This window comes from Salarias fasciatus, chromosome 7, assembly GCF_902148845.1.
Source record: "Salarias fasciatus chromosome 7, fSalaFa1.1, whole genome shotgun sequence".
In the NCBI taxonomy this organism is placed as follows: Eukaryota; Metazoa; Chordata; class Actinopteri; order Blenniiformes; family Blenniidae; genus Salarias; species Salarias fasciatus.
This window is the reverse complement of record NC_043751.1, coordinates 6,750,704-6,894,882: the sequence shown is the minus strand read 5'-3', so window position 1 is coordinate 6,894,882 and position 144,179 is coordinate 6,750,704. Positions and strand designations below refer to the sequence as shown.

Sequence of the window (144,179 nt, the reverse complement as noted above, 5' to 3'; positions counted from 1 at the left end):
ATCCATCGATTCCTGACAAGTGGAAAACAACAAATGAAAGGAAAAAAATGTAGATATTTGTCATTCTGGTGTTATTACTCAGGATGTTTTCCTTTCCAGTTAAAAATGAATATCTCTGTGTTTTAATGCAAGGGGAATAATAAAAGAACAGTTGAGATTGGGCCAAAAAAAAAAAAAAAAACTTTTCCAGTACTTTGAAGAGAGCTTTTTTTTTTTCTTACCAGTAAAAATAGAAAGTTCACTGAGGAATTCAAAGTTCCCAAAACACACTGTTTATGATATGTGTGCACTGCATATAAATCCTTTTTCAGATTAGAGGCTGTCTCTAAACCACAAAATCTCTTGATAGTCATCCAATAAAGCTCAACCTGAGTTTAAATACTCTTCTCAAATCGCAACTTCATTCTCACAATAAACTTTTTTTTTTCTTTTAAAGGCCTGTTTTTAATCAGAGCACTTTTTTTTTGTAGTTTTAAATCTACATCTTAAGCTTTGCACACTCAGTTGGTTCTCATCAATCTGTTTGGCCGTCATCATCCAGAACTGAGAAACTGTCAGTGTGTGTACAGTTTCTATATTCATTCCTGCACCCGAGGCACATTCTTTCAAATGTAACGCTTGAAAAGACATTATTTAAAATGTCAACCATAATAGTAAGCTTCAGTGCGTAGTATGTCCAGCAAGCCCCCAAACAGGGCAACCATGCAGACTTCAGTCATTTTTTTTTCACACTGTGAAAATAGTACTTTAAAGAAAGACTCATTTTTCACAAGGAATGTGTGGGACCACGTCTACCTATGTGGGACACGCACACTTCTGCTATATAGGTCGGATTTAACTGTTACAAGTTTATTTTATTATTTTTTTGACAGCAGAAATTTGCTCAGCCCTGTTCACATAATGCTTTGAATGAAAATTCTTAATTTTCACGTATTTTGTGTTTTGTGGCAAGTTTCCTCAAGAAGTTGCGTTTCCAGTCACTCTGAGCTCCGCTGTCGTGTAGGCAGGTCTTCATGAAGTCGTAGTGGGAAAAAAAGACTGAGTTTTGAGAAAGTAAGGACTTTGTGAATAACTGTTCGCAGACATTCTGCAGAGATCCTGAGCAGAGAGACAGTGTCGTTCCAGGAGTTTGGCCGCTGTACAGTGTGCGTTTATTTATTGTGCAGGATGATCAAAGCCTGGTCTGCTGCAGGTATGAAAGAAGGTCGATTTGGAAACTGACTGTGCAATGTGATTTCTGAAGACCAGACCTCTGTATAGTCTGTTTTCCATTGCACAGTACACCATGGTACGGGACAGCAAAGCACACTCAGACCCAGACTTTTTGAGATTGGCGACCATCACTGACCAATCAGCAGACAGCAGTGTTGTCACTCCTTATTTTCTCTGTTGCAATGTTTCCTGAATGTCTTATATTGCTCTTCTGTTTCCCCTTTTAAATTTGTGGCAGTTCATTTTATATAATGTATTTTTTTATTCCCACCAATTTCTTAAGGGTGCTCAGCGCTCCATCCTATGGTGAACAGAAACAAACAAACAAAAAAAAAAAAAACAGAAACGATACCATTTCCAGCAGATTGTTTTTTTCTTTAGACAGGTCAGACTGTGTGTAAAACAAATAATAATTTGCATATTTTCATTTTTGTTATTTTTGGAGTTATTCTTAATCGATCGGCTGTAAAATGCATGCAAACCAAAAAACACAAACTATTCGTGTTTCTATATGAAGCACACTTGATATGGGATCTTAGTAAAACAGACACTGAATGGTCTTCAGTAAGGAGTCAAGGTCAAAATGACTGACTTCAAGGAATGTGAAGAGAAAAAAATGTAGGTATTTGTTTAAAAAATAAACACACCAAGATCTGGAAAATCTGTTTCGAGCACAGAGGTGAAAAAGAGAAAGTGATAAACTTGATATTAAGCTTCCCTGAAACGTTGGGGTTTTTCTCAGCTTGTTCTACAGACATTAATGTTGTGGCACCATCAGTGAGAGCAGCAGAAAGATCCCTGAGACTTCGGAACAACTCAGGTTTCTTGTTTATCATTTGGCAGTGTGAACGCAGAGGGTTGTCGTTGAGCACCTCTCACTCACCGTTAACGCAAACAAATGCTGAAAAATGGCAATAAAGTTAATAATCTGCACTTTTTTTCTCCTTGAAGAGGTAATTGGACCCAGAAGGACTAGTACCCTGGAGTTTTGCCATTTTGGATCCTTAAACATGTTATTTGAGTTTCCAGATCGACCCTGATTATTGTGCTGTCCTATTTCTTTTTAGATTTTTCTTCTGCTGTTAGGTCAAGTTGTCAAGATACACCACTTTTTTTTCTTTTTTTATTTCTCTGCACTTTTCAGTTTCACATCTTTCACCACTGACTGTAAGCAAGTTTTTTGCACTTCACTGTCTGGCGATAAAAATTCAGTGTGGCAGCAACTTTGATTCCAGGAAGAAATTTCCCTCAACATGTCCGCTTGGTTTCTCTCAATCTTCACTTTGATCTAGCTCCGCACTGTGCTCTAAACATAACGTATGGTAACATATGAGTGTAAATCTGTGACGGCCATGCGGAAACTTTCAGCCCGATCAGATAAATGAAAGCCGTAGAAGCGTGAACTTGAAATTTGCTTGTATAAGAGTGAAAAACAGATCTATAATGTCATCAGGAAGTGGAAAATATGAATCAGATGAAGCACAGTTGGAAAGAGAGCCAACTTTCGGAAATTCGAGGACTGATATGTCTATTTCTGTTTCGCAAAACACTGATGGCATTAGAGACCCAGAAGGGCGTCATACCATCTCATCCAGGTTTATTCAATGTTTGGAGGGTTGCTGATTATTTTATCCTGTACATTTGATAAAATTTTTGAAACATAGTTTAACATAAACATTTAACATAGGAGTATCTGCATGATCAGCCCTAATGTGAAGTTTCACTTTGAAAATGTAAACAGACCAACAAGAATAACAAGAAATGTTAGGGTGTACATGTTTTTGTTTTTTAACATGAGTACATTCAAAAAGTAAAAAATGAACATTAAATGATTCAAGTACGATGAATTTAGCCATGAATATATTCATTCTTTTGAAGATACATAAATGTATACACATATTTTAAAAAGCAGCCAGAAAAATACTTAACTTCATTTATATGTCTATGTTTTTTAGTCAACCATCATGAAAACTTTGCTTTATAATGCAAATAATAATTTTAAGTCCTGTTCCACACTATTTCAATATATTCTAAAGTATATAAGAATGCTCATCATGATGGGAAGGTAGAGCTGAGTGTCATCTGCATAGCAATGAATGGCTGAGGTGGAAACAATAAGACAATAAAGAGGATGGGATCTAGGACAGAGCCCTGGGGGACACCAGAAAAAAAGGGAGATTGCTGGGGATCGAAGTCAATAAACTGAAGCTTCAAACGCAGTGATATCCCAAAGTGTCTCCTACTTTCTGGTTACAATCCACAGTCGCAGATTTTAGCTAAGCTCAAAAGGTTTACAGTTCGATTTCGATCAGCCCTCATTGCTACAGTCTTTCAAACAGCTGGTCCCTTTGTTGCCCTGCTGGTCGACTTTGGTCTGTTGTTCTGCTCCGAGTCCAGGAAAATTTGCATCAAAATGATGCACCACCACAGCATGATGGTACCTCCACAATGTTTTACCACTGGTTGGCTGGATGTTTGTTCTTGGGTTTTATTTGGCAGCCTGGAAACAAGCTGATGAATTCATAAGCTTCTACATGATTACGCACTCCTTATAGTTGTTTTTTCGCTTTTATTCACAAGTACGTGAGAACAAAAATCTCATAAAATTAAAAAAAATGTGAAAAGAGGAACATTCAAGCCTTTGAAGCTTACTTTATGGTTGTGGATTTTCAATGAAAGTGCAATAAAATTAATTTCAATAAAACTTTGAAACAAACTTGGATCAATCAGTATTGGGTAGTTCATGTCCAATGACAGCTGTAATGGAAACATGGAAAATTAATCATTAAACATTGTGCTTCTCAACACAAAACCCACAGAAGTGATTTTGGACAAGGGAGCAAAAGAGTTTACTCAATGCTCAGATTCTGTAAGTTCTACAGCTAGAATATCCCAGCATAACTTGGTACTTTTGTTCTTTTAATTTTTAATTTTCTGGCATGCTTTGCTTATTTTAGGTTAATCTAAGAACAACACACTGTTGAAGTCTCCAGTAACCTCCTTGTTAGTCTGCCAGGTCTGGCAGGTCAGACGAGATAGACATATTGAAGCATTTTGGTTACTTTTTATGCGGTGTGTAATAAATTCTACAATTTTAAAACAACAACTTATCGCAAATTTCATCAATAAAAATAACTCCTCTGATGGAAGATGATGCTTGACAAGAAAAGTATTTGCTGTTGCACACATGAAATAATGCCGCTTTTTTATTATTTGAGTTATGATGAAAATATAATCCAAACTGCTGTCGTGTCTGGTAGAAGAGAGTTTCAATCTGTTGTCCTCTAACCTCAATGAATTATTGGCTTCCAAAATGTAAATAAATCGAAAGCTTTAAAATGACAATTTTTCATAGGTTTTCTCTCCTTATCTGTTTAAAAGAGCTACATTTTAGATAAATGATTTTCAATACTTGGACGATGCGCTTGTTTTGCAACCGGGCTGGCAGATTTTATGGATACATTTTTATGTAATCCTTTCCTGCAAAAAGAAGTAAAAATACTCAACTTGGAAGCATTGCACATTTCCCTTGAGTGACTAACTTAACCATAAAACAATCAAACCACTCACAGGGTAGTGAAAACAACATGTCAACAACCAAATATGACTTGGAACCAAAACTATTTAAATGCGTCAACTGCAGGTCTTGTGTTTTTGGGTTATTCTTATGTCGCAATCCCACAACTAATCTTATCACTTTGGAATCTTTTAAGAAATGTTGATATGACTGCAAACAAAGAAGTGATGTCCTTTCACAAGCCTGATGGAAATTTCAGCCTCCAGCTGTCCAGAAAACTCCCGGTTTGACCGAGTGAAACAGGGAGGAACCCAACAATTTAATATATCCTACATGAGCATCACAGGGGAGGGAGCAACTCCTTTTTAACTGGGCGAAACCACCTCGGAGCAGAGCCAGGCTCTGAGGCGGGCGGCCATCTGCCTCCCTTGGATCAGGGTGAAAGGAGAGAAAAGTATAAAAAGAAAACATGGTGAAAGTAAAAACCACAAACTTAAAAAAATGATACTTTGGTTCAGTGAAGCTGTACTTGTTGTCAGTCTGACCTGCGTAGTTCCAAATCTATTTTCCAACAGATAGTAGCACCATCTGTTGGCAAAAAAAAGAAAAGAAAAGTACAGGTAACATCATACTTACATATACATTTTCACACTGTTTTGAGATGATTATGTTTCAGGGCAGTATGCAGACAACAAATTGGCTCTCGAGACCTTTAAGAAAAAAGATGGTATGGTTGACTTCATGAAGAGGAAGTGGTTCAGAATTCGTGGACATACAGACTCAGGGACATCTTTTCCAACAGGACAGTACGCAAAACCAATGCAAACTATTGAGCTGTCATCAATTTACACAAGGTGATTTCCTGTGCAGATTGTAAATTCAGTTCTTTATGTTGCTGTTTTATTCCATTGCTTTATTGTAGTTTAAATGAAACAGTTTTCCTTTGGGATTTCTTTGGATATTGTAAATTCATAGTGACTTCCACCTTGGACAGGTTTCTTTTGCAAATGAGTTGTTATATCTATTTATATGTTCACATTGGAGGTAAAATGAAAGGAGGAATAAAATAATAAAATCAGTATGTGATGACAGTTCCTAGATATTTATTTAAATAGGAGTGGATATGCTTGCTAGTGACTGAATGTGAAACACACTGTTAAAACCATGGTCATGTCTTGATGTGACTGTGAGTATTGACTTTTTTAGTTCAGTCACCTCTAAACATCCTTGTGGAACTCAGTGGAAGCCAACTGTTTTGTAAACCTAATAAATTCTCCTTCAGAACACTTGGTGACAGGTTTATAGTGTTGTAGTCAAGACCAGATACTTGAGACTGAGTCAGGACCAAGACTAGAGTGCCCCAGCACCATGACAAGACCAAAACCTTAAAGTGGTCTGGACCACAACAATACAGATTCACTGTGAATTTAAGGCTCCTTTATTAGTCCACCTGGTTTAAAAGTGACCAATTTCTACTCAGTCAAAACTAAATTACTGTCAGTTCAAAATACACAGTGCTTTCGAAACACTGATAAATGTAAAAACAGAATTTAGATTTTTTTTCTTAACCTAGTCTCTGTTGTAAAGATACTAGCAGTATTGTAAATTAGTAACTTAAAAAACTCAAAACACTCTTCTGAAACGGTCACAGGCCATGCTTTTAGCTGTTGCTGTCATGTTCTGGTTCTTTGTTCTTCTTGTCACGTTGTGTTTTCCAGCTCTCTTCAGGTACACTTTCTTTTCTCTTCTGTGTTTTGACTCCATCCCTGTCGGCACCTCTGCTGTCCCGCTCTGACCACCCCTTCAGTTCCCGCCTGTGTTTTGTCAGGATTACCTCCTGATATATTTACAAGAACTATATTTGTCTTTGTTGGTCCCATGAGTTTTGATTCTGCAAGTTTTTCCTTCCATTGTTTTGAACAATGTAGTTTTCCAGTGACTTGTCGCTCACCGGAAATAAACCTCATATTTGATTTGCGCATGTTTGTGTATTTTGGTTGTCTGTAAACACTCCTGACACTCACCTTTTCATCGGTTCATTCAGGACTTGCGGCGTTAGGTCTGAAAAGACGCTGTCTGGAGAGATTTCTTGCTTTGTAGGAACGACTCCCTGCACTGCGACAGTTTGGCTCCCGTTCCAGAGGAAAAAGAGATGAGACGTCACTCTGCGGGTTTGGCAGGACGTGCTTGAACCACTGTTTGATGCTTGATGTGTGTGAACAGAACGAGGTTTTGTATCCAGCCCCGGAGTGCAGGTTAAGCCACGTTTGCTTTTCAGTTGGAGGAGTTGGCAAACCAAGTCAGAACGGTTTGGGTCGTCTTCAGGAAATCCCTGAAACCTGTCGGACTTTTTCATTTTCACACTCAGTCATTACGTATAAAGTTTTGTTTTTTTGTTTCTTTTTTTGCTTGAGCAGTTAGACTTGGAGGAACTTAAACTACAGTTGCAGACTCGTGTTCAGCAGATTCAGACGAAGTGGGATGTTTGTTCATTCTGTAAAGGAGCTGGAAGAACCAGATTATTCAATTGACTGGAATTAAAAAGGAAATCCTTCATGGCTCACAGCATCTGCCAGTTTTAATGTCAACAAATCATGAGGACTAATTTATTAAAGACTAAGAGAACATGATCCTAACACTCAGGATCCAACATATAATTTCTCTCGAGGCAAAGGAAAAAAAAGTTCAACTCGTGATAACTAACCATGCAGAGTTTTGCTTTGTTGCCCCCAAAGGAAATCACCACTAAATGCTTTTTCAAGTGAGACGCTTGATGACTTGACACTCACATCACAACAGGGTGTCAGTGAAAATAACGTTCAATAGAAGAAACACAGACCGGTTCCCTACAATTAAGCGTCTATATTTATGCCAGATTATAACCTACTTTCTCTTGTCAACAGGAAGTAGAGTGGCTCGTGTGCCAGTAGTAGAGGAGCAGCAGGATTAACTACACCAAAATAAACCCAGCAGCCCTCGGGGCCGCCGCAGGTCAAACTGAGATCCAGAGTGCAAAGCTCCAACTGGCCCCCAGAGGGGTGAGGAACCCCTCACAGTCCAACCCCAGTCTGAACTCAGACTGTTGTTGTGGTGTGTTTAAGCGCGTCACTCTGGTGTGACTGAAGATGATCCTGAAAATAGACACAAGATTTTATTCTGATTATGTATTTGTTGTGAAGCTAAAGAGATGTCTGAGTGCGGAGCAGCACGAATGAATTTGATCTTTCTATTTTTTTTATTGGGAACTGGGACTGAGGAGCAGCGGTAAGTGTACTGGACAGCCGTGTACCTCACAGTGAGAATATCTCCTGGTTGGGCTTGGAGATCTTCCTGAGTGGACTTTGCATGTTCTTACATCATATCAGCAAGGCCTTGACAGCGTAAAGGACAGATCCATCTGAAAGACAGTATCTCTGCAATTTAAGGCTGGTACACACTACAGTATAATCAAGACAAATTTTGTCCCAATCTTGCCCTTCTGTGACTCATATCATTAATTGCGGTGAGACTGGGTTGGAAGGAGCGATGCCGATATGAATGAATGAACTGAGGGAAAGAGCTCCCTGCTGATTACTAATAGTAGAGATGAATGTAAACACAGGAAAGAAGGAAAACTGTTCAAAACCACGTTTGACTACACGAGATTTGGAAGACTGAGGGTGAAGGAGCCGATTCTCTGAGGGAGAATCTCCTAGTGTGTGTCCTGCTATGGAGTGACTCCAGAAGAGGGAAATCTTGTGCGATCTGTGTTTTGTTGTCTACAAGTGTGGTCTCTGAATCGGGGAAGATCAGAAGAGTAGCAGGGTTAAGAATGTTAATTCCGGTGAAAATGTATGTAAAGTATGTATGTATGTTAATGTAAAGGTCCGGCGGCAATACTGATAGGTCATAGAAAAATCCAAAAACAGGCAGAGATCCAAGAACTTAACAGCCCATGAGTAAACACAACACAACACAACACAACACAACACAACACAACACAACACAACACAACACAACACAACACAACACAACACAACACAACACAACAGGCTTCTGGATGTCTGAGAGAGCGATCGAGATGAGGTGGCAACACACAGGAGGAGAGAGGGGTTTAAGAAGGGGAAGACACAGGTGAACCACATGAGGGTAATTAAACACACAGAGGAGGGATAATTGGAAGGGAAGGACAAAAGACAAGACAGACATGATGGACGTCATGAGCTGGGCTGACGAGGGCCTGACAAGCCCGAGCTCACTTATTACTCAACACCATTGCTCGTAGTGTTATTTCTAATTGATCACATGCAGAGCACATGCAGACAAAAAGGGAAATATCAATCTTCTCATGTTTCATATAGTCCCTGTAAAGCTGTGTTTTGGTTTTTCATTGGTGCAAATTTATCAGCTCAGCATGGCTCAGTTTTTATCGAGCTCTTTCAACATTGCATGCTGTCTGTGAATAATTGTTTCATGCTGTTTATTCATCTTGTGGGAGTTTGCCAATGGACGGCTGCCTTTGCAGCTCTCCCATGGACCGAGTGTTGTGGTGCCTGTTGTGTTTTGTTGCTTTGTGCACGTGTTCTTGCATGACTCCCATCTTGGGCTTGGTTTTGTAAATGGTTGTTGCAACCACATGTCTATAAAGAACAAACTAGTGAAAGAAGCCACTGATCTGTATTCAAGCTAAAAGCCAAAAGTCTTCTGATGCAGCTTACACTTACAGTTTTTGCTCATTGCTTGAACACGTTTTGCAAAACTTGGCTCATTGTGTCAAAACTCCACACACAAGCAAATGAGACACAACACTGGGAAATAAACCATTCACATCTACGTCAAATTGAAACTCTGCTATCAAAACCTAACAATCCTTGGTCAAAATGTCACTTTGATGACAAAATGATACCCACTTGCATCATATTTCAGATCGGCAGCAACACGGTAGTCTACTTTATATAAAACACTGCAGTCTTTCGTTTTCACTCTTTTTATTCAGTTCCACAGAAGGCACGTTTTCACAACAACCAAAAAATAAAATACTCAATCCAAAATCATTACATTGCAGTAGTGCATTTTACAATACAGTATATTCAGTTAAAGCAAAAATAAAACAAGTAATATACTGTCAATTTTCACAATTGCACCCATTCTGTACTGTAAATGTAAAGGATTGTAACAGTCACCTGTACATATTCATGTGGAAGTTCTTTGACCCTGACACTGTTCCTCTCAAATGGGACCCTGTACAGTTGCTTCATGGTCATGTTGTGCTTTACCAAGATGTGCCTGATAGCGGAAACACTTATTCGATCTATGTTGTTGAATACGTGCCAATCTGCAAGTATTTGTTGCTGTAGCTGGTGGAGACGGATTGCATTGTTTGCTCTGACTGGGTTCACTATGGACAGTTCCTGCTGTTGGGTGAACAGGCGCTGGTGTCCACCGCCAGGAGGTCTTCTAGCCATTCTGTAGAAAAATGCAACCACAAATAGTTATTGTTTGCTTCTTTTTTACAGTACTGTATACACTGTACTTAAAGCTCGTGTCCGGAGTTTCCGTTCGTTTCCAACGTATGTATGATTTTTCAACAGAGCTTAAATGTGTTAGTCTGGTTCAATACTACAATATAATATTAGCATAAAGCAATATAAAAATGTATTTATGAGCCCCACCTTCGTCTCATAGACCCCCATGTTATCCGAAAAAGCGCCGGTCAGCATCAGCCAATAGATTTCGAGCTTCTGCATTCTCGTGTTGTCAATCAAAGTGTGGAGCAGCCAGAGAGCACGGCCGCTCGCCCAGGCAGAGGTGAGTTAGCAACGCAGCAGCCGCCCCGCTTACCTCGGATATATCCATTGTCTGCTGAACATCCACCGTAAACAGCTAAACATGGAGGATGCTGTAGGACTCGGAGGCTCTCATTTTCACCGGACAGATAATTCGCGTGCACAATTAAAGGGGCGTGGCTTGGTCGCTCATGAAAGCAGAGGGATGGCGGAACCTGGAGACGGATTAAAAAAAAAAAAACCTCTCTCTTTCAAAACTCCTGACACGAGCTTTAACTGTATTTACCATACACAGTACTGAAACATCTCAACACGTTATCGGGGTATGTTTCACAAAGCAAAAGGTGGATAGAAAACTGCATGTGTGAAAGTTTTCTAAGTTAAACTCAGGAACATTTTCCACCCTGATTAAAAAAAAGGTGATCCTTCAATATGTTTGACATAAGCAAAGCTTGACTTGTTTTAGATACCAAATACAGCTGTTTAGGTTCAGGAAATTGAACTAATCGGGTGTATTCTGTGGGTGAATATTGATCTGAGAGTGAACGCTGACAATAAACTGGACTGAGCAAAGAACAGAGCCAGAGCGGTCTCTATTTCCGAGACAGCTGTGGTCCTTCAACATCTACTGGAGAACACTGAAGGTGTTTTATGAGTACTGATGCATCATACTGCTGCAGGCTGGGGTGGTTGACACCAACAAGATCAATAAACTCATCCCAGCGATGTGCTGGGAGTGGAGATGGACTCTGTACAGGTAGTCAGAGATGGAGGATCTGGTCCAAACTGAGTTCCAGCCTAATTAATCAATCTTTAACCCCTCCATGCTATCCTGGTCAGCAGTTGGACCACCTTCAATAAAATATCTTAAAAAGCCCATGATGATCTTCATTAAGATCAAATGATCTTCTCACAGCCTCAGATAAAGGACTGGTTTCTGTTCTGGTCCTGTTAGATCTCAGTGCTGCATTTGATACTGTTGATCATGACATTCTACTACAGAGACTAGAAAATATTATTGGGATTAAAAGGACAGCAGAAAACTCAGACATGGTTCAACTTTGTAAATGTTAATGATGACTGGCTTCCTGTGCACTTTAGAGTCCATTTTAAGGTTCTTTTATATGTTTTTAAATCCCTAAATGGTCTCGCCCTGCCTTACCTCTCTGAGCTGCTCCACCTCTAGACTCCTGCTCGGTGCCTCAGATCAGCTGATCAGCTGCTCCTGGAGGTGCCGAGGTCCAAGCGTGAGCTCAGAGGGGATAGAGCTTGAGGGGCCCCAAGCTGTGGAATGAGCTGCCACTGCGCATCAGGCAGGCCCCTCACTGTCCATTTTTATGAAAGATCTTAACACACATTTTTATGCACTGACTTTTAACTCAGCCTGAAACTATGCCCTTGGTTTTAAATGTTCATCTAAATGTCTCTTTTTTGGTTGTTTTTGTTTTCTTTGTTTTTACTGTATTTTACTTTTGCACTTGCACTTACCGTATTGGCCCGAATATAAGACGACTCCGATTATAACACGACCCCTATTTTTCAAAGATCATTTTGTGAAAAAAAAAAATAAAAATGTGTAAGACAGTAAGGTCACTCATAAAACAACTTTTTATTATACAATTATTATAAACTCAAAAACTCACAACTGAGATAACATTTCACGAGATATAAAATGAAAAAATATATTCTCTTTCTCAAAATAAGAAACAATAAGAAACAATAAGCAACAAATAAGAAGCCTCAAGGGGTCAAAACTGCATAAATGATGTAAATAACTTTCCAGTGGCTTTAGCTGAATTAGCTGAATAGCTCTGGTGATGGACATTCCGTCTTTCCATTTTTCAGTGACGTATTCACTCACCCTTCTATCAGTCAGTACGTTTACATGCAGCCAATAACTCTTTTCAAACTCTCTTCAAACTTGAATGTTGGCAATAACCCAGTAGTGCGTGGCCATGTAAACACCCGCCAAAACCCGGAAAAGCTCATTTTCGAGATTTGTAAAACCCGATAAAGACCGCTGGGTTACTCCTTTTCAAACTTGAAAGTGCTGCCGTGTAAACAGATAACGAGTTAAGGGACATTGTTTTTGGCTCTGCGCATGCTTCCATCTGCAATGAATCATGGTCTTTTGAGTCCAGCAACGAGTAGGCGCGAAACTCGCCACACTTTGGTCCGTGTGAGGCTTCCGTGACGCACGATACGAACTGTTATTCTGAGCGCGCACGTCGCACATGCTTCCTTCTGAAAGTTGGCGATTTGTACGGCCTGCAGAAAAATGATGTACAACAGAACAACCGTTCTGTCAGCGTTCCGTCCACAGAACGTAGTCACCGCAGCAGCGTCCGCCTCTGCAGTCCAGTGGAGGAGGTTGCCAGATCTGTCGATCTAGACCGTAAAAACATCTGAAACTCGTAGAAAGCAGCCCAAACCCCCATCTTGGTTGAAAATGCACGTTAAAACTGTATTTGTATGATAAAAACAAACACGTCATAAACACATAATTATTTAATCAACCCATCCAACATGTTCAATAAAGAAGCTTGCTTTGGCGGAAACTCCACCCAATCTGGCAACACAAAGCCGCTCCGGTCAGAGCTGTTTTGTTTTGAGAACAGTATGACGTGCGCCGTGGCTTGGAAAGGGATATCCTGATTGAATGCGCTGACTTGTAAACGGGGTAACTCTCTGTCTGTTACAGCATGTAAACGGGGTTTTCCTAATGTTTCAGAAACCCAGATATTGACCTGAACCCGAAATTTAGCTGCATATAAACGTAGTCAGTCTCTCTGAAGCATCGCTCTTGGGACCACGGAAACCTTTCTCATAGCGTTAGCATAGGCTTTTTTTCTGTGCTCTCCAATATCGAACGAGGCGCTCTGCTACACCATATCTCCTGGCGGCTTGGCAGTTGTTTGATGACTCTGCTGCGTTGATCACCATCAGTTTAAAGTTGGTATCGTAACTTCGCCTCTGTTGTTTGCTCAGTTGTCCAGCGTAAGAGCCCCTTTGTTCCAGATGATCCGCCATTTTTCATCAGATCATTTGATCTCATTTCATCACTCCACTCGCTCTCTAGTCAGTGATACTTTGGCTCCATCTAGCGGCACGGATGCATATTGACCGTCTACCGTAAGTCCGCGATTATAACACGACCCCATTTTTGAGGATGCAATTTCTGGAAAAAACATCGTCTTATATTCAGGCCAATACGGTACATATTTTCTGACTTTGTACATCACTTTGTGTCAGCTGTAGTTGTTTTAAAGTGCTTTAGAAATAAAGTTGAGTTGAGTTGAGTTGACTCTTCAACTCAGATCAAAGTTAAACATGGAGCTCCACAGGGTTCTGTTTTAGGACCTATGCTTTTCACACTATTATATATATATATATATATATATATATATATATATATATATATATATATATATATATATATATATATATATATATATATAATACAAATTTATTTATCTATAAAGAAAGATGACACTGATGACACTGATCAACTTGTCAAACTTGAAGCTTAGCCTTTCTTAAAGACATAATTTTCTCCTCCTAAACTCACATAAAACAGAAGTTAATAAATTTGGCCCGAAACACCTGAGAGAAGAATTGTTCTAAACGAACAGTGACTCTGGATGGTGTTACTTTAACCCCCCAGTAACACTGTGAGGAACCTGGGAATGACCTTTGACCAGGACTTATCCTTTAACTCCCACATTTAACAGGTCTGTAGGACCTCCTTCTTGCATCTGTACAATATTTCTAAAATGAGGAAGGAGGGTGATGATCTGAAGACTCCTGAATTGATCCGCCTGCAGGTGCATGTTCTTCCTTCCTCTGGCCTTCAAAACTTTCTAAATAATCTCTTCATCAGCAAGCCTTTCTCTCTCAGAATGTTGTTAATTTTATTTTTATTCTACTATGCAACTTGACAATCCACAATATATGATCGATCAACTTTGTTGCAGGTTTGACTCCCCATCTCCCCCTGTCCTCATATCAAAGCAAATCATAAACTTGAAACTATTCCCCAATGGATGGACTGAGCACCTTGCATGGCAGCCATCTCCACTGATTTGTGAATGTGTGTGTATATTGATGCATGTGGTTTAAAGTATAGGGCACTTTTTGGTTTTAAAGGTTCATTAAATCGCTCACTCATTCATTGACGTGCTCACATACATTTATGACTGTGAATCTTTTGAAAGCATCATCATTTAATTCCTACATTGACCCTCAAGTGGTGTTACAACTCATCTTCGAACCGCAGTTGGTTGTAACAACAAGTTATTTTGTCGATTGTCCCCGGTTTCCCCTACTCATTCTTCTACTTTAAAAAAAAAACAAACAGGTATTGGCACATCACCACATTTTAGTACCAGATAAGATATCATCTTTAATATCAGCAGGTATTTAGAATTAGACGACAGGACCAGATCAGTTTAAAGCCTCTCCCCCTCCTTTTAGTGCATGTAGAAACATGTTTTTGGTCTTCTTTTTTTTATTCTTGTCCTTTTTCTCCTTTTGTTCCCTGTGTTGGTATGCTTCTTCTTTGGCCATTAAAGATTCACATGTTCTGGATAAAATTAATTGAGAAAATTAAAAAAAAAATACTGTCAAGCTTTATCGTGTGATATTGATAACTATTTTATTTTTAATATGCACTTCATTATTTTATTGATATTTTGCTGTCGTTTACTACTCAGTGTGTCCAAAGCTTTCTTTTCTGCAGGTATCCCACTGCATGCCCCTCCCCCTCTTAACAATGCCGACATGTGCGCTACCATCTGGTCTGTTGTCCACCAATCCGGCTAATCAAGAGTCGTAAAAATGGACTTCAAAAAACACTACAAGCCTACACAGATTTTTAACAGAGCAATTCATGCAACTACTAACAGGCTTGGCTGTCGCAACTGAGTTCACAATAACACAAAACATTTTGTATACACTGTTTTTTACAGCATAATTGACTATTTCAACAACATTTGATTGGAACCAGAGTGTATCAACTTCACAGCATTTGTGTTCCTACCAGAAAGATGGCTATCCCTGCTCTTACACTTTATTATTCACATGGGATTAGTATTAGATATAGCAATATCTGGTTAATCGTGAATTAGCCCACCAACGTTCTGAAAATGACGTAGTGAGCATACCAGGCCACAAGTTGGCGTTGTCATTTGTTTTTGTAATGAAAACCATAAAGCTACTCATTTTGACCATAAAATTAGAATGTAGGAGTCATGCCACTCTCAAGGCCTTGTTATTGTCGGTAACCAGTCAAATCGACCCCAAGCCAAGTCGGCACTGACCTCGTCGGCCCAAGCCAAGTCGGCCCTGGCTCGACCGATCTACCCCCGCATGTGCATGACTATTCTCAATGGAGCACATGTGCAGCAGCAGTGTTTCTACGTTCAACAAAGAGATGGACCCTGAGTGTTCCTAGAAAGCCCCATTGTCTCATTGACATGGTGGTGGAGTGTAAGCATTTTTTCCCCCCAAAATTCACTTTGGGATTCTTTTCGAAAGAATTAGTTTTCGAGTTGCTTGGAGCACTGTTGACGTGTCAACGGACATCCCAATAACATAGCGAAAGTTTAGCATTTTCACTAAATGCTAAAGGCCCTGAATGTTTAACCACATTGGTCGTTTGATCCTTTTTCTTCAAGTCCAGACCAGTAGGAGGAATTGCTAGAGGAACCAATAAACATTTGAGGTTCAACATACCAATGGATCGCCACAGTGGGAACCAATTTGATTCCCCTGTAAAGCACTTGCAGCAGCATGGCATTTCTGTCCTCATCTGTGTTCATTCAAACAGACACGAGGACCTGTTAGATCAAGACCAGCTTATCTTCTGCATAAGGATGAGGTCTACCCTTCTTTCTTTCCATTTTTTTTTTTTTTAATATAATTTATTATTTGTGTAAACAAAAAAAAAATCAAGCAAATCTAAGTTTTTTGTTGGTGTTGTTACAAATATTGGAGTAAAGTTATTATTTGCCTTATTTCCTGTCTGATTTCATTTCTAAAGGTAAACTCAGTAAATATGTCTACCTAAGCTTGTGAATACTAAAATTTTCCCTCTGAATTGTAAGTGCTTTGTATAGTCAGCCATGAGACGACGGGCCCCTAGCCACGGACGTATAAAAGGCCCGGTCACATTACAATTCAACAGCCGACAATTGTTTGTCGTCCATTTTACTGGGGCTTTAACCTCAGCAATAAGTTCAGAGGAAGTATCATGACTGAAGCAAAGCGTGTGTTTGTTTGTGGGGGCGGGGTGGGGTACATTTTCCGCCGCCGCGGTTAATCTCGCCTGGTCATGAACTCTTCACTTCAGATCCGTTTAAATGAAAAGGTCACGTAGGGGTTAAGTTCAAGCCCATGGTACAGGTCTTAGCCATTTGAAGGCTGAGCTGGGATTGAACGCAGACAGACTGTCACGGCTGCCATGAACCACCCTTTTTTTGAAACAGAAATTTGGATTGTGGATCTTGTTTCAATGTCTCAACACATATTCCAGGTATCACTTAGATGTTTAGAGTTCAAAACAGCTTTAATTGCAATGACAAAAACCAGAGTGTGACTTGTAAACACATTTAGTATTGTACCACACTGAAACCTGAAATCGTTCTGTTTTTCCCTCACACTGATGTTGTCACTATTGTATTTGCTTCCTTTGTCTATGTTTTTATTTTCACTATTACAAACAAATTAAATTAATTAAAAGATGTACGAAATGATCACTGATTTTCTGAGATCTTGACGAGATGGAAATGTGAAGCTGAGGGGGGCGAGGAAGCAGCTTGGTGTGGAGCTACAGTCATTCCTGTGTCAGATTATGGAGCGCTCTCCTTGGTCACCACCCTGGGATGGATTATTGTGTTAAAACAATGTCTGCTTCTTGCTCAGGGTCTAAAGTTCATGACCTTACATGTGAACGGGTTCGTAGACTGACCTGTAAACACAAAGCTTTGCCTCACTGTTAAACTCTTTACTTCTGCTTGCCCAAGACCTCTTACACTTGATGAACTTACCACTATGCTGAAGTGTTCATGGGCAAAATGTTGAACCCAAACTATGAGTGTGAACTCTACAAGTCCGACATTGGCACTGGTTTATAAATTTGTGGGAATGGGTGAGTGAGACGGGAGCTCATTAACCGCGTACCCTTTTTAAATGAGCTAAAACAGGTTCAAAGAGAGCTCACAATTTTGAATTCCTAATATCAGTTTTAAATACAAAGAACGACAAAAAAAAACTTTTAAGCACCACACAACTGAGACAATTATTTAAAATTACTGAAATACATTTCTACAAATAAGTGAGAAGTGCACACAGTTTATTGTCAGCTCTGATATTGTGCTGAAGATACTTGAAAAGCTAAACTGTCAGTCATTCTGTCAACAAATAGCAGAACTGTTATCCATGTCACTCGTCAGAAGACGACTGATGAATTTTTTATGACACCGTTTTGGAACAAACATGTGCACGGAGACATAACTTTATTTACCAGGCGTAGGTATTAAGTGGAAGTAAAAAAAAAAAAAAAAACCCATCAATGTGACTCTGAAGCTCTGAGGCTAGAGAAACACTTGCAGCAACGACACAGCCAAAGACTGAAACTAGCTAACTTCAATCTAACAAGCCCAATTATATCATCTTGGGATCCAGATGTTCAGATTTTGAAAGACACAGAGTGTGTTTCCCATCATAAAGCAAGAGAAGAAGGGACCGAGTTTCCAAAACTACTTCACCAGCAGTTTTATTGGCAATTAGCTGAAAATTGAAGGCAACTTTTCACAGACACGACAAGGCACGACAGATGTTTCTACATCTGGTTTAACCCTTACATTAACCCTTGTCTCTTGCTTGACTGCAGTTTTTTTTTCTTGGTATCAATATGACACATTTCATGAAGTATTTCCAAAATTCTGACCTAAACCTAAATCAGTCACGAAGTGGAGCCAACTCCATCCATGAATATGTGATTTAATAATGTTGGCAAAACATTTCAGATAAGTATGCAGTTGAATTTTAGTGTGTCAAACTGTTGTTGACAAGGAGGGTGGCTCTTTCTCGAATCAAGATCTTACATAGAGTCCACCCAAGAGTTAAAAAAAATACAAAGATGACACATTAGCAGACTTCTGCAGTGACTCCTTCAGCTGGAGCCGGAATGTTCGGTCCCCAGTACTAGGTGTGTGAAATACTGATTGATTGAGACCATATAAGCCTCTGCTGAAGTTTTGCGTAATAAAATAAAGAAGTATTAAAAAGGATGCTTAAGTGATGCAGTAATGAGACATAATGAGGATTGTGTTTGACAGATGTACAAAATAACACACACAATTGATTGAGCATGCTTTGCCTTTTGAATTATGTTATTCACATCCATCCTTGCACGCACACACACACACACACACACACACAGTCTTGTATTTCTATCCTTGTTGGGACCGTCCATTGACTCCCATTCATGTCTAGCCCCTAACCCTGACCCTTACCCTAACCCTAACCCACACCACAACAAAGCCTAACCCTAAAGAAATGTTTTTGCACTTTTACTTTTTTCAGTAACAACAACATGGTCAAGAAAACACTGTTTCTCCTACTTAGGACCGGAAAAAGGTCCCCACAAGGCACGTCGTTCCACGTTTTGCTATCCTTGTGGGGACATTTGGCCCCAACAAGGATAGAAATACAAGAACACACACACACACACACACACACACACACACACACACACACACACACATTCACAGCAGCTGCCACAGAAGTAGTCCAGTCCATCCACTGGGAGCAACTTGGTGTTCAGTTTCCTTCTCAGTGACACTGAAATTTGGACACGGGCTGATTGGGAATCAACGTTGCAACATTCCGTCTGAGAGACAGCCACTCCACCAACAGAGCAACATCCACCCTCAATCCCAATCGATCCTAGTTCCCCCATGTCATTCAGAAAACAAATAAATTGTTTATGTCTGTCTCTGGTTTTTTTTAAGCATTTGAAAAATGAGGCCTTTCCTGAACTGGCTCTCCATGACTTTTATCTGAACACTTTAGATCCCCTTTTCAGATCTGGAAAGCTTTTCTTTAAAGACTCGCTCCCATGAAAATCATGTTTTGCATGTTGTTCACATGTTGATGTGGCATTTTTCTTGTGCTACAGGGCATGTGTTGCATTTCTGAGTGTTTCTGCACAGCCCAGAGGCGGATTGTTAATGAGCTCTGGAACTCTACAAAAATGGCACAGGTTTAGAGATTTTTCCTAAAAACTTCCAAATCAGAATTCAAACACTCCCGAGAATGCTTTAAAATAGCTACTAATGGGGATTGGAGTGGGACTTCAATCTCTTCTAGGCTGCCTGTGCTATGGCTGATCCTTCTTCTTCCACTGTTTGTCCTACCAATCTTTATAATTTTGAGCTTGTGTCTCTGCCCGAACTTACACGAATGGCCCAAAACTTAAAACCTTCAGAATGCTTTTTTGATAGTCTTCCTCCCAAACTTTTAAAAAGTGTTTTTGACTCAGTCGGGCCATGTATTCTAAAGCTGATAAACACCTCTCTGAGCTCTGGTTGTGTTCCTGAGGCGTTTAAACATGCCATTGTCCAGCCTCTTCTCAAAAGGCAGAGTTTGGATTCTTCAGTGCTCTCCAACTATCGGCCTATCTCTAAGCTGCCCTTTTTGTCAAAAGTGTTGGAAGCGGTGGCACTATGTCAGCTGCAGACTTATCTTGACTCAATTTAACAGAAAAAATTCAATCTGGTTTTAAATCACATCATAGCACTGAAACTGCACTTTTAAAAATTCCAAACGACTTGCTTTTAACAACTGATTCTGGCCACCCTGCAGCGCTGGTGCTTTTAGATCTCACCGCAGCTTTTGATACTGTGGACCATGAGATCTTATTAGATTGTATGCAATCCTGTGTTGGAATGAAAGGCACAGTCCTAAAATGGTTTAGGTCCTACCTCACTGGAAGGCACTTCTCGGTGAGCCTTGGCTCATTTTCGTCAGCTAAAGCCCCCTTAAAGCTGCTGTAGGCAGGATTTTGCTAGTCAATGCTAATTTTTCTGTGTTTTCTTTGGATTAAATGTTAGAGTATCCATTGATAATCCTTTAGGAGTGTAGCATAATTGCACTACCGTGAGGGCACAGCGTTTCCGTCTGTCTCTGTTCTGAGCTGAAAAGGAATCTCGACAGCTCCCGGTATCTTTGACCAATCAGAAGAGCCCCTGAGGCTCTAACCGTGATTTGTCAAGGGGCATTCGTCGCACGTTCTTGTGGGAGGGGCTTAACTTGCGTAAGGGCGTGATGTCAGAGAAAACAGGACAGGATTGGCTGTGCTGGGTTTCAAATCGCCATCTTAGATGGGTCAAATGGGAGATGGCGGAGATGCCGAATCCTGCCTACAGCACCTTTAACATGTGGAGTCCCCCAGAGCTCTGTCCTTAGCCCCACTCTATTTTCTACCTATATGTTGCCTCTTGGGTCAATTTTTCACAAATATCAGCTTTCTTTTCATTGTTTTGCTGACGATGTACAAATTAATTTGCCATTGCAGGCTGAAAATGCATGTTCATCTCTACAGCAGTGCCTCCCAGAGGTAAAGGATTGGCTGAACTTAAACTTTTTAAAGCGATACTAAGGAACTTTTCAACCTTAATAAAAACATTTTAATATCTTTTGTGATGATACATCGACTTACAACTAGTTGAATGACCCCTCTGTCACGACCTGAAGGCGTCAGTATTGCTTTCACTTGGACTAAGTAGCTGTGAGGAGGGTGGTAGGAACCCTGCACACTGAAAAACTCCAAATGTGCGGACTGCTTTACAGCATGCGTCACATCATGATATAACATTGTTTAGCCACCATTAGATTCATTACCTCGTCGTTATCCATCCTTCACACAGCCACTGGAAACAAATGTGGGCGAGTTCAGTCCGACAGCATGCGACCGGGAGCAGCATTTTTCGACGCCACGCGCTAGTCCTCATGGGAACTGTAGTATTCCTTCAGGCAAAACACTACCGCTTTTGTCCACTGGCGCCGCCAAAATCAACGAAAACTGAAAGTTTCTTAGCGTCGCTTTAAGTTTAAATGAAAACAAAACAGAAATGATTCTTTTTGGTAAACCTGGGCCCACTATTGATTGTGGATTTTCCTGCAACACTCTTGTAAAAAAAAAACCTAGGAGTTACTATTGACAGCTCCCTCAGCTTGGAAAAAAAGATCAGCTCAGTGATTAAAACGAGCTTTTTTCAGCTACGATTGATATCTAAAGTTAAACCTTACTTGCCTTCTGACCAGTTGGAAAGACTAATCCACATGTTTACTACATCACGTTTGGATTATTGTAACTCGCTGTATATTGCTCTGGAGGCTTGTTCCCTGCGTCGGTTACAACTGGTACAGAACGCAGCCGCCCGCCTCCTGACAGGGGCGAGGCGTGTTGATCATAGATCAGAGAACCCATTTATTACCAGCATGGTGGAGACTGTTTCTCTTCAGACTTGTTTTACTGTCACTGAGCTTGAGTTCAGGGTTCCGTTAAGATAATAGCTTCCATCCTCCACGCACATTTAACACAGTCACAGACATTGCCTTTGCATTTAATCAAAGAGGAAAGTTGAAGCTAACGTTTCCTATTTTCATGTCTACCATAAGAGTAATAGTTTTATTTAGTTTAGTTTAGTCTTTATTTGAAGGGACAATGTACAGAGACATTAAGTTCAAGACAGAGATGTTCTGCACCGGATTATAGCTACACAGCTAGTTTCCATCTGCAGTCCCTGCCTAATAGTGCACAGATGCCTTAACTTGCCACACGTGGACATTTAAAGCAGAACTATGCAACTTTTTTACCTCAATAAATGTTTTTCAGAATCCCTGTGGGGGTAAACAAAGACTTGGCATGGTAATTCGCCGGTCCCTCCACTCCACCCGAGGTTTGTGTCCTGAAAACAGCACTTGCAATTTCAGAGGAGCCAACCTGACTACATCTCGCGAGAACAAACCTGCTTTACGGCGCTCATACGGGAGTACAAGTATTAAAGCACCTAAAACAAACACGAAACCCTTTCTAGCGTTAGTAACGCCACCCGTAGGTGCTCTTGGATGGCAGAACCAAAAAGACAGAATAAACCTTTGTCTGACGAGTAGAAAACAAGGAAACGGGAGTGGGACGCTCTCGGCACGTGGGGGCGGTGGTGGGGGCGGGGGGTGATGCGGGAAACGTTTGCAACAGTGAGCTTTCACAGGAGACCAGTAGGGGAGGTGCTAAAGTAAATCTTACATAGTTCTCCTTTAAATAGAGCTCATTGAAAAACTAAGCTGAACTGGTAACTGTGTGAGCTTTACTTCATCTACATCTCAGATCCAACCGTTCTTGTGACATCTTGCCCGTGATGCCTTTTTCGATCATGAGCCAAAACAAACAAAAGACTCTCAACAGAATAATCTGCCTGTGTGCGTCAAAGAATTGTGACACAGATTGAATCAAGCATTAATTGGCATGTTTACATAGAGTGAAAAAAAAAACACTTCTGGCAACCAGGACGCTGTCAAAAAAACTGCAGAGCTTTACGAAGCTGTGAACGATTAAAGCTAGGGTCGGCGATCTTGGAAAACTAGCATGTAGCACGAATGTAGCATCTCCCCAAGGCTCCACCTAGCTCCCACCCCATTGGAGGAGCTCCCGTTGGGAGCGTACGCACTGGATGCGGAAGCGCCACGCGCATTCGCGCAGAAGCACCACGCGCACAGAGTTTGCGATCGCCTCCAATGTTATTAACCTTTCTGACTGCCCGCACACAACGCACATAGGAGCGCAGCGCGCCCGCTCCGCTTAGTTCTATTTTTCACGCGAGCCACGAGCGCCGAGAGCTCCTTGGCAACACGCGTGCGCACTGAACCAGGGCCAGTGCACGCCATTGAAATGAACGCGCAGGGGGCTGGTAGAACGGCCAAGGGATTTGATTGGTTTCTTAAGAGCAGTCCGCGCCTTCCGATTGGTCGGAGTTTTTACTGTCCTTTGGCCGCTACAGTTGTCAGATTTTTTCCGCACCTTTTTCCGTCCACATAATGTATTGATTTCTCCCAGGGGGCAAGGAGCATTTCACTCAGTATGACAAGAAGTGCTTTTGGACAACATCGTCTACCCTAGCTTTAAGTCAGCTTTACAAATAAAGTTCATAGAATTCACAAAGTTATTGTTATTAAAATTATGTAACTAAATAAAGATGACCTGTCTTTTGCTATAAACTGTCATGTTGAAATGGTACAACATATTCATTTCCAGTAATTCTTAAAAAAATTGCCAGAAGAATAAGCAAAAGAAAAAGAAATGTGCCAACAGATGTGTATGACCACTATAGTGATGGTTCAATAATAAGCAAAAATTAAATGTACTCTCTTCCGATTTAATGTCTAACCATAAATTCTGCAAGTGTGCGTAAATATATGAATCTCCAAATTCATGCAAGCATCACAGGACTTAGCAACCCAAATGAAACCTGTCAAAAAATGCCTGTACCTACTTCATTGAGTACTGACAATAATGTTTGTGGGAATGCTGAGAAATTGGAGAAGCATGCTTGTTTTTCAGAGGTATGATGGTTTTAGTCCTACTGTTGACAGGTCAGAGAAAGATCCTTGAATCCTTTTAGCTCCCTGGACGCTGCACTGCAGACAGTTAGCTGTGAGCAGGATGGGTTCAATACTGAGAAAGAATCGAAGTCCTGCAACAAAAAAAAACCTTGTTTCTAAAGAAATACATTTTTTTAAATGCAATTTTTAGGTGAAACCCGAGAACATGGATACAAGTAACATTGCAGAGTCATGATTAAAATGATTTTGTTTGAGTTAATACATGATTAGTGATCTAAGCTACTTTTCATGCAATGCAAACTTGGTATGCATGGGGTCAGGTATGCTTTGTGCCTGTGATATATACTGAAATAGGGCAAGACTCCGTCTACCACAACCCCTCAACCACTTCATCAGGAAACTTTGTCACTTCTTAATACTGGTTTTCCCTTCTTGAATGGTAAATCAACGTCCAGTGGGAGCACCAGTCGTTTTCCAAACCTTACACTTTGGGAGCTGTTTTCAGAAGGTACTGTTACATTTTCACTATTGTCAGGCACATGTCTTTTAGAAGTCCCAAAATGCAAGGAAAGTATTTTCAATTGAAAGCCAAAGGTAGGTGTCTATTGAACTGAAATGGATCTGTGTGAGAACTTAATTTTTGTTGTTATCAGATGGGAGAATAAAGGAGTGTTTGCATTGCAGTTTTGTCAAATTTCCAGGACCATTGTTCAGCAACGATGTTTGATTTCAACTTTTTAACAGTCGAGCAAAAAATAAAATTAGTTGGAGAAAAGCTGGAGATTCATTCATTGCCTATGAAGTGAGTCGGTTACCTCAACCCCTATATATCCACCCTGAAGGGAAGCAGTGTCATCAAGCTGGTCAGGAAACTTCCTGTAGGGAATATCATCAGAAAACACTCCATTAACTTCTGTTATTATGCAGACGATACACAAATCTACAATCATGTAAATAAAAACAAGGGTGCTTTGGTACCATTTGGCCTGTATTTTAGTAATGACGCCATTAAAAGCACTCTGTTATTTTTCCCACTGATATTTCCAGATACATTTATTTCACTCTACATTAGATCATTGCGTTTCATGAAGGGGGGAAAAAAAACAAACTTCAAACTTTGAGTGTTAGGTTTTCACAAGCAGGAGAGCTGTCAGCTGAACTGCGGCTCTCCACCTGTGAGATCTGTCTGATCAGCACCCGGTCAGGGGATCAAGTACTGGGATAGGAGGCTAGGAACGGATGATCCCTTGTTGGAAATGGCCCAGTTCTGGGGCAATGAGTTCGCCTCTCATAGGAAATAGAAAGTGATGTAATCCTGGTGTGCACTTTGTCACTTGTGAGGTCTTGACTCGTCACTACAGTGTGGCACGGGTCGTCAGCTAAAGAGACCAGGAAGACCTGGCATATGGCTGTGTGTGTGTGTGTGTGTGTGTGTGTGTGTGTGTGTGTGTGTGTGTATAGATGAGGCCAGTAAATCTAGTGCTTGGTAATGTGTGCGTGAGTTTAGTTCCTCTGCAAAATCTTGCCCAGGCCATGTGACTGCCCCCTCGGTGGGGTCATGGCCGGTACAGGAGACTTCCCGCGCCGGTGCTGCTGTTACCGGTGACTGGTAGCTGTCAGCTTTCAGCTAAAATATGGTGTGATTGTGGAGCTAAGAGATAAGAAAGACACAATTTTGGAAATGCTGTCAAGTGACTTCCAGCTTTTTCTTTTCTTTATAACTGTGACAAGTTACAACAATTGCAGAATGCGTCACTTTATTGGTAAAAATCCCTTTTTCTGCAGGATACTGGTGCAATGTGGTAATGAGAACGTCACAACAGGTTTAGAAAAGATTTTTCTTTACACAGCCAGCCAGAATTTTAGCCTGTTTCAATAAGTTTGAATTACAATGTCATTTTGCTCAGTTTTACGTTCCCCCACAGGTTGTCTTTGTCTTTTTCAAGACCGATTCCAAAAAGTCTGTTCAGAAATGTTCTTAAACTTTTACATCCATTTCCAAAAAATTCCCACCTGAATATAAGTCATCAACAAGTTTCTCACAAATAATCTACAGAAAGAATACAAACACGGCTGAGACAGTCTCTACAAATTAACCAAATTAACCTTTTGATAACAACTTTAAGTTACTGCTGTATAGTTTTTTTTTTTTTTTTTTTGTTTTTCCTGTATCATAGCCAACTGGAGTAAATTCATAAGTGAATCGTTTAGAAATTCTGTTGTTCATGTTGAGCCACGTCAAATTTCATGATTGAAGTTCCAGAGAAATCCCTACCTTAAAAGTGAATGTTTTTATTGTGTGTTTTATGCCCTGTTTCTCAGGAACTTCTAACTGCAGAAATTGCCACATACAGTACCTACCCACGGATGATCAGTCCAAAACATTTCAAGAGTGATAATTAGGACTGAAAAAGTGACTGAAACAGACCTGGACCATAAAGTGTTGTGAAGTCAGATCTCTAAGGTAAACTAATTCACAAAGGGTGTGGAGAGTCTGTAAGAAATGTGCCAATCTTCACAAATACCCAGTGTGCTTTCAGTTTGTGGTTTTGTGGGCATGAGGACTTGTTATTGTAAGTATGCAGGTGAGTAGCTCAGGTGCAGCCGTAGGAAAACTGAGTGGTTGTTGACTTTTTAAGCTGCTTTTGAAGCTCTAAACCTCAGTTTAGAGAGTAACCTAAAGCAACCGATGGAAATACTTGTGAAAATACACATCAGTTTCTACTGTCTGCGGGCCGGATTATCTATGAAATGTGCTAAATTGCAGAGCTCCAATCAGAGCTAAAGTAGTCTACGGTAGGAGAAAAGCACCGAGGAATGAGACACTGGTTAAAGCCCCCACAAAAGAGTGCAGACAAGCAGAACACAGGTGGTGAAAATCTGACCTCCATGTTCAATATGACATCTGTGAAGAGGCACTTGGAGTGTATAACCTACAATTAAAAAGGGTCAGACAGTCCTTCCCTGAGATTATCACTAAACACAGCAATAAAGCACATACTTTGTTTAGTCTTGTTGACAGACTGGCCTCAGCATCAGGCCCTCCCTGTTATCTGATGAAGCATGCAATGATTTATCGTCAACAGCTTTCCTCAGGTATGCATTTTCCCAAAGGATCTAAAGACAATTTTTCAAGTATCTTATCAAGAAAAGTGATCTGGATGCATCAGTGATTAATCGCAACAGGCCCATTTCAAACCTGCCTTTATTAGTTACAATTATTGAAAATGTTCATGCAATTTTACATTTTTATAGCACAAAACAACTTCAGTGTTTTCCAGTCTGGATTTAGGTCAAACCATATCACTGGAACAGCTCAAGTGCTGAATGCCATCTTTACGAGCAGTGACACTAATTTTGGTGCTACTAGATTTTAATGCTGTTTTTGATACAGTTGAGCACGGCATACTGCTCGGCAGACTTGAAAAATGGTTGGAAATCTCTGGCACTGCATTAAGTTGCTTTACACTTGCGAAATCTGAACTATTCTGTGTTGATAAATCTGAGTGTGTGAAAATCACTTGTGGGGTTCCTCAAGGCTCCGTCCTTGAACCACTTTAATTTGACCTCTAAATGCTCTGTCTGGAACAGAAAATGGAAATATTACATCTGCTATCAGAATTCTACAGATGACACACAGCTCCATACAGCAGTGTCAGTGGATGACCACAGACCCTGATACCTGCTGAGGAAGCGCAGAAATGAAATGTATGAGTGGATAAGTCAGCTTTTACAGCTTAACCCGGAAAAACCCAGAAAAACGGAGATAATTATTCTCACCACTAAAGAAAGGCCAAAGGTCAGCATTCATCTTGGCTCCATGTCATGTCATTGACTCTGTCACTAAGAACATCAAATCTGCGTGGAATTATGGACTCAGACCTGAAATTCAACAACCACATCAGAGAAATCACAGAATCAGCTCACTACCGTTGGAAAAATTTTTGCAAGAATTACAAAAAAAATAAATAAAAAAATACACTCTGATCGAACAAGACTCCGAAAAGCTTGTTCATCCTTTTTTTTTTCAGTAGGCTGGATTACTGTAACGGTGTGTTTGCAGTCTTCGCCAACACAAAGACAGGAACAGATTACATCTGAGCATCAATCTCTCTGCACTGGCTGTCTGTGTGTCAAAGGATCCTCTTCAAAATCTGACTTCTGCCCTATAAAGCACTGAATGGTCTTGGACAGAAATAAATGTCAGATGTTCTAGCAGAAAATGAAACCTCCAGAAGTTGAATAGGACTCAGCAATTCAGACATGAAGGTAAAAAGATCCAAGCACAGAATTACATCAAACTGCATCATTAACAGAGAAGAGTGTGGTTAAGCAGAACGGTGTTGGCTTCCTTCCAAACACACACTCCTCACAGACGAGAGACTGACAGAGCAAGGCGAGGCTGGCTTACGACCAAGACATCAGTCAGGAACAAAGCTGACAAACAGGTGAAGAAACAAGTTGCGAAAAAGAGATCTTCAGCACCTTCAAAGACAGTTGGTGCCACTGTGGGAAAACAGATGATTTGATGAACACTGGAAGCTGATCTGGAGTTTTACCCTCGTTTACATGATGCTTCAACTGAAGACACATTGGCCCTCATTTATCAAACGGTCGCACGGCGGTATATGGGCGTACACCCATCGTACGTCCATATGAAAGACGGGTTAGTTATTTATCAATTTGGTCGTGATCGTTCGGAAAGATGAAATCTCACGACAGCTCTGACATCGTGTACGCAAGTTCTTGTCAGTGCGGACTTGCGGTGCAGCGCAGAGAAACGTGGCGGAGCGTGAAAGTAATTATAAAGCACATCTCAAACACCCATAAAGCACAAACAGCACACATTCAGGACAGATTAAAAATAAATAAATAAAAAATAAAATCACGCCCTTACGGGATATCTAATAAAATTCTTCTTTGTGGGATTAATAAAGGATTTTTAACTTTCAATAAGTCCATCCTGCCACGGAGAGGAGCGCAACAGTGTGCAAAGACGCACGCTGCTGCTGCTGCGGAGCAGCTTCAGACGCTCAGATTCAGCGGGGGAAACACTGCTGTTCCTGTTCATCCCCGAAAATGTGTGTGACTTTATTTAGGCAATTTTACACAATATTGCACTGGCGATAGAGTAACTTTTGATGCGCTTGCGACACGAGAGGAGCTGATGTGGGAACCAGAGCCTCCACTGGGTCTGGACGGAGGACACAGGACCTGAAGAACCGCTACTGAAATGTAAATAAACTCTAAAGTTTAGAAAATTATTTATTTAATCAGTGATGTGATACCAGTAACCTAGAAAATAACATTAGCTAAAGGGAGATTAAATACAGACAGAGGACGTTTAGTCAAATATTTTATTAAGACCTTTATAAATTGTCTTTCATTTAAGCAGATCCGGCAGCGGGTGGAACGCGCCGCCCTCGGTGGCCTGAGTCCCGGGTCCTATTTGATCCTGTGTCCCATTTGGTCCAGGGTCCTGCTCGGCACCGGGTCCGGTGCTGGGTGTGTGTGTCTCGGTGGGACCGTCACCGCTGTGGGGAGGAGACCGGGCCCCGGTGCCGCTGTCCGACTTTGAGACATAATTAAACAAAACAATAAAACTCTGAGCTGTACAACATGAATCAGCCTCATTATTTGGAATATCAGGGTTAAATTAACGGACCTATAATCTGTTCAGACCTCAGCCGGTGTCCGTTCGTCCAGGCGACGCTGTTCACGGCTGCTGTGAACAGCGTCCTCCAGACATCGTTTTTCTATTCTCCTTTAATTTCAGTTTTTATTCTTCCAAGGAGCTCCTCCTGATTTACCTCCACCTCAGACCTGAGAGGATCCATTTCCAGCTCCCAAAGTTTCTTTTTTCGCCAAAATCGCTCATTTCCGAGTTTGACCTCACTGGGCGCGGCTTCGGAACTATGAATATTTCAGGGCGTAACATTGTTAATGACGATCAAATTCAGCCGCCGCATTTATCAACACCCGATCACTCAAACGCTGAGATCGGCAAGGTACGGAAGTCTCTGTAATGCCACGCGAGCCCCGTCGTACGATGAGCTCACCGCTCAGATATACACCCGTTTGAAAGATCGTTTGATAAATGAGGGCCAGTGTTTTTATTGGTCGTTTTTAGAAAGTTTGACCTTCAGTGAAAGGTCAAACTGCGCCAATACTCCTAGATTAGAGGATCTGCTGTCGGATCATTTGCGGATCAGTTACAGCTGCCGGATGCATCAAGCCACAAGTAAAATGCGCCCAGTCAAAATACATTAGATTACTTCAACGCGATCTAACGCTAATGCAATGGATCTGTTATGGATCCATAATGCAGCTGGTGTAAAATGGCCCTTATTTTCTTAATGGGCTGCATGGAAATGTCCAACTGCTATGGCAGATCCAGCCATTAACAGATTCCGATTCTGCTCAATATCAGCATTTTGCTTACAGTTTTTTACAACTGCTTAAACACGATTTTGAAAACAGGGCTCCGAATTTCAAAACACTACACACATTTAGCACAACCACACACACACAATATGGAAAACACTTCAGATCCTGTGCAAAATGAAACACTATTGTAAAAACTATATACACATTTATAAAAACCACACTATGTGACCATATGAAACACACACACATTTCATAAGGCTTAGTTCTGTTTGAACCAGTTACACACTGCAGTGTTTAACTTAAAACACTTTTGGCAGTTCTACCTCTGGACCTCTCAGCGAATAGATTACTGTAAGTGAAGTACACAGAGAAAGTGAAAATATACAACATAGTAAATTCAAACACACCACAAGATCAATGCTGCAGACTTTTGAAAATATGATTTCATTTTTTTCATATAACCACATGCCGTCAACATAGACAATCACAAGAAAACACATCCCAACACTGTAAACCCACAAAATAGAGAAATAAAAATACTGTACTACCAGTACAGGTTAAAAATATGTAAAGAAAATGAAGAAAACAAAAAGAAATCTGAGTAAAATAAATCAAATACTAAACATCTCTTCGCCTACCTGGATCTGGCCAGAGAATTTCATCTACATCACACGCAATATCTTTGTTGGCAAGACAACGTGGGAAGAATCGTCTTGAATGATGGATCCATCCTTAATTAGCTGCAGCGCCAATTTGATCACAAGCCTCTTCCATGACCTGAATGAGGGGCGTCTGAGTCTGGGGCCGGAGATCATAAACTTTCCACCGCCATGCTGAGAAAAATTCTTGGATGGGGTTTAGAAATGGAGAGTATGGTGGAAGGTACAGGACTGTAAACTGGATGTTGCTGAAACCAGTTCTGGATCGCAGCAGAGTGGTGGAATGACACATTGTCCCAGATGACAATGTAGTGGATCTGGTGCATTTGGTTATTCACTGGGAGGAGGCTGTGCTATCTGTCCAAACATCTGATCATTTGATCTGTGTTGTAAGGGTCATATTGGCATGACGGTGGAGGACCCCATTCAGGGAAATGGCTGCGCAAAGGGTGATGTTACCCCCACGTTGCCCTGGGACATTAATTCTAGCGCTGTGTCCAATGATGTTTCTGCCTCTCCTTCTGACTTTGCTGAGGTTGAACCCTGCCTCATCCATGTAAATAAATTCATGTGGGATTTCCTCAGCGTCCATCTGTAAAACTCTCTGAAATACAGTGAAAGACAAGACTGTGTAGTTCAGCATAGGTCTAGTATGCAGTACATGCACATGTAAAAATTATTGCGTGTGCAGTATATAACATCACAATGTTAAAGTGAACAATACACACCTCCACACACTCATGCCACAGTTGTTTGATCCTCTCTGAATTCCTCTCAAAAGGTACTCCATACAGTTGTTTCATGTGAACTTGATGTTTTTCAGGATGCATTCTATTGCTTTTAAGCGAGACCTGATGGGCATTATTGAAAATGGTGTGGTCACTAATAATTTTGGCTTGAAGTTCTCTGAGCCTGATGGCATTATTGGCCAAAACCATGTTTCTGATTTCTGTCTCTTGCTCTGGTGTGAATATAGGTCCGCTTCCTCCTTGTCGTTCTCGGCCCTCAATCCTATGTACAAAAAAAATACATGTAATCTATTGTAAAATGACACAGGGAGAGGTATCAAAAGTGCCGATATGGTGCATATCAGCACTTTTGGTGCATATCGGCACTATCGGGGGTGCACGGATTCCCCCTCTCATCCTCGCTCATCTTCCTCTGGCTGCTTCTGTTTTGGTGGAAAGCAGGTGAACTCACCCGTTGCATTTTTATAGAGCTCAAACCTGGTTGGTGTGTCTACAATAAAGCAATCGTGTGTTTATACACCTGATGTGTGTGTTTAACCAAATGGCTCATGGGTGTGGTGATTTGTCCATCAGTGCTGTGGAATAGCAAGGAAGTCACATCTTGATATACGTCTGTGTCTAATAATACAAGTGTGTTTAGTGTTTTGCAAATGACTGTGTGTGTTGTTCTGCAAAAAGTATGAGGCTGACTTTGTGTTTATAGTCGTGACAATCCAGTCCCGTGTTTTGCTCCTTGAGTGTAAGGTATTGATAATTATGTGATTCTTTTGTTTTTAGTGTTTATGCAATCGTAAAAAACTGTAATACAGAAACGCTTTTGATAAGATGCCATTCCTGCTCTTTATCATTCTTAAATCAATTATTATGACTTTTCTGGTTATAGTGATCCAAATTTCAATTACTTTCCATGCCGATCTATTCTCCACAAAATAAGTTTTTTAACTTTGAATTAAAAAATATTAATGTTTTCTCTTTTTAAAACTTGAGGTTCTATGTTAATGTTGTGTTAACCAAGACACTGGTGTCTGCAATGGAATGAAAATTATAAGAAATCATTTGTACTGCATCCGTCAGGTGCACACATTTCAGTGCCAATCATTATTCCTCACTGATGTCCTGCATGTGGCTCACAGGCCAGACGACGCCCAGGTCTGGACTCCATGCTAATTAAAATTTAGTGTGTAAATCAAAAGCTCACTAACAACAGTAATAAAGCACACAACACTGGATTTTCATGCTAGTGTTTCCCTGATTAGTTAATAAAATGGGCTTCGATACTGTGGTTTTTTTAGTGCTCAAACAAGCTCGAGTCATTTGGCCACAATCCAAAAGACTTTCTGCTGTTTAACTCTGAAAGACTTACCTGCTTCAATGACACAGCTGAAATGTAAGGGGCAACATCTGCTACAGTTTGCATCAATCATTCCCGTGTAGGTGATGTGCAGCTGGTTTGTATGAGGAACGGGCGGAATGACCGACTGATTCACATTAGCTGCTGTTGTAAAACTGTCAAAGGCCATATCCACTGAGGAAAGCAGCCTGTTTAAACTAAAATATATCTCAGTGAATTGGACTCACATCGCCAGTAGGACCAAACTGACCTGTCTCACGACAATCTCATTAATGGATTTGCAGGAAACCTGCGACCCATCGAATCACATCAAATCATATCTTTTTATTTTATTTATGGAGCACTTCTCATGCAGCGTGTGGGGCACATAGTGCCTTACGTGTTAAAACTCAGGAGGGCTTTGTCTGTATTAGGCCCTGTTTCCACAGTAAATGATGGTGAACTTCTACACTGCAGTCACTGAGTCCATTCATCCCGACCAGCCTCGTGTGCTGCAGCCACAGCCAGAGGCAACGCCACCCTTCAGCGGACCGTCTCCTCTGCAGCAGACGGTGATCAGCTGCTTCAGAAACTTCAGGACACGGAGACCTGCAGCCTTTACCCATCAGCCCTGATGGACCAGTGGCCCAACTTCCCCAAGGTGTCACCCCCACCACCCACCAACCCCTAACTTATTGACAGGTTTGCACCAATATGAGTAATTCCATGAATCCTAATTCATACTCCATGCGTAAACCATGTTTAAACGCTAAGCGTTGATGCTACTCACACTGCAGAGGGCAGTGCACTATGCACAGCCTCCTGTCGGCTGGAGGACCCAGCTTGCTGATGGGAGTGGTACCAGTGGAATCTGGTAAAGTGTTTCTGGTTCTGATGATCCTCTCAAGGCAGTATGGTTTCTGTGATCGCTTGCTTGCATTCATGAAGGGGTGACTGAAATGAGCGGTGAGGCTCAACATGAGACAACGTCCTCCAAAACGTAATGTGGGAGATGATCTGTCATAAGGACAAAGCTGTGAGAATAAGGATTGCAACTGTGTTTTTTGGGGCTTATAAATAAAATGTAATCAGGTTTATTTAGGGTGAAAAGGAAAATGATGTTGCTGGAGTAGTTTGATAGTTTTGAGGTGTTTGGTTCTTCCTCATACTTTCTGCTTCCTCCATTTTTTTCTCACTTTATGATACCTGATCTGGTTATTTCGCCCTTCTGTATTCAGACAATAAACTGTCTGGACTTGTAACAGAAGACAAACATGCCAAATAAACGGTGTGTGCTATTTTTAGAGCCTGTGCTCAGTGTTAATAGATCGACTTTTATATACAAGAACATGTCTGCTGGTCAGTGGCACGAAGCTTTCAATTGGATGATGTCCAAACTTCTAGAGAGAAGCCAACAATACTACAGCACAGAGAAAGCAGAGACGTTCTTGGAGATGGGGCTCATCCACACTGGCCTGGCCTGCCAGCTGGATCTTAACATTAACGCCACTGTTTAAAAGTTAAGACAAATTTGAATTATATCTGACACATCATAAGTGTGCCTCAGGGGTCCGTTACAGCCACACAATACCCTCGATTCTTAGATTTCCAGTTCCGTGAAGGAAAAACTCCCCAAAAACCCCTTATGAAGCAAGAAACCTCAGAAAGAACAACCGAGTGAGATATTTCCTCCAAGGAGAGGCATGTCAAAGATCATTTACAGGGATTTTCTGTGAAACAACATACTGGCTGTGTAGGAGTTCAAGGGACAAAAAACCAGAGAGGAACCTGAGAACCAGCAATAACAGGAGCTTCAAAACTGTAAAACTTGTTTTGTGATGTTTCAATGTTTCTTTTGCATAGCATATAAAAAAATTCTGTGTCTGTACTTATTCTTACAATTTTGAACGTCCACATGGCCTTCAAACAACAAGTCGCGCTTGTTTCAGTCACAAATCAGCCCTTGTGCGTCCAAATATCCGCAATACACTATCTGTTATATGACAAAGTGAAGACGGCCTTATTGCAGACGTTTGTCTGGATAAGACTGGACTCTGTGCCCATTGACAGTATCTCGGTTATCTGTGAGTTCCTGTTGAGTCCACATGACGCATCGCTTGGCTTTCAACCATGTTAATGGTAAGTTTTGGAAGGGCTAAAAAAAATGAACACCCTCTTCATTTCTCATTGTAATGCAATTCTTGAATTATAGGCCAACAAAGCAGCAGTTCTTGCGAGCCGCTTTATCTAATCATTCCTGGCTCCAGAGCACTGAGATGCCTGTAATACCTTCAAATTACCTGCCAGTGTCCGCTGGATCACATGCCTGGTTGTCCGGCAGACTGACGGCAAGGGATCAGATATGGATCCAGCTCCAGGAATTTTTTCCGAGGGAGTCATTTTTGAGTTGGATTCCTTTTCAGTGCAGTCATTCGAAAGAAAAGATATAAAGAAAACAGCCATAATCAACATGTAAATGTAAATTGTCATATTTACTGCAGATTGGTTGAGTCGACCATTCTTTCTGAGACCTTCTTCATATTTTACTATACTTAAACCATCTCACTTTTATTTTCTGTGGTCAAAGAGAAAGGTGCCATCATCAAGCAAGTGACACATTCTTCACTTGGTACAAAAAAACAAACAAACAAACAAAAAAAAAAAACTGATGAAACACTTGAAAAAGAGGTGCCATTGCTGCGGTTATCACACCCTAAATCCATCAGATTAGGCTGAGATGTTTCAGATTAGGTGACAGGAGTGACAGATGGATCTGGCCTTATCTAGACCTCTGACACGGAGGCTTTGCTCTTCTCTTTGTTTGACAAGTGTGTGCTGCCTTCACATCCCGGGCTAAAGAAAGAGCACAGCGAGCCCTTCAGAGGGGAGGTTGCTGCCCGTTTAACTCCTCAAACCATTTTTTTAAATCATGTGGAAAAAAGTATTCCCATTATAAGTGAATAATCTACAACTGGTAAAAGACTGACTTGTGGCAGAAACCGAAACCTCAGTGTTTGTTGCAAAAACGTTTTGTTGAAGTCAGAGTGCTGAACCCATGATCAGAGAGGAATTGTACAAATTTGTCCAGCATGATTGACAAACCAGAAAAAAAAGACCATTCTCTGTGCAAACATTGACAATGAAAATTAAAGCAAACCTCAGGATTTGGGGGATAAAGTGCTTTGAATGGATGGATGAATGGGAAAACTGCCTGACTGCAGCAGCAGAAGCCTGCAGATTTGTGTCAGACCAAAGGTTTGGTCTTAATGGGACTGAAACAGGACATTGAGCACAATAAACTATGAATAGCAAAACAATTAGCCTTAAGTGTTTGCACAAATTCACACATGCATCTGGCTTTCATGCTGACGCTATTCCTCTAGCAATGAGGCAGGTATCTTTTACTGCTGCACTGCACCTGGCCCCAGTGTTGAATATGTTCCCAGCATCAGTGAACACACTAAGAATAGCAGTTTCTTCTATTGATGAAGTGCAGAAAATGTCTGATCTGAACTGGTTTTGGCATGGACTGACATACTCATACTCATGTTTCAGGAAGTTTGTAATCACTGAAATCAAATCCTTAAGATACCATGAACACCTGTACTAAAGTCTGAATCCAAACAATCTGAGGCTTAGATTTGGAGTGTTGTGGAAAAACGCAGCTGAAGAACTCTTACATGTAAGAATTTTTGAAAAATGTCTAAAGAAATGAGAGGTCAAGGGAGTTCTACTGGTACGGAATGCTTTAAATATAAAATAAATGATTGGAAAACCCTCACTTTTTCATGAAATGGGATCAGAAGACTGTGATTGACAAAGCACAGTTTGAAAATATTTGATTGGTGAAGAAAAAAGTGCGAGAAGCCGTAAAGATTGACAGGTAAGATCCTCGAGCAGCTTGATGCATTGTTTTTCATGTCAAGAGAGCTTAACTGCTTTCACATGATGTGAGGTGGTGAAACAGAAGGGGTGCGTGGGGAGCAGCTGGCGAGTGAACAGACGGGTGTGAAAAACAGGTAACGGGAACCAAGGAGAGGGTCAAAGGAAGTCGAGTGGAAAGGAAGAAACAGTACCCCAATGTCCTCCGAGAGCTATTTCAATACAGGTATATGAAGTGGACCACATGTTTTAGAAGAAACAGCTGAGTTTTGTCCAGTTCAAGGCTGCAGTGTGCTGGAGTGTTAATTCAAATCAATTCAATGCAGCTTTATTTATATTGCCTCAAGTACAACGCAGTCATTTCTAAAACCAAACGGTTCCACATGAGCAAGCACAAGCTACTATGGAACGGAAAAACTCACTTTTAAAGGAAGAAACCTGCAGAACCAGGCTCAGAAGCGGTGGCTATCTGCTTCTGAAATCCCGGAGCTTCCTTCGGAGCTTGACTGCCTTTGTGAGGCAGCGCTAATCATTGGTGTTTGAGTGTCTGTTTGAATTAGTGATGGTAAGTAACAGCGTAAAACCATTGAACAGGGTAGCTATGTATATGTAAGTAATTGTGCATGGGGAAGTCCGCAGACCATGATGGCTGTGAGTGGTTCGCTCTACTACGTCCTGGGGCATGTTTAGAAACCCCACATGATACAGATGAAAGAGGAGAAAATGTGCACTTTATAAAAGAACTTCTGTTTAAATTCAAGAAGTGAGCAGCACAAACAGCCCAGTACTGTAAATGTTAAATGACGCCAATTTCTCATCAGCGGTCAGATGGCACAACTGCAACACCTTTTTTTTTTTTCACAAAACTTTTCCTGTTTTCCTGACACCAGCATTTTCACCCCCCCCCCCCCCCCCCAAAAAAAAAAAAAAAAAAGTAAGGATACTGAGGAAAAGCATGTAGAATAGCAGTGTGGATATGTGCTCTGTCAGATATTATCTCTGTTAATAAATCTAGCAGCAACACCCTTTTCCATGTCAGTTTGAGCGCCATGCGATGCAAGGAGTTTGACAGACCGGAGTTGGTGGTTCTCGCCTTCTAATTAATTATTTGTGTTGGCAAAAACAAGCTGTGAGTCAAGTATATCATCACACCCAATACATCACTAAGTATTTCTTTTTTTGACAGTTTTGTTGTATCTGCTGAGACATGTTGAGCCCAAAAAATGCTCACTCCTTTTTGAAGAAAGACTGTGTATAGCAGAGAATTTCAATGTGATGATGACCAGAAAAAGCACAAGGTGAATCCGTGGTTCAGGTTTAGGGCTTCCAGGGTTGTCGTCCCAGCTCTCTCTCGCCGGTTGATGTAGTATCATTCAAATCAGTCAACTCGCCAGCAGATGCAGAAATTTCATGGGAAAAAGTGAGCTCCGGAGATGTAATCTGGTTATGAGGGACTGGTTCAAACTTCTAAAATCACATTTGGCACACAAGTTATCCAAATGTGTTCCACATGTACCAACTGTGTAATAGTAATCTGTGCATCCATCGCAGAAACGGAAAGGGCAAGATGGCTCCTGCAATATCTGATGCACATTTCTTGCAGCTTGTTGAGTCTCGTATGCTGAGGAAGGCAGAGTGAACCCGTTTAGAGGTGGATCACTGACCAAGTCTTTTCTCCACTCTTTTTTCTTGCCTGTTACAGGATCATCAGCTAGAGAATGTGTTGCTCATTAATCTCCTCCGTTCTGTCGACAGCTCAGGGTTTCTGAGGCACATCCTGTTGTGCCCTTTGCTGCTCCTTCAGGAGAAGCACGTTTGGCCTCGAGTCCTGATGAGTTCTTAGAGTTTAAACAAAGTTCAGCTGCACAATATGTTTTTGTCAAAGTGACAATGGTGAATCCTCTGGGAAAGTAATGCGATTACTCGCTGAAAGTCATTACGTGCTTGTTGGTCCCATGTTTCTCTGTGTAATTAAATTGTCATTTAATGCATAGTACTGATGATTTACTACGACATTTGAAACAAAGTGTTTGAATTGGCCTCTAGCTCAAGGATGATCAACCCACAGCTCTGGAGCAGCATACAGGTCTGAAACCCACCTTCAGCAGATCAAACTATTATCCGCAACATTACAAGTTACCTGCAATTCAGGAAAACCTGCAGTCGCCTGCATTGCAGCAAAGGGCCTGGTCTGCTGAAGGGCCGCAAATACACAAACAGACATTTTCAAAAAGTTGCATTTTCAGAGGCTCTGTGGAGCGTTTCCTGTTAACGCATTAAAATTAATTTTTTTCCACTTGAAATTGTGAAAATGAGCCGAAATTGATCAAAATGCGAGTGTTTTTCCTCTGGTAGAAGTGTGTACTGTTCCACCACCAGTAACAGTGATGTGTCTCCAATTGCAAACTAACAGATGACTTGTTGTCCTGCAAACTATAGATTTGCCAAAATACGCTGTCCTCATCTATGAGTGTATTTAATTAAAGGGACGGTTCATTGTAAAATAAGTCTCTGCACATAACCTCGATAGCCTTTGCATAGAATGATGTAGTATGTTGGAGATTGAATTAATCCTTAGTTTTTGTCCCTGTGTGTTTTAACTCCCAAGCATAGCCATGCAAGATGCAATGCATCATATGAAAGAAAATGAAGCAAACAAAAGCTACACAAATCTAACATCTGCAAAGAACACAGAAGCATGAAGGTTTAAGGGGAACTGTACGAACTGTACCATTCTGTCAGAAGATCCCCCTTTCACAACGGATCTGAACGTACCATCATAAACAAAAGTAGAGTAGAAGTATATTATTATTAAACTAGTGCAGTAACACTTCAGATACACTTCAGCAGGGTTATGAGGGCAGCGACACGTCAACACTGTCTCACAACGGTCTAATCCCAGCTCACCTTCCCTATTAGTGGGTGAACAGTCCAACACTTGGTTAATTACGCTTCACAATGGAAGAGCCGACAACGAAAGATCAGGAAGTGACGTTTCTATGAACGGCTTGGCCCCTGCAGGCCAGTTAACCTTGTGGAAACTTTTCTTACACGTCCTGCTTAAAACCCAGAAAGGCAGAAGGATGGTGAGGCCCCTGAAAAACATACTGAAAAACAAGATCAAGACAGTTTTAGGCCTTCTCAAAAAGGTTTCTGTCCTGACCCGTTTGACAGGCGCACCACCTCACTCAAACTTTCAGATCCTAAGAGTGGACTAGAAGTACTTAACTGGTAAAGTAGTTGTATACTGATAATTTTACTTCAACTACATGTAAAGCACTCTTCGTGAACTAAAAGTGAGCCAGTCTAGTCCCAAGAAGCATTAAAGTACACATATTTGCAACTACACCGCCAGTTCATTGGTAGTAGTATACTTAACTTCATGAAAATATACCTGGAAAATGTACTTAATACTGCAGCTCACATCCAGCTCAAGTTCATCTTGACTAGTGAAATAATGCCATGATAATCTTTAGGTTTAACATTTGAAGTGTTTGTTGTGGTGCAGACGACACCTGATGAAAACCAAACATTGACTACAGTCTCAACGTAAACTCTATTTTAATGATTCCTCCAGGTGAAAAATACACTGAACTGTCCTCAAAAAACTTCTGCAGCTGTTGGATTCTGCTTGTTTGTAAAAACTCCCCCTGACAGCAGGGCTTTGAGGCTAGCTTGATAGCGGTGAGGTAGCTAGCTTCATGGCAGCAGCACCGATATCGCAGCTTGTGCCAAAGAATCAATGATTTCTTAGAAATTTTTACAAATTGGCTGATTTGGAGGTTTTCGTGAACCCTTGTTGAACCACGGGGCTTATGTTTGACATCCCTGGTTTACTCAGTCATCTTCATCGCTAGTTAATTCATCTTGCTGTTTCCAATGTCCAATGAACATTTATCAACAACCAAAAGGAAACAAATGAGAAGGTTAGAAAAAGCTCATGTGGTTCCACTTATGGTCGGTGGTTATGGAGACGAAAAACATTTGTCTGGAGTTTAGGAGCGGTCTGTTCTGGAGTGGTCTCTTTCCGACACCCAGCATGCTGTCAAGGTAGTGGATGAGGGGAAGGTTAATGGGGTTAATGTAAATGCTGGGATTAGGCTTCTACTGGTGGCGGTTAAGTTGAGATATAGGCAACGCTACCAGGAGACCCTCACAAATATCATAATGAGAAGGTGGGCTAGCGTCCCGACACGTGCAGGCTCGTACACAACACGGCCGCCAAAAAACTTGCTTTGAAGTCAGTGATGGATCAGTGTTTTGTCTATTCTGTCACATATACCGAGAATCCCTCAAATCTCTTAACTTTGTCAAGATTAGAATCTGCAGTACATCCGACAATAAAGATTACCCCTGCAGACAGTTGTGGAAATTGAGATTTTCCCGATCGGGAGACCAAAGAGACCCTTTGATCACTGACAAAGGCCACAGGTTTAATCCCCTGTGGTATTTACTGTCTGTCTGTGGATTCACACACACAGTTAAGGAACACTGCACCTCATCTAAATCCATAACGCTCAGGGTTAAAAAATGCAGGTACTCAGTTGGCCCACTCTTTGTGCTCCTTTGTTTCGACGGATTTCCAGTGGACTCTTGTTTAGTTGATGCAGGTAAGTGAAAATGGAAAACTTTAGTTTTCTTTAGAGTGTCTGTTTGCACGCCAACTGTATTTGGAGCCACTGAAAAGTCACATTTTTGAAAATATCATCCAAGGTGGAACTATTTGAAAACACTCCACCTCTTGAAGGAAAAGACAACAATAATGTGTTTTGAGTTGAATTCATGGTCGTGTAAATGAGGCCTGTCACATTTGTTAAACTAAATGCAGAAATCTTCTATCATGTGGAGGTCCAGCTGGTCCTCTCCCCGCTGACGGGGTGTGTGACGAACCGGATATTCCAGAGACTGGTTACCAGTCAGACACATCACCACGCTGACCTACAGGTTAATCTGAGTGTCTTTGGATTGTGAGAGGAAGGCAGGGTGAATGAAAGAATCCTTCTGAAGCTCAGGGAGACCATGAATCTCCCTCACAGGAAGCCTCCTTCAGCCTGCACATTCACAGCAGTATCCTCCAAGAGACGGCGTGAACCAGTGAGCCGCCATGCTGCTCCTCATAACTTTTTGTGACTTTGAAAAGTCTCAGGTGAGCATTGACCCTGGAAATTGCCCTTAATAGGTTATCTGGAACAAAATTATCTACTTTCTCAGATTTTTTCCCTTAACTGTAAATTGTGAGACATTATGTAATTTCTTTGGGTTTTGCACTTTCTGACAAATTGTATATGAAAGGAATGCCATTCATTTATTGTGACTTTGAGTTAGAACATTGAAAAAGTCTTGAACAATAACCAAGACTAAAAACGTTTAATTTAAAAATGTTGCAACTAAGTCAAGTGATTGAAGTGAAAACTGAAAACTCTTGTCGCCTATTGGGTGTCTGTTTGCTCAAAGCCGTGGAAAACACAACTTTATGAGAATGTCTCCCAAGGTGGAACTTTTCGAGAGTGCTCCGACTCCATTTCCATAAAAACAGGGGAAAACACAACTTTTTGAGAAGTAAAACAATCAACAGCACCCACTACTGGCCCAACATGAAAACTACATCCTTTCAAATTTGATGCTCTGTTGGTTTTTATTAGGGATCGATGCCAATATTTGGCATTTTTACTGATGTTGAAATCAGCCTTTTGTTTTACTCTGATGGTCGATAAGAGATTAATATGAAACAGAATTATTTTGGCTCAGATTCAGCTGTATCTTTGTGTAGAGTCCTCTGACTCCAACGTTGTCCTACAGCACCATCTGATTGGTTACACTTAAAGCCAGCAGGGTAAACCGTCAATCAGCACAGTGCCTGCAGAGCCATAGATATATGTGCACAGAGGAGAAAAGAAACTTTGTCAGCGAAACAAGCTCTGTAGAGAAGAGACGTGCCCTGATTGACAGATTAATCATGTAAAGACTGAATTCTGCTTTCCACACAGACGTGACGCCATAAAACACAGTAAATCCCTGAAGTCATTTTGAAAAAAGTCCCGCTAGCTTAATGCTAACTTGCATGGGAAAGCCCATTGTCAGTTTGCCAGTTAGCAGAGTAATAGCACAATAGTCACTAAACTTGTAGGAACAAATTAAACTAAGCAACTTTTCACTGACTAAATACAAAACACAAATGCTAATCATTTCAACTCTAACAGTTTCAGGATTACTATTGAAACAACACATCATCAGTAGGGTAAAACTAACCTGTCTCACGACGGTCTAAACCCAGCTCACGTTCCCTATTAGTGGGTGAACAATCCAACGCTTGGTGAATTCTGCTTCACAATGATCGGAAGAGCCGACATCGAAGGATCAAAAAGCGAACAATTTCCCTCCCTCAGAAAAACACGAACAATAATGAAAAACTCTGACAACTCTGCTGTTGGCCCACAAAACACAAACAGGAAGTACCTGTAAAAGCCTGAGAGGATTTTTATGATTCAAAAGTTTGACACCAATATTTTTAATTTTACTGCAAATAAATATTGGCTGTAAATATCGGTGATTGGCCTCCTTGACTACCGATAATCGGTATCAGTATCGGCCGTAAAAAAAAAAAAGTCCACATCAATCTAGCTCGAGTTTTATATTCTGACAGAACTCACTGGCACATTTCCCTCTAAGTGGTCTAGATGATAAAATTCATATTCCATATCTTCTCACATCTACTTCCAGGGAACCATTTTAAATTATTTTCTTTTTTCTTTTGATTTAGCACACGTTAAACTTTCTGTTCATCATCAATGAGAACAATCTGACATGAAGTCATTTCTTCAGGGACCCACAACCAGAACATCATTCATTCATCATTCAGTCTGAATAACTGATGGCAGCTGAATGTTCAGTCGCCACGCATTTAATGCATCCATTTGATTTGACTTTATTACCAGGTGGTGACGCCATAACCGAGTCACACACACACACACACACACACACACACACACACTCACACTGAACGCCATATGTGAAGTCTGTGTGGCTTGCAGGAGCGCCAAGCTTGACAGCGAGGGCGTCACCGGGTCAAGGAACACGCCAATTTGCGTGGAAAGAAAAAAAAAAAACAATGAAGATGGCCGTCTCGCTTTGCATGTCCATTGGCACAAATCTAAAAGGATTAACAAATGCTAATCAGGATTAAGTAGTATCGACAGATGTGAGCATTCATTAAGTGAAGAGGCCGCCTCGGCCGCAATGTTCTGAACGTGAGGTATTAGAGGGAGGCTGTCAGGGCTTTATCGGCCCGGGGTTTATCACCCTGTGGAAACGTGACTTCACTTTGAGTCCTGCCATCTCTGAGCTGAAAGTTGCTCTGGATGGAGACAGAGAAGTTCTTCAAATACACAGTGAAGCCTGTTGAGAAACCTGCTGCCACATTCAGTGTTAAAACAGATATTCTCTTTCTTTTCTTTTGAAAATTCCCAAAGACACTCGATGGTTGAATTTCTTTTAATGCCAAACGTTGCTCACGACTTAAAGATTGCAAAGAGTGAAGTATGGAGACTCTTCTAAACTTTAATGCATGGTAGGAAATTAATCTCCTAATTCAACTGAGACCAACAGATAAGGGATTAAAGCAAAAGATGGTGCAGGTTAGTTTCTTCTTGCTTAAGCTACTTTACAAAGCTTTGCTCAAAGGTACACAACTCTGAAGTAATCCATAGAGGCTGCAAAGCTGGAAGCTGTTGTTTATTAGATTTAATTGGGCCACAGTCATTCTGGACAGTCCCCAAGTTGGTCACTGCCAAAAAAAAAAGTGAAAGAAATTAGAACAAATTTGTGCTGTAAGAGACATGGGGAAACTTCTGTCCACTCCGCAGCGTTAATTTATTGAGGAGAAAGAAAAGTTAGATTTTACACAGTAAATTCAAAGGCTATTTGCTATTCATGGTTTTGTGCAATGCAGTCAATCTTGTTCCGTATGAAACTAATCTGCATCGGCGGCGATGTTCGGTGTTGAAATGTACCACAGCCTGGACTACGCTCACCGGTGGAGGGTTCTTCTGGGGAAAGGTGTGAGTTTCCTTTCTCTGGGGGTCACAGCGACAGGTCATGGCCGACCACTAAAACCCAGTGTCAGTGCTAATCTCTTTCCCTCAGTCTGTCTGGACCAACCTCCCACAATTTCAAACATGGACGATCCCTGGCACTGCAGAAAAAAACCCCACTCTGAGAGGCTTTGACACCCAGCAGGCTCATTTCCAGTAACGATGGCAGCGACATGAAGCACGCGGGCGCCCATAAAACCCAGTGCATGCTACTTACCCTCAGTCTGCCAGAGGGGTAGAAACCGTAGCTGTTTAATGGAGCTTGAAGCCTGTTTGGATGACTTTCCTCATAAAAAATAAACACAAAACCACCAGTTTCACTTGACTCTCTGCATTATGAAGAAGACCACAGTGTGATTGCAGGGATTAGCGGACGTGTTTTATGTCAACTTGGGAAATATGAATGTCAGCCGGATTCACTGAGGCTCACTTCTTTATCTGAGAGATGATCTGTTTTTTCTATCTGGAGGGGGTTGGATGATTGACCAGACAGGATAACAACCTTGCAAATAGAAAGTTTTGGAAACTACCAAATGTTATTAGTATCAGTGCAAAGTAGGATGAGTGCTTAATGGAAAGTTTGGCATTAAGCTGAATTTGGTTAAATTTACAAAGTGAAGCAAGATAAATTCAACATTGCGTCATTTAATGATGCCTTCTCACGCAAATTCCACTAATCAGATCCTCTATTTGTGGCATTCATCAGCCTCCATACATTTGTTTTTACACATTAACCCTCCACATGTGCTCCACATCTGCACTAAATTTAGTAAGCTTTTACTACATCACTGATCTCTCAGCTCAGGTCTCAGTGTTTTGCTATTAAAGCTCATCTGTTCAGGCAAGTCTTCTAGACCACCCATATCCGACCTGGTTACCAGGGCAGCTGTTGGCATAAACCAACGGATTTCTGCAGTTCCTCTACAAGCTTTTGTCTTTGCTTTGTGTAGTTATCATTTTATTTTGGAGAAGTTCCAACATCCAGCTTATAGAGCATCTTCGTCCAAATTACCTCTCCTGAAAGACCATAAAAATGAAGTATTAATAAACTAATAGACCCTACTGCTACAGTCATGAAAATCTTTTTTCATTATGCTCTTATTTACACCTGATTAAGAAAAACAAATGTGAAACAATATTTTAAAAAAAATGGTAATAGAAGATTGCATTTTGTTTCAAATGGACAAAAACAAAGTCTATTAATATATTTCTCAACAAACGGAAGTCTGGGAATCTGAGTCTCATGTATCAGGAAGTGGACATATAATCTTGGGGTCAATCCTTTTGACAGGCATTGTGACGGTAATTGAATGACACGCGCCCCTTGTGACCTACAATCGTACCGACAATGTGATTATGCACTATCAGTTCATGATCACATCCACCCTCTGTCCTCACACAAAAACATGTTGTGCCGCTGAACTTAGCTTAATCTTTGAAGAAACTATTTATAGCTTTAAACCACCAAAAATGTCGTAAGGAATGGAAATCAGATGGAGAAAGGGCTGCCCAACATTTTCCGATTCAGGGCAAGAAAGCACAACAGTAAATAAGACTAAATAAGACATTAGTGTAGAGACCAACACTGACATCTACAAATTATATTGTGTGTCGACCCTTGATGGATCAACTGAAACATGTGGGAAATAAAGGCTGAATCATACTGACTCAATGACAGTTTCACAGTTGCATTGATTCCACTTTCTTGGAAAAAGGGATTAAAGTTACAGGGATTAAAAATGAAACAATAGATTGAAAGACAAATGTTCTCTGAGGGTAAACCTGCTTTGCAAATACTGCAAATGTTAAGTCTTTACATTTTAAAGCATGTTCTTTGATGTGAGAGGAAAATCTCCTTGACCTTCTGCAGAGATGCTGCTGCTGCTGTGAGGAGAGAACTTTCTTCAGCTGGCTCGCCACAAAATTTTCAGATTCAATTTAATTCCATTCCGTTTTCTTTCCATTGAGCCAAACACAATGCTGTCATTTTACAACATTTTTACAGAGGAAAACCAGGAGTTCAACCTGAACCAGAAGAGGAGACGGTTGAAAGGAAAAAGCACAGACTACATAGCATATTACACAAACAAATTTCACAATAAACAGCCATAAACAAACTTAGAACCTAACTTGAGGCAAGTAGCTTATTAGGTTAAAACACTTTTCCACATTAAGCTGTTGACTGTTACAGCATCGCCGCCTTGTGGCAGAAACATCACACCTGGGCACATTGATCTTTCTGGTCCTTAAAGGACCAGCGCTCCCTATTGCCCTCCCTTGGCCACTGTGCTCATCTATCAAACGGCTGCACAGATGAAGCTGCAGATGTGGTCTCTTGCTCCATGAAGACTTAAAGGAACCAATGATGCCCAGAGACACATTTCTGTTTCTCCACTATATTTAGTCTTTTGCTTTTACGGATGAGTCTGTGATGGAATGTTTTTGCTCGTGCTTACGTCGGATGGGTTGTACCATGAGACTCTTTGACTGAGTGTTACCTCTGGATTTGATGAATTCATTTTATCTAAGCCTGAGACACACTCATTCTCCCCTGAGATGATTCATTCATGGCTTGATGCAATCAGTTCTGAGGTGGAAGAGTGTTTGTTACTGATATAAGAGGTGTATCTGCTCTTAGAAAACTCAGAAGTCTCACACTGTGGAGACTGGAATAAAAGTAACAAGGAGCTAATTGTTGCTGCATTTATTTGAGAGAATTTCCACAACAATTTTTAAATTGCAGAGCTGAAATACGTTGACGCACAGCAATTTTGAAAATTGTTCCTGAGCTCCTGCAGGGATTTTCATGACGGGATCATGTCTGTTTCTAATGCAGTGAAACATTTGGAGCCTGAAGTTCATCCAATTTTGCACTTTGGCCTTGTCGTTTGTGAACAGAGAGACAATTCAAAGTCCATAATGAAATCTTTCAATTCTTTGCAGTTGTGTTGAAGCCAGAATGTGTCAAGCTGGTTTTTTTTTGTTTTTTTTTTTTAACTTCAGCCAAGTACAGTTCCTCTATTTCTGTTTTCCTGTGTGTGGCAACAGTTGCTCCCTCAATGTTGTTTCCTTCCAATGACAGCACAGACATTGACCGATTGATTGATTGTCTTCTGAGGTTAACCCAATCACATTTCCCTCACTTTCTTTTAAATATTTACAACTCAAGCTTGAATCTTGTCCGAACTTTTTGGTCTGGGTTGTCTATAATGCTTAATGAATCCCTGTCGGTAAATCGATCCTCTGCATTTAACCCATACTGTGCAATGGCTAATCCTGTTAGCTTTGTGCCAATGCAGTTGAAAGGCCAGACAACTTTCGTATTTTTTTTATCTGTGCAAAGTGGCTTGCTTCTTGACCCACTGATGGCCTTGGTGGCAAACTTGGCACTCGTCCCAGACACATGGCTTCCACATATGGTGCTCAGTGCGTAAGTGTGTGTATGTTTAAGTGTGTGTGGCCCAGATTCACCTGCTCTATATGTTACCAAGTCTAACAGTGGCTACAGTTAAATGTCAGGTTTGTTGTGAGTAAATCTTTGTGAAAAATGTTGTATTTGTGGAATTTGCTTCAAAGGCTACTCAAAGATGTATGAGGATGTATTGATGTTTGATATATTGAATATACGCTTTCCTTGTTTAAATGTTTAAATTCAGTCATACAAAAAAAAAGAAAAAAAAAGAAACATCTCATCAATAACCAGAGGAGTTCAAATAAAGAATTAGCATTTTACCCAGTTTCTGTGGAGTTGGAGCATTTTCAAAAAGTTGCTTTTTCGGGGAACCGAAACACTGTTGTTGCTGAAACACACATCAAAAACACAACAGTTTTTTTTTTGTTTTTTTTTTCCTTGGAAAATGCCTGGTTGGCAGATGTGGAGTGGTGAGGGAGTGTGGGCGCTTATTATTATCTGGTCAGACTGCATATCGTGGTTGCTTCCACTGTGTGTCCGGACCGGTCAGTGAGCCATGTTTCTCCTTCATCAGGCTTTACTTCCTCTCTGGTCAGTGTTTGTTCCTGGCAACAGCGCCCCCAAACGAGAAGCCGTTGTTATGTGATGTAGCGTGAATGCAAACCAACCCAAATGAATGAGAGAAAAATCCTGTAGGTTTAGGTGTGTGTTTCTGTCCTGTGATAATTCAACCCAATGCAGAGTGTTAGCTCTTTATGGAGCTGATATCTGAATACTACTGATACTGTCCTGAAGTCAAAGGCAGAGCTGAGATTATGAAAAACTGTCTCCAAAGATTACGTTTCCCCGAGGGTGATGAACTTTTCGCTCCTACTCTGAACTGCCAGTTGGTGTGAGTGTAAGTCTGACCCTGACGTTCTCCCAGTGAACGATTGGCGAGCCACCCCGGCTGGCCCAGAATCAGTGGAAATGGGCTCAATCTCACTACAACTGTCTGTCTGCTTTAGGCTCAAACACCAACACGACACGATTGAAAGGACGACGACGAGTGTTTTAGTAAGGTCAGAATTTATTCAGTGATAACCCTTTCAGTCACCCAGCTTAGTCGAGTACAAAAATTAGTTAAACACATTGTCTTAACTGTTGAGTCACACTGACAAAAGAAAAAGGCACATCTGTACAGCAACAGGGGACAGAAGGATGAAAACCTTTCAGTAATTCAGAAAATTATGTTCAGATCTCGATGAGGTAGAAATGATCTTATGGGTTACATTCCTGACAAAGCATGATACGACGATCAATATTGACTGCTTGATTCTTTTTTGGTTTTTGTGTGTTGTTTCTGTTTGCTTGTTCAGGCACTACGACTGTGTCAAAGTCAAAACACTTTACTTTGGTAAATTGACTTTTTCCTACTGCATGGGAGGAAAACTAGAACGATCGTTACATACAGACAGAGTGAATGTCCACTTTAAATGGTGCCGTCGGATTCGGTCTTGGGACATTCAGCATGAAATAACGAGAGATTTATTGACTCACCACATTTTATTTACATCACTGTTGAGAACAATAAGAATAATGATAATAAAATTTATTTGTAGAGCACTTTGTATTTAAGAAAAAAAATCTCAGTGCTGACAGGGGAGAAAAAAAAGTTTAAAAATATTCAATGAAAAGCTTTGTTAAAAAGGTAGGTTTTGAGCTTCCTTTTAAAGAGTCAGTTGTCTACGGACCCTCAGGGGACTGGGGAGGGAGTTCCACAGCCTTGGGGCAGCAGAGGAGAAGGCTCGATCAGCCATAGTATGAAAGAATACTTGTAGGGGTGTTTGATCTGGGCATCAAAAGTGAGTTGGGGGTCTATATTAACACCCATGTTAGTTCCGAATGTGGAGAGAGGGCAATGTTTTGGTGAGAGAAGGTGATACTGGTGGTGGAGGAAGACCTGAGCTGGTGTGGTGTGCCAAAGAGGATGGCTTCAGTTTCTGAGCTGTTCAGGATGTTGAGCTTCATCCGCATCTCTATATCTCCTCCAGGCAGATGGTCAGTGTGGATGTTGATTGTTGGGGGGGGGGGCAGAAGGCGTGGAAATAGTTCTGACATACAGCTGTGTGTCATCAGCGTAGCAGTGGAATGATATCCCATGCCTGCTAATAATATAACCAAGGGGGGTAGGTAGATGGAGAAGAGGGCCCAGCACGGAGCCCTGCGGGACACCACAGGTGATGTAGTGGGGGAAGAGATTTTGCTTTGCCCGAGGCCACGTGTTTGGTTCTGCTGGACAAGAAATGAGGTAAACCAGTGAAATACGTCTTTTGACAGTCCGATAGTATATTGTGGAGTAGGATTTTGTGGTCGACTGTATCAAAAGCAGCTGTTAAGTCCAGGAAGATGAGTAGGGATGGTGAAGCAGAATCTGCTGCCATCAGAAGGTCGTTGGTTACCCTGACCGAAGCTGTTTCTCATAGCAGAGAAACAGCTTCGGTCAGGGTAACCAACGACCCTGGCCATAGCAGGCCAGGGCAGAAGCCGGGCTGAAACTCCTCAAACAGGGTGTTTTGTTTGAGATAATCCTGAAGTTGTGCTGCAACAGTTTTTTCCAAAACCTTTGAAATGAATGAAAGGTGGAAGATGGGCCTGTAGTTGGAAAGAACTTGAGGATTCAGGCTGGGTATTTTCAGGAGTGATCTGAAAATGGCTGTTTTTGATGAGGGTGGGATATAGCCAGTCAGGAGGGACTGAACAATATCTAAATGCCCAAAGATAAGTTTGCAACATATTCTACTTTGAAAAGTGGATTAGTTCCTCACCCAGTCAGCAAGAAAATAAATATTTACATTATTGAGGATTTGTTCAAAATCATCAGGGGTTTTTATTCACAAATACATATTTACTTCTTACTTCTTTAGTAGCTGGCTGTTAGAAATCAGGAAAATGCAGAATTCATACTGAGTGAAGGTCTCTCCAGAGTGTGGTTTTCTATTTGATTTCTCTGTGTACCCTGGCTTTCTTCCACAATACAAAAAGATGCTTGCCCATCATTTGTATTTGGGCTGAATAGCATGTTCAGGGCGGACTTTGCTAAACAGCACCTGTGACCCTCAGGGTCTGTCCCCCCTCTACATCATTCATATCAGATCAAAACATAGATGAATTGATTCCTGAGTATAATAATCAAAAGTCACTGGGGAAGCAATGTAATTAAAAAGGTGATGGCTTCAATTCCAAGATTGACCAATTAACATCTTGGAACAATTTACCAAATTACACTTTTGCCATTTTTATTTGGTTTCAAAATTCTTCAACTTTATTCAGATCACAAAACCCGCTAATGATGGTGTTGAATTCGAAGGTTGGAGCAACAATGATATTCCTCTGTTACTTCACCAACCAGTGCGCTCACAAAAGGGATTCAAAAGATAACAGTCCAAATGAAGGATAATATTATGATAGATTCTTGGATGTTCTTGAACATTCCCCATGAAGATTCTGACTTGTTGGACCATTGGAGAGAATCTGGGAGATGGAAACTTGCCACATGAGGTGTTAGGAAAATTCACATTATTTCAATAAACTATGACCAGTGGAGAATTTTTCCTCTTAAAAATGTGCTGATTTGATACAAACTGACCTGTAAACTGTTGGTTCTAGCAGTTCTATCAAAACCTTGTCAGTTCACAGTGATAAATAACATTAAAAAAAAAAGTAGTACAAAAACATGAAGTTGCATCTACTTTGTGTGAAAACTGTCTTGTGGATGTGGACAGAAGCTGATCGAACATGTTTGGTTTCCCGGAGCCAGCATCAATATGTGTCTGGAATTTACCACTTTATTACTTGGGCGTCTCTTCCTGGGTGGCCGTATAAGATGGGAGGAAGGGGAGGAACTGGAAACATCTAAATCGTTTCAAAACACCGCTGCAGAAGGGAATATCGTAGCAGGACTGGTCACACATGTTTTTGCTCTCCACCTGCACCTTGTCCTGCCAGCTCTTGATGCCTCGCTCTTTGTCAGTGCCTGGAGGAAGAAACACGAGTTGAGCATATGTTGATGACGAGTTTGAGAACTTATTGTTGATAATATCTATGTTGTTGCACCTGGAATGGTGTTATCGAGGATAAACCCAAAAAAGCCCCCGATGAACATGTGAGTGGTGAAGAGCACCACGATCACCTGGTCCAGCTCTTTAACGCCTGCATTTAGAGAAAAGACAATGAACAGGGTCATGTTTGTGGAAGACTTTATACACGCACACATTTCCCTCTGCTCCTGCTTTCTCCAGACAGGCACCAGAGGTCAGATACGAGGCTGAGGAAAACACAAGCACCCTCCGAACCCAACCCGGCAGCTCCAGAGCCTCGACAGTAAATCCTGCAGGACAGGATAACAACCGATGCACACACGGTCCGGCTCCAAAGCGTCTGTCGGATGGAGCTCATACCTGCAAATTTCTTGGCGAATGACCCACAACTCTGAGTGCCTGAACCTCTTTGACCCCTCATAGTCTGAATCTTAACCTTCTCCATATGTTCAAAAACAATAACAGCGTGCTTTCTGCAAAAAGGCACATTCATCTTCACATTTCTCCAAGTGGAAAAGTTCTTTTTAAGAGCAGGATTCGCAAACATTATTCCATCTACACTTGCTCTAAGACAGTTTGACATTTCTGTTAACGAATGAAATCTCAAACTGAGTTGAGTATTCAGAATGGCTGGTCTGGATGGATGGATGGATGGATGGATAGATAGAAAGAATCTTTACTCTTTTATTATGTTCCCAAAGTTTTGAACCATAGCCAAAAATACCGAATGCTCAAAAATTGGGTTTTTCCCAACTCTTTAATTTCCATATTTCAAAATGCTCAAATACAATTAAAGTTACCAAATGTCATCGACTGACTCATTTTAATTTCAATTGAATTTTAGTCTTCTAAAAATATTTGATATTATAATTTTTTGTTTGTCTCTTGAAATGTCACATTTCAGTCATGTTCTTTCAATATTTTTACACAAAAACGAATACAATCTGTTAAAATTTGATGACAATTCATTTAGCAGGAAATTAAAAAAAAAACATTTGCATTATTAACAGTTTATTTTTGGTGTTGGGTCAAATATTCCGAATTAAATCATATGTGCAATAAAACACACACACACACACACACACACACACACACACACACACACACACACACACACACACACACACACTATTAGATCATAATCACAAATTTTCATCACAACCGGAGCTCAGACAAACCACAGTTTTCTTCTTAATGGCACGTGAGATGATTTAAGTAGCTTTGCCAGAAGACTTTTGAAATCTTGGCTAATATTAATTGTCAGTGTGAGCAAATTAAAGTCATCCATGCATAAATATAAAGGCCAAATAAATACATTAAAAAGACAAAAATAAGCTGAAGGGATTAACAGATGAACCAATGCACTGAAAATATTTCTAGTTTTAGGGTTAACCAAGGAAGTAGTCTTAGATACTTGTATGAATGACATCCTTTTTTTTATCTATTTAACAAATAGAGATTTACCAAACATCTTAAAACCAGTGTTCAAGCAATACTTTAGCTGCAGCACACCAGAAATGACCACGGCTCTCTTAGTTCTTAGAGGTCTTGACCTTCATGAGGTTGAGAAAGTTAACAATTTCACAAAGATAAAAAAAGGAACACAGAAATCAAAATACTGCATTGTTCTCTCAGAGTTTGATTGATTTACTTGGGAGAAGCCGCAAACCTCAATGTGAAAAGTGTTTATTGGAAATGAAATTTTTTTTCTCAAAATTTCTGAATCCGATCAACCTCCATCATGTCAGAAGACACCTCAGATCCTGCCAGGGAAAAATCCTGCTGGCTCAAGAGAAGAATACCTGCGGTGAAAAGCAGGAGATCTATCTTCTGTCAGGGGAGGAACTCAGCATTTTGCTTTAATCCGCATTGATAATATATTTTCTATCTGCCCTTATGTTGATGTATCTGAGCTGCCAAAGAGAAACATGTGACGATGGTTATACCCAAAGAAAAACAGCCTGGCGGAATGAATGCCTCTGCATGTTGGAGGGCAGCACATCAGCAGGACGTCTCAGCAGAATCAAGAGCAGATCTTTGACTGGTTTTAAATGGATGTTCTGTATCAGTAAGGATAGTTGAATTTTGTGACGACTGAAGAGTTAGAACACTCGTCCACTGGGTTTAATAAACGCCCCTTGGTGCTTCAATTTAAACATTGTCAAATGTAGAAGATAATATTTAGTCGAAACGCAATCACGGCAACAAAAAGACGTAAACGTCACCACATTACAGTTTTCTGGATTTATTAAAAAATATGTTGAGAGAAGTTCAACGAGACTAAATGAAAACAATATTGCTGCTTTGGTATCGCAACAGCATTGGGTGTGATTCATGAGGGAAAAAAAAAACCATGAAAACTGCAGCGTTTTCTGCAGTTTCCATGTAAACAGACAAAATTTCTAAAATGTTGCCAAAGTTTTTGGAAGCAAAACTGCAAAACTAATGCATCTTCAATCTTCAGTGGTACAAAAGATGGAAGGACCTCTCTACGCAGGATGTAGCGACGATTCTGGGCCCTGCTCTCTTTCAGTCGTCTCTTGTGTTTTCACAACCTCCATCACCATCGTTCCAACACGGAGTCTCAAGGAGCGCGCTACCAAAAAAGGTGATTTGAAATCATTGTTTGACGGAAAACTTAAAAAAAAAAAAGGCAGGAACAGTCAGGATGATTTGTACTATGTGCTCTGCTGTATTTTCACAACCTCAACTGGTGAAAGTCAAGTCAACTTTCTAAGAGACTTGAAAAGAACCATCAGGTATGGGAAACCAAAGGAAGGAAAAGGAGAACACTGTGGAGAACCTGAAGAATTCCAGACGGCCCATGAATGTGTGAACGCCTGCCCAAACACCAAACCTTTCACATGAAAGCCCCTCATGGAGCTGTATTGAACTGAATCGAGAACTGCAAACTGCAGTGACGTAGTTTAACCCCTGTTCAACAACCCATACTATCTCACACACACTCTCAAACACACACACCCTGCTGCAGGAAGCATCAGTCAAAAGTTCAGAGCCCCCACTGAGTTGATTTTAATTCCCCGCAGCCTGGACGTGTCGGGATGTCTGGATGAGCGGCACTTTGTTTACAGAGAGCGCCGACAGGCCTCCTCTTGTCTGACACTCTCAGCTGAGTGTTGAGGCTGGAGAACAACTTGGGGGCAAGAGTGCTTTATCTGAGCCGGGCAGATTACAGCCAGTGACATGAGGGCTAGCCAAGAGGATTGGGAGGTAAGCAGCCTAGACCTGAGAGAACCAGACAAGCCCTCATGCCCAACGCTGAACTCTGGATTAGCACTTTCCTGGGAGACACTAGCATCACATGACTCATGGGATCAAGGTCTTATGTCTGCAGAGACGAGCTGTTTAATCTTGAGGATTGCTCTTTTGATGGTGCTTCATAGGAGATGGCGCTAAACCCCACCCCCCAGCCCTGCCCCTCCCCCCCCCCCCGGAGCCGATCGATGCGTCATCAAACGGTACCAATCAATAGCGTAGAGTCTGCGTCTGATCTCTGATTGGTTTTCAGATCTCTGATTGATCACACCTCACTTCACCTAATTTCACGCTATTGGATTAATGCTTCATGACAGGATTAGTGTGATTGGGATAAACCTGTTGTGTATGAATGTGTTATGTTTATGTAATACAGACGACAATTCCCTTTATTTTAACACCAGGATTTAACTTTTTAGCTTCTTCTTCCTCATAAACGTTTTCTTTCCCATTTTTCTCCACTGTGTTGGTCACCGAGCAGCGGTGACACTAATGAAGCGACAGATACATAATCCACTCACTTTCCCCCACAGACACTGCGAGTTGAGTTGTGTAAACGGGCACACACAATGAACCGGGAGGGACCAGTGAACCGACTTTAACCCAGATTAACCCTGAGGTCAAAGTTTCATACTTAAACTCTTTATGTTTCAATCTAGACTCAGCGGCGTACCTCGTTGCAAGATGAAGCACAATGCAGATTAAAATAGATTTTTTTTAAACCACCAAAAGATCTGAATACATGCAATTAAAAATGACGTTTTCTCCATTTCTAAATGTTCATGATATTGTTTTTAAAGAGTTTTCAGGGCACAGTTTTCCCACGGCTGCTCATGTCTTTTATGAAGAAGACAAGCCTGTTCAAGCAGCCTTTTCAGTTACCGTCCCAAAGGAGTAACAAATCCCAAATCATTTCACTAGAGACCTTGAGATTTCTTCTTCCTCAGTTTCATGTGCGACTGTGAAACTCTTCCAGAGTTCCAAAACCGAACCAGAACCTCCAACTGGCTGAAGTGCAGCTTGCATCCAACCGCTGCCGTCTCGGGTCAAGCAGATTAACGTAAACTACCCGATACAGTCGCAGAAGACAAACAAAAAGACAATTCAGATCCCAGCGGGAGGTCAGAGAGTAAAACGGGCTCCTGGTGCCTCTTAAAAATCTAGGCTAAAGACTAAAGGTGAAGTGTTTGCCATCTGGGCTCACAGGATTTGGGAACACCTTGGCTTTAGGAGCTTATAGACTGCCGCAGGAGTAATCTGTAAAACAGAGCGGTGGGAACACACAGGCCTCCCGTCAGTGTCAGGAGACTGCCTCACCTGCCATTCAGATGTATACCTGCTTAAATTACTGTTTCTATATTTGTTGGAATGCAGGGAAAGAAAATGCGTGATGCTCATTTTAAGGGGGAATACACTGAATAGCTGCGCAGCTCAGGCTTAGGATATAAATCTCATGACTAACATTGCTCTTGTTGGCATACGTGAGTCCGTAGAGTTTCACATGCACCACAGATTGACTTCTTTTGATTTCCATTTTCAGTGATTTCACCTTGATATTTCTGGTTTTGGATTCCGGCCACCAGGTATGCTGTGATGTTGAAATAAAGAAGTGAAACAGGATCTCTGATTCATCACGTTTCTTTCTTTGCACATTCCGTTGCAGTCGTGTGTGTGCATGAAAGTGTGCGCATGGGCAAAAATAAGTGTAAAGAGTGTATAAAGTAATTTCAGACAACTAAAAGTGGTGAAAATGCCATTAACAAGTCTAATACTTTGTGGTTATCATATCTGGGGATGTCAAGTTAGCATCGGACCTGATCGTCTTCTTCCCGAGGCTCTTGAAGTGAGATAAAAATCCAAGAACCTGGGATGTGGGTGCAGGAATGAAATGGTTTGCAATTCCTTGGCAGGGCTGATGCTGCGCCTTGACAAGCTAACTGCGTGATGAAGGTCACATGACATAGGTGCGGGTGTTTTGGCATTGTTTGGTGGCGTGTCTGAACGGGTCAGTAATTATTACGAAGCGCATGAAGTGAAAACCGAGTCAACAGAACGTTTCAGGTCAAAAACACACTTTACAGTTCAGCGCAACTCTGAAGCGGTTCGATTCTCATGGCCGAATGTGCGTGCGATGAAGACACTCAGATGTGTGCGACCACCTACCGACAGCAGCCGTCACCACGGGTGTGTGTGTATCAAGAACAGGACTCAACCTATAAAGTGTGTTTGGGTTGCTGAAGAAACTAAACCTTGTATCTTCAACCTGCCTTCTTATTTATATATTAAACCGTTTCCCATTTCTGTACAAACAATGTGAGCATCTTATACAAGAAGATCTGCCATCTTAGACCGTGCTTTACGGTTGAGCGTTCAGTTCTATATCTTCAGTCCGGTTCCCCAAGTTTAGAGAGTCTGCTGTTAGTCAGAAGTCTCAATGATTTTAACTAATGGTTTTGTTCTTTAGAGCAGATTTCACAACAGCTTCTTATTCTTCTTCTTTCAACACTATAAAAATACTCATTGCACCATCTCACTACAAAGTTGTATTTTGGTACTAAACAAATTAGAGCTCGTTGAGTGTCTCATGATTTTGTCACCTTTGATTTAGGTCTATGATCTTTTGTTTGCCTGCATTTTTCTATTATGCGTCGTCATTAATCGCATTAAACAAAAATAGGATTTTTGTTTAGGCCTTGAAGAAGTTCAGGGGCTGCATTCAGCCTGATCTCATGCTGAGTGACTGGTTGAAATAGTGTTTCCCTCCTCGTGTCTGACTGTTCATCACCCTGATGTGTGTCACCTGAGCCTGAGTGTGTGATCGTCTTCACCTGGTGGTTTTGGTTTACTGTGGGCTTGGTCTGTGTCTCATGAAGGTTCCATCACCAAGTCCAGCAGAAAGCCTGATAACGAGCCTCATTGCAATCAGCTGTGTTGAAGCAGGGAGACATGGAAAACATGCAGGTTTGCGGCCCTCGAGGACTGGAGTTAGAGACCCCTGACATGGAGCAACAACATGAAAAGTGTAGATTACTACTGTGATAGCACAAACATCTCAGGGTTTTTAACCTGCAATCGCTGGAAAACCCCTCAGTTTTTATCTAACTCATGATGCTGATGTTTTAGAAAAGCCACCAGGTGGCTAAATGAGATTAACGCTGCTGTTTGGGTTTTTACTGCATCTCTGAGAACACTGACTAGTCTGTCTGGAAAACCTTGTTGAAAACTACTTTCACTCAAACTGTCCAACTTCGAGATTTTAAAAGTGTTTTTGAAGTAATGCTGAAAAGGAAAGGATTTGCACTTCGTACTTCTGATGTTTAAGTCAGAAAACATCAGTTGAGTAAATTATCCTGCATTATAAAATAAATACTGTACCCTTTGACAAATATCTGCTTCAAGATCCTACACTCGGATAATGTATACATATTACATTTAAATGGTTTATAAATGATTGAACTGAAATATTATTGGTCTTTACAGCTGTTATGACAGCTGTTATGAAGACATGCTCTGATAAACATTTGATACTTAGCAGCCTTTAGCCGGATGCCACATTGTTTTTTTTTCTTCCTCACTTGATTTTTCAGCACTTTTCTTCCACAGCAGCAGCAGCAGATCTTGTGACCCCCCCCTGAGGGACTGAGGGGGGCTTCACACTGATACAGACCAAATGTCAGCCTCCCTCACAGCTCCATGTCCGACCTCAACTGGGACGTCCTGATGAAAAGTTTGAATGTTGACGGTATCGCCTATCGACGTTTCTTATTGCTTTTGCACTTTTGCTCCTGCAGCTGTGCATGTCTGTTATTGCAAAGGAAGAAAATGCGTTTGAAGTCTTCATATTTTTGGAGAATAATTGTTTGGCCTGCAAGAGTTTGTGATTGGTCAGACACTGCAAACTCCGCCCCTTTTATGTGAAAGAACACTGATCACCATCGGAAAAACCCAGGTTGAATTACAGAGTCAATAACCTGCTCCGCAATACCACCTGCTAGGACATCTGGATCAACCCACGTAACAGAGAGATATCCCGGGTATGTCAAACCCGACTTGAAGTACAGTCCTCAGATCCAGAGGTTTACAACTCAGCTAAACCAAAAAATAAATCACTGTTTTATTAACTACTTTATCTTCAATTCAAGTAACAAGTAAAGAACAACACCTTGATTCCTTTTAGGGATTAAAGGGACTTAAGGCAAGATCTGTGAAAAACCATAAATGCATTTCCAGTTTATTCAATGCTAATGGGCCGTGAAGCATTAAAAACATAAAATAACAGGCCAATCCGCGTATCTGTCTGTTGCCTTATACAGGCTGTGTGCCACAGAATTGGCTGCAGTTCGGGGTCCGAATTTCCCGCGCAATCGTGGGGATGTGACGTAAATTGACGCTGCGTGTTGCCGACAACTCTTACACAGGAAGAACATGGCCGCCGTGGACACGGACTCACTTCGTCGCTTGACATGGTGCTTGTTTATATACATTACCGCGGGAAGTAGGGGTGCTGGGGGTGCTGCAGCACCCGGTCTTCTGTCACGCAGTCACACCACATATTGTATTTGTCACGATGAAAAAAACATCCCGGTAAACTTGTCTGGTGCGCCGCTCGTACCCCCCTACCGTTGTATCAGGGCGCCCGTGTTGCGCTCGCCTCATCCAACACCCCCACCCCCCACCCCCCGGAGGTAGGCGCTCGTCTTGGGCGCTGCGCTTTTTTTCTCTCAGCACCCCCTGTTGACAATACGTTCCCACGGCTGTGTTTCTATATAATGTGCACTGTGGTCTTGCAGCAGTAAAGAAGACAGACAGTCTGTAAAGCGTTTGTGCGCGCTCCCGTGCCGCCTTGGCTGGTGGCTGCAGTTACCCACAGCGCCCATACCGGCAGCACTGAGGTGCATTTTGTAAAGTTGCCTTAAGTCCCTTTAAATCATTTGAAGAGTTGAAAAAGTTGCCAGAAATGACACAGAAACACACACAAAAAAAAAAATAACAACTGAATACACTCAATCCTTTTTTTTGAGTTTTTGCTTCGGAAAAGATTTGTGTTTACAGTTCAGAAAAGTCGCAGCTTCCTCGGAGTGTGATTATTAAAAAGTTCTCCTTTGAATGATTTCTTAACAGTTTCGTTGTCACTGCTGTGGCTTGCCCAAAACACAATGAAAATGTTCCGTTTCCACTTGAAGCCGGATACAAAATGTTTCTTTCTGCAAAAATTTGTTGATAAGAAAATATGAGTAAGCTCACATTTTGTTAGGCAGAAGACAATTTTCTAAAAAGGTAATTTAACAAATGATTTGTCCTGGTAGTCAAAAAAACAAATGTGCCCACTTTATTTTGTATTAAAAACTGTTGTGTGTCTTTTAGACTATTAGAAGGACCTGGATGGTTTGAATTACACTTTTAAGAATGAGATTTTTTAGCTTATCATACATAAAACAAACTAAAATGTGAATTTTGTTGTTCCACATGTGACTCTAGCGTTGGGGTTGGGCTGAGAGTGCCGAGGCTCGCCGGAGGTGCCGAGTCTGAGCTGGAGTTACCCGTGTCGATGATGCCGGGGTTGGAGTGAAACCAGGTCGGCAGCACCAGTCCGCTGAAGGTGGAGAAGCCGAGGATGAGGAGGTTTCTGGAGGAGTTCAGATCAACGTACTGGGAAAGAGAAGAGAGGTGGACCAGTTCAGAGCCGTTACGTGACTCATTAGGTTGTTGTTCTGCCTCGGCTGGATGACATTTCTGTTTTGCAGCCTCACTGAAATGTGATTATGTGCGAGTCATTTGGAAAATCGGTGAAAGGACTCAAATCCTATTTTGGTATCTAATTCACATTTTTCCTTTGCCACGCCACTGTGGGGTCAGCCCGGCCTATAAATACCCTCCGAGAGGCCGGAGGCTTGTTCCCAGCGAGGTTCTTCCCTGTCTCGGGGGAATCGGCACTCACATGAAGTCCTGGCCCACTTTCAGCCGCCGTACCTTCGGCTTTCATGTGTTTTCACCCGTTAAGTGCCGTGACAAACTGAAACACGATACTGGAAGATTCTGCCCACGTTCTGAGCACTTTGTTGCAGCACTCAGTCATTCCGTACGCTCTGTACATCACCCTTCAGTGTTTCAAAGCTGTGAGTCAGACTCCAGGGAGCTGTAGTTTTTCAATGAAAACAGAATAGTTGTGAGAGAATATAGGAGTGAAAACAGTCTCTTGTTTCATCTTTTTGACAAAGGCTGACAGAGGAAACCCTTCAGGAGGTGAGTCAGCGTTGTGCAACCTTACAGGGGAGGGCTTGGTTTTCCTTAGAACGTGTTTACTCCTGATTATTAATAAAGTGCAGTGTCTGGACCGTGGATGTACTTTTCACTTCAGAGATGTGCTTTTGCTCAACTTTCAGATCAAACATAAAATAATGAAGAATATTACAAATTCTTACTGTTTTTTTAATCACATGAGCATAAAGTTAAAAGTTTACTGAACCATTTGGTTCTAATCAGGTGAAACTTAAACACTTCTGCAGTGGAGCACTGTGACTTTAGCCTCAAGATTTAAGGAATAGGTTTGGGCTATTTACCATTAAAGTTTAAAGTGTTAAAGTTGAATGTCCTGGTTGATGTTTTCAGATGCTATTTCATTGTAACATCAATTTCCTTCGTCATGATGTTATATTTTTATATGTCACTGGCGTCAATAAGGATTTCATTATTTTATTTCAGTCTTGAAGCTCCACTGTTGTTCCAACCTGCGCACCAAAGTGTATCAGGCCGAAACAGAACATGTTTCTTTATAAGCTGTTTGGTGAGCCCTTGTTCAAATGGTGATGGTATACATATTTCTGGGTGGTTTTTTTTTTCTTTCTTTTTCATAAGGAATTGGTAATTACGTTTGTCTTTGATGAAGGTGCTGGTTAAATCATCAAGCCTGAATTCCCTGCAGCACTTTAACCAAATAATATTGACCCATATTAAGTCTGTAATAAAAGCCGTGCATACAACAAACCTTCAATGAAAACCGCTCAGCTACTTTGCCATGACACACAGTCTAGATAAATATGATGTGAGAAAGAGACATGAGTCAAACTGAGACGTTAAGGTGAGCAAAGCGTTTCAATGCTGCACACTGCAGACTAATAACAGGAAGTCCATTTATGTAGCAAAGCAGAGCAAAAACTATCCAACTGTGGAAAACTGAAGCGATATCATTGGATAAGTGACTTTGTTATGGCAATTGTTTTTTGTTTTTGTTTTTTTCTTTTTTACTTGTGTCTTCCCAAACCCAAACCGGGATTTCAGTTCCTGCTGACAATCTTCTGTCTGCCTGTCCACTTCTCTCCTTCAGTCCCTTCACCTCAATGGGAACAGCAGAAAGCCTCCACCTCGGTCTTGAACAGTGTTTCCTCAAAACATTTTTTGAGCCTCAAGCACTTCAATATTTGAGTCCATTGTTGAACAAAGTTTTCCTGCAGTCTGACTTGTTGAAGCCTACATTAATTCTGTGGTGTGGTTCAATTTATTCAAGGATGTTTCCAAAAGGAATTTTTGATTTGAGTCGTGTCTTAATGCATTTCAACTATGACACATCTGAAACCTCAGTATTCTCATGATGATCTTATCAGCACGTCTTTGTGGGTGGTTTTAATGGCCAACCGCGATAAAGACCTTCCCCGGTAGTCCCGCTTTAATCACATTCAGATGTCTTCTGCTTAGAAAGAAGATTATAGTTGACCCAGGTTCAGTTGCTGGCCTGCTGATTGGACCGGTTCCAGACCCCGCTGCCCACTCACCGCTCATCGCGCCGGGCTGATCATGGACGTGGCTTCCATGATAAATAAGAAAATGTGTGCTGCAGTCAGAGGACGTAACCTGTATGGGAGACTTCTCCTCCAGATGAAACCACGGCGTTTAAATATGTTTTACATTATAAATTCTGCATTTTGCACCATTTCAAATGAGTTCTCGTCTTTATTTTTCTGCTCTGTTCAATTTGTCAAAATCATTGTTGCAGCATTTACAAAACAGGTCCAATAAAAGTGTTTTATTTTTGAATTAACTGGTTTTATTACAGTATAAAAGTGATCAGTACTCACAGAGCAATAACACCCCTCAATTAAAGGACTTTCATGAGTAGCTGTTTACAGTTGCTTGTATTTTGCTTGTGTCCTTGCATTTACAGGGTCAGGGAGAGGGCAGCACCACAGGAGCCAGCAGGACCCGGTGTCTAGTTTAAGGACCTCTCAGCAGGGTAGATGTTTTGTTGCCAGTGTCTTGATTTTCCAAGAAATCTGTCTGAGTAGCTCATGTAGCAGCTGCTCTAAGTGAGAAGATTTTGCCAAGTGAAGTGTGATTTATGACAGAAGTGAAATCTAGTTACCTGAAGGTTGGATATCCCCACCGCTGCAATCATCCCAAACATAACCAGGAACATGCCTCCAATCACAGGGTCTGGGATGGTGATGAAAACTGCGCCAAACTTCCCAAAGATCCCCAAGATGATCATCAGAATCCCGGTTGTCTGGAGGACCAGTCTGCTCCCAACCTGACATCAAAACAGCACAGACACCTTCCACAGGAAGCCCACGGCATATTTCACCTGCAGGATTCATAACGATCACTCTCTAATTGCAAATTCTGTGTGTGGGTGTGTGAAAAGACAATCAGCCAAGGAAACAATGAAGCTTTAAGCTTGGACGTAATTGCCGCATATGAAGGAAGCGTCTTTCTGCACGTACAGTTTCATGAGCGCCACTTGTGTCAGAACAACAATTTATTTTCTTGTTTTGCCAGAAAATGGTGATTAACTCTTCCGCCAGTTAAGAATCTCAATTATTGGACACTGCTGCTTTCACTGGTGATTCGGAGACATGGCCATTAGCCTAATTACTGACCAGGACTGGCTGCGATTGTTGGTAATGTGTATGTGTGTGTCTGTGTAATTGTATGTCTGGTGTGTTGAGCCTGAGATGGACCTCCATGTTGTGTGTGCTGGGTCGTGTCTGGCCTCAGGGTCTGCAGCCCCAGCTTGGTCACAGCTGGTTTAGAAAACAAAAGACTGACACCAACACACCTGGACGTCTGAATGACAAAATCTAAAGAGCTAGTTTGTGAAACGATCAGAAAAGTATGGATCCCCTTGAAACTTGATTTGTTATTAGGCTTTAGGACTCCAATCCCACTGAATCTCATTTGTTGAAATCTAAATCTTTTGGGTAAAAAACAAAACAAAACAGAGCTTTAACTCAGGTCACCTGTCAAGAGAGACTTTGTCATTAAACAAAACAGGTTTCCAGTCCTGCTACTTAGAAGCATTGTTGTAATGATTCCTTTCATGAAGGGTTGAGACAATGACACATTCAACCCACAACAACTGCAGCCAATCCATCACCTGTAAACTACAGGCTTCACATCCAGAACACCGCATGGCAAGAACATTACCCAGAAGTCGTGTCTGAACTTGGTCGGACTGTTCAGGGTAACTCACATTGTCTGATTTAGTTACGAATGTGATTATGTGAGCTTTTTCATCTTTTTCCTATCTGTCTCTACATTTAGCAGTGTTTCACTGAAACCACTTCCTGTATCTGGATCGTCTCAGAAACATGATCAAACGGTAGAAAGCATATCTTTGGGTCGGTTTGAGGGCTGCCGTGCTGAATGAGCGCCGGACCTCATGTTTAATCCCGGCCTACGGCAGACGGATTAGGCGTAGATTTTACAATGTGGACGTAAACCCGTTAACACCAGAAGCGGCCCCTAGCTGGCAAGGCTCACAGCCAGACGGACATTAATTCCTGATCAGCTAACAATGTTTGTGCATTCCACAGGTCATTTAGCACTTGGGTGTAAACAACTGTGAGCACGCATCACATGTGTAGATAATACTTCCGGTTCCGCTTCCGGTGTGAGGCGCAGCTCGGCGTTCTAGCTCGGTGTAAACAAGGCAGCATTTTGACCAAATCTGTTCCAATTTCTGCCCAAAAGTTTGGATGTGAATTGGTAGGAGTATCGGTTCACATGCGCTACGAAGTAGGCGGATTTGGGACTCCAGAGACTATCCAGTTGTCGGCTGGTCCAAGCTGCGGGGCTGTATGCTAACAGTCTTAGCCACATACGGGCTAACCGGCTTTAGCACCGATTAGCTCATACTGCTCGGAGCCAAAGCGCCACAAAAGTCGGAAGAGTGGATATTTTACAAGAACAACAAAGAAAGAACAACAAAGAACATGCCAAAGACGGACGACATGGAGGAGATCAAACGATCATTGAACTTTATGTCTGGAGAACTGTCAAAGATAACATCACAACAGGAGCAGCTGCTCAAACTCGTGGATGAAGTAGCAACCCTGAAAACTCTGTTAAATGAAAAGGAGAAAAGGATTTCTTTCTTGGAACTACGAGTCGATGAACTTGAGCAGTACACACGGAGGGAGGATTTAATCATTTCTGGGCTGGAGACCCGACACCGGACCTACGCCAGAGTGACAGCCAACGCAGAGACCACGGAGGACGCACCGCGGGGAGAGCTGTTGTCGCTGGAGCAAGAGGTGGTGGATTTCTTGAACAGTAAAAACATCAACATCCGTAAGGAAGCGATTTCTGTTTGTCACACTTTACCCAGAAAGTCAGAAAACACCAGACCTGCTATTGTAATACGTTTCATTAGCAGGAACATGAAAAACGATGTCTTAATGCAAGCAAGAAATCTGAGAGGCACAAATGTATTTATGAACGAACATCTTACAAAAAAGAACGGAAGCATCGCGAGAGAAGCAAGACTTTTGAGAAAGCAGAGTAGGATTACTGGGACATGGACAAGGAATGGAAATGTATGGATAAGAGAAAACGATGGAGCAGCAAGGATGATTAGAGACATGAAGGAACTTGGGAGATACAAGACTGGACATTGATGGAAGACTGGACAATGAAGGAGGAAGGCTACGTCTGAGAAGATCTGAAAACGCTGAAAGCAAACAGGTTGGGTACACATCATCATGGACTTACACACTGATGTGGTTATGGACACAAACGTTGACACAAACAGTGATAAAATTTATGAATTGGAAACTGAGTTAGCACATAAGATTATAACACTTGAAGATTGTAATTATTATACAGCAAAACAGTTTAATACTAGAACGGATGATGTTTCTGATAAAGCATTTTCGATCATACATCTTAATAGTCAAAGTCTGACATGTAAATTTGAAAAAATTAGGGAGTTTTTCAGTGATCTTAAACGCACCTTCAAAGTAATAGCCATTACAGAAACATGGTTAAAGGACATACATATTAACAAGGTACACATTGACGGTTACAACATGTTTTATTTAAATAGGTTAAAGAAGAAAGGAGGAGGTGTTGCCCTCTATGTTGATGCAAATCTAAAATGTAAGATTGTGGAGCAGAAAACAACTGTGAGTGACTTAATGGAAATATTAACTATAGAAATCATTAATGACAAGGGTAAAAATATATTAGTAAGTTGTGTGTATAGACCGCCGGGGGCAGGTATTGACTCATTCACAGATAAAATCATTGAATTGTTTGAAAATGTTAATAAATCTGTAATCGTGTGTGGGGATTTCAATATAGATATTGGAAACCCTGCAGTAACCAACAATTTTAAAAATTATATGGAAATGGCTGGCCTATGCCCTATGATAACTAAACCAACCAGGATCACTAGTCACAGCGCTTCTATCATAGACAACATATATACAAATATATACGGTGAAATAATTAGTGGCATCTTCATAGTAGATGTAAGTGATCATCTCCCTGTGTTTCTAATCTATGAAAAATTGTGTTTTGATTTTGTGCAAGACAATACTCCAATTGTTATAAGAGATAAATCAAGTAAGGCTTTAGAGGCCTTTAAAGAAGACCTCAAAAAGCAAAATTGGGATCATGTATATGTAAGTAATTTAAATGATGCCTATAATTCATTTATGACTACATTCATAACCTTATATAATAAAAATTGCAAAATGATTAAAATTCGTGGTCAGGATAAGAGAAATACTCATTGTCCATGGATGACAAACGGATTGAAGAATGCATGTAAGAAAAAAAATTACTTATACAAGTTGTTTCTTAAATTGAGAACAAAAGATGCAGAGGTTAAGTATAAAAAATATAAAAATAAACTTGTATCAATTATAAGAATACAAAAAAAGGACTATTATACCAAATTATTGGACAAAAATAAAAATAGCATTAGAAATACATGGAGTATAATAAACACAGTCTTGCATAAAAACAAAGCTAAATCATATATCCCAAACTATTTCACAAAGAATAATGTAGATATCTTTGGTAAAGAGGAAATAGTGAATGAATTTAATGACCTCTTTGTGAATACTGGACCAACTTTATCACAGCATATTCCTAAGGTAAACACAGACAATGATTGTAATATAGCAGAAAATGTAAACAGTATTTTTCTGGAGAGAGTGCATGGGAACGAAATTTTGTCAATTGTGAATAAATTAGCGAACAAAAAATCCAACGATTATACAGACATGAATATGCTGCTGATAAAGAACATTATAGATGCTGTTATTGAACCTTTTACGTATATATGTAATCTGTCATTCACCACCGGACTGTTTCCTGACCATATGAAAGTAGCTAAAATAATACCACTATTTAAAAAAGGTAATAAAAATGATTTTTCAAATTACAGACCCGTGGCTTTGCTATCACAATTTTCAAAGGTATTAGAGAAATTGTTTGTGATTAGACTGAATAAATTTATTGAAACATACAAAATTTTAAGTCCCAGCCAGTATGGTTTTCGTGCAAATCATTCAACTGCAACAGCATTAATGGAGCTGACTGAAGAAATCACCAATGCTATGGACAATAAGCAATTTTTAGTAAGCATCTTTGTCGATCTTCAGAAAGCATTTGATACATTAGACCATGAGATACTTCTGCAAAAATTATACAAATATGGTATCAGAGGAGTCGCACATCAATGGGTCGCAAGTTACCTAAAAGATCGAAGTCAGTTTGTGGAAGTTAATGACACAAAATCCAACTTTTGCAATATAACTTGTGGGGTACCCCAGGGCTCAGTCCTTGGACCAATTCTTTTTCTCCTCTATGTGAATGATATTGTGTCTGCTTCAAATGTACTAAAATGTATTTTATTTGCAGATGATACCACATTGTTTTACACGGGAAAAAACATAAATGAGGTGTTACAAACAGTGGAAAATGAGTTTCAGAAAGTATTACATTGGTTTAATGCTAACAAACTATCTATAAACATTAACAAGACAAAATTTATGGTCTTTACTTGTAAAGAAAAAGATATTGGTGCAAGACTTTCCATTCAAGGGTTAGAGATCGAACGAGTGCATGAAGTAAAGTTCTTGGGTGTTTTAATTGATGAACATTTAACATGGAAATCACACACAGAACGTGTTAAAACAAAATTATCCCAAACTGTTGCTGTGTTACACAAGGTTAAAGAGTCTCTCAATAAGAATGCTTTATTACTGTTGTATAATTCCTTAATTATTCCACATTTGACTTACTGTATAGAAGTGTGGGGAAATGCATGTAAAACCTACCTTGATCCAATTTGCATTTTACAGAAACGTGCTCTTCGTGTTGTAAATGGCAGTGGATACAGAGCTCACACAAATCCAATTTCTTTACAATTAGGAACATTAAAATTTAATGAATTGGTTGAACTTAACGTTCTCAAATGTATGTATAAAGCTCACCAGAAAACATTACCAGAAAACCTGCAAAATAGATTCAAAAAGAAAGAAAGTAAGTATAATTTAAGAGGATCAGATTTTTTTTGTAAACCTAAGTTTAGAACTAAACCAAAGGAAAGGTGTATCTCAGTCCACGGTGTAAATTTATGGAACAGCCTTGAGTGTGAAATCAAAACCTCAAAATCCATCCATTGTTTCAAAAAGAGTGTGAAACTAATTCTGATGGATAGATACAAAGACGCCATGTAGGACATCTTTGAAATTTGTGTTGTATGATGACAACTTGTTTTTTTGTTATGTATTGTTTCTTTGTTATGTATTGAATGTAGCGCGCACATCGGAAGTTTAAAGGATTTCTGAATTGACAAGGGGCAGATATTATAAGCTTTTGCTTCTTTCTGTACCTTTTCATTCATATCTGTGCTGAAGTATGCAGATGCAAGTATGTTGCATTCACTTTTTGTTTTATTTAAATGAATGAAATAAATAAATCAAATCAAATCAAATCAAAAATAATACAAGACAAAGCAGCTCGCAGGTGTGAACCCTCACTCGGAAGGCATGCGGCAAGCGTCGCGTCAGAAACAATTCATTCCCACCCCGATGTTTCATATTTGATCATCTCTTGAGCAGAGTCCATTCCGGGCGTGATCTGACAGTCTCATGCTTCTCAACAGGCTCACAGAGGGGTCGAGCACATGAACTGTCCATTTGTGTTTTTGTTGTAACGGATCGGCTCTAAAGACAGCAGCAGGGATTCTTCCACAGCACAACGCCAGGAAGCTGTAAATCTCTCTTCTGTCAGATCTCGAAGTGCTGCGATCGCTCAGGCATGTGGCACATTTTCAACAGTCCAGAGCAAAATTTGAGCGTTTATGAAGCCGAAGTTGCTCATGAAAGTGAATCATGGGATGGTAAAAGTCAAGCGAAGATGAAACCATGGTTGAAATAGCTTAGAATATTAATTCATTTTTATATTCATTTTGTTTTGACATGTCTCCAATTTTTTCTATGCATGTTTACTAGTTGTTGTTTTTTTTTTAAATATTTACTAGATTTTTGTTCAGCTTTTATTAGTTTTAGTGTTAGATTTATTTGCTTATTTATTTTTCTTTAGTTTCTGGTGCAATATTTAAAAATGGTGTGAAGAAGTACTACAGAACACATTATATTTCAATAATGTAGAGCGTAGAGAGAGAGAGAGCATAGAGTGTTGCTTTATTAATCCCAAACTGGGAATTTCTGGGTAATGCGGTTAAGGATTCTTAAAGCTTCCTTCCTGAGGTCTGTCGACTCGCCTGCCTGCAGCCGTATGGACTGACAGAGTGTGTTCATTGGAACATTTGATTGGATCATCTTTCCTGTGAAGGCAGCAATAGCAACAAACTTGTTAAATAAGTCGTGACACCTTCAGGAAGCCTCTCTGTACCTTTGTGATTCCCAGTGCGGCGATGTTTTGACTGTAGGAGGTGGTGCCGTTCCCGGTGCCCCACAACGCGGCCAGGATGCAGCCAATGCCCTCCACGGCGATCCCTCGGTTGATGGCGTGGGTGGGGGGCGGAGGGGCACCGGACAGCCGGGCACAGGCGTAGTAGTCCCCGATGGACTCCATGGTGGACGCCAGGACTCCCGCCATCATGCCCAACACCGAGGAGAGACTGACGGTGGGAAGACCCCATTGACCTGCGGACGCAGAGCAGGCGTTCTGGAGTTTCTTACAGGCTTAAGGCTTAAAGCTTCGCCCGGCTCCGACCGGCACAGTAACTCAGACTCCGGGGTTTACAGGCTGCTACCGGCTGACCCGAGAGCCCGACGCACTTCACTTTACACATTCTACATTTTCTCCCACCGCCGCTTCATTAGTGGTTCCAGGAGAAGCTGTTTACAAGATGTTAGACAAACATCTGGAGCGAGCTACGTGTCAAGCTGAGATTTTGTTTTTATGATATTTTGCAAGACATCAAAACTTTGAACTGGGTCCCGCAGGTGCTGAGAGCAGACATGATGAAATGTGTCATAATTTTCTCACGTTCGCAGCCTCAACAGGTGATTCAAAGTGAAAAAAGGAGAAAATGCATCTTTGCAAAATGCACCAGAACATCTGGCAGCCCTGCTGGTCCTCGTCTCCTCTCCGATTCACCACATCCTGGTTCTTCTTGGTTGTCAGAGCTCATGCTGCGTTCAGTTTGGGAAGTATTTTCTCTCTTTATTCCCAGGACCGGCACGGCTGTCAGGCTAGTTTCAGGCAGCACCACTGATATCGTAGCTCTACTGTCAAAAACTCTTCAGAAATGTGTTGGTTAAATTATCCATGTTTTCCATGAAATGCTTAAAATTTGCTTGGTGGTTTGGCGGGCCAGATTGGAGCCTCTTATGGCCAGGTTTTGGCCCACGTGTGTTATGTTTGACACCCCTGATCTACATTCTGATTCTGATAGAATTCCCACTGATTCTCCACAGGCCAGTACTGTTTTTCTGCTATTTTTTTTTTTTTTTTTCCAAATCTCTTGGTAATTAGTCTAAATTTCTTTGTTTGCTCAGTGTTTAGCAATAAAGACAAAGTTTGGAAAAGGGGTAACACTAAGCCAGCTTTAGATAATAGGAGCTGCTCCTGGCTGAAAATCACCGTGGGTGGGGCGGCTGGAGGTCCAAGTCCAGAGATTACACTTGATTTATAGAGCTTCATTTGAATGAATAGTAATGTTTCACTTGAGCTGAAACATTCATCAATCCCCTTCAGAGTTCACCCCTTCACCAGAGTTTTAATATTTATTGCCCTGCATACTTGCAGAAAGCTTGGGTTCATTAAGACTCACAGATCGGCTTAAATGTACGAACAGCTTGTTATGTGTAAATACCCCCAAAATGCTGAAAGCAGATTTAGCCATTCGCTTTCTAAAAGGGAGAACACACATTAAACCGACCTCACTTCAAAGTCCTCTGAAGTCCAAACGGCCTCAGATTGCCTCTGACAGACATATGCGTTCAATACTTTGCAAAAAACTGCACTCAATCTACTGACAGGGACATGAGCCAAAAATGAGTACTTTAGACATACCAGCATATGTCCTGTTGTCCTGTATGCAAATACTGAGCGACCAATGAAGAAACCACTGCTAAGACACTGTTTCAGTCCATCCTGAACACACCATTTCACTGCAGGCTGGAAAAAAAAAATCTTCTGATGTGCTGGTTTATTAAGAGAAAAACATTTTGACAGATTTTTGAAGTGAATTTGTGCAAACCTCGGCTAAACGGCAGAATGGCCTCTGTTTGTTTTCGTGTTGGATGGCTGTCAAAGAGGAAGCATGGCAGACAAGCTGCATGAATTGCAGCGGCTGGAGTAATGAGAAGTATCAAATGACTGAGGGAGAACGATGTGGCTGGATTGGAAATGAATGATGTGACCGCTCCACTGCTGCACCTGCACGTGTTGTAAGATGTTTACACGCAGGTTCGCACAAACATAGCAAACATGAGAGCATAATGAGGCACAAGCCTGCCAAAAATGACAAGGCCTCCATGAGACCGACACGAAACCACATGAAGCGGAGACAACAAGCAGCGTTCGCACAGTTCCGATAATAAACAGTCTCAGAAGGACCACCGTGTTGATTGATTTATGCAGCAAAACTGTTAGTTTTTCAAGTGAGTCTTGTGCTGCCTGAGACAACTGTTTGTGCTTCCAGTCGTTGTCCATTATGATAGTTATCTTGAATCGTTGTTTCAGAAAAGTGGCGATACGACCAAGAATAATATAATCCAGACACTACAGCTCCACAGTGGTGTTGTGCTGATGTCTGCAACCTTGATGACCTTTGAAATTACAACATCGTAGTATTGCAAAGATTTGACATACTAAGAGGAGCTTTTCAGAGACGCTCAGACTCTGTGTCCGTGGAAATGGCCTCATGACTCCCGGTCCATAGTCTCACTGTGAAGAACTTTCTCTTTCACAGAGTACAATACTGAGAAGCTCTCACACAATTAATGCACGCTCAGCTGCTTTATATCTGCGCATGTGGCTCTGGTTTGCCCTTTTGGCAGAAACATGTACACCTTCGACCTTATTCATGACCACCAGTCCGGCATGCTGGAGTTCTGTGTGCGGGATTGGTTTGGAGGGACAAGAAAGCAAGTCGGGAACACGCTCCGCAGAAAGCTCAGACCCACAAATCTCTTGTTTGAAGCCGGCCGGCGCACTTACCCGGGTACGGCACGTGGAACCAGGGGGAGTTTGTCACGGCATCCAGGCTGATGTCGGTCCTGGCCGAGAAGCCGTACTCGTCAGATTTGGAGGGCAGGACGTCGAAGATGGTCAGCAGGAAGCAGAGCAGCCAGCCTCCGCACATCCCGAACAAAGCCTGGAGGATCACACAGATCTCTGCTCTATCATAACATATCCATTTATTTATTTATACAGATTAATTACAAAGGGTTAAAAAATGGGGACCTTTACACACAAAATGTTCATTTGTCCATTGAGGAGTCATTACGCTGATCAGCAGTCACATCACAGGACAGAGCTGTTGATGCTGTGTTGCTCAGAAGTCACGCTAACACACCCTGAAGGTCTCTGAGTCGGATCCTGTCATGTCAGAGGCAGAAAACCTGCGCTGGATTTTATTTTCTCTCCTTAAATCTCAAGCCCACTATCACCGCCGCTGGCTGAAGGTCCCATGAATGAATCCAGTCCTGCATGTACGTTAGTTTATTCCGCCTCAGGCACCAGGGTTTGAACCTGGATTTGAATATTTCTGCTCATCTTTTACGTTGAATGCAGAAGAACAGTCAAAGAGTGCCTCCAGGGCAGAGAGATTTAAACTATCATTAACTATGCCGTGTGTATTTGATTTATTGATGGTTTATTATGTTGTAAGACATTGTTACGACACTAAAGCACATAGGTGCACATTCTTTAAAAAAAAAACCCCATTTAATTCTCTGTGAGAGTTTCCGTCTCTGTGGTTCTTTCTTTTCTTTCATGCCATTCTTATAAAAGTTCAAAAAGTAGTGAAAAGCTCCTGAAACAAGGCCTAGAAACATCTAAGCTCTTTATACAGCAGTGGCTGAAAGTTGCCTTGTGTATTTGTGAGAAGTATACTAATCCGCCTTTGTTCCTTTATTTAAATCACAGCATAATAGATGCTGAAAAGCGCTGCCGGTGTCAGACTGAGCTGAAGACCGGAGGTTATAAAACCCACTTATTCGTGCTGCTCCCTTAATGAAAATGTAATTTGTACCAAAACACAAAGTCTGCCAGTCTCCCCTGGAGTCTACAAGTCTTTACTGGGAGTGCCAAAAAGGAGCTGCAATGGAAAATAATCACCTTCTCCTGCAGTATCTGATACAGTTTGAGATTCAGAAAATCCACAGAGAGGCCTTGGTGTTTGGGCTGCTGGCTCCCCCATCGTCAAGCTTTTCTTTAATATCCTTGATCAGGTCTCATCGCCTAATCAAAGCCACGTTTTCAAATCTAACCTGTTGTAAACAGGAAAAACACAACTCTTCTGAAATGTAGTGTACTGTCTATGCACATCTGGTCTCAGTCAATAGTTTTTCTGCACATCTGGACTAAACGTGGAACTTTTTTGAAACAAACAGGGGCGTTCGGGGGGGAGATATAGTATATCAATTGAAGGCTGTTTATCAGAGAACCAAAACAAATAAACGTCAAATAAAAGCACGGTATGAGGAGTGTGAACGCATGATGAAGTCTAAACTCACACACATGCCACACACACACACACACTGTTCACCTTACAGCAGTAAATAAAGTTCGGCTGGAGCCAAATTTGTTCTCTTTGCAAAAATGAGGCTTTCCCTCTTTTTTTTTTTTTTTTTTTTTTTTTTTTTTTTGTTTTACATCGTCTCCCCTGATGATATTCAAAGGGATCCATCATCTTGATTAGCAGTATTTGTGGTTTTAAGGACAAGGTGTAAGGTCGAGCCAAGAAATGCTTCATTTTCTGAAGTTTGGTCGCCCCCCGCCCCCCGGCCTCCACCCTGTTCACAGTTAAAATGTGACTGGATATATACGTATGTGTCTGTTTCAAGAAAAATGTAAAATCTTCCTAATGTAGCATGAAACCACAAACATTTACCTCCTTCAGAATGTTTCCACATGTTCCCACTGATTTATTTTCACGCCATCCATTAGAACTGCTCTTGGAGTTCTTGACCTGAGCTTTTCACGTGCACACATCCCCAGGTGTTACTCCTCTCTCAAGCCGGCATGCAGACATGGCGAGATCAGTCACAAACATATTACTTTCAGATCTTTTTTTCTCCTCTCAGATAAGTCGCTCAGTTCATGCAGATTGCGAAACTTCAGTGTTTTAATGTGTATTTTGCTGCAATATAGGATGAAAGTAAGAATGAGATAAGTGCATTGTAAAACCACAGATGTGCAGGTTTTTCTTTAGATTAAAAATGCATTTTAAAGCATTTTATTTCATGGACATAATATGATATGTGTCCAGATGTCGCCTTCAAAAGAGTGCAGATTGGAGTTTTGACGAAGAACACTGATATCATAAACTGGTTTAATGCGGCATCAATCATTCTTTATCCTCCTTCCCACAGTAAAGGAAAAGCAGCATGAAGCAGTTTGCGTGACACCTGTGGGAATTGACCGACTCACAGAGAAGAGCTTGAAGAGCGGATACTGGAAGACCTTCCACTTCTTGTCCTTGTAGGCGATCATTGGGACCTCGACTTTGCTGAGATACTGGGAGAAGAGGAGGATCAGGCAGACCGTGCTGTGGGAACATACGAGACAGGACAGGGTGATTCCGTCGCTCTCGCTCCCCTCCAGGCTCAGAATTCACCTACAGTCAGATTGTACCGACACATGTGCAGCACATCCATACATCACAATCAGAACGAGCGAAAACATGTCATCGAGCACAGCGTGCAGACACACAATGCATGGTTCTGGAAAAGCCTGCGTGTAAGAGAGAGTGTAAGCTGCTATCAGGACGTAATGACAGGGCCTCTGCCTTTTCACGCTGTGACTAAAAACAACGTCCACTGGGCTGGAGACGCTGTTCGAGACATCCATCGTCATATGTAATTTCTGGGATGGGAGCGTCTGCAGGTTGGTGAAGCTTCTTTTGCCAAGATCAAAAAACCCAAACAGCTAAAAAACCAGATACGAGCAAGTACCGTCAGATCTAAATGAAATATTTTCAGTGTAGCGGGACGGCCGGTCGCACTCGGTGAACCACAGCAGCAGCAACGTCAAGCTAAACACTTAGCTGGATGTCTGGCGCTAAAACAGCAGGAGGCAATCTGGTTTTATTCAGGTCAGAGATGAGAAAAAAGACACGGGAGACGGTGGTGTGATACTGGGGAGATGATGGAGGATGTGATGGATGGGCTTGTCTATTTCAGCTGGAATAAAGTAACATTTCCAGCAGACAGGGTGGGATCAGGTATGAAATGAACACAATAATATAAAACAATGTTCCCCAGTATATGAAACATGTATGTATATGTTGGCCAACATTTTCAAACCTTAATGTATCTGTGAAATATTGAGAAGTAGGATTTATAAAAAAAAAAAAAAAAAAAAGAAAAGACAATCAAAAAGAAACAAAGAATTATAAATAACAGACAAAGTAAGGTTCTGACGGTGGAACCCAATCAAGCTGATGGCAGTGTTTGTCATGATTGATCCTTCACATGGAATGAAATTAGCTGAGAATCAGGATCTGGGAAAACTAATGTTGAATTTAAAACAGAGCAGTTGAGCTATGAAAACCTTTCAAAGTCATCATCTGGCAACACTTTTCATCACTGCAACCAACAAAGCAAGTGTCCGGTCAACATCATGCAAAGAATGCATTTTAAACTCCTTTTTTTGGCTCAACAAAACAAAAGAAAGTTAAGAGTTGACAGACGACAGTTTTCTTTTGTAAAAGCCGACGCTGAGCAGCATTTGTCTTTTGTTTCCTGGTGTTCAGCACCACCGACAGCTTTACAGACACGCTGTTTGTGTTTATAAGCTACCAGGAGTTCAGTTGTTGCCATGTGAGGGAATAATATCAGCGCCACGGTTCGTTTCACTTAAATCAAAGTTAGTCTGACTCAGTCTGTGCTTAGATTCTGGTTCCATCAAGCATATCTGACAAAAACATCACATAAAGCATGAAAGCATACAGGACAGGCCTGAATGATGTCGAGCTGTGCTGGTATATCTTTTCATCCATGTGTTTATCCTTGTGCGTTGTTGAGAAAACGCTCCTGTGGCAACAGTGTTTCCACACCGTCGGGAGTTTGGTGGACTGGCTTCACTTCGGCTTCGTTCACCCCGAAAGATACATTCAGCTCTAATTTTTATCCATAGCTTCCATGAAGCTATATTTCATACAATTGTCTTGATACATTGTTTTTTTTTTTTTTTTTTTTTTTCCACTTTGTGACACTGTTAAAGTAACTGCTACAGTTTTTACTAAACGCCTCCGAATCGTACGTACGTGCCAGAGCTCTGATAAGCGGCTGGATGTCTTGCGAGGTGGGGAGGAGGGAGGAATGGGCCACTGAGGCTAAATAGGATATGACTGATTACCATCCATATATGGCACCAGGGGGTGGATGCACAGGACCTTTTAAAACCCACAAGGATTACTCGATGTAATGGCTTTAGTCTGCATTATGCGGAGATGGCAGCGGTAAATGAAGACAGATTTCTCAGTGTGGGTTAGGGACATCAAAAAAAAAAAACACTTTCTGGAAGAACGACTTACAGTCAGCGCAGATGTTGAGCTTAAGTGGATTCAGACAGTGGATGTCACTACTTTGATAGAGAAACAAATTGGTTGGAAACAGCCAGAAGATTTTTTATTTTTTTTGGGGGGGGGAATATCGTTTGTTTCCCTTGACTGTATCTTATTATGCTGTAATATATAATGAGATGCAGCAATGTGAACAGACCCACACACACACTAGAAGACAAGCAATGTTCTGTTTGGACATGCAGGATTTTAGCTGTCACTGTTATTCTTAAACATCCACCAGGGAATGGAAACATTAATCATTAGAAGCGAAACCTTCATCCTGACGACCATAATATCAAACAGGGACTGATGGCAGAATGATCTAATAAAAAAGACTGAGTGTGTGCCTCTAATGTTATTCAGCATACATGCATTTGATATTTCCCTGAACGCGTCACCGTTACCGGCGGCCGTGTCCAGATCGTCTCTGGTCACAGGTGGAGCAGTGGACCAGCAGCGTGTCCATCAGGTCAGCAGGTGAGCCCAGACCTCCGTTCTCCCCCCGTCCAGTCCGCTCATCTCCTGCAGCTTGGCTTGTGCAACTTCTTGGTGTGGCATCCGTTGGGACTGCAGCCCTGACGAGGCTTCATGCCTTCTCCTTCGCTCATGTGTTTGTGTGTATGAGACCTTCCTCCCTCGCCGTGGTGCGCTGGGCAGCTGGGTCTGCGTGGACGCTCTGCTGAAAGCTCATCTGTGTGTGTGCGTTTGCCTGCTGGTGTGGTAAGATGGTGTTTCCAGCCTTGTCTGCGCTCCCCGCTGCCTCCTGTCCCATTGTTTGATTTCATTCTATCCTGCGGCGTTAACAAGCAGCGCTGTTTTTGGGGTCGTGCCCTCCAGGGATGCCGTTCTGTAGCTGGGCCCTGGAAGGGTGTGAACACTTTACTAAACCCAGTATTCACTTTGGGATCTCAGTTCTTCTTGTTGTTCACCTCCAATGTTAATAATGAAGGATGGTATTCTTTTTTTCTTTGTGATTCTTCCTTTTTATTGATTTATTTTTATTTTGGCATATCGGTACAGGATATCCTTCCTAGTCACTCTTTAAATTTAGAAATACAAACTGAGCACTAACAATCTTGGTATTATAGACCACTCCTCATCTACAACCAAAGGACAAATAGAAATGAAAAGGATGAAAAATGGTTTTAGACACTTTGCAGGTCTCAGGAGACCCACTTCAATGGACTGAAATCCAACTCACAGAGCAGCAATTCCCCAGTGGCCCCCGGACTTCTTTCCGGCTTCAATGAACAGCGACAGGCCGATGAGGTTGATGGTTGGAGCGATAGCCAGGGGACCAATGAATCTGAGCACCAGGCCCACCAGGCCGGAGAAGCCGAGGACGATCTGGAGCAGAGACGACACCAGGATGGCTCCCTGGATCTGTGCACGGGGAGAAAGACAGAGACAAATGGGAGAAAACGGTTTTTCTTTCCCATAGTCACTTATGCTTTCCTCATGTGGAATTCTTCTATGTGAAAGTGCTGAGAAATAATTGTATTGTACCTGGTATCAATAAAGCTGAATTGAATTGAATAAAAATTGACCAATCCACCCAGATGGCTTTGAATTTTCCCTGCCACAGACGGATTTATGGTTCCTCATATGTGGCTCTCAGTCAGAAAAATAAAGAACTAATCCCACTCACACTCCCACTGCAGACTCCATCAAGTCATAAATCAAATGAAATACTTTTCTGCAAGCAAGTATTCAGATTGGTTGAGACTTGCACCAGCAGAGCGCCATTGATCTCCTGAAGTCGAGGCATTTGAAGGCAGGACCGGCTAATAAATGCCACTCTGGAACATCTGCGACTGAATGAAGGTGTGTGTGCTGACAAGCAGCAGATCCCATCAATAAAGACAGGCTAGAATTTAAATACTTCAGGTTCCCATGCTGAGTCAGAGTCACAGACGGGATGGCCTTCAGAAATGACGAGCATCAACTGCAGAGAGGACCCGTTCACAATCATTTCAGGAGAAAACTTCCGTTGAATTTTGTTGTCTGTTCACTCGACAACGGAGCTCGGAGTCAGTGAAAGCACAATTTTTTGAGAACAGCTCCCAAGGTGGAACTTTTCAAAAACGCTTGCTTTCTGTCGTCGTGTGAAATGGTGAAAACGAGACTTTCTGTAAACGCTCGGACTTTAGCGGTCAAACTTCAGTAGATTAAAAAATTAAGTTTTCCCCCAGACTCCCAGTCTATATCCTCCTGGGTTTCGCTAGTTTTATAGTTCAGTTGCCAGTAAAAACAATCCAGCTTGATCGTCTGTCTCCTTTCTTTCTTTCTTTCTTTCTTTCTTATCTTATCCTTGCCCAGTAACTTTCTCCAGCTCTCTGCTGCATCACTTTAGAAAACTTACCTTTCATAAACTCTTTTCAGCAGGCCTCCTGGTGTGTTCACAGATAGTTTTCAAGTGAAAGCATCAAATATTAGTTGCATTTTCGCAGCTTGTTTACGTGAAAACTGATGTTTTTGAGAAGGGCTTCCAGGGAGCAACATTTTTCATTGTGTCCATGAAAAAACAGAAATTTGTAGGCATCCAGGTGTTTGTGCTGCTCAATCAGTCCCACCATCATCTGCATGGCATGCAGAGACAGCAGACACTGAGAGGCTTTATATCGCTGGGAAAGACACTTCAAAGGAGTGTTTATATCAGATCAGTGTGCTTACATGAGCAGCTAGATTACAAACTCAGTCGACGACAGTCATATTTATGTGTATTTTTTTTTTTTTGGCTCGTGTTAAAGAGAGATTGCACGTTTCCATCCTCACTGTGCGCGCTTTCATCCTCTTCCATTCTGCGACGGTGGATCTTGAACGTACCTCACGTATCCGTGACATCCAGACCTCGTCAGAGTTCTCCGGCTGCAGCGTGCCGCTGCCGTTCTGCATCTGCACGGACATCATGACGGGCGCGCTGGGGGACGGGCACTGCCACTTGGGCAGGGCGAGGATGGCCAAGGTGGGGGTGATGAAGCTGAAGGTCCCTCCCTGAAGGATCGGCAGCCTGTGGATCACGGAGACGTTAGGCTGCTCCAAGCGGGACGGAGATGCAAAGATCAGTCGTTATCAACTGTTACAGCGGCATGAGCTCACCAGACCTGATACCCGACACTGGCACCAATATTGATGCTTCCCAACAATTCTGCAGACTCAAAGTTGAAATTTCACTTCAGCTGTTTGCATTGTATATTTAAATTAAATGTCCGTACGTGGAGCTGTGGACTCGTGTAAGCAGTGAGAACTCTTTTCTCTTCCTTCGTCGCGTCAATGCGAACACACTTGCTCGTGCTTTCGTCTCCGTGCCTTTGTGTGGGCTTGTGCATCGTGTGAAAGGCGCAATAAAAATAAAGATTATGTTACTTATTATTCAAAGTCAGAGCGTTTTACTGGGATCCAGCTTGGTCCCTTTGAGCTTTTTGCCAAACTGTGTAGGTTGAGATCTCACACCGAGGCATTACCGTTGCCGCGGTGCATTGTGCTGAGCTGCACAGCTGTGCCGATTCCCACATAAACAGGAATTTTGAAAAAAGCCAAACACAAAGGTTAAGGCTTCAGCTTTAGAGGGGATTATGGGAATCAAAGCCCCAATCCCAACACTAACCCCACAGGGATCTCACATCCCAGGCAAAAGTGAAGTCACTAAATAAGCCAACTCCCGTAAATCTTACAACTTAATCAGTGTTAGACTGACAGAGAGAAATCTGACTCACACTCCGTGTGAACCGCTCGGCGCTCTTTGAAAAGACTGTCAGGTTGGCCGGAGCATAAATACTGCGACTGACAACTGCTCATCAACTGTAAACGCCGACAGCTCGAGCAAAGGCGGACAGGTGAGATACTGAGGACTGTCCACCTGGCACTTAACCTGCTGTAAATCCTGACCCACAGCGCTACTCCAACCACGAACACACACACACACACACACACACACACACACACACACACACACACACACACACAAACTGTGGCCAGAGTCTCAACTCCCTGTAAATACAGCAGTTGCCTGTATTGAGTTAAAGTCTTTGCATGTGTCACACACACACACACACACACTCACACACCTTATGAGGCCGTTTCATTGCTGCGCTGCAGACATTTCAAAACTCAAGAATGCCAAGGTCCACTGAAATGTCTTCAACCTCTCTGAGGGCCACCCATCTCAAAAATGTAAAACCTGATTGACACACCAGACGAAGAGCATTTATTCTGCGATATGAACAGGGATTCATGCAAATGAGGTGCACATTAATTCTGCATCCAGATGAAGAGAAATTAATTTGCATGTCTTTCAACAGAACCATTGTTCTGTACAGTCCATCACAGCTGCTCAGTTGGAGTGTTTTCTTTACAGAATCTGGCAGCAAAAGGCAGAAAGAAGAAGTCTGTAAATGTCCACGCCATCTCACCCACACTGAAGTAACACATGGAACAAATTATGCACAAACACTGATTAGAAATCACTCATCGCAGTCTGATATTAACAGTATTCCCCCCGGACATCAAGAAAATATATGGAGACACTGTTTCTTCCCCCTTTCAATGAAAGTGATCAGAGATCCTCATTTAAGCTTCACTACAGTCGAATCCATCCTGAAGTCTGCTTAGGACGGCTCGAGCCACATCTTCCAATGGGAAACTAACTTCCAGAGAAAACTGGGTGAATATCAGTCAGATAATTAACGAATGACAGAATTCAATCACCCTGTTTTGTCAGCTCTGAGTTTTCATGAATATACATCTCTGCTCATTTTCATACTAAAACCAATTCCACAGTTTTGTGTGATGATTTTAAATCACCTCTCATTGTCCATCTGCCACACCTCCACGGCTCAAACTTTAGGAATCTGATTTTTTTCATTGGTATAACCAGCTACCACATTGACCGTTTCAGGCCCTGTTTATACAAAAACATTTTATTAAACCACACAGACTACAATGTTTTGAAAACCTTAGCATTCAGTTGATACAGATACAGCCAAAACTAAATCAGTCGTCTTACCTGGTTCCAACAGCCGTCTGCAGCAGCGTGCACATCCCAGACACAAAGAATATGGTGGAGATGAGCTGGCTTTTGGCGACGTTGTTGTCCTTGATGCAGAGCGGCTCGGCCAGTATCAGCGGGACGGCGATGATGCCGCCGAAAGCCAGGATGTAATGCTGCGGGGAAGACGACAGGCGTGAACATCTCTGCAGTGTTACGACTGGAGGAGAGGAGCCGGCCACGAGCGGGGAGGAACTGATGGATTTAGAGAAACTTAGGAAACGCGCATAAATGAAATGGAGGCTTATCGCCACACATGTTCAGACTTCAAGGTCAGAGATTCATATTGTTTTCTTTCTGTTTGATGTGAGCTTCATTTCAAACCCAGCTTCCTGACACAGCAAGACAGATTTCTGAAAATGTGAAACGTGTTGGTAAATTTCAACAATTTCAACATCTCCATCACCAGAGACAGGAAAACACACGCCCAGAGCATGATGGTGCCTCCACCATGCTGTGGTTGCTGCATTACACTGCCATGGGTGGATATTCACTAAATAGTCATCGTTTTCCCAAAAAAATAAAAGTATATCTGGGCTGCTTTAAATAGAATGCAACAAAACCTAGCTTATTGCTCCTTATCTAAGGATCACTACACGACTGGTCACAAATGGAGGAAATGGTTTTTGAACATTTCCCTGTATTCTACTGCATTTGTCACTGTAACCTTTGCAGGTTTTGACCATAAGATATTCAGAGAAACGTCTTAATGTAGTCATACTGTCATCTTTAAAGATCAGTCAGGATCAAATGCGGCAAGTTGTTTTCAAAGTTCCAGTCACGTTTGACACTTAAGTCTCATTTAAATGACAATATTTCAGTTGAAAATGCATCAATTTCTTGGCTTTCATTTCAGAAAAGTTTCACATATGCACGTCAGTGTTGTAAATATAATCTCATTTTGCCACCGCTTTGGGTGCTGTTGTCTGATTTTGTAATAAAATCACACACGTTTGGAGACATTAGCAACAAGTTTTGCCTTGGGAGCCCGGCTCAGAGTACTGAAAAATAACACACAAAATGCAACAAAAGCTAATAACGCAAATTCTGATGAACTATTCTGACTCATCGTTGCGATGTCAATATATGCTGAGGGCCTCTCGGTGTGGATTCTGGTTCATGTGTTTCTGGCAGCGCTGGGAAATGGCGGTAACGTGAAGTTTGCGGTCAAGCATGATATTCTCATGATACTCGACATCTTAAATGCAAAGCTTGACCATCCCGAGAGGGGAATGTGGGAATGTGTGTGTGCTGACAGGGCTGACAGGGGAGGTGGTCGTGGTGGTCAGGCGTGCTATTAATTCCAAAGAATTTAAAACAACGAGTGGAGAAAAAAAGGCAAGAAAAGAGAGAAAAAAAATGAATTCAAGACAGATGTTGATAGATCTTGCGGGATTTATGAGAGTATTTTCCATCTTATAAGTCTCACATGTCAACAGCAGATGTCCAGGGTCAGGTTCACGGCACACGGTAGTGAGGAGGGCTCCTCGTGAAAGATGGCTCACTACCACCGCCTCGTTCACATCAAACACCGACACAAAGTTTCCACCTTTCAGCTGTGTAAACACTCAGTGTTTACAGGACGCACCAGCAGCGCCGGGAGAGGTATGGAAAAGGAGAGTTAATCTAAATACTACAGAATTAAAGTAATGTGCCAGATTATTTATAGTTACTCATGGTCACTTGTTGACAGTGATGGAGGCTCGTGGCTGGCTCAGTGTGTTTCTCTCAAGAAATATTTCCCTTAAGCAGAGACACTGAAAACCAGAGATATTCCAGAATCAGGTGGCACTATTTAGAATTTTCAAAGGGAGAAAGTAAAACCATGAGCGCTGTGAAGGAGCTTTTTGAATGAAAGCTGCTCAACCAAAGCGAAGAACCGAATGCCAACAGTAAGAAATTCAGGGTGTGTTAGTTCGTGCAGAGTCTCTGGTCCCGGTCCATGTTCATCGTCTGCATCAGTCAGGAGCACAAAACTGATGTTTCCTCCAAAAACATAAATAAATAAATAATAATAATACAGTCCAAAACCAACGGTCAATCAGCTGGATTAGTTTTCATGAATCTGATCACAGTTTGTAATGATAATAATAATTGTCTTTATATCACAAACTCTGTATATATAAACTGGGACATTTAGCCACCGATGGGAAATCTGAGTGTAGCGCCAGTATTGATGAGTTAGTGCAGCCAAAACCAGGGGATTTTTTTTTTTTTTTATCTTACACAAATACAAAAATAAAGAAAGAGCTGCATAAACTGTTTTGTTTACTAAGTGACAGTAGTTTTCAGTCTGAAATGTTCACTGAGTAAACAGTACTGTTAATGAGGATAACAGCAGCTAGATGAAGCTGCTTGTTCATCAGCTGGTAAATGCGTTGGTGTCAATATGACACTGAAGCAGAGGCAAAAATGAAACAGCCGGGAGGCTAAACATTGTTCCATGTACTTTAATGGAATACATATATTTATTTATTTTTGGTTCCCAATTCCATAATCTGTTCCTCTCAAAGCCTGCAGACTCTGTGCACACTGATAGTGACACAAACACACTGGTGTGTGAGAACTTTTGGGCTGGAATGATTCAGATCTGGCTTAAGGATTACCATGTTCTTCTCATTCTCACTTTGTTTCCAGACGATCGAACTTTCTACACCCCATCATCACCTCGCTTGGCAGAGCAGAGCTGCGATAAATAAACTTGTTAATTTATTACATCTTGTTGCCGCCGTCAAGTAATCTGCCATGAGCCAGGAGCATTATGTTCTCACGTCTCCTGCTGTTAATCACACGCCTCTCTTATTCACCTTCACCTGAAGGAGAAGACAGAAATGTGCCAGAAGGAGTTTGTCTATTTTCTGGTTGGCTGGTGTGTCTAACCAATATTATGATTTGTTCATCTGTTCATTTTTTTATTTTGTACAGTGTGAAAACTTTTTCTCTTTGCCAAGCTAACAGAGCGAGCTACAAGTGTCCACAGCACCGTGCTTTTGAAGCAGGAACACAGAGAATAGCGGCTAAATCATCCTTAAAGACAGCTCCATGTGGAAACTAAATATTTTGCTTGACAACTCCAAAGACGCCTGATTGGATTCAGATTGGAAAAATAAAGATCGATCAACTGTTTATTCATTAGAGGGATCTGATAAACAAGAGATCTCTGAAAGGCTCCCATCAACAGACTTTACATTATAGATATTTACAGGTGTCTGAATAACCTCATATTCAGAGTATTGATGTCGTTGTTTCCCTCAGCCGGAGTTAAAGTGTGTCGAAGTTTATAAAGACAGAGTGAAGAATTCTGGAGACTGTGAAGAAAATAAACAGACAGCTGTAAACCGGCCAGACCGCATCGATAACTGCTCCGATTTGGACTAAATAAAATGAGGGTGGTAAACCCGACGCCCTCTGGCGCTCATGCAGAGCGGCTGAGGAACGGCAGCAAGCACTTTAACATGATCGGAATTACAGCCTCCACATCTGTCCAGTAGCTCCGAGGTGGTTAGCATGGAAATGGTGTCATTTTACTTTATTTTACTCATTTACGTAAGTGTTTCTTTCCCAAATAACAACAGGGCGTAGATAATAGGGCCTGAGAATTGCGCCTCCCTCTGTTTTTATGAGAACTAACCTTTTATAACAAGCTGTACTCTGGGTTTGTGATAACCTGCAGTTGTTGTTTTTTTTTTTTTTTTGTCTTTTTTTAATCATACAGTGGTTTGGAGTGTTGATGCAAAACATGAAAAAATGAAAAGTCAGGACGTCCTGTCCATGGGAATCTGGCATAACCCCGGAATTCTTTGGAAAACCAATAAATCTGTCTTTAATCTTTTCAGACAAAACAGCGCAGCTACCTTTGTGTCACTGATTTCTTGCTATGTCTGCAGAACACTTAAAAGTTCAGATCACTTGTTACTCTCATGACCTTTCAGCCTTTCTGCCTCTCTTCATATTTTCATGCACCTTTTCATTTTTGGATATTTTTAGTCAAAATGAACGTAAACCTTTGAGTTAACATTGTCATCAGAAGTTTTAAAGAATATGATTCTTCCTTTTTTCAAATCATTTCTGTCTTCAATGAATTCCAGCAGGCGTTTCATGATGAGCAACGACCAACGGCTGACAAATTAAGACACTCGTCTCACCACTGTCTCACCATCGGCTAAAAGAGGGGAAAAATAAGGACAGAAGAAGACACAAGGTGGTGAGAGAGGAAATCCCCTCCTTCAGCGGGTACGTACATCAATATAAAACTGAAACAGGGTAATAGAGGGGAGGGACTCTGCAAAAGAGACTTTTATAGACACCATTTTTTTGTGGGTGGTCCAAAAATAAAAATGGGCGGATAAATACTTCTTGGGTTGGACTGAGAAATCATATAAAAGGCAGTGGAAACATTGTAAAATCAGTCTTGATCTGGTCCAGGACTGAGTTTTGCCTGTTGTAGGAATAAAACTCATTTGCATCCAAGTCTGAAATCCTCATCTGATTTTTGCTTCAAGTCTCGGTCGATCACAGCTGAAGAACTAGATTTTAAAGTTTGTGGAGAATCCTAATGCCATACGCAGCATGGAAACCCCTTCCAGTTGGCCCACATCTAAGATATTTACAGAGACTTCCTGCAGAGTGGAGTTACTGCCTCTCACTTGTCTGTAACTGGCTCAGCAGCCAGGTTTTAACAGACATCGCATCACAGCTTCTCTACATCGCTCGCTGGCCCATTTCCCACTGTGTTTTAAAATGTTGCATACAGCTGTTGAAGCAGGCATTGAGGTGTGAGCCATGAGCCAGCAAGCAGCTTTAGATCCTCGAACCGAGCCTTTTCAATCAGGAACCCTCGACACAAAGTTGGCTTTAGATCATGGTCTGTATTAAGAGGTTGTTTATAAAGGTAATGACGATGGCCAGCTGAAGGTTCCATTTACACAACGTTTCAAGTGAAAATGCAGCGGTTTTCATTTTTGCTTTGGCTTTAGGTAGATGCTGGATTTCATGTTGGGCAAACACTAAAGCTACCAAGTCCCAAAAGAATCTAAACAGGGAGGCATGAGACTCTGGAGGAAAAACACTGTTGTCGTTCTGCTCGAGCATGTGCAGAACTATTCACCAGACGGCAGCGTTTCCGCCGTCTACATGGAAGGAGATGCGTTTTTCCCCATTTCCATGGAGTCACACCGTTTTTGGCCTTTTGTCCAGTAGTCATACTTCACACACATAGACAACAGTGTATGATGATTAATGTGACAGCCGTGTCGATACCAGGAATTTTATTACCAATAACTTTCATTTTTCAGATTTCAAAAGTGAATGATTGCTTTCAAAGATATTCCAGCAGGAACAAACAAAACCAAACACAACAGGACTACATTTTTTCATCGTGAATGTTGTACAAAGCTCAATACTGATGAAAAACAGCGAGCCAGGCCTTACTTATCACAGCTTGATAAGCTTTGAAGTTTGAAATGTATTCAGCACAAATTAAAGACATTCATTTCGTTCCCCCAACTCTCTCACTAGTTCAAACAGGGTGAATGACTGAAGAGTAAAATTAATAAAAGAAAACACACTTCAGTTTATAAAATGCTGACACACAACCAACTAGAAATTCTTTGTAACTAATTTACCAGCTTGATGCAAAATCGAGTCTGAAATTAATTCATGACTTTCTGATGTTGTCTTTATTTCATTGTCTGAACACGGAGTTCAAAAAACCAGCACACTGAATACTGAAGACAGGATTTCTCTTCCAGCGAGGTTTCTTTTATCTTCTGGATCTGATGTGTCAGACTCACGTCCAAGTTGCCAACAACTGAAATAAAAGTACTGAGGCTGTTATAAGAAGCTGAGGTGAAAACGGGGAACTGATTTCGGACCTGTGTAATACAGTTCTTGATTCAGGAGTTTGGCATTAATAGGTGGTCATTATAAAATATTGACTGATTTGTTCTTGTTTCTGAAATGTCAAGTTGGTAAATCCAGGCTAAAGTAGACTGTGAAGCACATTGGAGTCTGGTTACGTCACAGCATTTCAAGTTTCTCATTCACACAGCAGCGTTTGAAAAAAATATCAGTTTACACAGAAACGATTAACTATTTTTCAGCAGGTGGGAAAACTAGAGCAATACTCTATAAACATGAACACAGACATCTGCATGGAGATACGATGAAATTGGACTGTTATTACAGGGAACACGGACCATTTTCATCACTTTGGATTCAAACGCCGTCCGTGTGCATCAGCTTGTGCAGAAGAACTGTTGATTACAGCCACGGTGCCAGAAGCTTCACTGTGATCCTCAAACAAGGCTCTCTTCACCGAACCTTTGGCGTTCCTGAAGGTGTTTCTGCTTTGCTGGTTGTATTTCTTGAGGATCTGCTCATGTAATTAATTTAGCATGTCGAAATTCCATTTGTCATCCATCCTCTGTCAGCGAATTGAGGTGTGATAGACATCAAACAATGTTTAAAACAAAACACAGGCAGATCGTGTCGGAGCTTGTTTTTTGCAGGAGGTTCTAGAGTTCAAACAGTGTGGTGAGCTGTTCAGCAGGCGCAGCCGGCCTCCCACTACTACAACAATGGCTTCCATGCAAAGTGTTTGCCCACCCGCAATTTGGGGTCTACTGTCTTGCTTAAGGACACTTTTGCATGTGTGTGATGGGATACCAAGTAATTGGCAGATTTTCCCCCAGGTGTATGTTTTGGAACCACTAGACAGTAAAAAATAACCTGTTGCCCAGTTGTTTCTGTTCTGTGGGTAAAACTGGGAAACGAGTCCATCCAGTTTTAATAGTCTATCTCCCAAATAAAGCTGTATGTGCTGCAAATTGAAAGAAATTCTAATAGCATAGCTCCTACAATCTGGATTTACAATATTAACAGAAGGGATCATGAAATACCAAGTTTAATTTGAATCGTACTGAATAGCAGCAGTGCTTTGACTGAACATATGTTATGTATTTTTTTAATAATATCAGAAACACATTTTTTAAGTGATCTATGGCGATTGTAATAGTTTAGTGGTGTCCAACATGAAGTCTGGGCCACAACCATCCAGGAGGATCCAATCTGGCCTGCCAAACCCAGCAAGGAAATTCTAAACATTTGAAAGAAAACTTTTATTTTATTTTTTTTAAACATATATCCTAAAAGTAGTGGATGCAACTCAAAAAGGAGATTCAGGTTGAGATATCAATGATGCTGCCATGATTATCAAACTAGCCTCAAAGCCACATGGTCAAGGTGTAAAAACACACAAAGAGAAGCTGTTTTGATATCTCACTGTATTTTGCACCAGAAGGTATCATTGTATCGTGGCCCCTGAACTAGAATGTGTTCATCGCCGAACTAAGTAAAGGTAAAAAAAGATGAGACAGAGAGTAGAACTCATTGATTTCAATGTTTGAATTGTGCAGTGTCAACACTATCATCAGTTAAAGTCGTTGTTTTGATGTATGTCTAATATTTATTGTTTATCTTCATTTTTCAAACGGTCATTATCTGTCTGTCATTTGACCCTGTGCGTGCTGTGGGTGTTTTTCTAAAATCTCTACTCAGTCTACTCAACACAGTTTCAACATTCAAAGACGGAGCAGTAATAATGGGTTCCAGTCCTTTGGTTTAGTTTACCTGAAAGCCGAGCAGGATGCAGAGGTACCAGGGAGGCCTGTCATTCAGGGAGTAGACCAGATCAACACCTTTGTCCCCCGTCTCCTCCAGAGACTCCTCCGTGTGCGACTCGCCGATGTTTACCGTCAGCTGCGGCTGTTCGTCACCATCGTTGCCCTTGGGAAGAAGCACAAGGAAAAACAAGACATTCATCTCACTGCCGTCTGTGAGCCATTCTGCTCTTCAAGAAATTCTTTCCAGACTATTTGGACACAAATTCTCACTTCTAAATGACTTTATAAGTGCAACCGCGCTGTAAAGTCAAGCACGTTTATTTTTTACATATGAGGCATGAATAAAGAACGATCTTTGCCTTAGAAGGGATACATTCAGCTCTTTCTGTCAGAGGGTGCGCTGCCTTTGTTTTCAGTGGAGAAAGTGCTGATTGGGTTTGAAGCCAAAGTCACAATCCAGGGAAGGAGGATGTTTGTACGCGATGTAAACACTGAGCGCACCTCATAATGCAGAATTGGATTTATGACATGTTTTGTCGGGTATGGGAGAGTGCAGGTGTGTGTCTGTGTGTGTGTGTGTGTGTGTGTGTGTGTGTGTGTGTGTGTGTGTGTGTGTGTGTGTGTGTGTGTGTTCCGACAGGGATGGGCAGTAATCCAAGAGAATCAAGTTCACATGAAAAGGAATGCTGTTTATTTGCATTAATTCCAGTCAAGTCAATGCAATGCTTGTAACGTTCTGCAGAGAGAGCGGGCTCAGGGCAAAAGAGACATTGCAAATATTCAAATCACAATTTGGTTGAAGCGCCCACACAGGACTGAAACATTTCTCGAAGTTTTTTACTGACAAATATAAACGCCACAAATCAAGCATAGGAGTTTGTTTGGGTCTGAGACTTTTACATTAGAAAACACGACTGCTAATAGCTGCGAACATACAAAACATGGTCTCAGACATAGCAGTGCCAGGCGAGTGATTTCCGAGCATGTGATGTCTTAAACCACAATTTTTCTTGTTATTTTTCTTGTACTCCTGATTTGTTCCCCTGAAAACATTCGAGGCATGCTGAGAACAGGCCCAGATTCCAGTCCGTCGTGTCAATAAGAGGTAACTCGGCCCTGCTCTATTTCGTGGGTCGCTCAGTCGGCTGCAGTCAAAGTTATGTGGAGTCATGGAGTCAGCCGAGGAGGTCTGTGTCTTTATGGGCCCAGCGAACACGAGGTCTCTTCTGGATGAGATTCAGACACAAACATATGGTGCGATGACCGCTTTGGAAAAAAGCTATTGGTATATTAGTTGCATTGACATCAATGAAATTCCCTAATGCAGTCCAAGTTATAAAAATTTCCACCCGATGAACAAAATGTAAACATCCAGTCTAAAATTTGCCCACCAGCGATTGGACAAACAATGACATTTCCTGGAGGACTGTGAAATGGCCAGGAGCGCCTGGAAGCTTGATACTTGTTGCCTCCTGAAGTATTTCTCTGATACTGGCTGATCACTCTTGCTGGATCAGAAGAACGACGATAGGTAAGGAGTGCCAGTTAAATCGAGGCGTTTTCCCTTCTGCATCGTAACGACAACTGCCTGAACAGTAAGTTCACGAAGAAATTGGACAAAACTGAGGAAAGGCTGAAAATAGGGAAACCCTTGAGAAACATGTCTGCCAGAAACTCAATGAAGTCTGTCAAAACAGCACTGAAGTGGTTTCTGGACGAGTCTCAGGCTCTTCTTGAGTGGCTCGGTTTTAAACCACCCATAAAATCTAGGAGAGCTGAATATATCACAGACCATCAAAACTGGAAGACACTTGAGGGAGCCGGGACCCACACATCAAGAAATACCAACTTTTGGGACTAACATGTATGTTTTCTCTCAATTCTAAGACATTCAGGGTATATCACTGAAGAAAAACTGCTGTCATATTCACTGGAATTAATTTTCAATACAATAAAGGGACAAGAAAAGAGACAAGGGTTTAAAATACTTTCTGAAAACACTCATGTAACTCTCAAGCAATGCACTGTTGGATTTCTCTACAGCATCAGGATCTGGATGTCATTTACTTGGGGGGCTACATACATAAGAGGAGAGCTGACTGGTCGCCTGTAAAGGACACATTACTACCCACTGTTTCAGGGTCCTTGAGCAGCTCTCGGTGTCAAAGGGAAGCATGTGAAACCTCAAACTTCATAAGAAGGTAAAGTTAAGTGAAGTCACGACCCTTCGGACTCCTCTCTTTAACCGAGACACAGTTGTTGTCATGTTGCTGGTGCTGGAAGTTTCTTTCCTTTCTTTTCATTCTTGCAATGTGTTTTAAGAGAGGATCATTTACGTCCACTGACTTTACTCATCCTAGTCATTTCAGTGATTTTAGTAAATCAACAACATATGTCACAACTCTAAAAACAACATGCTAACGTCACAAATACAGAATTCAAACATATGAGAGAAGAATGAAAGAAAAAATGTCCGACTGCCCCTTTCCTCTGTATTGATAGCTTTGACAGAATATTTCCAGTTGTCCTTCTTTGCAAGAAGATGGAGGTGAAATCCCCATCATATCAACGCATCAACGACTACTTACAGCCAGCCACCTTTAAGGAGCCACATGACGTGTGACACCGAGGGCCATCTTCGAATACAACAAGGTCAGCTCCCTCGTAAAACAGGCCGCATGCGACCGGTCAGGTTCACGTGTGCTTGTGCTAACATTTTCATGCTTAAGGTCGGCGTGTGTGTGTGTGTGTTGTCAGATGATCACACCGACACGTCCACGCATTCATGACTTCGTCAGCAGCACAGTCGACCTGTGATGATCCGTGTGTATATCTGAGTATCATGAGTGTATAGGCCGCATTGTGTGACTCCCCAAAGAGCCGTCGCGTTATGCAAAGAGGTCATTTCCCTCTTAACACAGTCCACATGGGATGGATCAGTTTCCAAAGGGGTTTGTACCAGCAGAGGATGAGTCCTTTTGAAGTGTCGGCCTGTCAGAAAGTGACGCCTGCGTTTCAAATGTGGCGGAGGGGTTGGTGGGCCTGTGGGAGAGGTGGGGACGCAACGAGAGGTCATCAGAATGACAGAGTGGAACCAATTCGGCAGTTAAAGTGCAGGGAGAAAAGCAGCGAAAAGAGCTAATAAATAGAAACACAAAATGAAAACACCGGTTTCCTGTGAAAAATTGAGCTTTGTTTTGACGTCATGGGATAGCTCTAATAAGGTTTCCTTCAGATTTTAGTGAAAAAGATTAACTTCCATTTCTAATATGGCTTAATGTCCAACCTCAGCTTTCTCCCAATCCTCGATGAAACGGTAATAAAGAGAACGTGGCGAATGCTTCTTCTGACTCCAAACCCGATACTGAAAAAATGTGTACGTCAAGTTAAAGTTTGACGTTTATATGGTGTGTGAAATAGTTATTGCCATTGCAACACAGCGAGGGTTTAAACCCTGCCTACGGGTTTTGCATGTTCTCCCTGCATGTGTCCTCTGTGGGAGCCTTCCTCTGTCAGGAGAAAACACATGCCAGCCGGATTAACGGCCCAAACCTCTGGCTCTGGTTTCTTGCTGTTCAAAGAGTTTTTCCTTTTTCCACCGTCTCCTCTGCTTGTTCATGTTGGGGTTTTCTTGGGTGCCTTGAAGTGACTGTATTGTATTTGTTGCTCTGTGATCAGAATGGTGTGTAACCTGCTCTGCTGCACCGGCAGTGGCCACCTGTCCGCTGTGGGATTTGAACCGACCTACATCTAGCTCCAGCAGCCGAGATGATCTCGATTTAACATCCAAGAAGAACTTATCACCCTGTCAGTCATCTGTGACACACTGTCCGTCATATTAATCTGATTAATTCATTGGACCAACACCCAGGTTCTTCTTGAAGCACTGAATTCTGGACTTCGACATATGGGACGTTTTCAGCCATCGAGGCGATGCTATGGTTTGTGTACACAAAACCTAAACAACGAAGCCTCGGGGTCAGTGTCACGGTGAGGCCTCACGGCGGCTTGTAAACATGGAGACTGAAACACTTACATATTTGTGGTCTCCAGATGTTGGAGGCCTATTGAGACCTGTTCACAGAAGACTCAGCACTGGGTCTGGAGCAAAACATTCGTCCATTAATTTGAGGAAGATCAAGATTCATGCAGTCGTTTACTTCTGTATCTTGTGTTTCCAATGAAGTATAACCTAATTTTTCTTAATTCTTTCTCGGTTTCAAGGAATAAATTGCACCACATCTTTGTTTTGATGAGCTGGCAGCCCAAAATAAATATTGGCTTATCTTTGTCTGTATTTTTAATGTGTCTCAGCTGTTTTGTTTGATGCTGTCTCACATAGAAAGTCTTGGTGAATTAGTTTACTTTGGGAACACGTAGAACTCAGGGACACTGCATGTTCAGCATGTGCTGTCAGAAAAGTAGATTTGAAAACTTAAATTATTGTAAACAGTCCCTCCATTTCACCTCTGGCTATCTGTACGGCGATGAGGCGGTAATGTCCAGTAAATCGGAGGCGGCCCATCATCCTGACAGCATGTTTTCATCGGCTGTATTGTGATCTCCCTGCAGTTCTCTTAGAAGTGGACTAAAGCCAGTGTCCAGCCAGGTTGCGTGAGATTTAACACTGTAGGGAGCAGAAGATACTTGAGTTGAAAGGGAACAACTCTGCTGGAAGAAGTGAAGAAGTGAAAACACAGTACATCACTTCACAGGAAGCTGACAAGTGAGAAAATAATCATCAGTCACCAGGCAGACGCACAGGACAAATGAACGGCAACACTTTTCCCACGGAGCTGATTTATGTGAGAGTACTTACGTCCTGTTGTGTGACCACGCTTTATGTACTCATACAAAAGTTACTTCTTCACAGCTGTTTGAAAGGTCAGTCATCACGCTGGTGCCTGCTGACTCACTGTTCATGCCACAATGTTTTCAAGAGAAAATGCAAACATTTTGAATGCATTTTTGGCATCTCTTCACAAGTCAACGGTGTTCTGAGTCACCGAAAATGTGACTATGTGAAAATGGCTACCAAGTGAGAACTCATCGAAAATGCTCAGGCTCCGTCGGGTGCATGCGCACCACCGCTGCGGTAAAGAGTTCTTCTGCTCATGTGTGAATAGATGGAAAATAACAAACATGGCAGCGTCCCGAGTGGCGTGACAATTCCAACTATCATAACTACTTCGTTTTCAGAGTTTCTGCTCTTGCTGTGTAAACATGAAACTTTCCTGAAACGAAAAAACAAAAACGAGGAGTTTTGCCTTGTAGCATCGTCGTGCAAACGAAGACTGACTCACTGGCTTCACACTATTGTCACCAGTGTGAGCGGTTCACTGCTTACTTTTCTGATGGTTACATGATATTTTCTTCTTGTCAAAGAAGTGTAACACTGCACTAATTTTCACCAACCTTTGAGTTATGAATATTGCTTCTGCATGATCAGTGGATTAGGTTCACACACATAAGAAACGACCACTTGACCTTCTGCTGGATGTCTAACTCATACTCCATATACAAACGATATGCCAAGGCCATGTGAATCCTCTTTGCACTGCCTCTGCGTGGATGCTACACACACCTTCAGCAGCCTTACAGTCTCCAGTACATGTAGAGTAATGTAAAGCGTCTGGCTACGCACTGCACTATGGGTACAGTAGACTGTTCGACCGAGCTCGATGTGTGCTGCCACACACTCTGTTAAAAGAGTGAATCAGTCACACTTTAATCATGATTGTGTGTGAGGCCCAAAACTCTTTAGCCTGTAGCAATTAGCACTACTCAGAGTACAATCCTCCTGGATCCACTGAGCAGCGAAACTAGTGAGAGACATCAGGCGAACTCTGCTGATCATTAAGTTGCTGGTGTTGTACAAACTATCTTTCACTTCTTGATGCTTTGGCAGAACATACAGTACCGTGCAGTCTGTCTCACTTTTGTCATTAAAGAATCTCCATATCTGTGACATTATGTGTGCTGTCCTGCATTCCTGCCGAGTTGCAATCAGGGATCATTCAGGACCGCAAGTGTGGTATCAGGCCCGGTACTGGTACTGGCATCAGTGCATCCCTCATACTAACCACAACAACACCGTGCTGCTGCCTAATGTTGATGTTGGAAACTGCAACAAATTACATTTTAAAGATCTCATTGTTATCATTTTCAATATTATTATGATTTAGAAGGTTTGAAAACTCTTTCTCAATGTATGTATTGTTGCACATTCAGAGGTCATCCTCATCCCATCGGCACTGCACTACGACCCCTCCGATGGAACGTCCAGCCATGCTTTCAAATTTCAAGCAATGAATTTCAAATGATTTCAAACTGTGAGGAGCAAACGGCTCTTCAGTTCAAAGGGAACTGTGCAGTGTGAAACGCAGAAATGAAAGACAAGACGGCCCATCAGTCACCTGGGCCTCACAAACCAAAACAATGACCAGCAGCATCTTCCCAGGGTGCTGATTTTTCTAGTCCTGAACGATCAAATTAAATATATGGACATTAAATCTGTGGCTGAATATAATCTGGATCCTTCCATGGCAATGGACTTACTGTAAGCTAGCTTTATAATAAAGTTATTTTATAAACACGTGAAAATAGGCTGGAAAATATTAAAAACAAAATTTCACACATTAGTTGTACATACTCCAGTCTGCACTCTTTACAAACCTCGAGAAAAAGTTCTTGAAATATTTTATTTTGTCCTTTAAAGGGCAAGATATGGATGTAGTTAATTTAGCTTATTAGACTGATCCAATGCACTGGCACAGATGTTTGAATAGTCTGATTAATGCAGCCACACGAATTCAATCAAGGTTTTAAAAGTTAATCCAAATGGGTGGTTAAAAAAATGTAACCAGTTTTGCATATTTTCTATCTGCACTTTCCTCTTTATCAAAGGCTGAGATGTTGTCACGTTGTTGAGTTATGGGTTATTCTGCTGCAAAGTCACACGAAGCCTCCATTTAAATCCACAAGCTTCAAATTCAAACCATCAATCTCTGTGCTTCACCAATAATGAACATGGCCTGGACTCTCTCAGCCACATTCTCTCCGGATGCCTCACGTATTACACGCCACAGCCCAGCGCGCAGACTAAAGTAAATTTATTTCACACTAAAACTCAGCGAGCGGAGGCCACAGCTGCGAGCTGCAGTGTGGCCTTTGAGCCCTACGAGCCTCTCTCTGCACCTCTCTGCCACAGATTTAGCCTCATGTTTAAAGGTCTGAGCAGGCAGTAGAGCAGGACTGCTCATTTCTGACGGTTTGCTTCCATCTAGTGGTTTTCTCCCTACACACAAAACTGAACACGGAGCAACAGTGTTGTCGTCTGGTAATGATAATCACTGAGAAAAACCGAGGCAAGAGCACCCAAAACATCTTTAACAGGTTTATATTCTAGTTTGTATACAATCCAAGATAAGACATTTATATTCATTCTCTTTTCACACCACTTGAAAATAAGAATATTAAAATTTAAGAATATGCGAAACTCCAATAAGAATTAATTGAATTTTGTTTAGTGGATTTGAAGTTTTTTTTTTTTTTTTTTTTTAAAGCTTTCAGACTAGTTTTTCTTGATGGATTTGTTAAAGTTCTGAGCAGGACGGTTCAAGTGGGAAAAAAAAAAATTGCAGTGGAGTATCATGACCTTAAAGTACCGGGCGGAAACAGATTATGTGTGTCTAATGGTCACTGAAGCTTCCCAGCGTGATGCTCAGCGTCATGTGAAGAGAGCAGTGTCATCTGCATCACAAGTGTGACGGGCCAGGTGGAGGAGTGGGAACCAGAGCGCCACTGTCTCAGTGGATGGCTTTCTCTTTAATTAGACTATTTTCTAATTTTAGTTTTTAGCTTTTTAAAAACTCAAGCAATGCACCAATACTTCTTTTTTATAGGAGGAGTACTGACCTTTAGCTAAATGCTGATACTGTGTACCAGTACAAGTACTCATTAAATGCAATATGAACAATGATTCAGGAATTCCATGAACTCTCATAATAAGCTGAACTTACATTGATGCTGTGAAGATTTATGTTTCGCAGAGGTCATGTTGCATTTATTACTCTTTTATGTTATTTGCTTGCACCATCACCTCACCACCCAGGAAGTATCCCCTCCCTCTGCTTCACAGCTTCACAAATCACAGCCTGCTTATCTTCGTTACCCGAGTCAAGACGACTGCAATGGTTTATCATGACAGTAATAAGAACTGAGGTTTAAGATTCAATCTACACCAGGAAAGTTCAGAGGGGTCTCATCCCCTCACTTGGAAACAACAGACAGTTATCCATTACCTTTGGAAACTGAGGTGAAATGTCAGTGATGCTGCATGTAGGCTAGAAAACTAGCTTTAGCTTCACAGCCACATGGTTTGGTTTGGGAAAATATAGACATTTTCATCACTTATCCGCTGCACCACAACAAAGAAAAGCATGGAAAGTTTGGACCATTATGGTCTTCAGTTTGCTTGGACATTGTTTGAGGTGTCCCTCAGGGGTCAGTATTGGAGCCAAAACTCTTTATTTCATATATTGATGATCCATTTAAAGCATCAAAAAATACCATCATTTATTTTGTTTGCTCATGCCACAAATATTTTGTGTACAGATAAGAGTTTAGAACAGCTCACACTCAAAGCTGAACAAATTGGAAAAAAAAATGGTTTTACTAAATTTACGTTGTTTGGTAATCATAAGAAGAATTCAAACGTTTTGGCAGGGGGTGTAAAAGTACGGAGAGTTACAGAAATGAAGTTTCTGGGGGTGACAATCGACAACTATTTGTTCAACCCATATTTGAGGCCTCAGTAAAGCAACATACTTCATAAACAGCGCTATTAAAAAGAAAATTATAGAGAAATCATTCTAGCCTCCGGTGATGTCTGAACACTTGAGTACAGATAGAAGAAAAACCGTCTGAAGAATCAAACTGAGGTTTAAACACAGTTTCTTTCCACCTCTGGAACAAGAAACAGTTCAAAAGGAGCAACACCTCAGCCCCGTTTACACGAAGTTTTCAAATGAAAACGTAAAACTTCTCGTTGCATTTTAAAAGTCTTTTTTCACAACAATGGTACTTGAAACCACTGAAAATGCAACTTCTTGAAAATAAGGTGGAACTTGTCTAGGATGCTCCGATCCCGTCGAGGGGAAAACACAGCTTTTTGAAAACATTTGCACTCCGTCTACACGTAGACGCTGCTCCCCCTGGTGCCTGTGTGCTGACAACGACCACAAAGCAGGATCACATTACACCAACTTCAAAGGCCTTGCACTGGCTTCCCGTGTCTTTTAGGATTGGTTCTTTTTAATGGTTTTTAAAGGTCTTAATGGTCTGACAGATGTACTTTCATCACATGAACCATAGTGAACCCTCAGGTCCTCTGGCACCCGTCTTTTAATCAAATGGCCGGTGTAACACTGTGTAATGCTCTGTAATGCATTGAACATAATCAAGCATGGTCATCAACTGATATTGAAAGTCTCATTGACATTAATTCTGTTTACTTCAGAGAAATGCAACTAACAGCGTCTCGTAAGATGAATTTGCCTTTTATAGAGGACTTCAGTGACTCTGGAATAATGCAGCATGAAAGAATCAGGAAGTGAGGATGATACTTGTTTTTCTTGTCCAGGAAGTTGGGGCTCCTCACCTCACAGCCTGCCACCCCATTTCCTCCAAGGATACAGTTACAGACTGGTTGATTATTTATTTTCTATTTTACAGTTTCCATTAGTCAGATGTCAGAATGCAAGTTTTATTTATGTTTTTTTCCCCCCACACACGACAGCTGGGTGATAATCCAAAGGAAGGGCTTGTCTACAGAATTGTTTGTTCTGGCCTCTCGGCTCTGTTTTGACTGAATACAGGAATGTTGTTTCAGGTGAAAAAAAAAAAAAAAGACAGACTACTCTCAAAGGTTGGACATCTATTATTCTTCAATTTTTGAGAGGAGCCATCGAATCAAAAAGATCTACTTACCGATGAGAAACACTAACTTTTAAATAGAATGAGATTTCGCATTGATGAAATAATATGTTTCATCACAAGGTTTTCGTCAAACGTAAGCTTGAGACCTGTGGGAGAAGCAACTGAAGATTGTCTTTCAGATGCTTGAAGATCTGCAGCTGACTGACTGCATTCTTAATGCTTTCCACACAGATTAATGTGCACGCACAATTCCACATGTAGCATGTCCTTGTCACAGTAACCTCACCTACAATGCACCACGAGATCCTTATGTATCTATTTTCTGATATACTGTGTCTCAATTTCAGTTTTCATTATCTGATATGGGTTCACAGGGTGCTTTACTAATCACACATTACATGGACTACATACGGGCTGCAATAGAAGCTCAGCGCTGTGCTACTGTGGTTACAGTTATTTTCTACCACCTAAAGCAGGTGTGTCAAACAACACATTTTAGTTCAAAGCCACATACAGTCCGATCTCTTCCTGAGTGGGCTGGACCAGTAAAATAGGGCGACAATAACTTTTAAATTTAGACATTAAAGCTTTTCTTTGCTGTGGCACAGTGTATGTGTTACACCCTGTGCCTCTGCGGCCATATGGGGGCGCTCGGGGCCTGTTTGGTTTTGGCACGCCCTGTCTTACCTGTTGTCTCTGCCTGCTTCTCCTCATGTCCGACTGGCCGGTCACCTTCCTCATTATCTTCCTAATGTGCTGCACCTGTGCCTCTCCTGTTTAGGCCCTGCTTCCCTCACTTGTCTGGTTGACTCCTTGTGGGTCTGTCTGGGTGTTTCCGTTTTCCATGCTGTTTTTCAGCTCTTCCCCGTGCTTTTGGAAATAAAGGAGTTACAACACAGTCTGTGCAGTCTCAACAGGGAGCCAATTTTAAAGAAGCCTTCTGGTGTAAAATGGTTCACGGCTACAAAAAAAAAAAAAAAAAAAAAAAAATCCTAAGTAGTCCTCACCAGAAATATTTGTTCATTTCAGAAACACTGACATCAATATATGAAGCATTCCCATCCACAAGGTGGCGCTGTTATTTTTGTAATGACACATACATGCATGCAGGGGACAAAATGCCATAAACGATAACAACCGAGAGCAGTCGACGTGTATGAACGGGTGACAAACTGAATGCTGCTGGGATGAATCTCTACGATATGAACTGGAGGCCGTCATGTTTATCATTATCCATCGACTCTCACATGAGCAGGAGAAGTAGCATTTGCAAAATAGTTTCACAAAGTTCCACCTTGGTTGTCATTTTCAAAAAGTAGCTTTTTCAATGACTCTGAGCACCGTTGTCATGTAAATGGACACTGAAAACACCACGGAAGCTTCCAATTGTTTTTGCTGTCGTGTGAAAGAGGTCTTAGCTGAAGATGTCAGGAAGTTACTGTAAAACATTCAGCTTGAACTAAATTTGCCAAATACTAGTGCCTAAAGTACTGCGAAAAATAAAATCAACCTCTCCTACCGTGACTTGTGGTTTTCACTTGTCAGTTCAGCACCGTAGCACGAGATCTTGAGGTTTTAGGAATACAATGCCAGGACAGATCATTTCTAACACTGTGCATTAATACAGGAGTTGTGAGGCCTGAAGATCAATGGGAAGCAACAGTCCCATGGTACAAAGGAATAACACATGGAGTCAGAACAGCTGCAACTACAAGTGCAAGTTTCAGTCGGGTTTTCAACATCTGTTGGTCACAAATTAACATGGGCACTGTTAATTCGAAACATCAGCAGGCAGAGCTGAGCCCCGGTGCACACACCAGGACGTGCCACTCAGTGGGGCAGTATTCCAGTGCTCGCTATTTGAGCAGCAAATCATGGAGATGTTGGGACATTATTTGAGCAGATATCCAACAGATAAAAACACTGTAAAGTGGCACATGCAGACAACAAGCTGGAGTTTCTCCAACTGAAGAACTGTTTAAACAGGGTAGGTTTGACCAGAGTGACGGTTGTTACAACCAGTCTGCTGACGGCCGTGTTGTAGCTCCTTCCTGTGGAACCCGTACCGAAGAAGTGATCCAGGTTCAGTAAGGGTCTTTAGGTATTTCCCACAAATTTAGTCAGCGGAAATACATGACAACTTGACCTACTCTGTGGCACCATCAAAAGAGGCGCTGTGAAAACCAGGTTTGGTGGAACCCGTTCTCCAGGGTTCAGATCTTTACTGTTCTCATCCTGCGTGGTGTTGAAGAGTCCTTGACCTGTAACGGTACTTTCATCTTGACAAGGCATCAAAACATCAGCTTAGACCAAAAAAAGCATCCTCTGGGGTTATTTTTATCAAACCTGAATACACAACCAAACTGGTGACCCCAATGAGATTTAGGGCTCTATTTTTTTGGCGGAGTGCAGGGTGACGAACGGTGGCACAGGTCGTGCATTCATCATTGCAACACACAATCGCAACATGTGCAAAGCCAAAATTAGTATATTTGTCAACCAGTCACCTCTGATTGTGCCAAGATGGGCGTGGCAACAGACCAGGGTGAGGTGTCAACAGATGCTGCTTGGCACAGTGGCAATTTTGTGCCAAAACACTACGTGTAAGGTGAAGCTCGGCTGAAAGCTCGCCGGCTGGAACCACGTCTATTCTCGTCTCACCCAGTCTACTGATAATTTGGTTAACACATTAAGTCTTCACACTTCACCAAAGCTGCTGGTTGGAGGAGGATGAGGAGAGCGTTTCCCCATGGTCCTGAGACAGGCGGGGGCCTGGATGTCCTGCAGGTGGAGGCATTCGGCCACATCAGCCTAAAGCCCTGAACAGAATTTCCTCAGGACCTGTGATGATTTGAAGTAATTATGGAGTAATTTCAGTCCTTTATGAATGTGGCATGTCTGTAATTTTTGGAATAGTAATTCCACCGCAAATTGCCATGATTCGCCAAACACCGACATCCTGTGAACATACAGCACTTGCTGCCGATTGCACTTCTGATTAGATACCAAACTGTATTTCGTTACCTTGTAGTTGTACATGTGTAAAGACAATGAAGTTGAATCTATTCTAATCTAATTTAATACAATGCTGTCCCAATCTGCACCTCAGTGATGGGAGAACTTTTAGTAGGTGTCCTTTCTTTTTACCAAATGAATGAATTTAATTGTTTCAAACAATAAGCTAAAATTCAAAAACAAGCACAGAATACAAAAAAAACAAAAACAAAATACTGCCCAAAAAGGAGTAGGAGGTTTGTTTTTTGCTTTTTCTTTTTAATGTGAGGGGTGTCCTCAGGTGACAGAGCCACGGTTGTCCTCAGGACCGCATTTGGACTTGTGGGCCACTGATGGTTAAGCCAGACAACCGGGTTCAAAGAAATCAGGTATTTCTACAATTGAATTTGGTTGTCTGGTTTGATTGAGATGTAGCAGTAACACTCATCAAAATATGAATTAAATGAAATTTTCCAACTTTTATAAAACATAAAGCTATCTGATGTTGATCATGATGCCAGTAAGTTCAAAGTACATTTTTATTGTCATATAGAGAAAGAAATTAGAGTATAGGTGATTGCAGTAAGCTGTCTGAGGAAAGTCTATACATAGTAAACTCCAGGAGGGATCCCGGAGCTAATGAGCTGCTGGAGGAGCCAGACTAATAAGGAGGCAGGGGCAGAAGTGTCATGATTGTGGGTTGTGGTTTGAGTGTTTATAGGAGATCATTCCCATTTGAAATCCACTGACAGACATCAACAGGCTGTATTGTGGTTTGGAAAAAGAGGCTATGAACTGTGAAGGACATGGAGAGTGGTATCTGTAAAGTGACATTCTGAAACAGACCCCCTATGTGATCTCTCCATCTACTGCATCTAAAATGCTCCAAATGCATGGAAACGAAGGAAAACGCAACTTTTACGAAACGCCGCTACTGTTTAAATGTCTGTGTAATGTCCACATCGTACTGACTCCACATGAAAACTATCAGCCTCAGAAACCCAAGTCAAAACTGGTAGACATAAACTAAAATGATGCCAAGGTACCACAACAAAGACACATTTTAGCTGAGTTTGGTTTCAGCTTTGGGACAATCCTGTCAGGTTATCCTGTCATCAGAAACCCTAAATGGACAAGGACTACCTGACTCCTTGATCATAAAATAAAAACAAACAAAGGCTCCCTTGTGTAGCTCGAAGGAGCTCCAGTTATGTATCAGGTGTCCCTAAATGTCTTGTGTCCATTCACAAAGAGGGAAAACAGGCCGGAGAGAAGCTGAAGGTTCATCTCGCTGTACAGCGGGTCATACAGAGAAGGAGAGAGAAACGTGACTGAAAGAGAAATGACATGAAGACACGTGTCGGTGGTGAAGGCATGTGTCCTCATTTTCTGGAATCAGTTTTCTATTCAAAGACATCTGACGGACTTTACATTATTATCTCACATGTGTCTCGTTTGGTCAGATAGCTTCCATCTTTTACTTCGCCATGATAATATGAAAAACCTATTATGAATTATTTCAGACATTTTGGCTATTTTTTTCCTCTCCCCTTTTATAATAGCAATGTTAGCAGTTTTAGGGTTTTTTTTGCAATGTTGGCCTGGAGAACCTTTGTACAGATAAGCCAGGTACACAAATACAATTAGAAGTAAAAGATAAATAGCTTCATAGAGGCAATACAGAGGCACTGAAGAGCCACAGCTTGTCAACACCTGACATAGACACGAAAGGAAACCAGGATACAACCATCAGTGTTTAATGCAGATGTCTAACCTTTTAGTGTTTATCGGCAGATGCCGATGTTGTGCCAATATCGTCGTGCATCCACAATAATTTCACGTTTGGCAAAGTTACATTTACTAAATTTAAAGTCAGGAAACAACAAAGGTAAGTGAATAAATCAACCAGGTAGAGCCAGTTTAACTAGAAGAAACTACATGAACTTAAAAATATTCACTATAGCCTACTATACTGTCCTAAAAGTATAATGATCAGATAAACACACAAACAAAATACAACATACCACTAGCCAACTTGCTATGACCACTAAATGTGATTTATCAGGAAGATTCCTTTCTGGTACAAACAGCAACTGTTCAGCAACTATCCTGAATATTGTCCCACATCTTGGGATTCCTTGTGATATTTTAAAAAGTTACAACTTGTATTCCAATTTCAAAGACAAAGAAAAATGAGGCTATCATATAATTCTACAACATGTTTCATTGTAATCTTAGATGAAGGGTTTTGTCGAGCTTGTATATACTCATGTCAGGATTTATATAATCCTGAATCACGAGACGTTTTGTTCATCCATCTGTGGGTCGTCTTGTTTTGTGTTCTCACAGCGCTTCACGTTCTTGGCATGGGGAGGAAAGCGAGCTGAACATGAACCTCAGCTGTGTACACTTGTGCACCCCTCAGCGCCTGATGGCTTTTTTACAACAACAAGCAGGCCAGCACTTTAACGTGTCTTTATCTACTTTTTTTTTAGGGGGGTCGTTAGATGAATACTTTTAACTTGACACTGATAGATTTCTCTTGTTTTAAAATGTGTTCTGCTGAAAAATCCCGTTAGTTGTGGAACACGTGCAGCCTCTGGTCGTTTCACATTCCTCCATGGCTTACAGTTAGCTCCTAATGCTGCAGTGTCAGAAAATCACACTGTACTTCTCTTCACTCAGCTTTAATTGTGAAAGTGTGTTTTCTTGATACTATTGGTTTCACAACTCCTAAAAAAAGAGAAAATAAGATTTGACTCACCCCAAAAGCGGGATTGACCGTCCCCTGCTCCCCGAGTCCCAGCTCAACCTTCTCCTCGGTGCTCAGATGCATTCTTCACTCAAGCCAAGGTGATTCCCACAAACGTGCGAGATGCGAGCAAACTTCCAGCTCTCCGCAGATGCTCAGGGGACAATGTGGAAAAACTGGCTCAGGTCACCCGGGAAACTCAAGTGTGGCCAGTGGCAGAGAGAGCAGAGGCTGAGTTCATAAAGTAATCTCCTCTCTGAGCGCTGAGAGGTCTCTGCTCTGCCGCTCGGGGAGTGTGAGCTTTACTCACTCCGTCCTACTGTCATGTGCCCGCTGTTGTGTGACGGCGGATCTGTTGAGGAGAGACGAGCACGTTTGTCACATGAATCTCTCATTTGTCATGCTCATCTACACTGAGGCTCTGAGGTGAGGAAATGTGTGAAGAGGCACCAGGAGGTCTTCTGGTGTTCACTACAATGAGCGCCTTGTTACCATCGCACACACAAGATACTTGACATTTCTGATATTGCCAACTTTTTATTATGCTTTATTCACATCCACTCAGTTTGAAGATCTGGTTCCAGGCTTCTTGAAAATACGTTTAACACAGTTTTCTTAAGATGCTGCATGCCTTCTAACCACTGGCATTGAGAAATGTGATCACAGAGCTGGAATACTCCTGATTCTAAGCTTTTGCGTCTTCAATTTGCATGTTCTCCCAATGCATGGATTTTCTCCAGGCACTGTGTGATTGTCCCTCTAGATACAGCCATTTTTAGATATCAGGCATCGGTCTTTCAGTAACTCCTGAAACACTCAGGGAGCCGAAGGACAGGTGTGAGGAAGAGGATTGAAATCCAAGGTTTTTGAACTCATCTGTTAAATCCAGAACAACTTTCTGGAGGCAGAGTTACAGACGTTCAATCTTGAGAAAATTGTCCTATTTAGGTTTGATTAGCTCAGATTGAGTCGGCTTTTGTTTGGTTCTAGAATCGATTCGTAGCCAAATAAACCAGGATGAGTTTTTCTATCCTTTTTGTTCTCGTGGCATGAAGTCGCCATGATCAAAAGGGGTGTTGAGTACCAGCAGCACTGTTTCCTCATGCCTGAACCCTCCAGAGGTTCATTTTTAGCTCCATACCTTTCTCCCAGACAAAGACTGCCTGTATGGTTCAGTATGGTCCCACTTCACTCAGATTCATGGCTAAGAATCGATTTGTTTCTGCTTCTGAAGCTTTGGGCCGCAGCTGTTCACACACCATCATTTATTTTACAGGTAGTGGGGCTGAGAGTTCCTTAGAATATACCATCCTATGTACACTCAGTTTTTGCTGTAGTCACACTCAATCCCAATTTATAATTGTTTCATCTCATTTCAAATAAATACGTATCTGTAGGTGTCAGTTTGTGCTTTAGGTGTTTGGCTGTTTCGGGGTGGGGACATTTGTTTTATTTATTCATTGCTAAATGGAATGGAAGGAGAGCAGCAAAACCTTACTTCTTGGTTGTTAAAATAACACTTAAGATTAATTAAATTACACTTGTTCAGCTGCAAATCTGTGTATTTTGGAGGTTAGTTGAGCACAGAAGCATAAAAGCAAATTACAAAATAGGTCATACTAACATTATAGGAAATTTGAAACTGAATAAATAAATAAATAAATAAATAAATGTCATGAAAGTGTGTTTGATATGATGCGTCTCCGCTGTTCCTACAAGTCTCCAAGTAATGGGCACCATTCGAAAATCTTTTCTCATTTCAATGACATCAACAAAGGGGCATCTTCTATATCTGTAAAATATCTTCCATTAGTGTCAGATGCAGATGCAATCTGGTGACCATTAAAACGAGGGCATATGATCTGCTTCATTTCAGTCTGGTCAAAACACCCAGTGACCCATCATGCCCTGTGGATGATGACACAGACTGGAGAAGCATTTCACAAAGCTGGCATAACAACATCGCTGAATCTCGTCATGACAGAGGTAAATTATCATGTTTTTTCTTTCACCTGCTTGTATATTGTCTAAAGTGAAATGCTGTGCACAATCATCAATTTCATGAGTGATCTGTTAAAGCATAAAGCTGGCATGATGTGAAAAATCCAAATTCAGCCTTTGTAAATCTTTGCAAAAAACTTCCCTACGATGGAATCCTCAGCTGACCCGAGCAGGCCCACGCTCCTCCTTTACATTACCGTGCATGACCAAAATCTGGAGACGCTGTGTTTGCGAAAACAAACACCAACACTATAAGAAGCCAGACGATCCCTCCATGTCAAATGGAAAAGCCTTTAACTGGCTGAGAGAATGTGAAATGGATTCACCGCAGGGTTGTTTCAGATTTGGAAGTCCTGTCATGAGAGCGTCATTGTCAAAAGGTTCCCCAGGGTGAGGGAGGTGGCTGTTGGACCAGACTGGTGCTGTAATTCATCCATCCATCCGTTCATCCATACATCCATCCGTCTATCCATGAACTGAAATGGGGGTTGGTATTTCACAGCATGAAGTCACAACAGGTGTCTCTGGGTGGGTGTGGCTCAGGTGGTAGAGTGGTCATCTTTCAAACAAAAGATCAGAGGTTCGATTCCCCATCCCCCCCTGTCCACACGTCAAAGTGTCCTTGAGCAAGACTCTGCTCCAAACCCCAAACTGCTCCCAGTGGGTGGAAGCTCCATCCACTGGTTTAAAGAATTTCCCCCTGGGATCAATGAAGCTGCCTTGGCCTCCTCATACTGGCCCCATGACTGACTTGTGAACCCACCTTAATATGCTTATGGTGGATTGCGCTCTTGTTTCTGCATGGCTTCTGGTCCATCGTCCTTTTCGTGTGCATCTGAACTCTATTAATCCTATTTTCAACAATGGCCTTCTTCAGCTGTTCCATTGCTGGGTTGGCTTCTTCCCCGGGGTGTAAAAGGACCCCAGTACAAAAAGATACAGGTTTTATTCAACCAACTCTTACAATTCTTATACAGTAATTTGCTTGTTCACTATACAAACTCAAGTTTAATCATAAAATCACGGCAGCTCACGGGGAACACACCACAAAGCCTCTTCTGTAATCACACCAACCACGAGAATCACCTCTATTTCCGAGTGAAACAGGAATGCATTAAACAGAAACCACTACAGATTCACAAAAGATGGTCGTTTTACAGAATAAACCCACTGCCGGGGATTTCTGATCCCGTCTGGTTCATGCTGTGGCTTTCCGTGCTCCCTCATATCTGGTCTGTGGTTTCAGGTGCTCGTCTTATTTCACCCGTGTCCTCTTCTCCGCGGTCCGTTCACGATATCATGAGTCTCTTTACTTCGTACGGTTTTTAGATAAACTCACTGGTTTTCTTGCTCTGATTCAGATTCCGTATGCACTGCTGTAATCACCAAGGAGACCGCTGACTCCACAATTGCTCCACAAGGTTGGTAAACCACAGAAGGAGATTCATGGAGTTGGATCAAAGAAGATTAGTTGAATAGAAAGGGACTAAACGTTGTAGGGAAAGGTGCTAAAGCAGCATGGATGGTCTCAGTGTCCAAATGATAGTCAAATAGAGTCCTTTCAACTGAGAACGGTGTGCATGTACGACGCCATGTAGAGCAAAGAAGATATATGAACTGTGAGTTTAGAAAGGCTGAATGAAGTGAGAATCACTCCTGATCAGAGGCTTTCACTGTTTCTGGGTGTAAATGGCCACCCATTGACGGTCCTTTTTATCACTGTGTTCATGCAGCTCCATCAGCACAAAGAGCCTCCTGGGCCAAGGTCCTCACTTTCCCTGTCTTTGAAAGTGCAAACTAAGTTTTCTGCAGTTTGATGAGTTTGAACATCTGAAATCAACAAAGACCCCAGAGGCCACAGCAATGACTCACACCGATTTTCCCTGAAACTCTGCTGTTTGTCGCTACTTCAGTGTCAGACTCGCATTTATCTGGACTCTGACTTAAAGCTTATCGTTTCGCAAATCTTCTGTTCAGAATCATGACTGCAGGTGCCTGAACAGATTGGACATGGCCGTGGTTGCTCTGAAAAGATCCTTTGTACCTTCAACCTCTCGACTCACCGTTCTCAGCAGTGTCGCACTGAATGTCTCCAGTGACGTGGTGATGGACCGGCCGGTCTGTTTGGGTCAGACGGAAAGCTGGCAGATCCGGATACTGTACACACACACTAAACACAGCATAAATGAAGAATGTCACACTGTGTTACCACAACAGTTGAACTGGTTAAAGATTAGCAGTGACTGATGTGAAAATAATGGATGTGATCTTCACTTCCAGGCCTTGATGAACCATGGACCATGTGATGGGTTTAACCCTGGCTTATAAGCAAACAAGTGATCAGCATGTGCTGCTGTCACAGCTAATGTTAACCTATGAGCACGAATCAGGTTCGTTCTCTATGAGAGATCACGGCCCAGACACGACGGGTAGATATACGTCTGACTCCTTCAGAAGGTTTTTTTTTCTTCACCTTTACCAAATATGTAGATTTTTTTACATTTTGTATAAATGAGTTCCTTTAATAAACTCTTTGGGTTTACTCTCCACCTTGGGGTGGTTCATGGTCTAGTGTCATTTCAGTTTGCATAGTTTGAATGGCTGAATGAATTTATTTTGTCATATATGTGAAATGATAACATAGTGTTTGCCAAGTTATTTGCAAGAAAGAAAGAAAGAATGAAAACAGACTTGAATATCAAACCAAACTAAGAGTATTCTCGGCTCCTTTTCAACACTATTCAAAAATTCATTCAGATTTCTCAAAGAAAAAAAACAGTAAAAAAAAAAACAAACTTCAGCATATCAGTGACTTTGAACAGCTTGGGACCAATCACAGAGCCCTGAGGCACTCCATAGAAGATAGCTCTGATTTGTACAAACTGTTGTTTACTCTGTAAATAACTTTGGAGCCAAGAGTGCACTCTGCCACTCATATTTCTCCAGTTTCCTCAGTAATATTTTATGGTTTACAGTATCAAAACCTGTCTGCAGGTCGACAAGTTTCAAACTTTCACTTGCTGGTTTTTCACCCAAAAAAAAGGAAAAAAATACATTCAGCTTTAAAGTTGTCCATTGTCTCTTTAAAATCACATTCTCTTTTTTTTTTGTTTTGTTTTGTTTCCTTCAGCCTGACTCTCCAACATTTTCACCCCACTGGAAAAATTTTACTGTAATGTAAATGCTTTCAACTTATTAGTAACATAATTGTGACATAAATAAATTTAAAGCTGACTTATGTTTTTAAACATAAACAGATGTTATACCTCTTAAAATGACTTTAAGTTATCACTTTCCAGTTGAAATAGTTGCAGAAATCATAAGAAACTGTGGGACAGTGGTTTTGGTCGCAGCATTCTTCAGTCAAAAGAATTAAAATTAAAATTAAAAAATCTGCACCAAGAGAAAAAGGAGGCATGGAGGATGAAGGAGGGGAACACAGTAACAGTAACATAATTAATTTCCTTTTTGATTTAGCATCTTCCTTGAGGTTAATAGGAGACTTGGAGAGTATTCGTCATGAGTCTCTGGGATGGTCCGTGGACCTGTCCAGGGTTCATCCCGCCTCTGCTCACAGTCCTGATGAATGGACAGACTTGTGATATTGGAGTGAGAGTTTGAATGTAACACTTAACACACAACTTTCACGGTTTCCGCTGCATTATGTGTCACAGGACGATCCAGCTGACTGTAAACATCTACCGAAGATGTTACACTGAAGTGACCATCTCTGAGCTCCGCCTCCTCTGAGGCTTTCATGTCTGGGCTTGAGAGAAATGCCATTGCTCGCTCTGCCTGTTAGCCTTCCATGTGTGGAAAGAGTCTCTGGAGTGTTTCTTTGCAGTGAAAGGTCTAAATAGACTTCTAAGAAACGAAAAACCAAGAGACAATCCCACAACTGTCACATAAACATTCATTATTGTTATTTTTGGAAACAGTTTAAGCACTCTGCAATCGAAAAATAGCGTCATCGGTAACCTCACTGTCCTGACAGGTTCCTTGGCTGATGCGCTGTTTTGACTTCACTCATACTGTTATGAGAAAAACACACAAAACGACTGTCACTGTTCCTGACTGCTGAGTGTTGTCCTGCCAAAATAGCAACGGTGAAACACCGGGCTCTGCAGCAGGCTTCACCTTTGGATCAACTTGCACTGTGGCTGGTGGATCACTAAAGTTAGAAGCCAAACAGTATTTCCACCAGCCATTTCTTTTTTCTTGAGGAAATGAAACCAGCCTGTAACACTGACTGCATGTTTCTTCATGTTTAAGCATGAAAATGCAAAGAACTGTATGTAAATCAATTCCTGTGAGAGAGAATGTCTGGTATTAGGGACTTGGAAGTGCAAAAACTGTAATATATTTTATATAATATAAACTCTGTGCATTAAGTACCTGTGGAAACAGAACTGCAAAACACCCACAAAACAATCACAGGGTCACTGTGTCTGACGGGGGTAACAAATGGAACTGGACTAAAGAGGCTTCACTTCCATAGTTGTTTTAGTGCGTTTTTTTAATACTTTACATCATCTAGAAAAAAATGCTTAACATAATCCAGATTGCACATGTTTACATTTTGTAAAATTTCAGTGTCCATAATTTTTGTGTCTGTGTGGCTTTTGTTTCTAGCTTGTGGATTCAGTCTCCATTAGAATGAACACAGGTACTTTTGATTTAGGCTCAGGCAATGAAATCTACTTGGAATTAAAAATAGATAAATAAATAAATAAATAAATAAATAAATAAATAAATAAATAAATAAATAAATAAATAAGAAAAGAAAAAGAATGAATGAAACAGTGACTTCATACTGTTTGACTTCATAAACTCTGTGTGTACTTTAAAACAATAACATTTGTGAATAGGTCATATAGATCTCGGGACAGGTCTGAAGTGAAGGACATGTCATTACCTGACTTAAAACCATGAGAAAAAACTGTGGAGACACTGAATATCACAAAGAACAAAATGTTTTAACTGAACTTCTCTTTGACCCTCAGAGAATTCCATGAATGGGACGTGGCTGTCAGTAATACTCAGTGGTGTCAGTGATGGGTGTGTGTGTTGATGGGTGTGTGACGATGGTGGAAAGATCTGAACAGTCGAAGTCACCAAGCTGTCTGAGAAGAAGAGGAAACTCGGCTGCAGCTACAAAGAGAGAATGACCACAAAACAGAGAAAAAGACTCAGCGGCTGCAGAGAAACAGCAATACAGAAACTCTCAACAATGCAAGAATACTGTCGCTCCCTGCTGCACAGCAGCACCAAACATGAAGCAGATTTACTCTGACAGTCAGTAGTGAAATAGTGAAAACTTCTCAGTGCCACAGTGGAGTGTCTATAAAGTCGTGAAGAGTAACCCTAAAACAAAAAGACTGAGCACTGCAGGCAGGTCTGCAGATTACTGACACAAACCAGGCTTGTCTCATGTTCCCCACACGGTGGCAGTGCAGTCTAACATAAAAATCAAACATTCTCTGAACTGAGTGCTCAGTGGCACAGTGAGTGTTGGAATAATAGACCAGAATCATGTCTGAACATTCAGTGTCTCAGACTGACAGAACATCATCATTTACAGCTATAAGCATGGTGCTTTTTTTTTTTCCAGCACTGTAAATACAATTAGTGAGAAAAGAGACTCTCTGCAAATTTTATGAGGTTCAACAAGCCCGAATAGTCTAGTAGGAATCAAAATGTCTTTTTGACTCCCGATGAAAGTTTAGTAATATTAGAATTGTTTGCTAAATTTCTGTCCATCTTCTATATCAACTTTCTGAATTCCCTGCAGAGGTCATGAACCCATCAGAGACAACCAATCACTTACCTGCAAACGTTTCACAATAACTACCTAAGCCTATCCTAACAAGAAGGTCTGTGATTACCAGGAGTTAGAGTGAATTGATGAAAGTTCTGAAAGAACATATGAATTTCAAACTCAAAAACAGTAAAATCCAAACTCACACAGAGGGTCTGGTAGTCATGGTCACCTAGTCTTAGACCAAGTCAAGACCAAGACCACAGCGTCCAAAAACCAAGACAAGACCAAAAGTTTAAGGAGCCCAGAATCAGTCAATACCAAGACTATGAGGGGTCGAGACTGAGTAAAGACCAAGACCAGAGCATCCCAAGACTAGATCAAGACTTTAGGGGGCCAATACTGAGTCAGGACCAGGACCAGAGCCTCCCAAGACAAGATTCAAGACTTGAAGATCGCTGAAAACCAAGACGAGACCAAGACTTTAAGGGTCCAAGAATGAGTCAATACCAAGACTATGAGGGGCTGAGACCAAATCAAGACCAAGAATTTAATTGGTAGAGACCAAGTCAAGACCAAGACCAGAGCATCCCAAGATAAGATAAGGGCCTTATTTATAAATGTTGCTTACGCTCAAACTGGGGCCTGAAAGTGGTGTACACCTCTTCTAATGCCAACATCGAGCACCACCACGCCACCTTTAACCCTGGCATTCGCAGGTTTTGAACACAGGAGAAGCCGACTGCACGGATGATGAGGCAGAGAACTGAAGCCAGATTCATCCCAGACATTTCATCACTTGTCAGACTTTCAAGGCTCTGAAGGTTCCATGGAGTTTTCATAATAATACAGCAGCATGTCTAGTTTTAACAGCATCTTTAATTAAGCTGCATTTTCATATAAACGTCACACACTACTCATCATGACTTTACTTATTTGTGAGCGTCTGCAGCTCAGTGTTGGCCAGGATCTGGACACTTCAGGTGCTCCATGCGCTCTGGGCGCAGTACTGCTGAGAGCCGCGGTGTGAGGACTCAACCTGCCGGTGTTTCCCTGCTGCAGCGCTGTGTTGACATATCAGCTGACTACCTGAATAAACGCGTTTGTTATATTCTGTACATGCGTGTTGCTCAAGTTGTGTTAACCTGGCAACGTCTTTTCTTTCTCTTTATTTTAAAAAAAGGGTCATGTTGTATGGAGAGCAATATATTCCTATATATGAGATTTAATATCTAAAATTTTCCAGTCTTACAATATATTGAAATCAGCAATTTGTATATTTTGCAATATATTGCAATCCATATCAAGGAGTATATTGCTAAATATATTTTCCTTTCATTCGAGTAACTAAACCTGTTGCATGATCAGAAATATTTGCAGAATGAACTATTTCAGTGGCTGAAGATCGGTTGAAATGTCACACGTGCACGTTTACCAATCACATCCTGATCAGAACAATCCACATTTTGTTTTATCAATAATCCATCAATTTCCTTCAATAATAGTCCATTTGTAGTAGACGGCAACTACTGACAGCGGGCCAAGAAAGAGCAAACTCAAAACAAGACGGTTCAGTCATGACTCATTGGTCAGTGTAGAACATAAAGGGCGGCTCATGGAAGTTTAAGTCAAAGTGGAGCAACTGTAGCACAAACTATCCACTAAAAAAAAAAAAATGAGACGGATCAGTGGATTACGCCTCAGTGTGCTTCGGGTTGTGATCACTGCTGAGAGCTCACACAATGAGTGGGAACAGCAGAGCTGAAGAATTAATTTAATGAGGCGAGCTCTGTTTTCCATCGATTATAAAGGTTTCCCTGCTGTAAGGTCCTAATTAAACAATCTATGGGTGAGACATGCGTGGGATGATTTATAAATTATGGCTTGCGTCACAGAGTCAGAATGAGGTTAGTTCGACTATTTAAAACCATTTTCAAAATAGAAAGTAAACAACAACCTTTGGGCAATGACTCAGCAGACAATGGTGTTATTGAAACTGGATTAAAATTTCCCAAATACAACTACTGATGGAATAGAAATGTAGCCAAGAAGGCTATTTCAGTCTTTCGACTTCTTAATTAAATAGGCCTTTCACTGAATTCTATTTCAAGCTCTGTGATATTGTTAAAAACAGGCCTGGCCGTGATACACGGGCATTCTGTGTGGCGTGTGTGTTGGGATATAAAACTGCACAGCTGAACTCTGTAACAGTCATCAGGCTGAAAATCTGGAAATGTCCGTGAATGTTGAAGCACTGCTTCCCCGTACCTGTTGGTTAAAAGAGACACTCGACTGTCACCCACCGTCTGATGAGATGAGTCAACTCACCTTATTCAAAATGTTTATTCAGTCAACAGAGACATTGTTCTCAGGAACGTCCTTCGTGACAAGCTAAAGAGAAGTTATTTGTAAAGATAACCATAAAAAAAGCCCATTAAACCCTAAAAAGAGGCTAAGTGGCTCCAGAAAGGTAGAACAGACTTGGAGGAGTGTGACCCTCATAAATCTACTAATCTAAATTATAGCATTAACTGACATTCATTTACATACCATACATTAAACCTGGTCTTTAGCCCAAGCTTGGTTTTACCCTCAAGCTCAGCTTCACTACAGAATAGAAATATGATAAGTACAGAGTCGGCACCATTGATTGTTCTTGTAAAGAAACCACACACATGAAATCAGTATCGGAGCATCCTTAATTATAATTATAACATATAGCCCAAGCACAATCATTCCAAAGCTGCTCTCCTGATACTTGGCCATCATTTCAGCGTCACAATGCGGTGTGTTCTCAGGTGAAACAAGGACACACACTCAGCCAGGAACCGGCCTTTCTCCTGAGACGTCTCCACCACTGGGACTAAATCCGGTCGTTCCTTCCTCGTCGTCACTCTGGTTGTTTTGTTAGACTGTATTCTTATTTTATGTAACCACATATTCAAAAGCTGCCCATCGCACCTTTTGATTTTTAAGCTCAATACTGACGCAAGCAAACACAGGGACCATTGGGAACAATCAATTTCCCCACACAGACACACAGGAACACTTCCTGACTCCTGCGCTGACCTCCAATACTGTTTTTTTGCTAAGTGTGTATGTGTGTGTGTGTGTGTGTGTGTGTGGGTGTGCGTGTGTGTGACTGAGCCTATGGTCAACAACAATGACCCGAGGCCGCTCCGAGTTCGACTGACCCACTTCACAGCCGTGTTTTAAGCATTTAGCAGGCATTAGCTTCCACTGAGTGACCTGGCGAATGAGGCAAATGAGTGTAAACTCCAATTTCCTCCACCATCAACAGCAACAGTGGGGAGCAATGCAACCTCAGAAGAGATTTGTAAGCAATAGACAGCAAAACACTAATCAACCGATGCGCTGGGAGGCCCTTTAAAAAGCACTTTGAAGCCCATTTTGCGGAACATCCTCACACTAGAACAGCACGGTCAATCTGCACTCACTCCCAAAACATCGGACATGTGCGACAGAAGTGAGAGCACAACAAGGCTTGATTATTATCACAGATTACAGATCCTGAGAAACAACCTCCAGCTTGTTTTATTCCAAACTTTTTTTTTTCAAGATGCATGCAAGCCAAGACATTAAAGTCTCTCTGAGGACTTCACAGGAAGTTCATTTCAAAAGATCTCGATTGTTTTCACATCCATGGAGCCCTGAAAGGTACAAAAGGATGAAAGGTGTCTAGTCATTCAGTCAATGACACTGTACAAACATGAACACTGGCAAAGTTTTCTGCCTTCAGAAGCGATTCCATAAAATGACATCCAACATAAATCAGATTAGACAAAGACATTAAATGACTCTTTTAATCTGACTTACAATTTTTTAAATTTGCATGTCTGGTTGCCTCTATTGTGTTCATCTAAATGTAAATATAAATGCTCAAATGTAGACAGTTTTTCTTTCTAAAAGACTCTTTCAAGACACTTTAAAGGGATACTTCAACATTTTGGCAAATTGGCCCATTTAGCGCAATTCCTTAGTCATTTTGAACAGCATACTTACTTTTTTGTGAGGGCGAGCTGTTGTTTATTCAGAGGTGAGTCGGGGAAGGTTTTCGGGACGGACACAATGGAAGTGAATGGTATTTTTGTTCCCCCTCGTCAAACTCATCAAATACACAATCCAACAACCCCAAAACACTTTGGTGGACACGCTATAATCCACACATTCACTACGTTGTGAAATATTAATGCAAAATTACCAGATTGAGTTGTTTATGTGAAGATCGCTAAGACGGAACTACTTACTAAACATGGCGTCTGGGCGTAGTGATTTCAAAAGAAAAAGTAGTTCCCAGTATTTGCTTCAGTGTCGTAGCGCTACAACATTATTTGTTGGTGTTCCACAGCGTAGTGAATGTGCGGATTAAAACGTGTCCACCAAAGTGTTTTGGGGTTGTTGGATTTTGTATTTGATGAGTTTGACGAGGGGAACAAAAATACCATCCACTTCCATTGTGTTCGTCCCGAAAACCTTCCCTGACTCACCTCTGAATAAACAACAGCTCGTCCTCACAAAGAAAGTAAGTAGCCTATGCTGTTCGAAATGACTAAGGAATTGCGCTAAATGGGCCAATTTACCAAAATGTTGAAGTATATTAGATCTCAAATATCATTAAACTTCAAATCTTTATCAAGAATTGAAAGTTCCACAGAGTCCGAACTGAGAAAAGAGTTTCAGTCAATAAAATAACAAAAGAAACATTTTATTGTCAGGATGGACAGTAACGTTGGTATGATTTAGGTTGAGCTTTATCCGTTGTAAATAAAAATCATACTCCACCTCTTCAGCAGCCAGAAGGAACATTTCACTGTTAATCACACTTGATGCTGTGATTCCGCCGCCATGCCAGACGTTCTCTAATGGGACCCATGGTTGGTTCTGTTTCTCAGTGGTTCATTTTCTTCTTCAGGTACTCCAGCTTTCTCCCAGAACACATATTAAAAGTCACATATTGGGACAATTAGTCCAGCATTCAGTCTGTTTTGTGATAAATGATTAAACACTGACAAAGCAGAAGACGATAGATTTTAAAAATGGACTGATTCATTCAGTCATTCAATTATTTGCATGCAGTTTTCTAAGATGTGATTAATCACATGTTGTTCATTATTGTCATAAAGTTATATTCTTCTACATGTGAGGGTTAGAGTAAGGGTTAAACCTAATCCTGCACCTTGTGTTCTGTATTGCTCGGTTTTATGTTCTGATCATTCTAAATCATTCAAAAACTCCTCATCCTGTAGCGATATCCCACTCCTGTCTCATTTCCCCTGAATTCGCTTCGTTTCTGCAGTTTCACTTAGTTTTAGTCAATCTTCAGCCCCATAAACATCACTCTAAATACCTTTGACCTTTGTAATTTTTGTAATTCTTGTAAATTATGTTGATTCTGTAAATCCTCACCATATTTATTATAATCATTATTGCTATTGTGTTATTTATTTATCTCTTAATTGCCTCTATTTACTTGTGCCTTCCTAAATCTTTTTCTTCTTTGTCTGTGTGCACCTCCACCAAAACAAAGTCCTCGTAGAGGCTACTGTACTTGACATAAAACCTGTTTCTGATTCTGATTGTTGTTTTACTTTATTGTCATCTCTGTGGTTCTTTGGTCCTGTTGTCCTTGTCAGTGTCTTAGTTTATCTCTGTCTCTGACCTGTCAGGAAACCCTGGTGTGTATCCTGAATTGTCTCCGTCCTCATAATTGTCTCCTGCTGATTTTCTCCACGGGATTAATTTTAGGAACCTCTTTTGTTATTTTCTTAGATTTTGTTTCCCTAAAATAAAACTGCCTTTCCTTGAATCCTGGTCAGCGTTTGAGTCCTCCATCCCGTCTGACGGCATCAAGCCAGTGCGGAGCTTCCCTACTGCGTCACATCATGATTTGGATTCCAGCATTTTCTGCAGCTGCGACACAGCAGGAGCATGATGGGATGGAGAAGTAACCCCATCGTTTCTGTCTTGCTCCCCTCCCTCCCTGTCCACGTGCTGCCTTCATAAACATGAGCCTCTGAGGTTTTCTGCTACAGCTGGCCGCTGCTCTGACCCGTCTGTAGCTCTCCGTCTTCCCTTTACTCCTGAATGAGCGCTCCTCCGATGACGCCATGCTTTCCCCTCCCATTCAGACTTCTCCCACCCCCCGCCCCCACTCTTCTCTTTCATCCAGCTGCCGTTTCCCTGAATGAGCTCTGAAGCCATCATCATAAGCCGCGCGCTGTTGCCACGATGGAAGGCAGCCAGAACGATCCGGTCCTCTGCGGGCTGGCCGTGCATGTGCGCACGCATCCAGGATTACAGCATATAATCTGCACGGTAACAGCGGCCAGCAGATGCTGCCGTAGCCCCGATCTGAGGGGTTTTAGACAGGAAGAGAGAGCGGGAGAGGAAAGACCGGGATGAAGATGGAGAGGTTGCAGGCAGACGGTGATTAAGAATGGCTGCCTGTTCATTCATGAGACTTCCACCTCTCCTCATTCAGACGGCCTGTCAGCTCCGCGCAACGCCGCGGTCGCACCCGTTACGTAAGGCGCAGAGATGGGATGAGGAAGGGAGGGAAGGGGAGGGACGGCGGGAGGTGAAGTGAGGTGAGCTGAACACTGAAGGTCTGAGGCCAATTTCATGATATAGAGGCCAATGAAATTAAAATTAACTTGAAATATACTCCACAAATCTGCTGGGATTTGAAGGAGAGACATTTAAGGTGCAGTAAGTCACAATTAATGCTACTTTCATTAAATCAGCACCAAACTGATGGGATCCTGTTATTTATCATATCCTTATTGTCATTTTATTCTGCTGATGCTGCATCTTCTGCATGAATGCAGGGACAGTGGGAGGATCTCACTGCACCATCCTCATGGCTTCAAACTGGTTAGAAATGTGAATCCTTTGTTTGTAGCAGTCCATCGGTATAGTTACAACTGATAAAAGTCATTTAAACTTGTAAATGAAACCCAACACTCTGGATCCTCGGATGGAATTGATGATATTAGGATAGGAAGAAAAGAAGGTGAATTTTTAACTTTTCAGAATAAAACAGCCAAGTTTTTGACATCATTTTAGATAAGCCAGCTAAAAGCAAAAATGAGACAAGTGGGTAGATCCTGAGTCCTGTTTATTCCCCAGTCGCCACCAGAATGTGGTCACTTTACAGATGGTTTGACGATCGCTGTTGTCTCTGAGTTGCTGAGGAAAGTGAGAAAAAAAGGCCGACTGCCTCCACCGACTATTCACTGTAACGTGAAGGACTGTTTGTGCAGAGAACAGGACCTTGCACGCCGCCTGCGCCGGGCTAAATCCATAGCTGCGGCCGGACTGCAGGAGCGCCGCATGTTCTTCATAAATACAGACAGAACAAGAGGTGCGTTTGGTCATGTGCATCCACATGAGGTGATACGCAGCGCGAGCGAAGGCGTGGGAGGCGCAAAGACAGTCTGAGTGTGTGGAGACGATGTTCAGCTCCAGGCAAGCCGAGCAGCACACGATGTACATGCTTAGGCTGCGAAGGTCGACCAGCTGAAAAGAGAGAGAGAAAAAAAAAAGGCGGCGAAAGTGTGATCGCCAGTGACGGAAATAACAAGTCATAAAATTACACATAACTAGAACTCCCCTCGCTTTGCCAGTGATAAACAGGAACTGAATACTGCTGTAAAACTCGTGCGCAGTAATATTCTGCTGTAGTTTTGGACCCTGTTTCAAGCGAGATTGTGTGGATTTATGGATTCTCGTTTTAAAAAAGTTTCACGTTTATACAGCAAAATCACTGAAAATGATACAGTTAGCACCAGGATACCCGCTGGCACTGCTGTTGGTTCTTAAAATGAGAGCAGACTGGATATCAACATTATCAATGGGAGTACATGGACATTTGGATGGACTGAATCAAAAAGTGGCATTTTCAGAGGCCCTGAGCACCGCTGTCATGTAAACAAAACACATAGAATACACTGCTGTGTAAACGAATCATTCGGCACAACTATTTACAGGGATGCAAACGTTCTGCCTTGTCTGGTCACAATCAGATTAAGGACTAACCAGAACTAACTTTAATCCGTATTTATAGGATCTGCACAAACTCAAAACAAAAAAATTTAAAGACTGACAAAAAACAAAAAGCCTGTGGCTCTTTTGTCTTTCTGCTCTGCCAGCGTCTCTGAATTTTAGGTTGAACACACACTTCTGTGAAGAGTCCATTGACTGCATGGCCAATATATTAATTCCCCATTTACACAACGTTTCCAGTGAAAATGTGTCATTTTTGCAATTTAGTTTCAGAATTTTTTTAGCGTTTACATGGCAACATTCTGAAAACATTGTCTACAGGAAAACATTCGAAGCACTCAAAACAATGTCGGAGACATGCCAGGAGACAACCTGTTTGTTTTTGTAATGAAACCACACACACACACACACACACACACCACGGGCTCTAATTTGACGGCGCAACTTGGCGATGATCAGCGGCGGAGGCAGCGCATTCCTATTTTCGACAGGCGCAGAAGAGGGTGTCTGGCAGGTCCGCTGCACTTGCGCCGAGATGGGCGTGGCGGCGCACCAGGGGGAGGGGTCGACAGAATCAGCTGGGCGCAGTGATAGTTTCGTGCAGAAGGTGTGAGCAGGCTGGGGAGCGGAGGATCTAATGACACTGACAGCTTGTCAGTGTCATGAAAGATACACACAATCACTCATGAACCACATAATTGTTTTTATTATCTTCTTTAGCACTAGAACATCCAAGACAATCTGACAGACCATTTGGGTTTTTAGAATTCAAATAAATCTGTTAAAAATAATTCCCCTGTCCTCTAATTCTTTGACTTTTCCTAAATATGTGTCTTGTATGTTTTTCTGAAGCAAATAAAGTCCTAACAATAACACAGATAATATTACAAAGCATTTATACCTCCAAAGGCCAACAGTGGTCTGTGAGACTTATTATTTATTTATTTATTTATTAATTATTATTATTATTATTATTATTATTATTATTATTATTATTATTATTATTATTATTATTATTATTAGACTGATTAAAATGATGCACTTCACGGGGCTTTTTTTTCTTCTGTGATTGATTTGTTTTGGTTCATGCGTGCATCTGAACAGAGAGCTAGCTCTGACAGCAGACAATCAGACAGATGACCAAAAATATCAAGCAAATCCCAAAAGAAAGATAGTAAAAACAGGCATAAATAAGAGATATAAGGTGGAAGAAGCTTTAGCAATGATACAGGAGGTCAGTGAGGGGGAATCGGATGGCGGAGACGTGTCGGACATCAGCGATCTTGACTGGAGTGAAGAGGAGGAATGTTCTGAATCAGAGTCAGAACAGTCGCGGGACAAACAGCGAAACAAATATAATGCTGCTGCCCCAAAAATACCCGACCGACCTCCAGCTGCTGTACAGTCCAGCGTAGAACCTGCAGTGGCGCATGGAAGCGCTCACGCGTCACCTCCAGGTAGAGAATTACTGTAGGCTGCTGTCAGTTTACAACTAAATAATAATAACATAAAATGGTGTAAAATTATTATTATTATTATTATTATTATTATTTAAACTAATGTAATAAATCTGAGCACAACAGTGAACACGGTATTGACAGCAGGGGCACTGCAGCGTCTCCAGATGTGCCAGTTACAGATTCAGGTAAAATATTATATCCTCCATTAAAGTACAGCAAACCATGTATTTTTCGTTTCCAAAAATTAATTTTAGAACGAACATATTTTCTGAATAAATACCTTTGTCCTGTTGAGCCTGCAGTCCCAGAATAAAATGAGCAGGGTGAGGACGGGTCGGTGTGGGAAGGTGTCCGTCCTGGTGCGCAACCGGGGAGACTTATTTTACTAATTTTAATATGTTCTTGATTATTATTGACAGTTAATAATACAACTATTTTGTGTGTTGGCGTGTGTGTGCGTGTGTATCAGGGAAACGAGTGCGCGGAGTGTGAATGAGAGGTACGCTGCGCAAATGCGCACTGTAAAAAGTTCAATACATTTTAAAACCTGATTTTAGGCATTAATAAAGCAGATATGAGGCAGACGTTTTGCTGATCCACTTGATTTAATATTTTGTTTCTTTACCTTAATTTCTAATGCATTAGATTACAGAAAAGCAACCTGTTGGTGTGCTCCTGCGCAAAAACACTGCATATGACAGCCTGGCTGACCATAGTGGCCTTTGGAGGGGGGTAAGAATGCTGGCAACACGTGAAGCAGAGTGGAGGACGGAGCAGATAGCAGATGTCGCCACCATTCTCTCATAAATGATTATCCTTCGTCTGGGATGGCCGGAATGCCATGTGTGTGATAGGAATTACAGGGAATCATTTCAGAGGACATCGATCTGATGACAACTGAACCAGCAGTCCTAAGTAGACTCACCCAGCTCCGCTGTGCAGCTGCGCTGAGTGATTGGCACCTGTAATTCTTTGTGCTTTCCCAAATGTATCTTTAAGAGTTATGATGCACACAAATAAAAACAGATTTTCCCTTTCCCTACAAAGTCTGTATGTAGCCGCTAAATGCAGGGTGTCTGCATTTTTATTTCATTTGTCTGGCTCCCCAAGCTCTACAAGAGATTATTTATTTCAAAATGCAGTCATATACATTGTTGCTTCACTATGGTTTAGTATTGAGGCCAGGAAATAAAATGTATTTCATCATGTTAATGTAGCAGTGTCCTTCTTTGAAAAAAAGGAGAGGTGTTCATTTGATTGGTCAAATTGCGCTCAGCTGGGTTAAACCCACTTTCTCTCCTCTCTCTTGCGCCACCTGCGCCGGTGGGCGGGATGGAGGCGTGACTGCGCCTGGTTCACGAAATTGGGACAATTTTCTGGACACGCCCCGTTGACTTTATCCGCCGACGGCGCACTCTGCCCTCCGCTGACAGCGGGCGGATTCGGCGCAGTCAGCGAAGTTAGAGCCCCACATGTTATAAACATCAGTGGAGAGCATGCAGACACTTGCATGGACAAACTATGAGTTGGAATGCTATTACAGGTGTATCTCAACCATAAAACAACTATGCTAAACCTCAGCGACACGACATGCGTGGAAGACTGGGATGAAGACAAAAATTATTAAAAATGACAGAACCTTTAACTGGGAAGTCAAGGCTGAAACTGAATTCTTGCATTTTTAGTTTCTTCTACGCTAACATGGGAAAGCGTCAGGACTCTTTGCCTCTGTTTCATCCAGCCACCAGGGGCCAGTCAAGATATTTTGGCTTTATTTTCATTATTTTTTTGAAAGCTTTTATCGTCATAGGTTTTTATACAGTCTACGACTCTCCATGAGTCCTACTTGACCCAGAATAATGTTTTTCTACCTACAGTAAAAAAAAACTAAATCCATAAAGAGGGCTCATGGAGCCTCAGTGGAAACAGATATAAAACAGAAAGCGAGTCTCCGAGTGGGGAGCGAGATGAGAGAATAAAAGACGTGAATCATGCCACAGTGACTAACGTCTTGCATAACCCAGTCTGAGCATCATTTCTACCAGCGAGCGCCCACAAAAAAGTGTGTTTTGTAAGCCACCCACTGTGCCCTACACACCATCCAGTCCTGCAGACGCACTGGCACCCTTCGTTACCTCGCAGGTAAACATGGCAGAGCTCCCAACTCAAGGTGCCATGTCCTCAGTTAAACAGAAATCCAGAAAACACTGGCGTGACATGTGCGGGTAACAGTGGAGAGATCAAATTCTACAACTGTGATTCTTTTGCAATCAGAGAGTTCAATGAGTGAAACACAAAACATTCATTGCATTTCTGGTGTCCGTTCACACAACAACAGCGCTCAGGGCCACTGACTATACAACTTTTTGAAAACTTTACCCAGTGTGGACATTTTGCTTCAACTCTGTCTCTATGTAAACAGTGAAAATGCAACTTTTCTGAAATGCTGCTGCTGCAGATGTGCACTACAGTTGTAGTAAAATGCTCGTATGCGTATGAGTAGAAGGTAAAGATCAACCATGGCGACCTCAGGAGAGGCGTGGCTCCCTGTCCATATTCTTCAGGGTTGTTTTCAGAACGTTGTGATGTAAACACAAAACTTTTCTGAAATGGAAATGTGAAAATGTTGCATTTTCACATGAAACATTAATACGTAAACGGGGCCTCAGGCTGTCGTCATCAGCCTCAATACGAGAAACACTGGTTATTGCCAACAAACACTCCGCAGTGAGCTTCACTACAAGGTGTAAAACATAATACATCCAGGTTACTGGATGCCAAAGGCAACAAGATTATATTGAATAAAAGATAAGGAAAATTAAGGACTTTTCAATCAAGTGACATCAAACATCCTATAGATTTAATTGGCCATTGCTTACAGATAAATATTCATTGTAGTTGAATAGACATATTGTCTCCAGATTTAATCAAAACAATCAAATTAAGCAGAATATTCCAAAAATAAGGACGTCAACTGAGGTGAAGGCTCAATTTATGGAGTGGAAGTGCACTGATTCACATTTATGGAAAGAATTTGAGTGGAAGTGTCTTATTAGATTTTTCATGAACCCAAAAATAGCAATCCCATTTTCCAGAAGCCACGCTTGAGCTGGTGCAGCAGTCCGGACACCAACCAGCAGCACGCATCGTCCCATGTAAGAATCAACCCAGTGGATGATTATTTTATTTCTTCTTTTTTTTTTGTCATGGTTTCATTACACAAACAAACAGCACAAGCTAGTAGCACAATATTGTTTCTGCCGTTGTCGTCTATATGGACATTTTCAAAACGTTGCAATGTAGACGCAATGCTTTTATGGAACAAAACATAAAAACACTGCGTTTTCACTTGAAATGTTGGCTAAACGAGGTCTGAAATGTTAAAGGTGTGGAAACATTCAAACAGCGTCGTTCAGCTCAACAGATTGATTTGTGATCCACGACCAGTGGACGCCTCGCTGACAAGGTCTTTAATTACATCTCCGTAAAAGAAAATGATTTCCAGCTCATCAGTTTCAGCTGTACAGGCCTGTTGTTGGCAGCGCTGGGTCTGTGTTCACACTGCAAACTGTCCTGCGGTTCCGTCCTGTTGCTGCTTTTTGAGCAAAAACAGCTCCATGATGCTATGAAGTATTTGTGCTGAGCTGTTGCAGGCCGGATGCACAAACTGGAAGTGTTCTCACCAGCTGTGGTTACAGTACATTCCTTCAATGTGCGTATATGAAAGCGCCTCCAGTGGGATGAGAAGACAGGAGGTTATATTGGGATTCGTGTGGGCTGCGGGTAATTCCTTGAGTTTTTTTCTTCCCTTTCCTGCTCAGTATCTGTTGGCTTCCCTTCTTTAAAGGAGATGGCCTACTTGTGATTGTGACTCCCCCTCCATCACCCGCCCCGACGCACATCCCTTTTTACGTCATCCTGCGGAGCCATCCAAAGTTCCCTCATGGATTTCGTTGTTCCATCCAACCAAAATAAATAGCCTATGGGAGAGGATGAATCAGACCACCCCACCACGAGCGGTGAACTCCCCCCTCCCGCCTCCCTGCGCTCCCTCTTCCCTTACATCACTTGCGCATTATGATGCTTTCTGAGCCGTGTCTCCTCCCGTTTCCTCTTCACTTCCGTCACTGCTTTTGATTCAGGACTTCTCTCTTTCTCTCAGCCGCCCCTGCATGTTTTTTTTCTCTGACTTCTTCCCCTCCTCTCTTGTCAATCATTTTACCCACCACTGACTCATTTGTTAAACAGATTTTCAAGCCGACTGAAAACGGTATACAGGGTGGGTTTTCATTTTTAACTAAGAATGTGTTTTTATTAGAGTATGTTTTAGAACAATCATTTTAGTTCAGGCACCACATAACAGTGAAAATTTACCTGCAGGTTTTTTGAAGTTTCATATAATAAAGTATGTCTTTTAAAGTCTAAAATGATCATCTTTAACAACTATATTGATTTGGAAAGCTGCAGAAGTGTGATGCACTTAGATTTAGAAACTGTGCACAGTGTATTAATGTTCAACATATTCCAGTAACTTCCTGAAGCCTTTAAAACTTCAACAAAGTGACTCTGAGATTGTTAATGTTACAGATAACCCAGACCTGTTTCCATCAGCCGGTTTATCTTAAAGGGAACCAAACAGTGAAAACATCAGCAGTAATAAAGCAAGAAGCAGAATCTAATTTTCTCTTTTCTGACCAATTTAGTTTTTCCCCATTAAAACGGAGCTTCTGCTAAGTGACATGTTGTCTCATTCACCACATTCAGTGTCATCAGTTATATTTGGATACGTCTTCTAATGTCACAAACCTGCATGGCTTCATGCTCAGACCAGTGCTGATGCTGTTCTGTTACGGGAAGTGCAGCAGGGCAGGAGTAGCAGGAGGGTGTCGGTACACACACACACACGGTCAAGACTTGACGGGACACTTACCAGCATTACAAACACAAACTGAATGCACAATGCTCCTGATGTGGAGGCTTTTTCAGACTTGCGGTGTTCTGCATGGGCGGGTGTTTGTCTTTAGCCTCGATGTGCGACTGGCTCAGGCAGGAGGCTTTCCTGTAAACCTAAAGAAAGAATCCCCCCACTGCTACCGGGAGCTTTACCGGACAGGATCTGGACAGTGGCTTATTGCCTGGTATTATTCCAACACACCGCATATGTTAGAAAGATGGAAATTCTCATTATGATTTCAACAGCTATATCTTTAATGATTTGATCAAATATTTGTCTTTTACTGTGAAAAGAAAATGCACTTATGTGGGTCCAGGAAGATAACTGAGAGGGCAAAAGCCTGTTGATGGTCAGTATGTTGATACATGGCTTATTTCACCTCAGCTAATGTCATGGGTGACAAAAACTACAGAAGATCTTAGCAACAGATTTCCCCGTCAAGCAAGGAAATAAACTTTCAGATCAGCCAGACTTACTAAAAATTGGTCACAATCCAAATTTACCATGAACTCTTGTGCCCTAAACATTCTAATGATAATATTTTGAAACAACAGATCTAGCTTTAGGAGCCCATTTATATGACAAGGACGACTTTCGTTGCGTTTTGAGTGTTCACTCACACAATAAGGTCCTGACTCCATCTAAACGTGAAACTTCAGTGAAACAAAAATATGAAAACTGTATTTCCTTTTAAAACGTTGAGTAAACAGATCTATTTTTAACTTGCAGCAAGAGGACGTACATGTACAGGAACACAGACGAGTAGAAAATAAGTTGCAGTAGAGTCTTTTCAAAGAAACAGGTTATGTGTGTGAGTTCATATTTCAAGGGCAAATGAATGGAAAGTGTTTTTTCTGAGAACATTCTGATACACAGAGTTCTATAAAGTCATCAGTGTAGTAAATGTTGTCGTCAGGACAGTCTGATTGTCAAGTCTGCAGTTGTTGGGCAATGGTCAATCGTTACAGTCACCGGTACAGTGCACCTTCATTTATTCAATTAAATAAATAAATATACAATAAATGCATTTGATGAGTTAGCATATGGAGACATTTATTTATTTATTTATTTTCTTCCTGAAATGACTTTTACTTCAAGGACCAGTCATTTCTCAGAACATCCACCACCCGCTATCGTCCAGAAGCCTTTGAGCCTTCGACAAAGTCAAGTGAAAGTAGATCTTGTGGGGAAAAATCTTCAGGAAATCATTAGTGTCGGTTGAGCTGTGTCCTGGCATTAACTTTAAAGAACTTTGCTTTCCATGTGTCACTTTTAACCCTTACATCATACATCTGACCAGACACACACACACACACTAAAATGCTTCTTCAGTTTCATGACTGCTCGCTAGATGTCACAGGTACTGGTGAAGTGAAAACATCTCTGGAATAAAAATGAGAGCAACATGACTGCTTACAAAGGAGACCAAAAATAACACATCTCACACTTTATCCGAGCCGAGAGAAAAGAGACGCAATGAGCGAGAAATTCATTACTAGTAATACAAACACCGTGGACCCGGGACAATGGACAGTTTTCTCACTGCTTATTTTAGCCTCGACACCTTTTCCCCAGCCTGCTGGTCATTCTTCCCCCTCACGTCATCAAATTCTCAATGTTAGCAGTGTGTTAGCGGATAGCAGCTCACACCAAACCCAAGACTAAGCTGTAACATACCGTCACATTCTGTGCTTTCAACAAGTTAACTTGTTGAGATACAATGCTCGGGAAAAGCTAGGGATATTTGGCTTTTGGTAGAACTTGTAAAATCAGTTTGTAATATCATCAAAGCCGGACATGTAAATCGATGCAGGCAGTATTGTTTTTCTCATTTCACTTGAAACAAAAGTCAACAGCAGTGAAGGATCTTTTCACAACAAAAACTGTCAATGTTTCAATAACTTGTCATGTGACGTTGAGTGTCAGCAGCAGTTTGACAACGTCTTATGTTATCTCCACACAAAATTACCACTACACTGGGCGCACAGGCAACAGATCAGGCTGGACCTGGCGAGCTTTCAGTGCACCGGCTTCCACACAGTGTTTTGGCAGGAAATTGTTACAGCGCCAAGTTGAATCTGTTGACATCTTCGCCTGCAGCGCGGCCACACCCATCACGGTGCAGCCCAGTCTGCCAAGTTACCAGTTTGGTTTCAAAGGTTGCTGTGCCAGATGAAATTAACACAGCGCGGGATGTGCCACCACGCACCACCCTGTACCACCCTGTGTTGTACCACAAAATTAGAGCCCACTGTCTTGGATGGCGGCCTTCAGCTCATCGAGGTTCCGGGTACAGAGTTATGAGCTTCTACACTCAGCAGATCCCAGAGGGTTTTCCACGAAGCTCCAAGTTACAGAACAGTTTGGCAAAAAGTACCAAAACATTTAACAATGTCAGTCATTTGCAGATGCAGATAGTCATCATCAAAATCAGAAAATGTATAAGATGGTACATTTCCAATATGGAGAGTTTCTCTGTAGTTTCAGCAAACAAGAATGGATTCACCATTAGCAGTCAGGATGTTTGGGAGCCTTCTAAATCTGATCTCATTGGCGATGACAATTTAAATTCATGTTGCTGCTGTGAAGCGGATTTAAAAACCAAACTGACAAGTCCCATGTCTCACACCTCTAACCCTAACCGCTGAAGAGAGATGGCACCTTGCTGTCTTCTCCCAGATCTGCTCAAGGCTACTGTGTGTCAGGACGCACTTGAGATCCTTATGAAAAATACAAGCATTTGTTATGAGACAATACCTTCTTTATGCATGTGCACGTACATACTAAAGCAGTATTTAAATTAAAATGAGTATATAAATATTGATATGGAAAGTCAGAACATCAAACGACGTCAAGCTCATATACGATTCCACGCTTCGTTTTCTCATTCTGAAGTCTTACGTTTGCTTTCATGGAGTCATGGCAGCTTATTTAGAACCACTACACAGTCACTGGCCCTGAAAGCACAGCTTGAGGCGGATGGCAGAAACAAAGCATGAATAATTCATGACAATTCTAAGAAGAGACATTAACTCAATGCTTTTCAACATTTTAACAATGCAACAAAAAAAAAGCCTTTCTTGAGGGCAGACGCTTGAGTTATTTTTGCTAATGCGTTCTCATTTTATTTCCAAGAAAACTGATGAGCTTGAAACCTGTTGAGTTCAGAACACTTTTTTCATATAAAATTGTGCAAATTCTGAGCTTTTTCTGAGAAATGTACTTAAACTCGGGTGGTTCGGTCGATCCACTTCTTCAACTCTCAGATTCTTCGCCTTTGAAGTCGCGCTGTTGTGATGGATGCAGTCAGGAAGCTAAACCTTGAAGAAAGGCCTTACCTCAAAACATCTGTCTGAGCTGGAACAGATGCTGTTCTGCAGCTGGGATAACACTTGTTTTTGACACTTCACACTGTGCAGGAGGTATTCGGTGAATTGAACTGACTATTGACACAAAAACCTAACGGTGGCCACCTCGACGTATTCAGGTATTCATGGTGAAGATGGGCTGGCCAAACTCAACCTGGGCATGAGAATTAGGAAGAGAGATGACTCTGAGCCTTGGACTGAGGAGTCCCACTGGAAAGCTGCAGACACTGGACATTTCAGGAGAGAAGTGTCCTGTCTCTTGTTGTTGGACAGATCACTGTCCCTCTATGCTCGCACATGAAGGGTAGCTGCAATTTGGGTGGGTTTAGTGGTCGTTTGCTAAGCTCTGAAAATTATGTACATTTGTAGAATTGACCATAGTGTTTCTCCCACTTCCTCCCACTTCTGGATTTTATGAGTCAAAGCAGGATACGCAGTGAAACCGGAGACATTTAGATAGTTAGTGCTTACAGAGAGGGCGCTCAAATGACCTGACATAAGATGGCAGCAGGAAGTTCCAGGCCACTAATTGTCTTTAAATTGCACTTGAAAGGCCGCAGGATGACAGCAGGAAACACCCTCGGCTTGACTCAGACACGCACACACAAACACGGCGATCGCATTACCCAGTCTGACCTCAGATTGGTCAGCCCACACCGGAGCTGGAGCACGCTCTTTTCCCAGCGTTGCTGTTGACTTTAGGAGCATCGCACAGCAGCTGGAGGTTTTTCGTCTCTATATCTTAACACCCACATCGAAGAGCAGGCAGCACCAGTCAGCATGTTACCTCAGCACCTCAGCTCGCACAAAAGCACCAAGTCATCAATAATCCATGGGTAACACCGCCACCCCCAGTGCCCTCTTCCGTCATGTGGGGGCACCTTCAGATGATATCATTCAAAAGAGTCTTTGGAAAGAATCTCTCGTCACCGCTGTTTCCGGTACTACACCGGTTTTACGTATGACTCTCTGCCCACCACTGAATCCAGTTTTTCAGTTTTCCAGATCATCATAGGCAGCTAATACATGAGTAAGCTTTCAATCCTTCTATCTCAGCACAGAGGAGATTTTCCACATGAAAAAAAACACAATGACTAAATTATCAGTCCTCCATCCATCCGTCTTCGAGACCCGCTCGACCATAGTTGTATTGACTCCAGTTTATTCCAGCTGGCTCTGCGTGTTTGCATAGTGTTCATTCATGCACACACAGTCTAAATTATTAATAGTTACCAAATAGTTTATGTCTAAAGATTGTTGTAGGGTGATGGAGGACCAATACAAAACCCACGTAGACATGGGAGGAACACGCAAACTACACAAAAAGGCCTATGCTTGCAAATCTGACAAATTACCTGCATATTTCATTGTAAAATAAAATATTTTGTTAAGGAGTCGGACCTTGCCAAAGTTTTAAGTGAGGCCATCTTTTCATTCAAAGACAGAACAAGTGAACACATCATCCTGTGGGAGCTGGTCTCAGCTGCTGAGGTTTCGCCAACAGTCTGTCCAGCAGGCGTGAAGCTAACATGCCGTTTACTGCAGCTATAGGCAGGCGTCACTGTTGGCGGTGATACTTCTCTAGATATGACACCACATTGATTTTTTTTAAGTATTTACCCCTGAAAATGACTCTTTTGTTATGTAAATGGGTGAAAACAAGACTTTCTGGAAATGCTCGGGCTTCATCCTGAGTAGGGGAGTCGTGCTGTGGTGCATGTGCACCACAACCGTAGCAAATATTTGTTCTGCACATGCACGATAGGGTGGACAACAACAGCAACAATGTTTACCTCCAGATTGTCAGGACTCCAGGTCCTTGTTCTCCTGGAACTTGTTAGTTTTAAGAGATGAGAGTCACCTGGAAAAAACAATCCAATGTTGTCTTCTTGTGATAATGTTCAGCACCTATTCTCCTCTGCATGCATGTGTGTGTGGCTTCAATACAAAAACAACCAAGAGCGCCAACTCGTGGCCTGGCATGCTAACTGCATCCTGTTTCTGCCGTTTCGGTATAAACAGACATCATCTGCAGAATGTTGTCTTGTATGCACCAAACTCTTCTGAAATGAAAATGCAAGAAAAGCAGTGCATATATGTGCAATCAAGCCATGATATCATGACTCATTCTAGTCGTATTCACAGGTTTCTAGTCTGTGTCAGTCTTGGTCAGCTGGTTACATTTTTTGCCAGATTTCTTGGACAGATCAAGTCATGCCATGCATATGATTTTTTCAAAAGAGAGATTTCTTTAATCTTTGGACCATTGTTGTGGCGGCTGATCAATGACAGTCTGTCACATGTCTGCCTGTCAGTGAATAAAGAGTTAGTGTCTCAGGAGAACAGTGAGTAACGTCACAGTGCAGTTGTGGTGTTGGCGGGTGCAACTTTTCCCCCATGACTCACCCACATTGAGCAATGTTACAACCTGGAGGTCACAGTAGGTGTTTTCACAACATAACTTTATAATGATGGTGATTATGGGTACATTAAAAAGGAAGTGACTCATCTGGCGTGTTGACAGTCTTGGTTGAATGTGTGTCTATGTGTGTGTGTATGCGCGGTGATTCAATCTTTCCATCTTTAAATTGTTGTTTTTCCATCACGCTTTTTTCAAAATCCAACATGATTCATTGTTCCAAAGCTCCCCGGGATCAAAGTGGGATCCGAGCTCTCACATACTCTATAATTAGGTGAGCGCAGGAGGCTGCGGGCTCGGTGCAGTGGGTAAACCATGGTGCTTAGTGACGCTCTCACACCCGGATCAGCCTGGAGCGTTTTGTTCTCATCTTGCGCACTCAGCAAGACACATACGACTGCTTGCTAAAAAACCTTTAGTCCACTGCCTCTGACGTCTCCAATGACCAAGGCTACGTTCACACTGCATTCCTTGACGCGCCATTCTTTGTTTTGCTGCTGAGATCTGATTTCTTGTGTGGTCATTCTCAGTACATTTTAATTGTCGCCTCCATCAAACTGCCGTGTGTCGCTAAACGACCAGGAAGTGCACGGCGTGCAGAAGAATGTGTGGCGTCACACCGAGTGCGATGTTTACTGATGTAAACATGGACGCTACATAAATTAGAGCATGGATATCCATTTTCAAATGGCTAAACAATAGAAGTCCATATAATTCAGAGAGAATGACGAGGGAAAGAGGGACATTAAGAACTTGCCCCTTCCTGCTGTACAGCATCGTGCCATCAGTCTCACGTCAGTGGCTGGAATACATGAGACTTGACCGTTCAGACAGTGGTCACATTTAAGAGCATCAGATACTTACCTGGTTTGTTACCACATGAGATCGAGGTCTGGGCTTGGTGTGCAAAAACCAGAACGTGCAGCATTCACAGTGTCACAAAACAGATCACTTGAGAGCAAAAGATCAGAATTGGGTGGCATTTTCCTGCAGCTTAAGACTCAAGTTGATTCCAGCAAACACTGGGGAAAAATGCAGGGTAGGTTGAACTGTGAACACAGAGAGACAAACAAACCCACACTCAGATAAATAACCTGTCGCTGTCTATATTTTGGTTGGAAATGTTCAGTTAGGCCCATATTACGTGTTTTCTACCATCAGAACAACCTTGAACCCGCACCATCAAGCTCTGAAAACAGACGTGAAAGAAAACCATTATAAGCCACTTTATAGCACCGATGATTTTATCCCCAGTAACGTTTTCAAATTTAAAAAAGGCCAGGCTTCAGGGCCTTGTACATCCTCTTGGTTTCGTCCCTGTCTGAGAACACGCATTTCAGATAAATTGGTGACTGTAAATCATTTATAGGTACAAGTGTGAGTGTGTCTGTCTCACTGAAAAGCTGGTGAAATGTTCAGGCTATAAGCTGTAGACCACTGCAGCCACCCCGAGTTGGATAAAGCAGTTATGAAGATGGATGGATGGTTACAATCAACAGCAGAATTTAGAAATTGCCATGACTCACGATGCCAGAAGCCAGCGTAGGAGGAAGGAGAGTTCATTTTATCGGAGCACTGAAACAAGATCCAGGAATCCAGCAGATCAAAACCACCAAGTCCTCGAGGTCACAGGAGACTCAGAGACTGAGGCGACCCACGCAGAGCCCAGCAACACAGACGACAACCGGAACACAAAGAACATGTCTAACAAACGCCACAGTGACCAGGTGAACACCATCACGCATGAGGAAGGGAAGTCAAGGAGCCTAAAGCTAGAAACAGAGGCCTGCTTTACACAACGTTCCATTTGAAAACATCATTTTTGCGTTTTCCTTTGAGAGAAGTTTTGCATTTAGACAGCAAAGGTCTGAAACTGATGTCCATTTTCACAGAAATGGCAGAAAAACTAAATAGCATGTTGTTAGCATGCTCGGCCATGAGCCATGGAACCACACACACATGCAGAGAATCATAATTACAAACATTAGTACACAGAAGTTCACATGGACTAATAACCAAATTGGATCGTTATTCCAGCTGATTCTCAACCCTGAAACCTCTCAAAAACACACTTAGAACACAACAGACGAGATAGTGCAGAGTCCGAGGCTGCGCTGGGGGAGGGGGCAGCACATGCATGAGGTTAAATGTGAGACGATTGAAGCCTTCATTCTTAAATCTATGTTTGAAAATGAAAAAGGACGGACAGGTATCTCGTGATGTCTGAGTACGGGGGAGTTAAACTCCCAGAGCGACCTGTTGCATAATGTAAAGGCAGCTGCAGCAGTGCAGGGGGAGCGAGCGTACGTATGCAGAGAGCGGGGTAACACGTATGAGCCACTGCATTACTTATGAACGGTGATGTAAGTGTGTGGAAGCCATGTGAGGAGCGCCGCAGAGACTCACAGCACTGCAGGGGAGATCCGCCTTGAAGATCCTTCTTCCTTCATCACACAGTCATCTATCAGTCACGGTTTTTTTTTTTCAATTCTCAGTACCACAACTTTTAAAAAAAGGCTCAAATTCATTATGACATCTTGCTATTGTCCCCACAATACAGCTAATACTCCAACCACACACACTACACACACATACATTAACTCTTTCTGTGAAGCTCCTCTGACTCAGAGCACAACTTAGCTTTTGAAAACTCTTTGGATTCTGTTTGGTTTGTGTGTTATTCCAGACATCATTGGCCTTTAAATGCGTCTTTTCAAGATGAGATTGTTCTGTTGAACCGCAGCAGTGCCTGAAACATGCTGCTGAAGCAAAAACACCTGTAAAGCAGTTCCAGGCTGCAGCCACATGGTGTCATGAGCTGAGTGTTCCTCAGGCTCAACCTAATCCAGAGAAAAGCTCCAGTAGAGGCGACCCAGAGCCTTTTTCTTCCATGTGGCTCACTGCTCTGCCTTTATTCCTTTGTTTTTCACATATTTGGATCTTCCAGGATTTGATCCTCCCTAAAGCGTGTCTGTTTTGTAGCACAGTGTCGTCATACCAGGTTTAAAAAGTTCACTCAAGACTGCAGAATGAAACTTTTTAGAGCCTGAAAATCTCTGTAAAAAAGATCTGTACCAATACCAGTATTGGGTACCAGGTCCAACTCTGCTGTACACGGTGAATATTCCCTGACGTCCGAGTCATCCGTGACCACCAGCGACGTCCATGGCTTGAAGATTCCTTTAACATTAATGAGAATGACAGCAGTAAGGCAGACTGCAGCACACAGCAGCCTCAGTCCCTCAGTCTCCAGTCGAAAGACTGGAGTTAGGCTGTCAGGCTGTGGGAGGTGGTGGAGGTGGTGGAGGTGGGCGCAGCATCGATGCAGAAGTTGTGTGGAGGCGGTTTGAGGCGATGCATAACCTTCACATATCATTTGTGAATGGAGCAAAAAATAAAGATGTATGACATTTTGATAGAAACTCAGTATCGCCAAGTAACTGAAGCTCAGTGCTCATACTCATCCATTAAGAAGTGGTATCTCAGTCCATCCCGAATTCGCATTAATCTGATGCAGCACTTTCCACATAATGTTTTCCTTATTCTATCAAACATATACTAAAGAACTAACATGACTATAGAGCTATGTGTCGCTCCAGGGCAGCAGTCCTAATGCCAGGCTAATTAATTACAGTTTAGGGTCGTCATGAATACATGATCATCGTGTCCCAGTAGCCGTATTATTGTAGAATTATTGTGACAAATGTTTAATGACTCATTGTGCTCTATAACCCGGATGTTTGAGGATTACTGAAGAAGGAGCATCATCTGTACACAGCAGAAAGCCAATGTTCCAGAGAGGAAGACTTCAGCATGACTGCAGGTCAGCCGATTGCGGAGAAACCCAAACTGCAAGAGATGCATCACGCTCCCGGCTTGTGGCAGAGGGCTGGTGAATCTGGGAACTCACGCCTCCTTTCACAGCATCAATATTTCAGGCGCTCGCAGGCCTCTGCTTCCGCTCGGCAGTGATGCCACGTTGAGTCAGATGTTTGACTTTAACAGCCTGAGATCATTTCTGCGAGCTGGGAGCGAGGGGTTAAAATAGGCCAGCGGAGACGGCACATTCTGTTATCTCACTCTCTACTTTGTCAGGAATGTGAGAGCAGGATTTGTGTGAATGGAGGCTGAACACACGAGAAGGATTCAGCTTGGTTTGGAGTGAAGGTGCACCCACAGCACAGCCTCCTGTGAGTTATGAGGGGCCTATTTAAAGGCTGCAGGAAGCAAGAGTTTAACGTTACGACCTTGGAGGACCGTTTTCCACTGACAGGAGAGGACTGGGTTAAGAGCGAGCCACCTTTTAATGTCAGTGCCTCGGAAATACTCATTGGTTTATCCATGAATATCAAAATGAATGTGCGAGTGACTGCGTGTGTGTGGTCGCTGGTCAAACTGAAGAGGGCCCAGAGGTCACCGAGGCCGTCCCTGGAGAGGCCCGCCCGTAATCTGCTGCTTATCAGGTGTGTGTGAGAAGCTGCCTCCACAATCTACGCTGACCTTATGAACTTCCTGTTAAGATGGGGTCAAACTCTTCAGTGTTTACCAGGACACACACACACACATACACACACACACTCTTTTTGTAAACGCCTATAAAGATCTGCAGGGAATTCCACAAGTGGCCCACTTAAAGCGAGGGGCTGCTCTTCCTTAAAGAGTGCAGGCATGTGACCCCCTGGCTGAGAGGTTAAATAAATAAAGCTTTATGGCGGCCCATAAGAGACCAGAATGTCAGCTTTAAAAGCACTTCATGCAGCACGGCTCCACTGACAGGATTGGTTTTCGTCTGATTACGTTAGGGCTTATTTGTTTAATCGACTCCAACGCGACTCACTCGGATTGGGTAGAAAACAATGAACATGGTTTGGTTTGTAATTCTCAGTTTTCATGTTTTGCAGTCAAATTAGCAGGAATCACCACAAAAGTCTTCATTCACAACCAGATTCATTATAGTGTCTGGTGTGTGCAGACCAGGAGTCTGAAACCTTCATATGACAATGATTCAAATAAAAAGGCTTCATTTCTGCGTTTCTGTCACAGAAAGGTTTTGTGTTTTTGTGGAATCTTTTTGGATATGATGTCCGTTTACAGTCCAGTGGGTGAAATATTACTTACATGCAGTGTAGTCTTCACGTTGAGCCTCTTATAGTCTTGAAATATCTCATTTCAAGTGTAAAATTTGTTTCCTAGAGTCACTTCAAAAGTTTCTGAAAGCTGCCCAGCAAATTGAAATAAACAATACTTATAAATTAGATAAAAGAAAACATAAATGTTGTAAACTTTCCAATGTTTTTCAGTTATTTCAGTTTGAAATGGGTTGCTGTTACAGTTCAGTTTGATAGATATGTTCAAAACATGTACATTTTTAACTTTTTCAGTACATTTGGATCATCTTGTGACAGCTCGAACCTGAAAACTGCAGGTTTCTGTAAACAAGCAGACTAACAGGCTCATGGGTGAAATGGTACACAGGATGCACATGGTCGGTGGAACATGCCTTGCTTTAGTAACACTCACTCCTGAATAGCGGCGTTTGTTGAGCGGTCATGTGAAGCGTTGTGGTTAAACTTGGCTTCCTCTCTGTGTCCCATGACATCCGTTGAGCGGCGGCTCGCCTGCAGCTCACAGCGTGAAGATGCCTCTGATGGGACTCTGACCGAGACTCATGTTAACGCGGGGAATCCATATATCGGCGCTCATCGGTGTCAGGGCGACCGACTAGCCGACCACAGAGACAGAGAGCTGAGCCTCTGTCTCCGAGCTGCGTTCACATGAAAAACATACAAACAGAAATGTAAGCTGGGAGCCGTTACAATTACATGCGCTGTGACACAATAAACAGAAATGATCTGGCATTGCTTTTCTTGCATGCAGAAGATGATTGAAAAAGCATGTTTTCAGTGAAATGATCATAACAGAACACACATGCAGGTTTTTTCTTTCCAACTTAAATGAAAGTACTACATGCTGCAAGCTGGCAAACTTGTGAAAACTTGCAGCTTAATTTTGAGCTTGCAAAAGTGAAGGTGGCCTATGCTGGGCAGTCAGGGATACTGAGACTGAGTGACTCTAACAGCCTCCGCAAAATCTCTGTCCTAAAGGTAAAGTGTGTTTGCAAAGCCAAAACGTGTGGAAGGTGTGAGGCAGAAAGTGTGTGAAGCCCATGCAGTGCAGTTTTTGGGTTGTGATTTGTATTTTTTGGAGTTGTGTAGCTGCAGGTCATGGAGAAGGTGTCTGATGGGAGGCTCCTCGTTGTTTGTATTTTTGTGTGTTTGATTGATTGCATCTTTTGTCTTCTACGGATTAAGACATAAATTCCGTGACCCTTTGGTGAGGCTGGCTTTGGATTCAGGACTGGGTTGCCCCGGTGGTTCTTCTTTGCTGAAAGCATGTAATCCCTTTTCACAGCTGATCCAGCAGCTATCTGTGTGTGAAGCTTCTTTCAGTGCTCTCTGCTTCCTGACCACTGATCAGTGCAGAGGGCCTTTCCAAACGCTCCTTTGTCGCCGTCGCCGGTGTCGGGTCCCGGCGGAGTTACGCAACCCGCATACACCCGGCTCGCCGTGCCCGGCACGGCGGATGTGGCAGCTCCTCTCGGCCGGGCCTTGGCATTCTCGGGTTACTGAGTGTGCAGGCGGACAGCTCCTTGTGTGTATCCTTTACACTTGCTCAGGCAGGCAGGAAGTTCCTGTTGACATGAATGAACTGGCCTTTCAATAATGCAGGAGGAGCTCAGGGGAGGACGGCTGCCTCTCTGAGGACCATTACCTCAGCAACTGTCCTGTGTGTGTGTGTGTGTGTGTGTGTGTGTGTGTCAGGAAGGAAAGAGGAGGAGGACTTGGAGTATTTGTTTTACCTTAAGTGGATGCATTGAAGCCATCCATTATGTGTGTGTGTGTGTGTGTGTGTGTGTGTGTGTGTGTGTGTGTGTGTGCGTGCGTGCGCGTGTGAGAGAGGTTTGTTTGTCCTTGTGGACTTTGTGCACAGGTTTATCATGGGGTCACGGTGATGTAGTGGTTCGCCAACTTTCTGGCCTCTGGTGAGTTTGTGGAGTCTGCATGTTCTCCCAAAGTATGTTTTTTCTTCATGTATTCTGGTCCCGCAGTCTGTAAAGATGTGCATGGGCAAGCAGTGATTAGAACTGAGTTTTGTCAGATTCTTACCTGTTGATTTCAGAAACTTCTTTGGTCCGCTGTACATCATCTACATCTCAGGAAACAAATGAACTTCACTGACAGAGAATGAAACGGTTTGTGCACTGGCTTTCCTATGTATTGAAATTATTGGGGGATGTCGGTACATCAGTTTCCCTCTTTGGAGCCATAAAAAAGCAGAATGAAGTGAGTGTGTGTTAATTCACCGTCCATATGTGGCCCACATCAGCTTATAGATGCCATTCTTTATCTGCGTTCACAGATTTAGATATTTTTGTGACTCTAGATGCCATATTGAACAGCAGCTTCCTCTTTGGAGGTCCATAAACCAGTAAGTTTTATGTTTACCTCCTTTATTTGACTGAATAAAACACTGGAAGAAAACAACACAAAATGGTGAGTTTTCACATGAGAGGTTGTGTAAACGGAACCTTAGTAAATGAGACCCTGTCTGCACAAACTTGCCGGTGAAAATTGAACAACAGCCAACATCTGGACGTCTGAGAGATTTAAACACTCAATACACACGTTTTATGATCACAAAACATGACCTTCCTGCCTGCAGACACGCCAGGGTCCTGCTAAATGCCCCTTGTTATCTGACCAGACTAAACAAGCTACGCTCCACAAAGTCTCTTGTTTGGCCGTAAAAGCAGCGAGCGCCGCCGCCCTCCCCTCTGCACAGCGTCCTCGCCACGCTGCGCTCCTCAGCAGCTCTTTTGAAGCCGTCCCCCGCAGCTCTTCGCCATTACCCGGCCTCCCATCTGCTGTGCCACAGCCACTTCATTACCAGCCCGGAGAGCGGCGCGCTAACGTAGCGTCGGCGCTTCCTGAACCCAGCTCCACTCGCCGCCACTTCTTTAATTAGCTGTCGGATTTTATTGACCTGAAACATCCCTGAACCTCGGTCCTGCGCAGCCCTCAGGAGCTCATGAAGGCTAACAACTGGAACAATTAAAAAAACAAGCACAAGGTCTCCAAAGAAAACACCTCCACAGATGGATCTTCTAGATAGTGGAACAGCTTCTTTAACACCTGATTGACTCATGATTTGGGAGAAATTAATCAGCGGACGATGTTGCAGAAGCTTCACGTTCAGATGTTTGGTCACTTCACATAAGTATAATATAGTCTGTATTTTCTAGAAACAAAGTTTACCCAACATCACTGCTCAAAGCCATTGAAAACACAACTTTGTGTAAACAGATATCAAGGTGAAACTTTTCAAAAACGTTGAGACTCAGACGTGTAGACGGTGGAAGCGCTGTGATTGTTCAGACGTACCACAGCCGTGGCAAATAGTTCTTCTGCACATGCCTGAGTAGATGGACAACAACAAACATGGCAGCCTCATGACTCCAGCCCTGACTCTCCTCAAGGTGAAACATTTCGTCCGTCCGATCCGTCTAGATCTCATGTCATTTGAGCTCCTGCACAGTTTAATGTTTATTGTTGCTAACCTCTGTCAGCTCCAACTTTCCAACTTATCTTCACATCAGTTAGTTTCATGAACGTCACACTAATAAGAAATTATTTTCCTGAAAGTCTAATTATGTTAAACTATGTTGAATCTTCATGACCGAGCATGGTGATTGGTTTGAAATAAGCTTTTAAATTCTAACAGTTGGGCTGAGCTTTCATGAATCAGTCATGATGGAGTTTATGAGGATTATTTTGCCAAATAAAAGTATCAAAAGCTTGCGCTTTTACAGTAGGCCTGTATATGTAAATCCCATAGAACATGCAAACTCCATGTAGAAAGGCTTTTTGAAATGTTATTTATGTATTTATTTTAGAATCCCGGCAAAAGGAAACATCTGAAGCTCTTAATTGAAAGTTGAAAAGGTTATCATGATCTTTTATGAGTTTGTCCCATTGACCATCAAATGAGTTAAAATGTAAAGAATTTTAATTTAAAACTTAGGGAAACAATCTGTCTTTATTGAAGAGTATATGAGCCTGAGTCATTTCAAAATCATCTTGACTTCATTTGAACCTTGAACCTTCCTTTTGAAATACTGTGGATTAAAACGCCATGCAAAATTGTGTTGTCCATCACCGTTTTTGAGATTAAACAAGAAAAAAGTTGCAGAATTACACAAACAAGCTTTCCAGTGTTTGTATCTCGTTTGTTCTCTATAAATGTGCCAGTTAATTAGACAGTGATTTTCATTATGAACTTAATGTCTTAAATGAGAACAAAG

The 144,179-nt window shown here is 41.8% G+C and overlaps 1 protein-coding gene across 1 annotated transcript; it reads right to left on the bottom strand.

The window, feature by feature from the left end:
* Positions 1-52,459: 52,459 nt before the first annotated feature.
* LOC115391525 (solute carrier family 23 member 2) lies at positions 52,460-106,917 on the bottom strand. Its single transcript, XM_030095797.1, has 12 exons — positions 106,846-106,917; positions 91,156-91,311; positions 83,485-83,642; positions 81,306-81,489; positions 79,681-79,862; positions 76,343-76,460; positions 73,907-74,063; positions 71,129-71,382; positions 64,341-64,505; positions 61,525-61,633; positions 52,725-52,820; positions 52,460-52,644 (listed from the first exon to the last, which is right to left on the bottom strand). Exons 1-12 carry the CDS (start codon positions 106,915-106,917, stop codon positions 52,460-52,462), a joined length of 1,836 nt encoding a protein of 611 aa, XP_029951657.1.
* Between the last annotated feature and the right edge of the window lie 37,262 nt (positions 106,918-144,179).

Coding starts and splice junctions, on each gene's coding strand:
- LOC115391525 (XM_030095797.1), bottom strand. CDS start 106,917: ATGCATCTGAGCACCGAGGAGAAGGTTGAGCTGGGACTCGGGGAGCAG. Junction 71,383..73,906: donor GTTCCACGTGCCGTACCCGG/GTAAGTGCGCCG, acceptor CTGCGTCCGCAG/GTCAATGGGGTCTTCCCACC. Junction 64,506..71,128: donor CCGCACTGGGAATCACAAAG/GTACAGAGAGGC, acceptor TTTTGATGTCAG/GTTGGGAGCAGACTGGTCCT.